Source organism: Pocillopora damicornis, chromosome 2 (assembly GCF_964200805.1).
Source record: "Pocillopora damicornis chromosome 2, jaPocDami1.2, whole genome shotgun sequence".
NCBI lineage: Eukaryota > Metazoa > Cnidaria > Anthozoa > Scleractinia > Pocilloporidae > Pocillopora > Pocillopora damicornis.
This window is the reverse complement of record NC_142671.1, coordinates 22,572,876-22,713,847: the sequence shown is the minus strand read 5'-3', so window position 1 is coordinate 22,713,847 and position 140,972 is coordinate 22,572,876. Positions and strand designations below refer to the sequence as shown.

Genomic DNA, 140,972 nt, shown 5'->3' with positions numbered 1-140,972 from the left:
CAAGATAATTTAGTTTTATTGACTGAGTTGAAAACGTAAGTTAGCCATAGAAAAGAATTTTTAAAACTGACGTTACGAGTGTTAGCCATTCGCCTATTTGCTCTAACGAAGAGCTAACGCTCGAAACGTAGGCTTTTGAAACTTTACGGGGGCCAAATTTACATTATCAACTCAGTTAGCAAAATTGAATTACAATGAGATGTCTGCCTTTGAGGGATCGCCTCACAAGAGCAGTACACAGTGATTCACGTTATACCACTGGCCACAGAAGTGGCCTTGGTAGGTTCTCTCCTATCGCCAAAGAAAGTAAGCTCAACATTTCGATCAGTTAGTTTTGTTGGATATCCTTAGCACTCTGCGCAGCCAGAGGGGCAGAATGGAGAAAATCGGGGTGGGAAGGTCGGTCCCCTTTTACCTGTTTGTTCTTGCTTCCCCTGCAAAGTACTTGCCCCCCTGTACATTTACTTGCCGCCCTGTATATTTACTCGCCCCCCTGTATATTTACTTGCCCCCCTGTATATTTACTTGCCCCCCCTGTATATTTACTTGCCCCCCTGTATACTTACTTGCCCCCTTGTATACTACTTGCCCCCATGTATATTTACTTACCCCCCTGTATATTTACTTGCCCCCCTGTATATTTACTTGCCCCCTTACATATTTACTGGCCCCCCTCCCTCTCACAAACTGACTGAAAGGAGCAGGCTACTTTTGAGTAAGAGCTCTTAACCCTTTAACCCCTGAGGGTGATTAGCTTCTAATTTCTCACTATAATATCACAGCTGAATCAACCATTAGGCTCATGAGAAAATAGGAAATTATCACAAACTTAAAAGGCTTGATGGAATAAGTCTAACCCTCCCAAACCCTTTGCTGAAGGACAAACACTTTTAAAAGGCTTACAAAGATTGAAAATTTGGAGTCAGAATATCAATAACACTGCAATCGGAAATGTAATTGCCTTTACCTGGGGTAGAACAGGTTCTTCTGGTGAATCAGCCTCAACAATTATTGGTGCAAACAGATCTGATCCCTTTTCTGCAAAAACAGTTGGTCCTGAGACTGGATCTCTGAAAGGCTCACCTTCCCCCTCGTCACAAGAGTCTCCAAGAGGCGACGAGCTGGGATCAGGGTATGTTTTAAAGGTGGTATCTGTTGAAGCATCTTGATTGTCATTCTGAATGCTAAATGAAGAGATAAAATTATAACAAGACAATCTAAACCAAACTATGCAACTTTGCAGGTAGTGAAAAGGTCAAGATATCATGATGACTATTCCATAAAATCCTCAATTTACTTCCATTTCGTCAAATGTGCTCGCCCTTTGATTAAGCACTTATCATATGAGTCGAAGAGGAGAAGCCAGAGAAAGCCACCCTCATAGCACCCCATTACACAAAAGGTTAGACATCAGATTATGATAGCCTGATACCCTGCGATTATCGCTTTGTTAGTCGTGGTAAAAAATTCTGGCGTCAGTGACTAACTATTAGGGGCAGTGAGGCGCTTTAGGAAATAACAATATTTATGTATATATGAAATAAAAATGAAGGGGTGAGGTAGATTTGGCAGTTAGTTAAATGCGGGATAATTTCGGTTGATTTGTTAACCTTTACCAAGGCAATGGTTGTAGAGGAAACCAAGAAAAAAACGAGAAATAATAAAAAAATGGTGAAAAGAATAAATGGCGGATATTGTTCAATGGAAAAATACCTCACCATTGACCTTGCTATATGTACACAGGCAAAAGAATTTCAATGGAGATACCCTGATGAGTTTTAGACCGTTATAATTTGCACAAACTCCCGATCGCAAGAACTTTGTTAATTTATCGGGGAGTCAACTAGCTCTGATAAGAGCTCCCGATCACAAGACGTTTGTTGGTTGATAAGGGAGTCAATACACTCTGATAAGAGCTTCCGATGTCAAGTTGGTAGTTGATTCATCGGAGATACAACGAGCTCTGAACAGAGCTCCCAATCGCAAGAAGTGCCTTGGTTGATCGGGTAGTCAACGAGCTCTGATCAGAGCTCCCGATCACAAGATATTTCTAGGTTGATCGGGGAGTCAACGAGCTCTGATACGAGCTCCCGATCACAAGATGCTTCTAGGTTGATCGGGTAGTCAACGAGCTCTGATAAGAGCTCCCGATCGCAAGATGTTTCTAGGTTGATCGGGTAGTCAACGAGCTCTGATACGAGCTCCCAATCACAAGATGTTTCTAGGTTGATCGGGGAGTCAACGAGCTCTGATAAGGGCTCCCGATCGCGAGAAGTTTCTTGGTTAGCCGGGTAGTCAACGAGCTCTGATGGGAGCTCCCGATCGCAAGATGTTTTTTGGTTGATCGGGTAGTCAACGAGCTCTGATAAAAGCTCCCGATCGCAAGAAGTTTGGAGGGCGATCGGAGAGTCAATGAGCTCTGATAAGAGCTCACGATTGCAAGAAGTTTCTTGGTTGATCGGGTAGTCGCGAGCTCTCATAAGAGCTCCCGATCGCAAGATGTTTCTTGTTTTATCGGGGAGTCAATGAGCTCTGATAAGAGCTCCCGATCGCAAGAAGTTTGGTGGGTGATCGGAGACTCAACGAGCTCTGATAAAAGCTCCCGATCGCAAGAACTTTGTTAATTTATCGGGGAGTCAACCAGCTCTGATGAGAACTCCCGATCGCAAGAAGTTTGGAGGGTGATCGGAGAGTCAATGAGCTCTGATAAGAGCTCACGATTGCAAGATGTTTCTTGGTTGATCGGGTAGTCAACGAGCTCTGATAAAAGCTCCCAATCGCAAGAAATTTGTGAGTTTATCAAGGAGTCAACAAGCTCTGATGAGAACTCTCGATCGCAAGAAAATTGGAGGGTGATCGGAGAGTCAATGAGCTCTGATAGGAGCTCACGATTGCAAGACGTTTCTTGGTTGATCGGGTAGTCAACGTGCACTAATAAGAGCTCCCGATCGCAAGATGTTTCTTGGTTGATCGGGGAATCAGTGAGCTCTGATAAGAGCTCCCGATCGCAAGAAGTTTGAAGGGTGATCGGAGAGTCAATGAGCTCTGATAGGAGCTCACGATTGCAAGAAGTTTCTTGGTTGATCGGGTAGTCAACGAGCTCTCATAAGAGCTCCCGATCTTAAGATGTTTCTTGGTTGATCGGGGAGTCAGTGAGCTCTGATAAGAGCTCCCGATCGCAAGAAGTTTAGTGGGTGATCGGAGACTCAACAAGCTCTGATAAAAGTTCTCGCTCGCAAGAATTTTGTTAATTTATCGGGGAGTTAACTTGCTCTAATAAGTGCTCCCGATCACAAGAAGTTTGGTGGGTGGTAGGGGAGTGAACGAGCTCTGATAAGAGCTCCCAATCGCAAGACGTTTGTTGGTTGATAAGGGAGTCAATGCACTCTGATGAGAGCTTCCGATGTCAAGTTGGTAGTTGATTTATCGGGGATACAACGAGCTCTGAACAGAGCTCCCAATCGCAAGAAGTGTCTTGGTTGATTGGGTAGTCAACGAGCTCTGATAAAAGCTCCCAATCACACGAAGTTGGTTGGTTTATCACGAGTCAACAAGCTCTGATGAGAACTTCCGATCGCAAGAAGTTTGGAGGGTGATCGGAGAGTCAATGAACTCTGATAAGAGCTCACGATTGCAAGAAGTTTCTTGATTTATAGGGTTGATAACAGGCGCTGGAAAGAGCTCCCGATCACATGATGTTTGTTGCTTGATCGGGGAGTCAACGAGCTCTTATAAAAGCTCCCGATCGCAAGAAGTTTGGTTTATTGGGGAGTCAACGAGCTCTGATAAGAGCTCCCGATCGCAAGAAGTTTATTGGGTGACCGTGGAGTCAACGAGCTCTGAAAAGAGCTCCCGATCACAAGATTTACGTTGGTTGATCGGGGAGTCAACAAGCTCTGATAAAAGCTCCCGATCACAAGATGTTTGTTGCTTGATCGGGGAGTCAACGAGCTCTGATAAAAGCTCCCGATCACAAGATATTTCTAGGTTGATCGGGGAGTCAACGAGCTCTGATAAGAGCTCCAGATCGCAAGAAGATTGGTGAGTGATCGAGGAGTCAGTGGGCTCTTATAAATGCTCCCGATAACAAGAAGTTTGGTGGGTGATCGGGGAGTCAACGAGCTCTTATAAGAGCTCCCGATCACAAAATGTTTGTTGGTCGATCGGGGAGTCAACGAGCTCCGAAAAGAGCTCCCGATCGCAAGACGTTTCTTAGTTGATCGGGGAGTCAACGAGCTCTGAAAAGAGCTCCCGATCACAAGATGTTTATTGGATGATCGGGGAGTCAACGAGCTCTGAAAAGAGCTCCCGATTGATAGAAGTTTCTTGGTTGATTGGGTAGTCAACGAGCTCTGATAAGAGCTCTCGATAGCAACAAAACATCACAGATTAACCCAAAATGTATTACAATAACATAATTTAAGAAGCATTTTTCACCCTTTTTTACAAAAAACCATGTTTATCTTAGTTTCCCTAGAAACCATTGCCATGAAGACGGTTTAACCAACCGCAAATAACCATCATTAGGGAACTGCAAGAGATACTCCCCTCCCCACAAAAATCTATAATATTTAGTTGGGATGTTCTGGAGATATTGCTAAGAACACTCCTGAACCCATAAATATCAGCACTTCTAAAAGAACCTCCACTCCCCTTAAAGATCAGTGTGTGTCAAGTCACAGACCCTACAATTTGTGACCACAACTGACATAGCAATGATCTCTGGGTATCAGCCTATCATAATCCAACTTCAAACCTTTTGAGCAGTGGGTTTGCTCTGTAGTGACTCTTTAAGGCTCTTTTTGAAATCTCCTCCTCAACTTACATTCAAAATTCAAAGTACACACCTCACCCCAGCCCAAATAAACATTCCTCTCTGTCCTTCTCCTTTTTCCTTTTTGTTTTTTGTTTAATCCTGAGACAATTAACCCTTTCACTTCCAAAAGTGATTAACATGTAACCTCTCCCTACAATACCCAAACACTATCCAGAAAACAAGTAATAAGACCACTAAAACTTATCGGCCGAGGTAGAAGTTGTTACATGCACCTTGATCTAACACCTAGAGGTGAGCAGTAATTATCAGATGTTAGGAATTAAAGGGCTAACATATAGCATATGTCCTTTTAATTACTCTTATTCACACACAAACAAACAGTCCAAAAAAAAAATTATTTCAGTTTGAACTTGTTATGTTTGGAATATCATTTATAAGTACCAACTGTGCTGACCAGGAGATAACACATATCTAACACTTGCTGATCACCTGACAAATCAATTCAAAAGCAAACAGTATTTCCACTAGCCTGCTAGCAGGCCCTCATTATCAACACTGCAGGACCCGTGTTTCTCCGCCAGTGGGAAGATTTGAGAGGACTTTTGGAGAGGTTTGCTTGGGGTCTCATCACTCAATACCTCATACTTTCCCACAGGTGAAGAAACACAAACAGTCCAGTCTCATTTCAAGAGTTATCATGTGACAGAAAAACTCTAATATTCAACTGATAGATAAATAAAAAAACAATAAACTTCTTCTTTGCTGTTTTGTTGAATAATTCTAGAAACATTGGCAGTAAAATTTTCCTTTCAAAAAAGTATTCTGCATTAGGTGAAGATGTCCCTAGCCTTAATTTTATAAAATGTAAGCACTGCTCTGATTTGTTTATGTTTTTGCCACTGATCAAGGAAATCCAATTTAAACTAATCTTCAATTACAAAATTCTCCAAGGGAGCATTCTCCCACAATTCTCTACATACAGATAGCAGTTGCTCTTATGATACAAAACCCTTCACTGTCAAGTTGGTTTTCAGAAAATCTTCCCATACACTTCATATTTGAAGGGAAATGCCTTATGTTACACAGACTGTACCTGTAATGAAGGAACTTTGAAAATATGTGTCTGAGTTTTGCCTGATCTTTTTTCTTCTTCTTGCGTTCAAAGCTAGCATCCTATAAATGCAGTATGTTATGGTGTTGTATGTTTAACTTACTAAATGTAAAAATAGTTTACTAACATACAGATATCAAAATCCCATTGATCCATAAACCTGGCATAAGGTGAAAATTGATAAAATGTTGATATTATCAAAAACCAGCCAGCTTTTATGCCAACGCACATGAACATATTTCTAGACAGAGCAAATTTCTTTACCTGCAAAGATAATCATGCCCTTTGAACTGACAAATACCAACAAAAAGGATCAAATGAAGCTGATGCACTGCAAAACATACCATTCTTAACCCCAAATTTACTGCACTAAGAAATATGTTCAAACTTTTTGCAATCTCATTATTGGAAATCAGTTGTATATTGAACATTTTTCAGTCATGTATACCTAACACTGTTGTTTTTCTCAATGTACGCTCTTGACACATGCCTTATTTACTCTGACAACATACACATACATGTACCTTTGGAATTCCAGTTTGTTCACAGTAGAAATCATAAAGCCACCTACGAAAAATAGTGTCACTGTGTCCCTGCAAGAAAAGTAAGCAAACAAAATTAATGGATTGATAATGTATAATTTCATACTCAGTTAGCTATGGTATTCCCAGGGTGCTTCTAATCATTGCATAGCCCTTTAACTCCCATGAGTGACTAGGACAGAATTTCTCCTCACAATATCTACACAATATCAAGCAGACAAGTGATGGGAATACAGAGAAATATCAATTAGGGGTTTCAATAACTTTTTTCATGGTTGCAGACGGTGTAATTGATGGGTTGACTGCCAGGAAAAGGGGTAGATGGTGGTAAGAGCTCTTGAATACAGCAGAAGATCACCAGTAAATGGCTTTAACATTGAAAACCCTGGCTAATTTACCACTCTTTTATTATTGTAAAAGTCGTGAAATGTAGGAGTGAACTAGGGAACTAGGATTGGTTCTGGGAGACCAAGATCTCACAAGTAATTCTCCTTACTGTCTGCCAAATGACTCTCATCATGTTTAAGTTTGGAGAATTTGGTATCGGATCAGTTAGTAATCCCACAATTGATATTTTTCTTTATTCTCGTCACTTGTCTGCGTGATATTGTATAGATATAGTAAGGAGAAATTCTGTCTTGGTCACTCATGGGAGTTAAAGGGTTAAAAATGAAAAGAACCATCCCTATCAAATTTTATTGGAAAAGAAAATAGATAAATAGAGTGGCAGAGATCTAAGAATAACTCAAGAGTTTGCAATGAATCAAAAGAACTAAGTAGAGGAGCATGATTAGAAAATTGGAATATTAAGAAATGTATGAGATCTTTGACAAAAATAAGCATTAAGTAACAGTAACTTAGCATAAAAATTTCAATTCCCAGCTCACATCCGGATGAGTTATAAATATTTCAATGGTTCATGAATTCATTTAATTGGTAAAGTGTTCCTGAAAATAGTTTTACATCAATCCCTAACAGAGAAGACTTAGATCAAAATTTTAATTATCTTTAGATATAGGATATTGGAAGATGGTATTGCAGATAGTCACATATATTCAGATATATTCTTGTTAACCCTTTAACTCCCACCAATGACCAAGACAGAATCTCTCCTTACAATATCAATGCAATATCAAGCAGACAAGAGATGAGAATCAAGAATGTTTATCCAATACCAAATTCTCCAAACTAACATCATAGGAGTTATATATAGCAGAGTAAGGAGAAATACCAATGAGATCTTGGGAGTGAAAGGGTTAAGTGTCATTAAAGATTGTAGCTGACGCAGACTGAAGCTACTTAGAATTAAATATAAACAAACCTCAGAAGCAAATGAAATCAGTGATGGTACATCAAGATAATCCAACAGCAGAGTTGGCCCCACTCTATGGACTGCTAAGCTTACTTCAGCTTTGGCACTAAATGAACAACAAAATTAAATGACAAAATGTATTTTTTTAAAAAACACCTTAGTAAACAGAAGTCATGAATGCGGGTAAAACCTTCTGTTCCAAATCTGGCAGGATCAATTACATAGTAGGCCGGTACATGTAACAGCAACCAAAGCCAGGACAATCAAATTACAAAGGTGTTGATTGGGAATGGTTTTCGTTCTTGTTTAAGACTGTTAACTTATTATCCAGTTACCTCTCTACCTACACTCAACTCATTCCTCTTGTTTTGGAAGTCAAAATAGAACTTGATGTATTCTTAGAATCACCCGAATGAATGGAATGAAAAATTGACCTTTTGTGTTTGGCTGAATCCAGCTGGTATCAACTGAATAAATTAATAAGCATTACAAAATGCATGTGATTAACCAGACTGATTAAACAGTAATTTCTCAAAGCCAAATCAAGAGTCATTAAGATGGGGTACATCATACCAAGAAAATCATGATTCACACACCTGTATGGTATTTTAAGTAATTTCTTGATGTTCTATATTGATAAAAGCAAAAGAAAAAAATTTAAAGAGAAATTAAAGATGCACCCACTAAGACAAAGTTAAAGCATGTTTTCAGAGTTTTCTTTCTCATTTGATTCACTGGGTATGAATAGTTCATTTTATTCGGACAGTTTGTGTATATATTGGTCAGAGCATTCATTGATTAAGTGTCTTAAAGCTAAAACCAATGTAATCACAACAGCCAATCTGAAGAAAGGAAAATACCTTTAAGAGCCAATGAGAACTCAAAGTAAAACCAACCAAACTGTTACAAGCGCAGGAAAATATGAGAAATAAATCTGATTGGTTTTAGTTTGGCATATAATTGGTCAAGAGAGTGGCACAAGTTTTTTGGGAACAGTCACAGAGTGCAGTAAAGCTGAAACAAAGCAATCCTGGATTTCTTTCAATACTCCATTGAAAATTGCTCAAAATGTTGTCAACCATAATGGAATGGTGATGTCAAAAGGAATACATATTAAGTTATTATTCATTTCGCCATTAGAAGGTAAATGTGTGGAAAAGAAGGGACCCAGAGGAAAGGCAAATGAAGGACAAAGTATCAGCAGAACAATATTCAAAATCATAAAAACATCCTGCTCTTGAGGTTAAGGTTAGGGTTTGACCCTGCTTAACCCTGCAACCTGAGAGAATTGTCACAAAGCTGATGAGTTTCAAATGTCTCAAGAAAAGAAAATTTTACCTCAGCATCAGATATCACATCAACATCTCCAATAGTATCAACAAAGCTGTGTGCCATTCCAAAACTGTGATTCAAAATACCCAGTATATTAATTTTTAATTGAACAAATTCTAACTTCACATTGGTTATCTATTACTTTTCAAATACATTTCCAGCTAAAGCACCCACATTCTTTAGACAATGTTTGATAATGTATTTTCACAGTTGCACTGTAAAAATAAAATATGATCAAAATGCAAAAGTAAAATCAAATGTTAGGACAGAGGATAAAGAAAGTCTGAAATGAAACTGAAGGAAACATTCTTGGCCATGATGCAAGCTCCAAAAGAAATTTTTATACAGTTGTTAGTAGGTTCTTAAAAAAAAACAATCCATACTTTTTGAGAATCTGTGATGGGGATCAGTACCAAGCTAATATCAAGGGCTTTTTCTGTCTACAACATTGTATGACAAAAAGATTTTTAAACAGTGCTTCTATTCAAAAATAAGATGCTGGCCCATAGCATCAATTCTGGAAATTCTATTATCATCTATGTGACTTTACATGGCAACATGCTGGTACCTCATAACACTCCTCACCTTGAGAGCTATTTTGTTTCAACATGTCAAAAGGTTTACAGTTGCATTTGTCACCCTAATTTTTCAAAGAAACTTTCAAAAATCTCCCACAGTATCAAAAAAAGTCATGCACAAGCACATTGAAAAGTTAAAACTTAAATATGTACTTTTAGTGGATATTACCATTCATTAAAATGCAATAACAACAGAAGTCCCTAATTGTAAAATTAATTCATATATAAAATAAGTTTCTTTTGGAAAAAGATTGATTACCTTGTAAACTCAACAGGGTCCCTTTTGAGAAAACTGAGATCAGAAAACCTTCCATCTCGCAGCCAATTTGAAGGGGCAACATTGAGGTTTGTATCCTAACAGTAAAAATTCTGCAATCAGTTACGGCCAGTGGAAGTTTCTTCAGACATATAATTACAAATTCACACTCTCCATTCCCATCAAGTGTGATGACTACCAGCAATCTGAAACTGTTATCTATAGCATTTGTCTGGGTGAGGCTTTTCCTAAATAGGACTACTGTTCAAATTTGAATAATATTTGACGACCTCTAAAGAAATCATTATCAGAGTTTACCCTTTAAACCCCAGAAGTGATTAACATGTAACTTCTCCCTATACAACCATACAGGTAATGAGAATACTCCAACTTATCAGGTAGAAGTTGTTATCTGGACTTAACACCAAATTCTCACAACTATGAGTTGTGAATACGGTTTATTAATAATCAATTAACAACAACAACAAATTTCATAACTTTAAAGGTGCTCCTGTAAATATTTGCCACAAAGGCACTTTTAGGTGGAGTGACAAGAGTAGGCTGTTTGTTAGACACTATTCACTAAAGTAATGATTCTAAAGACTACTTTTTTTACCTGCTGCAATTTGTTATAGTAAGGTAAGACTTCCTGAGCTGAGTACTTCACAATTGCAGTCGAGCTGACCTCTGCTATTGCTGATTTCTAAACATAAAAAATTAATAAACAAAAAAAATCAAAACTGTTAACTGAAATTGTTTTATTCCTGTCCTTTCTAAACAGCCCCTTGCATTTTTAATTAGCTCAAAACTTTTCATGTTCAGAAATTACAGTATCAGTGCATGAACATATTAATCCTGAGAACTTGGTATTGGATTAACTAATAATTCCCTACATGATAATATCCTTTAATCTTAACATCATTTGTTTACTTGATTTTGTGATGTCTATTCTATAGGGAAATTCTGTCTCAGTCACATATGGGAATTACTGAAAGGGTTAAAGACCTCTGTAAGTTTATTGTCAAATCCAATTTCAGATGGTCCAATCCTTTTGATGAAATTTCTTTTCCATATAGCTTTCCACAGTTTTCATTTCTGATTGAATTTCTAAGGATGTTTTCTGATTTTCAATATACAGCAGTGTCTCTCTTGCTGTTTAATTATGGGAAAATAAAATAACTGTCCATGTGATTCCTGTTATTAGCAAGCAACTCTTTTGCAGATTCCTCTGAGTTGGTGGCAAAATAGTCAAATACTTGATTGTCAAAATTATTTGATAAACTTGAGCATGTCATACATCATTAAGTCATTTCTTAGCTCCATATCAATAACTTTGACAGCAAAAATACCATGGTGAAACGACAAGCTAAATATAAATATTGAAAGATTTTTTGGAACTTAAGTTCCTGGTGAACAGCTAGAGGAAAGGACAACCCTTCTGAACAAAGTAGCCGTGACTGTAATACAACATACACGAAAAACCAAATGCAACTACGATATTTAATTCTCAAATTCAAGAGTTAGCTTTTATATTTATAATCCTCTTAAATACTAGCTATTTAGAAGGAATTACTAGCGCATTATAGCTACTGCAAACAAGGCCAATGTTTTTTAAAATAGCGGTATATAAGTTGATTTAGGACTATAATGGAAGACCAGAAACGATAATTTTAAATCTGCGTTGCAAATTGGCAATTTCCCTTTTCTACACGAGAGAACCACGGATATCGTATTTACGTTCAGCTTCAATTCTGAGTGACGTAAAATTCAAACAAAAATAACTACAAACCTACCGACTTATTCCCTTCTGGAGATTGAAGTTTGGTAAAGGCACTCTTTTCCGGTGTTCTTACTTTATCTGACTTACTCCCTTCCATTTCATTTCCCCTTCAAATCTCCCACAACTTGTCCTGGACGCGAGATGAAAAATTGTCTCTCCCAATGAAGTAGACAACCGCCATGATGGATCATATTCTTCGAAGAACTGGAGTCTAGGCTACAACACGTCATTTTTCAGTAGTTGGAGGACTGGAGACCGATCGAAAATGAAAAGCGCGCATTGGCTGAAATTCCATCTTTTCATTTTCATTATTTATCAAAAATCCTTGGGGGGAGATGGTCTTTTTTTCATTTTCTCGATACCGAACACTTTAAAGAAACCGCGCAACGAAATAAATGCATAATTGAAATTACAAAACTTATTAAGCTTGCCTTGCCAAACTTTTTTCTCGAGGTGGTCATGTTGGAGTAGATGTCTATCGCTTTTATTTCGTGACAGTAAAACTTGAAAATTCGCCATCCATTTCACAGTCGTTTAATTTCACTCAAAAATTTTACATTTCGAAGCATTAGAATCCTAATTCGACTTCACTCGTGGTCATTATCATCAGAGTGGTTATAATTATTATCATCAGTCATGTTTGTTTTATAAGTGGGTTGGCAATTGCTGCCCTAAGGTTTATATCAGCCCATTAGAATTGCCTCATTAATCGTGTGTTCTGTTTCGTTGGGATATAAAACAGGAAAGTCTGGCTGTCGTTAACGAGCTCGGGCTTTAGATAAAAATAACCGCAGAGAATGTGAGAACCTTAAGGCTTTTGTCATACTGCTAAACCATTCTGTTTACATGGGACGTCTATTTGAACACTAGCCCAAGCATTGCGTCTCCAATCGTTTACTCACACGTTATCAGATAACACGACTGTTCTATGATGCTAGAAATCGATGCTTTCTTTAATTTAGGTTTTGGGTGAAGTTGGCAAAAGTTCCGAGTTTCATGAGCAAAGCAAAGACCACAGTTATAGCAATCAGGAATGTCCACCTACACTTATATGAAAAAAAAAGGAAAATTGATGCACATTAATGAATGAATTTTTATTTTAGAATCTAATTTGCAAATCTCCATGTGCTCAGGGTATCATGAAATAAATTAATCATTGACAGAGGAACAGACCAGCCCCAAGCATCATTTTAACTAATTTTGTAGTAAAATTAAAAGGCTCTCCGGCCTCGATGAAACTATATAACGAATTTTTTTCTCCTGATTATTTAAATAAGATTCGCATCACTGAAAGCTCTGAACTCGATTGACTTATTGTTAACTGTGCCTTGAACAGGAATAATTCATTATTCAAACAATTTACGCAATGCGAAACTGGTTCCTAAAATTAGTTTCCACGACGGCAATTATGAGAAGTTGTGAGACTAGAGAAACAAGTAGCATGCCTTTGTCTTTAAAAAGCACTTTCTAAGTTTAAAAAAAACTGTCAAAGAGTAGAGAAAACTTCAAAAAAAGGACTTTGAAAACACGTGCTGTGAGCGTTTGAATTATTTTCAGCCAACTCTATGGATCCGCACCATGTGTCTTCAAGAAGGATCTCACGCTGGATAGATGCAAAGCGAACTTTTTTCTTTAAACGTGTATGGCGATTTACGGCCTCGTTTGTCGGGTTTCATTCGCTTTTTTACGCGACATCTGAATGTAATTCTGAGGCTTTTCATCATAAAATAAATAGATATATCGGATATCCTTAAAATGGCTGTTTTCAAATCATCTGTCACAGGTATTATTACATTAAATGCTTTTCCCATCATAAAATTTAAATATCTCTCACAAAAACTCTCACGTCCTCAGTTTTGCCTCTACACATGTTAACCATTTGATGAAGAAGCGCACTATGTCCTCGAAAATGAGCAAGAGTCATGACAAGTTTGCTTACAAACCGGAAAATTACATGTTCCAAGGAAATGCAAGTTTGGTCGGCACAGGCCAAGGCTTGTTTGCCGGAGAACATTTTCCGTAAAGCATTTTTCCGAAATTGTTGATGAAATTTTTAAGCTTATATTCAATAAGTCCTCGAATTTCTCCAGAAATCTCGCACAAAATGTTTCTTAAACCTGAGAGAGCTCGGCGAAAATCACGTTTAAAAGGCCATCAGTTAAAAATTTGCTTATTTTTGTTGTCGGTAATATATGCTGAGATGTCAAAGACACCTGTTTTATGCTCAAGTTATAGCTTAGACAAACGGAAACTGTGTTTTTCAGATAAAATTTTAAACTTGTCATGTTTGGTTTTTGTCAGAATAATTTTCAAAAACACGGTGGAAATATACCGAGACTACAAGATAAGCGTATTTTTTTTGTCTATGCAATATTTTCCTATCGTGCACCAACAGATAGAGTTTCAGAAGATAACTATGAATATCAAGTGATATCTGACTGAAAGAGAAATGGTGAAAGACATCTGAATACTTAACACGTCCTAATTAACAAGCCTTTGAAATGATTTTCTATTCAAACATTTTACGGCGTACATGATTCACAGTCGAGCGCGAAAATGATAAAGGTTTGAGAAGTGGTAATGTTAATCATTATTAGGTGCGTTGTCTTTCAATTACTGGCTCATTCTTAAACGTTTTTATTACGGACTAGCTTCAGCGGGGATATTGAATTTAACTGGAAGCTAAACGGAATACGAAATATTGTTTGAATTAACTCAACTTTGTCAAACACGCCTCAAAAAGGCAGCTTTTTTGTCTTTGCTGAATTGAATTCACGGTTTTTGTTTCAAAAGAAAAAAACTCGAGCAGACGAGAGCGACGAGAATCTTAAATATTGTGGGTGATTACAAATGTAGTAAGCCCAGAGAATTTTAACTCCTTAAGATTCAAGACAAATTTTAAAACTTAATTAATCCTTATAAAAGAGTTTGCATTCACAAGGCGTTAGATTTCCAGTTTTAAACCGCGGAAATTATATTAACACGTAAGTAGGTCCTCTCGATTATGGAATGAAAATTCTAATTTATACTTTTTGTCTAGTTTTGAAATGCATTTTCTTATCGATATGGATCTGACATATCCTTTTCGTTTTGAAATCTGATATTTCTCTTTTACTGCCAATAAATGTTTCTTCCCAAAGTACTAATACGATACTTTTAAACTGAATATCGAAATCTTGTGTTCTCTAGATAATTTGAGACAGAATTTTGAAGTCAACAATTTTCCTGTTTCAACCATCCGCAGCTTTCGATATTCAATTTGATTCAAATTCAAAATGAACTGCAAGGTTTAATTACACTGCATAAAATTAACTTTAACTTAAGTTCACAGTTTTGCTTCGGAAAAATAGAAATAGGAGAGAAATTCAAGCCAACCTAATCGAATAGAGAAAGTTACCTTTAAAATCTGAAAATAAGGTTATTCTGTATTATTACCACTCGCAGTTTCAAGTTAGTTAGAAGGAATAATGACACAGCAGGAATTTCACCGCTAACAATGTTAGATTTACACCGCATAAATCTCCTTTGTCTTAGAAGCATGCAGAAACGAAAACAATGGTGGAAGGGTTATTGAGTATTTGGAGACAAACTGGCGACCGACCATTATGCGAAAAATAAACAAATGTTCAATCGATATCATGGGTCGTGTGTGGTGTTCATTAAAAGGAGAGTGGACGTGCTCCTCTAAATATATCCTTCTATGCATACGAGAGCCACTCTCCCAAGCAGCGACATTAACGTGGAAAATGGGTCGAAGATAGATAGAAGACGTTTAGAAATATCATCTTCTACGATGGAAAAAGGTGGGATGAATTTTCTGACGCGAAGGCGGCTCGTAAATGCCATTGAAATGACAAGAAAAGATTTCCACACAAAAGGCCACTAACAGCGAACTGTAATAAAGTTAGCTAGACCTATTATGCTAGTCCGTCCAATAGGCGGGCCCAATGCTTTTAACAGCACTTATTACACCCTAGCGAGGGGGAAATAAATATTTCCAAGAGAAAATGCTTTAGTATTTGCATTTTTATTGCGACTCAATAGGTTGCTGTGATCGTCTTTTCCGAAACTAGTTAAGACCGACTGCTTCTTCCCATGAAAAATTTGGGCAATCGGAATTTTTCTTTTAGCGGTTTTGGCGTGTGAAAATACGATCCATTATGCGCAAGGAGAATTTGTTTGCGGATTTACCGATAAGAGCCTAAAAAATTAAAGCCCACAAGTGGCAGGTGTTGCAGAGTTATTTTCATATGTGCAGTTTATAAATTATTCAATATGTTTGCAGGTTTCCAGACCTGACGGTTTTTGATTGGTTGGAAACCGCATCATCCGAACTCAAAACAATGCCAGATCTATCTTCAGTCCCCATGACATAGAGTTGTTAAAAGATTACGCGCTCACAAAGTTGCTATAAAATGAAAGAATACAAAAGCAACTCATTCAGTTATACACAGTGCAGCTTGGCTGTGGATCGGCGCTTAAATCGCGGGAAATTTTCTTGCTTAGGAAAATCGTGTTTGGTAGTGTCGTAACTTTGACAGATAATATCCACACTACAAATTCTTGCTACGATGCCAAGAGCCTTTCTGCTAAAGAGAAATTTCGATGACGGCAATTATTTCGGCGAGAGAAAACTTTCTTCCGTTCAGTACGGTTAGTTTTTTGTTTCCTTTTGAATCAAAATCTTTTATAAGTATTTGCTAGAGTGCCTTAATTCGAAATGTCTCAAAATAAAAGCGTCTCTATGTAAACACGTCAGACAGCCACTTTCGTGTTGTAGCCGTGTGTTCATTTTAAGATTTTAACTGAAGTATCATTTATGTTGTATTTTTAATTCACAGAGGAGGAGAAAGCCGCTAGTGAGGATTATTCAGATGTCAGGCGAAGCAAGAGACCGGCAAAAATAAAGAAGGAAAAGGAAGTTGAATTTTTCGGTACGTTTCAAAAGAAAAAGAAATCATCTTACCCAGCCGATGTCCGAATTGATGGGCGAGTGAATGATATTGGAAAGATTCTAAGGTTTGCAAATGGTTTCATTAATAATGGAAAGAAAATGTCGGGCCAAAATGCTCAAAAAAGCAATCTTCAGGAAATCTCTTGTTATACCGGGCAAGGAATTTTTCGGGAAAATGAAGCACTGGAGGAGAAAACCAACGCATTCGCCAAAGACTTCAACAAGAACATTGACTCGTCCTCGGACGAAGCCAAGCGTGTGTCGGGTTCAGCGCTCAAAAAAAGTTCCCATGTGAATAAAGCAAATGAACTAAATGATACAGGCGCTAAGAGTCGCTCAGACAAGGCCATCCATAAATGCAATCAGTGTGGCAAAATTTTTAAGACCAAATACACCTTGTCCATTCACTTAAAAATGCCAGATCATACTCAGAGTCGGCCATTTGTTTGCAACGTTTGCGGAAAAGGTTTCCGTCTGTCCAGCACCTTGTGCAGGCACAAGATCATTCACACAGAGAAAAAACCGCATAAATGCGATGAGTGTGGAAAGAGTTTTAACCGCTCTTCCACACTTAAGACTCATCTCCGAACACACAGCGACAAGAAGGCCTTCATCTGCGACATTTGCGGGAAAGGATTTCATCAAAAGGGAAATTTGCGAAACCATATTATGATTCACACGGGAGAGAAGCCATTTCGATGCAACCAGTGTAATCGCGCTTTCAACAAGATGTCTAATCTAAAGTTTCATATGCATACCCATTCTGACAACTTGCCTTACCACTGTCGAACCTGTAGAAAGCGATTTTCAAAAAAGATTGATTTAAAAGAGCACGTTGAAGAAGCTCACTAAGAACATTTAGGAGAGGAAACATATGAACTTTTCCAGACTTTATTAAACGCGATTCCGCGAAAGCTTAAAATCTTTAAGGTTTTTTAGGTGATTGCTTCGTAATTTTAACTCGCGCGAGGGAGAATGCGTATAGCAATTTGTAAAAAAATTAAATATTTGCACTTCATCTTAAAAAGATCAGCAGTAATTATTGAAACTTAGAGAGCGACAGGCTAAAACTGAGTTTACCAACCCTGTCAATGCTGACTTCAATTGCAAAAGATTCGCTTGTATAGAAATTCAAACCAATTGCTCGAACTTCGTCCAAATTTTTTCCTTTGTTGTCCTTTTTATATTACTTAAGCACAATTTTAATAGCGACGAAAGCGAAGATTTCGCGTGAAGAAATAATATCTACTCATACGAAGGGTAGTAGCTATAACCAGGCAATATAAGTGAAATTTTTAACAATGTTTTCACACCTAATTTTGTTAACATTATCAGTAATGGCATAACATGTACATTGAAGTCAAATAAATAAACACATGTCAGAAATTATCTTTTGTCGCCTACGTTTTTATGCCTTAGAATTAATGTACATCTATCTTCTTTTCTTTAGCTGGTTAAATCCCTTTTGTAATTAACATCTCGTGTTTAACTATCACTTCTTCCAAAGATTTGATACAGCTAAACGTCGCTGAAATAATTCCAGTTCTTCCTTTGTTTCATTCCGTTGAATAAGCGCTGGCAGGTGAATTTCGTGTTACGGAGTAATTGAATGAGTGAAGTACCGGAAACTTGCTTTGAAAATCCTGTCCGTTCTCTATTGTTTGAAGTGTACTACACTTGATTAACTGTTCAGAGTTTATTAGGGTCTCCACGCGACAAAAATTGGTCTCTGTGAGGGGTGAATTGATAGATAAAAGGACCCGCGCGTGCTTTAGAGCTTCCCTGCTCATTGTAGTCAAAATGCCACCCGCCAAGGGCTTGTGTTGTATTATTAAGCGCCAGTGATTGTGTTGAATACATTACAATAATTGGAACTTCCCAAAATTGTTATGGGAGGTACTAAAAGGTTATCACATCAAGGCAATTAAATTCCCCACGGGAAACTCATTTTGTATGCTTGGCGTCCAGTGTTAATTTCAGCTTTAACCAATGTCACCAAAAGCAAAGAAGCCACCGACAAAAGGAGCTGAGTTTCAAGTTCACTGTTAGCTTGTTTTCCTAGAGAATGAATATGTGAGCATCTGCGATATCATTGAGTTGTTAATCTACGTCTGAAATAATTGTAGAGTCGATAAGCGCTTGGAGTTGAAAGAGCGATTTTGTTGCAGAGGGCAAATTTTTAATACAAAATTTACCGCGATTTGTGTCAATACCGATTTTCACTCTTTCTTTTGAAACCTGCCAAAATACACAAACTAACCCTTTTTTACTGTTGTAAATACAAGTGAATTCGTGGCAAACATTGATTCATAATCGACTATCCGTAAACATGCAACGAGTTAACATAAAATTTACTACAACTGATTCTATGAGATATAATTGTAACTTTTGCGGTCAACCGGTGTACGTGTTTGAAAGTATGTAAAAGACTAGCGGAGAAGATGAAGTTCTCTGTCTTATAGATATTTATTGAATCGACTACGTCTGTTTTTACTCGATTCTATCGTGAACTGTCGCGTATTCTTTGTTGAAAATTCTAAACAAAATTACGAGCAATCGAGATAAGGGCTACCCGACCTAATTCAATTTTCTTTCCTTCTCATTAAAATTTTAAGAGGCTGATTGCACAATTCTGAATAACATAAGATAGAAGGCAGTTTACAAGCAAAGGTACTGATTTTTAACACATTCTATCTTTAAAAGTGTCTCTTAATAAAGAAGGAATTTACAGATGCGAGGAAATTTTATCAGTAAGCGAGAGATTTGGACACAGAAAGTATCATTCAAAAACAAAGATACATTCTAACAATTAGCGAATTTACTCTTTTAAGTGTGCATGGATTGCTTTGTTTTAAGAAAGAATCTTACATGAGAAGTTAAAAGCTTTGTTTTTCCAGAATGCCACAAGAAAGGAAGATTTCTTTGAAAGCTTTTTCGGTTCACTCAAGACAGATCAATTTGAATCCAAAAACAGCTATTAGCTCATACGCTGTATAGAACAGTTGGTGGCTTTCGGTACAAGCTTGTGTCGATCAATTGAGTTGAAAATTGAATCAGAACAATTATAAAAGAACAACAAGCGCGTCTGGCAGCAATACAAGTTTTGTTTTTGCTAATTTATGAGTTGTGCTTGTGATAATTGTGTGAATTCTGACTGTTCATGGTCTCCTGCTGCTAGGATAATAAGAAGTGTAAAGTGTCCCGTCAACACGAACGCGTGTCGCTCACCTTGAATTAACTCACTGGACCTAGAATTAAATCTTTTTGTCCCATTCTTTAAAAGGTGCTTTACATATTCTCTCTAAACCGAGGATTTAGTTCAGCGTAAATAACATTTCGCCGTGAAGTATTTTTCATTCTTTAGCACGAAATTGTGAACACGGAGCAAACACACTGATGAAATAACCTTCGCTGATCTGATGATTCTCGGGTTTTAAAAGAGAAAAGAAATTGAATTCTGCCTAGGGTTTTGAAGATTTCGCAAAGGCCTGATTAATCTAATTTATTTTACATCAAACATTGCTCACTGTACACCGCAGGAAACCGTGAGATGTTGCGAAACTTTGAACAAAAGGGCGTCCAGTTGTTTTTTTTTTGCATACGCAAAACAAAAAGGACTTTGAAAGCAAACTATCCCTCTCAGTTGAGAAAATTTAGGATTGTGTTTTGAAATTTTAACTTTACGAAGATGTCTTGTGAATTGTGAAAGATGTCTTGAAATTTTTCAGCAAGGAACTACAGAAAGTCATTAAATTTTATTTGATCATCTTCTAGTTAGCGTTAGTCTCGTTAACTGATAACTCGTTAAAAATATTTTCTATTGCTGGTTTGAATAAGAACAGTTTCTTGAGCAAGATTCGCAAAAAGAAGGCACAATTCATTCTGTTTTACTTAGCTCAAAGGGCGAGCATTTACTCAGCCCAGATAGTAGAGGAACTAAACCTTTGACAACACCTATGAAGCCGATGACGTTATGTTACTAAACAACACTTCTGCAATCGTCATGTTAGATCGTCGCCTTTGTGGGCAAGGCAGGTCCCCATGACAACAATCAATATCACAAGTGTCGGTGAAACGTAAATTTTTCCCCGGGAAAGTGCTCGTTCCCAGCTTCCCAAATTCCTTAAAAGAGGGTTGGTTCTGGGAACGAGTTTATAAGTTCATCTCGAGATCTCACTTGGTCGCAGTCTCCGTAAATTGGTATTGTAGATTGTATTTCGGGAAAATAGGAAAACATGATTGAGGGAAAGTAATAAGCCAAGATTACTCTCTTCTACATCCCTTTTTAGAGATAATTATAGATGAAATGTAACAGGGCGTAGACAATAATACTTTTTTCGGACAGTAAAACCTTCAAAAGTTCTAGAATCTGTGGTTATTTTCCTGGAAGCCTTGATTGTACGAGGATACTGTGCCTAGCACAGATAGCTCTTCGGGCTTGAAGTGCATGAAGAGTCGAGTTCAACAAGTAGCTGTGAAGGAAAAGCTGAGAAAAACTAGTAATGGATTTTTGCAAGGCTCTTTCATTTGATGCAGTGTAATATTTTAGGAATCACCCGAAAGAAAAGTGAGGTGCAGTCTCTACATTATGAGCCACATCCATTTTTGTCATTTCAAGATAAAACAAGTCAAGGATGTAGTTCTCGTTCATTCCACAATGACTGGAAAAAGTCTCGGAACGCTTTACGATTTTTGTTTTTTTTTATAACTCTCATTCTTCTCCTCTATTCCAATGTTGCTTGTTGTTGAAAAAATGCTCGCTAATTTCAAACAACATTGTTTAGTGGGAAAGAGAAAACTTTCAAATAAGTTATTAGAGGTGAATTACAAGATTTATTATGTTTATTTTGTAGAGTGGAGGATGGGCGACCATTTACTAAGAGGAGGCGTGCCAAGTACAGTTGCCACTCATTGTAGATACAAGAAAAGGGTACACTTACAGTTAAATCAAAGTGTAAAAATTTGGTACTCGGCGAGGTAAAACCAGTACAAAAGCATATGAAGTACTGCCGAGCTTCCAGAAGGCCTACGATCACTGTCATGATGTGATACTTGTACAAGGCTAGGTTAGTTCTTCAATGTTACTCTGGTTTAGATTGGCACTACAGTTACACTGGTAATATAATATTAGCACGAAAGCGAGGTTATATTGACTGTCACGAGTTATCCGGTCAACGCGGGAAGAATTGAGGTGAAATCGAAGGCAGGTGTGTGGCAAGAAGGCTGCAAGCAGACCTTGGTAGTTGAACCGTTCTCTGTGGGTAACCAGTCGAGGTATGTGCACTTAAGAATTTCTTAAAGGTGCTTGTGTAAAAATGAAAATGCTTGCAGCACGTTGTGTAAGTTGAACCGTGAAGCGTGGCTGAAAGCAACGGCGGTGTGCCTTGTGATCAATTTGAGAGGTAAATTGTTTTTGGTTTGAGTGTGATTAAGAGAAGATCATGCAGTGGTGTGGACTCGAAATACAGCTTTGCAATCTGGCACACTTCTGTCCACGAATCATTGATAAAGGAGCACGTATCGTTCGTGCCTTAAGGGAGGTTTAGTCCTTACAAGCGCTCAATTTGCGCAGCTGTGGAGCTGAATGAATTTCATTGAGACGCTTAAGTCACGTTTTGTTCCAAAAAGTGGTGCAACGTTGCGTAACTGATAGCGAGCGAGTCACGCTCCTAAGACTGTCTAACATTCTCTCTCGGCATCGATTCTTTGGTCGAACTATGCGTTTCGAATCCTGTAACATAAAGGGGCACGAAATAATGACAAATGATTTTGACACAGAGCACGCTAAGACATGGAAACGTGCAAGAACAGGCTCGTTGTTTTGCCTAAATGGGCAGAAAAACAAACCCCCTCTTGAAAAATAGGAAACGCCGGCACAGCTGAGAAGCTACATGTTTACCCTCTGTGGTGTAAATCATTGGACTTTCAGGGATTTTTACTGGCTAAAACTTATCTCCTTACCTCAAAGCTTTGACATTTCTAAGGAAAATAAAGTATTCTGTTCAACAGACTTTTAATGCTTTGACTCGTCTAGAAATAGATGGAATAACACAAGTCACCCCTTTATGAGGGACCGGCCGGAGAGCCGCGCCCACTTTATGTGATTCTCTTGTGAGAGAAAAACATCTTCCTTAGATCTGCAAAAACAACAATTTTAAACAAAAGCGCTCTGTTAGTGATTTCTCTGATTGAAATAACAGTCTAATTGCTAAGGTAACAGAACATTGGAAAAATTTGGACGTCTGAAAAAACACTCGTGTCTGGGAGTAGTCCTATGGTGCAATGCTCAGGTCTTTTTGATATTAAAAGTAGTTTTGTAACTTTTTGTCTTATACCAGATTGAGATGATATTTTTGGTAAACAGGAGTAACGGGGTAGCCATTTATCGAGCCAAGTATTGCACAGAACGATTTGAGAGGAGAAGCAAGATAGGGCGGATAAGCGTAGTCCACCATGTTGGGTCGGGGGAGTTAAGAACAACAAAAGGCTTGCAAACTGTGCTTTTAAATTGGGAAAAACAAATGAGCTTCGTGCTGTTTACACCTGTGCACTATGGCTTAGGATTTTACTTTGAAGAAAATCGTAATGAAAGAGGAAGTTGTGATATTATTCAGAAAGAAGCCCCAGAAAAATGGCTACTTCTAAACGTTGTTGTTGTTAAACACATTCTGTTAAAAGCATTGTATCTTTGTGGTAAAAAATTGACATCAAAATTAAATTTCATCTAGAGGTGATTTTCTCCATGATCGCACCTTGTGTGATTCAGTATCACAAAATGGTTGAATATTGTACGAATTTGTACTCTATAGATTTTGGCTCCATATAGTCTTAATGCACTGCTTAATTTTAACAAACCCAAATAAATCAGCCAGATCATTTGATAGCCCCACTCGACAAGGGTCACAACGATTTCCTGTTAAAATAGCTTATGATAGCGCTTTCTTTCCCAACCTTGACTTTTAAAATTTCATCAAAACTAGATATGAAATTCAATTCAAAGCGAAAAATGGTAGCTGTTCTCCTGCTTTATACTATGGATCATTTCATAGGAACACCTAAGCAGCGCCTTCCACATAGGATTTTAACGGTTCATCTTTGCCCACAACTTAATAACTGGAAATGTAAACAACATTCGTTGCGGTAATCTTTTATTTATAATAAAAATGAAAGTCTCTCCGGGTTCAAAATGTTCAATAAACTGGGTCTTTTATTGGTCTCGACCAAATGAGGTTTAGTAACAGTCGCACAACATAGAAAAGACTAATTTATTTCTAGTAGAAAACTTTTGTGGCTCCAATAGTTACAGAACTGTTTTCTTTCAAAGCCCAATTATTGTTTATCTCAAGCGAAAGAAAAAAGACGACGTTTGCGTTCTTAAGAGTTGTTTTTTCACCAGTTATTCCACAGCTAGAGAATGACTGATAAATCCTACAAGACTTTCACATCTTGTGATGAATTAAGTGTTGTGCTCAGCGTTTGCATTGTTATTTTTTTCCGCACTTAACTTCCTTAACAAGATGAAGCAGTAACTTTGTCTGATTTTGATTTGTTTTACATTAACTAATTCGCTATTGACCCACCTTTGATGAGGTTTGATGACGTTTGCCTCTTGAATTGGCTAAGATACTACCACAAAAGAATTACATGCACCAATGAAACTGAATCCCCTAGTCTACTAAGCATTCATTCCACGACCAGCGTGACCAATTTAACTTAAAAACTGAGAAACTTCGACAGGAATAAGGTAAAAGTAAAAATAAAACAAAAAAAAAAAAAACATAGGAGTTATGTCGTTGCTATCTAAATAAGTGCATGAACTTTTCCAGCTTTGCCGAGCCAGGAATGAGAACTACACAAAAATGAGACATTTAACAGCGATTTAAAACCACTATGACGAAGGCAAAGGAAACGTAGCGAAAGGAAGACTTGATGAGGAGAACAGTTCCTCAGCTCAAACGTTTTAAAACTGTAAACATTATTTTCAAAGCAGAACATGAAATAAAATCACCAAATTTTGCGCTGTATGAAAGAGAAAACTCGACGGCGAACGAATCACATTTCTATTTCATACACGGCAGTGCATTCGCATTTCTCACTGAAAGCAAGATCAAGCGCCCTCAGAGAAGGCAATAACATAGAACTACTTGCGCAGTTCTGAAATTTCATTTTTGAACCGACCGTTTTCTCAGATTTTACCATCGTGATATCTCATGAGGACCTTTAGCATTCACTACGATGTCGCCAAAGAAACTGTCGACCGAAAATGAACCAAGGTTTTTCTAAGAAAACTTGCGAAGTGTTCCCATACGTTAACCCTTTGAAGGCGGCGGACTTTTAAAGTATATTATATAAACGCAACATTGTGTTCCAACGCGATTAATTCGCTGTTAAAGTGCATGTCTTCATACTATGAAAAATGTGGTGATTTCACGTAATGTTGTTGTTTTACAGAACGACTGGGAATTAAAGTTTTAAACACACGTGCAGAGCTGTTTACTCCTCATGAAACCTTTTGTTTATTAACGTTCAATTTGGTTTCGACATCCAGTCGCGATTTTATTGTCTTCAACTCACAATTGATGGCATATTGAGTTCTGATTAAGGATTTGAAAAAGAAAAAATACCCTTCAGATAATTATAATTAGCCGGCATACATGTGGCCTGCACGGAACTATCGTAATAACTGAATAATTTTTATGTAGCTGAGGAAGAGCAATTGACTGTAATCTGGAGAGGAAGCGCTATATAATAGTAAACAAAATTTTTATTGGTTCGTCTTGACACACCTCAAGGTCACCAAAATGTATTTTTATGTCAATAACGTGAAAAAACGTTTATCCCCCAGACAGCCAGAAAGAAAAACACTTACAGTTAATTGAAGTGGGGAAAATTTCGAGCGTGCTTTTACAAAATTTCAGATGGGAAATGTTTTAAGAAAACAGAAATGATGCCCTCAACGCGAACTTTGTATAAAATAGAGTAGTAAGTAGTCAGCATTTTATGAACACTGTTATTTTTTGCTAACTGTTTCTTTATTGTACCTAATTTCCTTTGAAAAACAGTTTAGGATTGTTATTTGTGATCCGTTTTGTTTACTATGTTGTTCAAATCTCGAAACAATTCTTTATCGACATACGAAGAGTTTACATCAAATTAATCTTAGGCACTTAAATAAATGGTAGAATTTACGGGACAAATGCAAAAATAGAAAGAATTTTCGCATCTGGGGAGGAAAACTTGAAGTTATTTTCAATGCAAATTTGGTTATCAGATTTCATCTCAAAATACGTTAAAGAAGAGGAACTGGTAAATAAGTTTTCAGTTAAAGAAGAAACCAGTAAACATCCAAATGAGAAGTAGGAGTAGAGGAATCGCCCAAAAACTTTAAAACAGGTAACCTTTTGAAGTGTTTTCCGCTGTTGGAATTGCGTAATTTTCCTGGACGTTGTTAATCTGACTGTCAAAATTAACAGTCACGTCGAGCAGTTATGCATTAAAGGACAGCTATTGTGAAATTTTGCCTATTATGGATCATGATAGACTGCAGGAATACAAGTCGTTTGGCGTGGATAACGTTTCTGAACAGCAATAGTCTCTCCATTGGCTTTTGGAATCTCTGTTCGCAAAAAAAATTCTTAGGAATAATTTTCCACTACAACACAGTTACGAGTTCTAATAACCAGCTATTCTAATGATCAACCCTCGGTCGCAAAACTAGTAAAAATCAAACTTTGGTTTTGGAAGACGCTGCAGTGATGGTCCAGTTCTAAAATGACGCACTTACCCCAAATTCGCTTTGAAGACGCACCAATCATTCTTAAGCAAACATCATAGAAACAACTGTCCCAGAATGCATGTCCCTCACAGCAAACCGATCCATGGCAAATACTTCTCCTGCTGAGTATCAGAAAGTAGAGGAAAATATCTCTATTTATTGCATAGTCTTACTGTCACCAAGAAAGAATTGTACATGCATTGCTTCTGCCATAAAAAACAAGTGTTTAAATTGGAAGAGCCAGACTCTATTTTCCACACCTTCCTTGAAGATCACTTCACTCAAGAACTTAACAGAGAAGTTTTTGATAGGTTTAATGTAAAAAATTGGATGCACTCTCTCTTCATCCCTCGACGGAAAATTACTTGAAACGTATTCAAACATCTCTAGCAATAACGAGAGCGTATAAAATTACTGTTTTTATCAGAAAAATAACATCTGAATCATCAAAATATGTTTTCCAAAGCATGTGATACTGACGAATGAACTTAGGTCAAACATGGAGAATCTTCTTAATAAAAATGCACTGATATAAGGTGAGAAGCAACTTACCCTACAAATGATTAGTTCAGCAACGGATTTATATTCTATACTGAATGCTTTTTTGCTTTACCATACCGACGTATTAAACTTAACCTCACCCACATTTTTATCGTAGTTTAGGTATAGTTAATTGCTTTATTTCTGATGTATTTCAACCATTATTATTTTTGTAAGTTAAATGATACTGTAAATGTTTTGTTCGATGGAATAAATAAATCATTTCCAAAAAATATAACTATATAATATAACTTGTGCAGAATTTCCAGACTCGAAATGAAATATATGATGTACCTTTGCACTGAAATATTGAGTTGCATTATGTTGGATGGGGCCATTTAACAAAAATAAAATGAGCACCACTTTAGTAGACAACGTAATGTTGATTCCGCGTTACGCTCTTTGATTGCACAACCTTTGAGTAGCGAGTCCCGGGGACTCTAAAATGGTTGCAAATTTTCACCCTATGATTAAACTCCTTTTCTTCTTTTGGCTTTTTTTTTCTTTTTGGAATTTTCAGTCATGGAAGGTATCGTAGACGACGGAACAAAGAAAACCCGAAAGAGACAAATGTCAAGAGCCAAGAGAGTCCTAGCAAACCGACGTGAAAGAGAACGTGTGCGAAAAATGAATGACGCCTTTGAAGAACTTCGATGCGTTATTCCAAATTACGAGGAGACCAGGGTGAAAACTAAGATAGAACTTCTGCGGATTGCCACAAGCTACATCCAAAGCTTGAAAGATTACACTCAGAATTCTGTTCACGGGCAGGAAGGCCATGACCTTGCGGCCAATTCCTACATGTTTCCGCCGGAGTTCGAAATGGAGAGTAGCACAGTTAAGTCAGGGCCACGTTTCTCTGATCATCCATATCCACCACAGTTCTCAGTTCCCCAGCCACCGCCTTGCACCGATTTACCAAATCAGTTCCAGTTCCCACAGCCGCATATGGGCCAGTTCCCCTCATCATTGTCGACCTTCGGCATCCCTGAAAGCTCCCACCAGGAATTTTGCAACCTTTTGGCAACGAGCCTTGCTGATTCACATTCAGGGGAAAGTTTGCTGTTGAATCTGCAGGTGAAAAAGAAAAAGTAAAACAAGGGACCGGTCTGATTATTTATCCCTTGAGGGGAGGGGGAGGAGGGTTTTGGTTGTGTCACCATAAAATTTACCCTATTTCTCCATAAGTCATGTAATATATATGTGATCCCCCCTCACTGGCAATTAATTGGCTGTCAGTTTTCTTTACCCCCCCCCTCTGTGCAACGGCCGATTCCCCCTCCGATCCCACTTTCCTGTTGAGCTTCTTCTGACAGTTTTTAAAAGCACACTATCTATCGCCACCATCGAGGGGAGTGGTGGGGATAAAAATAAAAGACGGGGAGATTTGTTAGAATCTGTTTTTGAGTTTAAGCTATAAGATTTATGGCTTTTGAAATGGAGGATTTTTTCTTGCGTGACTATGCCGGGGTGGTACTAAAAAAACAGACTACTTCAAGTAATAAACTTGATTGGAGAATTGTAGAGATGTAACGCAGTTTGGATCTCTTTGGAAGGGTAATGGCAAACAAGTTCGTTTTTTTATCTGTCTATGCGTCTGTAGGTAGGAACTAATAAAACCGTGTGCAGAATTTAGATTATTATATTAAGTATTGTTGACACTTGTTTGGCTAAAGATTCTTCTTCTTAATTTCTTAGAATGCAGCTTCTACTTTGTGTGGTGAAGGCCATTGAAGGTGTAAAAAAAGGCGAAGATTATAGGAAATCCGTAACGAAGAGATTATAATTTCAAACCACTGTTAACACCGTCAAGATCTGTTGATAATAGAAAGAGTTTTCAACAGCATGTTGTTATGATCCCATGGTTTCGGTTTATTTTGAAACTAAGCAAGACTTCATTCGTTTTAAGACCCCTTGTAAGGACTTTATTATCATTTACTGTTGTACTGAATAGAGCAGTTTCAATTGCGTGCCGAAAGAGGTGCTTTTATGCCGAATGATTGGTTTAGAAAACACGCGTTAGAGCAGCTTTCCACCGAGTGTTCAAAATGAAAAACCAAACTAATCACAAATACCAATCAGAACAAAGGTTAAGATCATTTTGAATTGGCCAATGAGAACTCGTAGTAAAAAGAGGCGGGAAAACGCGTGTGGCTACGTTGACTTACTTTTAGTTTTGCATCTGTTTGGTTGAGAGAGTGCCGCGAGTTTTTTAGACCAATCACAGAGCGAAGTAAAGCAAAACCAAAACAAACCCGAATGACTTTCGCCCTTCGATTGAATATCTCTCTATCCTTTCAACCAATTACATACAACACTAGAATCAATAACAGCCTGGTCACTCGCCTATTCCTGCGCTTTATTGAGGTCAGTTCTTTCTGATGTTGACCTTTGTCCTGAGTGGTCGTTGTAATCAAACTGGTTTTAGTTTTATGACATTCAGAAAAAGAAATGCATTTCATCATCCCTTTGCGCGTCGCATTTAACAATTTGAATTTTCTCTTTCACTATTTTCTTTCCTTTTACAGATTTCTTTGTCCTTTCCAATCTTTTCGCATGTTTTGCGTGATAACGTTTGTTTTATATCTTTTTCTTTAAAATTGTACGCGGAAAATATTAGGGGCGGTGTGGCCAGCTGAAATTAATTCACCTGCGCATACCCGACGTTTCTATCAAGATTATCCATGTGATATCGTAAAAATATGACTTTATCATGTTAACCGACTAAATAAAATTTAGATGCAGATGTACTGATATTGTCGATTCCTTTTGGTCACTCCTGGGAGTGGAAGGCTAAAACAGAGTTCTTAATTACATGATCGATGAAATTTTGTTGGTCTGAACGGAAAAATCCCTGGTAACTTTTAAGTTAAAGGACGCCCGAAGCCATATTATAAAAAATCATTATTTAAATTATAGAGAAGCAGGTTCTGGCACTGACCTTAACCAGGCAGTCCTCTGTGTTTCTTTAGCTGATAGATTTATTATCAAATTTCGTAACTTTTAAAACCTCCATCTTGAATGAAAACAGAACAGTTTTATGGACCCCTTTGGTTTCGGGTTCTGCGAGTGAAAAGGCCTCCCTGAGGCCATAAAATAAAAGCTGACAATTGTTAGTCACTCATTATGCTAGAGTGAAAAAATGTTGTTAATGTATGACAACTTCCTGGCATGATATTTTCTTCTTTAAAAGCAGCAAGCATATTCAACTGTTATAAGTTGTTTTGTTATTGAGAGCTTTTAAGTTAAAATTGAACTTTTGTGTCCTGTCTTAAATTGAATTAGACGCACCAAACGTAAGGTAACATTAGTAGACTGAGAACCAGCTCTGAAACGTCCTCAAACGTCCTTGATCTGCACCAGACGCGAATATGAGAATTTTAACCCTTCACCCCCTAACATCAGTATCCTTATTCTCTTAACTCTTCTCTTTATATTTGCTGTAGTTTTGATAAGGAGAATTTGGCTAACAATCAGAGTTTCTTAGGTTGGCGATCATTTCCTTTGTTCTCATTATCTTGATGAATGATTTAGCAGTATTGCTTAAGGGAGAAATTAGATTCTGGTCACTCCTAGGGTTTTAAGAGTTAATTAAGTCCAGGTGAAAACAACTTCCTATGATGCTTGTCAAAATAACCAGCATGATCAATAACGTATAACCTACGACCTGGATAGTGTTCGTCTTTTTATCGTTGATCCTGATGGAATCCCTAAAGTAAAATAAAAAGGAAGTTGTCTGGGTCGATTCCTGCGAAAAATATTACACAAAGAGTTGAGCCTTTTAAAGGGCATGTAAACCCAAAAATACATGTTTTTCTTATACTATGTAAAAAGTGGCGTAGAAAACGAATTTGAAATTAGTTTTGTCCAATTCGACTTATTTTAGGAGATATTGCGCAACACATATTCCCCAGTAGAACTGGTGTGGGAGTTCGTGTAAGTAGCGATAGTTCGGAAGATGTTTTTTCAGAAGATAGCGACTCGAATGCCTTAAGCTTAGTACATGACAGCGCTGGGGATAATCCAGAATCTTCAGGAGAGTCTGGGCCACGTCCTTAACAATATGAGCCGCGTAGGGTTCACCGTAGCGATCCGCACGAAGACAGTACAGAACATGTCGACGGCGATGCGACCGTCTCGGAAGCCCAGACTGGTATTTAATTTACTTTGTGATTTATTTGTATTTAACATGAAAATGCAATAAAGCGAGGGTACTATCTAAAGGAATGCAACATAATTTTTTTTAACTTGAGCTTCTGAAAGTGTTTTATACAAAATTATCAAAGGTGCGAGTGTGGAACTTGTCAACCAATGCCGACAACTCATGAAAGTGTTTGTTGTACGGAAATCGGGCAATTGTGGCAAAATGGCCTGAAACCCAGATAAGTTGTATCACTGAGCATCCAGGTTTTCAGTCAATTTGCCTCGATTTCTGGGTGCTGGAGACGGCCAAGTACGCGTACAGGCAGCAGCAAAGCACAGATAATCACACCGGAAACGACTAAGCTAAATATTTTCTGTTTCATCTGTTTTGTTACATTTTGAGATCGATTTACTTGAGTTGTTTCTGCCATTGATTTAATAATACAGTACTAGAGCTAGTTGTTTTTCGCTTCTTTCCTGACAGGAAATTTCGCTAAATTGCCTACAGATAGCTTGTTCGTTGGTGTTGGGGATACCGGCAAACACTTTAGGGTCGCTGTGCTATCTTGTGCGGTAAACAATATCCTTCATCTCAGAAGCATTTCCATCGATAAACAAGTTGTATCATGTACATTTCCTTGTGTGGCCTTCATAATTATCCAACCCTGTTTGTGTTTGCTTCGATTTGAAATATTGAAAAGATAGTTTTGCAAGCTGAAATCAGGATCTTTTAAGTTGTACTCAAAATGATGAATATTGTCCTACTGACCTTTGAATGTATTTTCACTGCTGTGAAAACCGTGACACAAATTCTTCTGCTGTTTCTCTTCAGGGTTTCTCAAAGGAAGCACCAAGTGGGGCTGGCTTGGATTTTCTTATAGAACATAAGGGTTGATTATGGGATCCTGTATAGAATTCTTTGTATCGAACCGACAAAATTCCAGATCACGTTATTACACACTGATATCAACGAATTCTCTTTCTTTGATACGTGTTTCGAATTCAGGCAAAGGTTCAGACATGTCAGTGTCTTTTACGGGCTCAGCGCTGGCTCCCGAACAACTGGCTTCCCCATAATATTTCATTAGATGAGAAAAAAGATGTTTTTAGAGAACCAATAAAGCTATTGTTGTTTAATTAACGAAACGTTTTCATGTAAATCGATTTTGTACTTTCTCTGTTGACCTCTAACTTTTGAAGAGCTCAACTTCTTTCTCAGTTCGGTCGGCCACTTCCGAATCCTCGTCGTCTGCCGACTGTATGGGTCGTTTTTATACTTCCGAATAATTTGCTTCTGGTGAGGCCTGAATCGTCGGTACAGCACCAGGAAGAAAAATGACTGCTACAAACAACAGAACGTTCGAACGGCTCGACGAAATTGGCTATTTTCACTTGAACAAATTTCGCAAATTGTCGCTTCAAATTTGCGTCATTTGGAAATATTTGCATTGTATGCCCAGTTTTCTTTGAATCAGTACAAAACTGGACGACACAACGCTTCACCATTACGAAAAAAATTGAATATATTGAAGCAAACTGTAAGTAAAAAAATCATGACGAGACCAGCAAACAACGGCTGTAGAGAAGACTCCTTCATGCCTCACGCGATTATAAAACGAGACTTTGGAGGGTCCACCCGTGACGTCACAGGAAAGATGGCGCCGTTCAAGATGGCGAATGTTTCGAATTTGGAAGGGCTTTTACAAAGTGAAAATGGACTTTTGAGAATAAACGAATGGTACCTTTGGTGTACTTGATATATTTACAAAACATCTATGTGAAAAGAAAATGAACGTTTTTTGGGTTTACATGCCCTTTAAGGTGCGTAGCGTAGAACCTAAAAAAACTGTAGTGCTGTGTGTGGTGCTGCGTCGGTGATAATGCAAGATGATTTGGTTTTATCAACCAAAAATTGAAAATGTAAACTAGCCATCGAAAATGTTTTCTAAAGCTAACGTTTGCGAAGGGCTAAACAAAACGAAACGATACGTCAGCTTTAGAAACTCTTTACCGTGGCCAATTTACATTACCAACTCAGTTGAGAAAGTAAAATTACCTTTTAAAATAATTATTTTGCTTTAGTCGTGTTTTCAAACCATTAGTTACCACAGTAAAGTAAAAGTTAATTTGATTTCTTTTCTGCGTGGCATTTTATACCGACGATTTGGAATAGCATTCTAGAGGTTCTCAATGTTATGGGGTTAACCGCTAGCCGTAAAACGGCCAAAAAAACTTAACCGTTAATCAAACTTTGAAAACATTTTAAACCGTTTGTCGCAAAGAAAGTTAACCGTATAAAATATTTTTGGTAACAACAATGGAATGATATTAACTGTTAGCTGTATAAAATGACCAATTTCAGATTTTAACCGTTCGCCGTAAAAGCCATCGTCCCATCGAAACCCTCATTCTAGAACAGGCATTGAGAGAGAATAAAAAAATACACTTGCATAGACTCACAGAGGTTATGGATAGTTTTTCTTTTGATTGAGTAAAATTTATCAGCTTAATTTGTATAATCTTGCTTCATGTTCACGCCGGCGTGAGCGACTTACTGATCGCAAAAACCCTAAAGCAGTGACCAAACGAATTTCAAATTAAATATCTACGACGTGGAAATGAGTGCTACTCGATGAAACAAGATTGAAAATTTGCATAGGGGTCATCATTTGTCGAAAATGCCACCCGTACTGACACTTGTGTTGGTGACGCAATTTAATGAACAGTCTGCCATGTCTGAGTAAACATTACTTAAAACCACTTTAAAAAAAGATGTCTTCCCAGTACATAGCTTAAAACTTAGATGTCATTTTAATGGACAATGTAATTAAACCTGACATTCTTTTTCATGTAACCAAACTAACTAAATTGCAAAAAAATTGAAAGGAGTTTGTCGGTTTTTCCATATAGGATCATGAAATACTGAATGGTTGTTACAATCTTCGAACTCACTTTGATATCTGAATAAAAATAACCCTTACAACGATACCTTCGTAAACAGGAACACAAACCCTATCGTTGAACAATTTTTCATTTTTTGGCATCGTCCTTGTAAAATGAAAGTCACATAAAATTACGTGAGCAGATCTCAGCACAGTGTTCAAGACATTAGTTTTTTATGTTTTAGTTTTCTTAGTGTTCTAATGTCGTGTCGTGAGCCTGACGCAGGCTTGTCGCTCGCGCCAAAGTCGTACCATGTAAATCGGTCGTTAGCGGTCCAGTAACAGAATGTAGTTACGAAATTGGAAAAAATCGAAGGAAAAATTACACTATTGCTGTCTTTTTTAAAAAAATAGAGGGCATTTTCACGTTTTTATCATCAATTAATTTAGCACTATGGAAAAGTTAAGATGCTATTTTGGCGCCAATTTGCCGTCTGAATCGTTTATAACCTTTTGCAACATTTCAAAAATGCAGTCAATTTGGCTACATCTTGCTGAGGGGAAGAAGAAATTTTGGGGCTTATAAAATTGAAAATAGAAGGGAATAACTGATTCGGAGGAAATGTGTTTTCATTATTAGCCAATTGCAAATAGAAAAATAAAATGAGAGTACGCGCGGGGCAAATTGCATTGGATTGATTTAAAAAAAAAAACCTGTATATGCATTGGATTGATTTTAAAAAAAAAACCTGTATACAGCTCAGTTTTCAGGGGAAAAAGATCACCTCAATTCAATGATATAAAACATAGAAAATAAAATTAGCGATAGATTATGATCACGTATGCTAGCTGAAGTCCATTAAAAATACAACTCGTGTAGAAATATAGGCAGTTTCCGATGTATTCGCTCGGCACTGATAACGAGACGTTGCGGCAAAAAGAAGAATATTAAGTGCAATTTATCGGCGGCGTTATGACCTCCCAGAGTAATCAAATAGTATGGGATCAAACCCGATTTACCTCGAAACGACAAAAACTCTCATTTGTTCATAGGGAAAATGTTTTGTTTTTTTGATTGAATAGGGTTTATTTAAAGTGAAAGAACAAGTTGATTGTTTGTTCAGAGCGCGTTAACTACAGACGTATCGTCAAAAACTTGATTACTTTCGTCTTTCTTATTGTACAAGCAAAATAAGTGATCTAATTTCCTGTTACCTAGGTAGCATTTTTTCCCGTAAAGAAAGGAAGCCATTGTTATTTTAGGCATCTGAAAAAGCAGGGTGATGAAAAAAGGGGGTAAGTTTCATAAGGAACTGTGGTGCTGCGTCGGTGGGAGAGTATATATCATGGTAATTTAGCTATATCATCTGAGTTTACAACCTAAATTAACCACCGCAAAAAGTTTGAAAGCTGACGTTTCGAGCGTTGGCCCTTTGCCGGAGCGAAACGTTTACGTTACCAATTCAGTTCATAATTATAAATTGCCCTGTACTAAAAAAAAAAAACCGCGGGCCGACACGTAATTAAAAGATATACAGAATTCTCACGTTTGACCTCTAGAGGAAGGAAGAGAGCCTATTTTTATCTGTCAAGAAGTGACACAAGTCAGGTTTCTAACGGTTATATTCAACATTTCAAGCACGTTTAACATTGTTTTCTGGCCTGAGGGAGCTGGAATAGGTCACGTCTTAACAAATCACGTGACCACCTTCCCGGATGTTAGCTTATTTAATCAGCGAATCAAAGTCTACTTTTTTTCATATCAGAACCTTCTGTTGAAGACAAAGGCTCCTTAAATTGGCCTGGACATTTTATCGTGAATTTGATAAAGACAAAGATCTGGTTGTACTCCGTAAGAGATGAACTCCACAAACGCTACAAAAAGTGGGCTGGCAGAAATTATTTCGTCATTCTCAAGAGAGCCAATCTGTGGCTCAAAGCTTACTTTCAGCGTAGAAGTTTGCCTCAGTTCAACTGTCATCATGTCAATGGTTGCCTCCGTGACTGTGGTAGGCAACTTTTTGCTTCTATTGATTATTTACCTTAATTACGGACATCTGTTTCGCACTCCTTCTACACTTTTGATTGCGAACCTCGGCTTTTCGGATTTGCTTGTTGGGTTGCTGGTTGGTTTTCCCGTCGCTGTTAGAGATGCATACCGTTATTATGGCACTGGTCAAAAAGAAATCACGGAAATCATAGGAGTGTTTATAGGGCTGACGATGTTTGTTAACGGTTCATCTACAATTGCATTGTCGGTGGATCGATACATTGCCGTGTCCGACCCGATAAGATATCGATTGAGAGTGACAAGGAAACGAATTAAGATCTCTGTCATACTGCTTTGGATTTCTTCAGCTTTATTGTGTTGTTTACAATTTACAGGTATTGGCAAAAAAGTTTACGTCAATATTTATTTGCACACCCATGCCACAATTCCCATATTTGTGCTGACGGCGGTCTGTATCAAAATGATCCAAGCCCTTAAGCGTCATCGACTAGATATGCAAAATCAAAGAAATTCGTCCTTTCAAAAAAGGCGAGAAATGGAACGAGAGCGAAAAATGGCGAAAACAGTTTTCATAATCTTAGCATTATTTTATTTAACTTTACTTCCGGCGTACATTACATTGCACTTGATGCATTTGTACCGCGGCTCTAATTTTGAACTAAGATCAATATTTCGTCAAGTCGATTTTATAGCCACCAGGTTCTTATTTGTAAATTCTGCAATCGATCCATTTGTTTACGCTTGGAGAATCCCTAAGTATCGCCAAGGGTTTATGAAGATTATATCTTTTGTGAAGCATCGAACAAAAACTGAAACTATATCTGAGCGGAATGAAGTTGTGGCCACTGATGAAGAACTGGCGGTTCAAGACACTTATTTGTAGAGCGACTTACTTTTGAACTTAACAATAATATTAATACTAGTAATAATTAAAATGATGATAATGATAAAAGTTTCTGGAACTTTTCAGTTTGAGGATTATCTTTGTTCCTAGTGAATTGCAACTGCTACGGCCTTGGTCATTTTCTTTGCTGACCGCATTCGAAATCATGCTTTTGTCTCTGGAACAAAAAGTCTTCCCTGTTTTCCTTGTTCCTGTTTTTTCACAGAGGCATTATTCCTCAAAATACATCCTTCATCAGTTGTTTGTGGCTAAATAAGGTGAAGGATGCAAAAAAAAAAAAAAAATGAAAAAAAAATAGGTTAAAGGGTCATAATTAGTGTCCTGATCAGAGATGCACACGAATTTGAGTTGTTGACGCACCTCAACACGGAATTTTTTTTTACCAAAAGTGGTCACACGGATGTTAAATTCATAAAAAATAAATCAATGATCAAAACTTGTAAATTTTTTAAATCAAAATTATAACCTTATCCTCAATTAAAATTTTAGCCTTCGCGCAGAGGCCGGGCCTCCTGTTTCCCCTAAGTAAACAAAATGATGCGGAAATACTATGTACGCCGATGCGTACCTATTTTTTCTATAGCGCCACCATACACCATTGTCAGCGTTGTCGTTAGAATACACAGGCGCTGCGCATATGAAATTTGGCGCGTCGATCATCACGATGGCGGCAATGTGTGAACGATGAGACAACTTTCCTCTCATTTACTGGACTGTTGTGAAAAATGAAAAGAAAGCTGCCGTCTTCGGCAAAAGGAAAGGGGTAAGATTTATCTTTGATTTACTGGATCTATGAACCTTTCATAAGTATGCTCTAGGCTAAGTATTGTAAGCTCAAGTTCTATGGCAAACTTTGCATACAATTAAGACAATTAACGTAACATTAAAACTTAACATCTCCACACACTGTATCCGACTTAAACGTAGATGTAAAACTCCTGTAGATTATAAAGGCCTCACAAGTAGCGTTTTCAGACTTCTATATTTGTATTCTTCACTCTTGTTAGCCAAAATTAGACCTGTTGTTAGTACTTGTTGTCAACGTTAACTCTTGAGTGACATATTTTATCCCATAGAAATCAAGAAATTACAAAATTTTTCAAGGGTTTGACATCTAAGGGTAGGTTGATATTTAGAAACACTTAACTAGTCATAAGTAAGTGTGGCAATATTATTATACAAGTACTTGTTAGAAAACAATTTAGAGAAATGTGAAACTGAAGTTGTCTGCAGTGATAATAGTTTTCACTTTTGACCCTTTAGAAACCTTGACTTTTACCTACATTGCTATTTAATTCAGTCTTTGATCACTAAAATTTCAGGTTAGTTAGAGAAATCCATTGGTTCAAAACCTGTGGATGGTGCTAGTTTGAAAACAACTTTTTAATCTAGTTATAAACATAAAATCATAGTGTGTGGTCCTCAAACCACGTTTGCTGTTGTTCTCACCAAAAAGAAGCTTTTATCAGGATGTAGCTCGTAATTGTTTCAGATAGATAGCCCAAGGCTAGAACTATTGGAGCAAGACTTTCTCATATTACAGCCAATTGAACAGGCTGCTAAACAAGATTCATATTGGCAGTGTCTGTAGTCAATTTAACAGCACATTAACTGACACTTTTTTAAAGGTTTGGTCAATCTCAAAATGAAGTATTTGTCATAATAGCCACTTCCAAATTACATTGTACACTGTAACTTTGGTCTCATTTTCAAAGCGAGTCCTGGTGCTCATCTTTTCATATAATTATAAGTTTTCATTCATAAGCAAATTAATTGAAAAAGAGGTAAAAGGTAATTTGGAAATAGCCTATTTTAAATGTACTCTATTTGACAAAAGGTTTTTAAGTTGCCTTGCATCAGTAATAGATTACAGATGATGCCAAAAAAGAATGTGGCACATGAGGCACAGCTGATTTTGTCCTAGATGTTCTTATCACATTTTGGTGTTTTCTATGATTTATTGTTGCAGAGACCCATTGCATCATGAAATCTGTTTGTTGCATAACAAATTGAGACAAAAAATGCTAATGGTGATTTCGTCTATGTGTCAGTCCTCCAATAGATCATAGCTAAGAACCAATCAAAATGTATCTATAATTTAGTTTATCATACAAAGTAGAATGAAAAGCACATTAATTAACAGACATTTCTGAAAGGTCAGATCAATCTCAAAACACAGTGCTTGACATAATTTTATATGTACTCATTTATGAAGGAGGTACAAAGTGCACAGTTTCTGGAGCGTACTTCTCTAGTAATATCTACTCTCTCTCGCAGTTGGTATTAAAATTTTTTTTTTTTCGTCGTCAGGCCCAAGGAAAAGTTGCAACCCTATGAGTAAGGACAAGTTACCAGACAACAAAGAGCTCAAGGAACCACATTTCAAGGGATTGCCAAATGACAAAAACAGTTTTGGTTCTAAAGACAAAAGCATGATTCCAAATGCAGACAGTAAGGAAAATGATAAGGGTAGCAGTTGCAATTCACTAGTTAAACCTGCTGTCAGTTCACCATTAGGTATTGATGGACATAACTGTTCAGTCCATGGAAGCAAACATGAAGGAAAAACACAGGCTTCAGCTTTATTTACTAACTCTACTTCAGCTGCGGGAATAACTGTGTCTGATAGTGTTGGTGATGAGACTTTTTATTCAACCTGTGATGATACTGAATCTTTGGACGATTCATGTGGTAGAAGTGTGACGGATTCCACAAAGTACGACTCTACAGACGGTAGTGATATTGATAATGGAAAAGTGGAAAAACTTGATACTGATGTGAATGAAAGCTCGTTTTTTGAGAAAGATTTGCACAATCAAATCCACAAAGAGTCAACTGTTAAAGATTTGGAGAACAAAGAAAAGAGTTGTAAAGTTTTCAAGGAAAAAAAACAAGGTAATGATGAGTTGAATGAAAAAGAAATTGTGAGCAAATCACCTGATGGATCATTAAAATCAAAGAATAAGGGTGTGAAAAAATGCAGAGACAATAGCCCTGATAATTTTCCAGTGAGATTGCAAGGGCGTATTGGTAATGATGTTGACGGGAACTATACAAAAACTTCTGATGCACATGTTGAGGAGACTATAGTTGATTGTGGTTCTCCTATTGATTCTGGTTTGGTTCCTTTCAAGGGAACAGACCAAAATAGCAGCTCTGATGAACTTAAAGAGGAGGAATTTGATAAAGGCATGGACCAAATCATTAGTGGCAAGAAGCTTTTTGAAGAGCATGAAGGGACTTTACCTGAAGGCTCAGATTCCTCTGATGAGGATCTTTTAACACCGCCAAGATTTCTCTATGAAAAGACAAAGTTGAAACCAGACATTTGTACTCCAGAAAAAGGAGTTGCTCCAGTTTATTCTACTCCCTCCCCAATTTCTAGAGGAGAAGGAGAGGAGAAGACCATCAAGTACAAACTCTCCTTTGAAAAGTTGATTGCTGACAAAGTTAAACATAGAGAAAGGAATGCTGAGCTTGCTAAGATGGAGGAAGAGCTACAACAAGGGATTGATAATGGAGGTATTGGTCAACTGCCAATTCCAAGTACTTTCAGTGATATAGAATCAGAGGAAGACCTAACTGATGGTAAGTTTTCTTTTAGTGGATCACTGAGACACTGACGTGTACCCTGCTAAATTCATTATGAAATAGGGAATACAATGTATTTAATGAAGCCAAATTCATTGATATGACCAATAGTCATCTCTTGTCATTCCCTTACCACAGTTTTGATCTTGGTTGAGAACATATTTCTGAAAAGATTTTAACAAGACAACAAGTAAAGTGTTGTTTGGGTAACTAATAATAGTGCCTTACTTATCTCCCATTGTCTCAACAAGTTAGATTTTGTTCACTTACCCTGGATACTTTTCCAATTGAGAGTTTTAAACTAGTTTTTTTTTTCTGGTCATCATTAGACAGGATACAACTTTTCCTTTTGTAAATTGGATACAATAGATCATTTTTGGCTGAGGGAAGTACTGTTAAGGATCATTGTTGATAGAAGATTTCTTTGACAATTTGAGAAGAAAAAAGTGATTCTGGCTATTCTCATGACTAACTTGACTCTACTCAAGAGGTCAGAGGTCAGTTGCTGTCACCAACAGGCTATTTTAAGACTGCATGTACCTTCAACTGGACAATCACACTATATAATCTACATGTACTATTGTCAAAACAAACAGTTCTTTTCACATTTACATGTATATTGTAACCTCTCTTATAATGGATTTATTGTATTTCTTTCCAGTACAGTCCACCTAAGGGTTTGAATAGTACTTACATTCATGCTTTTACCTTTGATTGCAGATGGACGTGACCTGAGAGACTGCTCCTTACCTCAGGACTTCAAAAAGTTTCTTGTGGAGGTGCATGATTTTTCTGAAGAACTGCCTGGAGAGGATATTTTCCCAGTGTTTCATCCTAATGTTACAGTAAGTTCCTCAAGTGTCTATTGGTCCTCACAGGGTTAGGTTGGATTCGCTGACTGGCCTTCTCTTAGATAATTTGTTACTTATTTGAAAAGTATTGAGAGAGTCTTACTCTTGATTGTTATGTTTTTTTTTTCAGTCTCAAGATTTTCCCCGTCTATCAATGGTTCCTCATCTGCAAGGCAACTCTTTTGAGGCAAAGCTGGTTTTAGCCTCAGACATTGAGCTACAGGAGTTGTTGTGTGGAGGGTGGGTACTGCAGCATTACCTGGATAAACCTTGCCCATCTGAGGTGGCAGAATGGCTATTTCAAATCATGTGTCGTCACAGAGATCAGCATGTCATTATCACATCTTTTCAAGTCCTTTGGATCATGCTTGAAGCAGCCACAGAGGTAGATGTACATCTAGCATAGTGCTTTGAAGGGCTGTCATAATGAAAAATGTTCTCATTCTCATCCAATATGGAAGTTTTTGTGGACTAAATGCACTATGCAGAGCTGGCATTGTAGGCTGAATGGCACTAACCTCCAAAGCACAAAAATCTTGTGTTGCATACAGCATTACTTGGGTTCATACTTTTGTGGAATTTAACTTATTAGAAAATGACCTCACTTTCTCATTTGATCTTGCTCTCCCAAAGCAACTAAAGCAGAACATGATCTGGTAATGGTAGACAGTTAAAATAAAACATAGTTGGAAAAAGTGATCTTGTTCTTGGAGGAGGCTTAATCACTACTTTTGGCACTGTTGGCAAAGTTAGCATCGAAATTGAGAACTTAAGTTGAAGATTGAATTTTTTTGGTAAGAGTGCCTACATCAGATTTAAGCTGGTAGTGGTGTATATATTATGGCAGATGTCATTGTAAAACACCCCAAAAAAACAGCTTGGGTATGTTCTTGATGGTATGATGTCTCAGACACTAGCATGAGCAAAATTTCAATTAGTTTGGGGGATTGACACATAGACTTTTGGTTGGTGTTTAATGTAACTGAAGTCTGTTTTTTTCTATTCAGAGTTGTTTATTGTAACAGTGCTTTGTTGTAATCTTGTCACATGGAGCAAACAGTATATATTCTTTATTGCAGGATAGAGATGACATCCCACCAAACTCCAGAGGTACCCTGTGGGTTCCTGGTATCAAGACAGTCTTGAAGGAGCTTTTTTCCTATGGTGCTAGGATTCCAAGACTTTATCCTGGAGATCTTGTCAATCAATTAAGTATAAGAGAAGTTTTGTTGAGTGAGAACTCCACGGATGCAATCCACATGGAAGAAGAAACAGTTGGAGGTGTGATGCAGACTGAAAGTTTTCCTCTCATCAATGTGATGCACCTTGTTCAGCTGCTTACTCACAGTCTTCAAAAGTGTCCTCAGTCATACACTGTTCAGGATTTAAGAAACCTCATGGTGCTGATGTGTCGGTTGGCACTAGATACAAGGCTTCACACTGTAGTGTTTGATATTGAGATGTGTATTGCAGCAGTGCTAAGTTGTTTTGGAGAGATGCAGTGGCCTGATGAGGTACTGTTTCTAATGTCTCTGTTAGGCTATCAGTGATTTAAGGGTGTTAGGCATGTGAGGTGTCTAGCCAAGCTCTGTTAGGAAGGCTTGCTGACTTCAAATAAGCTGAGCTAAAACCTACAATCAGGACAAGATCTAAGTAAAAAATGCCTAGTGCTTAGATAAAGACCTAATTTAAAAAACAAATCTTCTCTCTTTTCTCAATCATTGTCTCTGCCCTTTTTGCCCAGAGACACATATGAAAAAGTACTCTTTAGGAGTGAGAGGAAGACAAAATGGTACCATAAATTAATGTAGGGCCAAAATAACTACAAGATTTGAAAATGACTGAAAGGTTTGCTTTATTGTCTTAACACTTTTTCTGTGATTGGAGGCTAACCAAAGAACTATTTAACTGTAGCTCAGTGTGGAGCATGGAATCCGAAGGTTTGAAGTTTGATTCCTTGTGGGGAACAGAAGTTTTCTTCGTCCCATGCTCATGAAAAGATGAAAAAAAAAAATCTTTCTCTACTTCTTTAAAGAGCTCCAAGTTTACCATCTTTCTTATTCTCTTTAGAAGGGAACTCTGTTAGCAGAGTAGGGTTGACTGGGTGTGTGACCTGTTTGTACATTTCAGATTAAAGAGTTGTGTGGTATTTTGACAAAACTGAGCACAGACCATCGGAATCTGTTGTATCTTGTCGAAATTCAGCCTCCATCCACTTATGGGATTCAGCTTCAGCGCCGTCTTAGTTTGACACTGCTCCACTGGTTAGTGCCCAAGTTTCTAAATCAGGAGGAAACTGGAGAACACCTTGGTGGGGACAGATGCAATGTAATTGTTCCAGAAAATGTAAAGGTGAGATGGTTTGATGAAAAATTACAAAGTTTTAACCCTTTAAACCCCCAAGACCTTATTGTTGATTGCCCCAGCTAGCTGCTACACCTTTCCTTTTAATTTATTTACAGGAATTGAGTGTTAGATCAAGATAACTTCTAAGTGATAAATTTGAGTATTCTAATTGCCTGTTTGCTGGATTAGATGTGGATATTTTAGGAGAGGTTACATGTTAATCATGTCTGGGAGTTAAAGGGTTAAAATATATTGGCAGAGTAATGAGAATTAGTTTAGTGTAGCAACTTCCAAGAAAAGTAACCAAAAAAAACTGTGAAATGACTGTATTAAGAAGGATTTATGTAAATGTCAGAACAGGTTTATGTTTAAGCTTTGTAGGTTTTTTTCTTAATGCAACCATTCCATACTATTCATAGTCAGTGTGCAATAGTTTGCTGTAATTTTGCAACATGCAGGAGAGGAGCTTTTTTGTTGAACAAAAAATGGGCTTGATATTCTGTAGAAAGAAAAAAAATATGGTCCCTTTGCAATGTCCACATTCATTTACAGTTAAGTCAAAAACCTAAAAACTTGTACTTGCAGATCAGGCCATACATGAAAGGGGAATCAAGGTCTTGAAATTTTGGTTTTCACCCCTACTGGAAAATGATACACATTTTTCCAAAATGCTATCTGTCATGTTGCCAAGCATTTTTTTCTCTGACAATTTTTTTTACAGGTAGCTAGTTTGGTTAATCTTGTGGTACAGATTAAACCTACAGATGAGTCAGATTATTTCCTGCTGCACACCATAATTTCTTTGATCAGCTTTGCTGTTGGAAGTGAGGACCTGCCCTCTAAAGAAAGGGTAAATCACGATTCATTTGTTCTACAGATTAAAGACGAGGAAGCATGATAATATGATGATGTAATTGTGGTCTATAACACTGAAACTATCATAGCCTTTTGAAGTACCTCTCCAGTGAATTGAAGCAGATGAAAATGATATGGAGTTTAGTTACCATGGCAAGTTTCAAAGTGGTTAACATATGATGAGAGGAAGTTTAATAGTTTTACTTTTTCAAAATATTGTACATAATTATATCTAGGATTCAGAGGTGTGGGTTCTGGGAGTTAAAGGGTTAAAGCTACCTTAAAATCAGTGTTTTCCTTTTCAGACGGTAACTGTTAACATTTACTGCCTGTAGTACCTCTTACTACTGTTTAAAATTGCTTGGAATTCTTGAAAATTCAACACGTGAAAGGATTGCTTTACCAGTTTGAAAATTTATTTTACCTGTTATGCTTAAAATAAGGGAGAACACTGAAAACGATTCCTTGTTATTGCACTGTGCATCCTGTACTGCATGTTATTGCACTGTGCATTTAGAGAACATGGGGAATTTTTTTTTTCTCCTCTTGAATCAATGGACAAAGTAAACAGGTGCATTGATCTTTTCCTCTTGAACAAACTTGTTGACCAACCTATATTTTTTATTGTAGTTCATGAAAGTTCAGGATATTTGAAAATAATTTGACAACTTTCATTTCTGAGGAATCACTGAAGTTCTGTATGAATCTTGCCAAGTTACACAGCAGACTATTTGGTAGACTTCCTTCACAATTTCACATTTTCACCAGTTGGTACTGTGGTACCATATTAAGTACCTATAATGTAAATGTGATAGATTTGAGACATGATTTTGTTTGTACTTGTCAGTGGCAATAATAAGTACCTTGTTGTGTTCTATATTAAGCCATTTCTAGAAAAGTTGACCAACAAGCTAAGAACAGTGAATGGGGATATCAAAGATCCAAGGGCTGCATTTATGAATAGAACCAAGGTACAGTGTATAATTGATGTTTTTAGTTAATTTTAGGGCCAGGCTCTTTGCCCTTACATCGCCTCTCTCCAGCCAGGAACCCTTTTAATTCACCCCCTGAATCAAACAGTAAGGTCCCAAGAATAGAGGAAATGATGACCAATTAGAGCAGCTCTTGATTGTTAAACAAATTCTCCTTGTCAGCATCTTTCTTCAGAAAGGTCTAGAAAACAGTATGGAGAATATGCATACTGATGTTAGGGTGTAGAGAGAGGTCTGAAAAAAAATAGTGAGAGGTAAGCTGTGATGGATGAGCACCCAACCCAGGTAGATTAAAAATACCCCCAGGCACTTCATGGTACAGAAGCTAGGTTAAGGACTGACTAAATGAGTTACCTAATTTGGATACAGATTTTTTTTTTCTTCATTAAATGTGATGGTCTTTGTGTCACTAGCTTTGCTCACTTTATTTATTTATTTTTTCAGGTGAAAGACCTTTTAGTAAGGACAATTTTTAGGCTGGCAAACATGGTTCAGTGTATCAAGCCACTCAAAGAGGTAGATTTGATGTAATTAATTACACACTATTTAAAGCATTTTCTCCTCACTTCAATATTTACCACTTGACTGTTAATCAGCAAAAATGGACTCTCAGTCTGCCAACAGATGTGCAGCATATCAAGAACAATACAGAGGTAGAGAAACACTTTCTACAGTGTAGTTATCTAGGGCATGAAAATTGCTCTGTCAGTGGACTTTCTAGCTAACTCACCCATTTGGGAAGGGTCACAGAGGACTTGATCTAAGAATTTCCTGGAATTCTTGTTTCTGGTAACCTTTCTTGATGGATGAAGGTCTCACTTACAATTACATTGTTGTGGAGAAAAAAGTCTGAAAACCTTTCTTTTTTTTGACATTTGATTGTTTTAGTGCTATACTTTTTAATTAACTTAGAGCACAGAGATGTACTTGCAGAATCTTTAACCCTTTAACTCCCAGATCAAATTTGTTATGCTCCTTACTGTCGACCATACAATTCTTATAATGTTAGTTCAGAGAATTTAATATTAGATCAACTAATTATCCTTAAATTGATATTTTTCTTTATTCTCATCACTTGTCTGGTTGATATTGTATTGATATTGTAAAGAGAAATTATTCTGTCTTGATTACTCATGGGAGTTAGAGGGTTAATAATTCAGTTCTACTCAACCTTTTAACCCCTTTGAGTGGCTTGCATCTAATTTCGCTTTACATCCTTCACCCTGGGTCCAACATTAAAGCCACAAGAATAAAGGAAACGATCACAAACTAAAGAAGCTCCTGATTGTGAAAAAAATTCTCCTTGTCAGCATCTTAGGAAATTTATAGAAAACAGTATGAAGAATATGCATACTCATGTTAGGGTGTAACAGGTTGAGGCACTGTAACTGATTACAGCCCTGTTTAGGTACTGCAAGACTGTCTTGCTCATGACACATATAAACCTACATGACTTTGTGTACTGTTGCTTCTGACAGCATCACATAGCCAGCTACTTTGAGCACTCTACCTCAGATTATCAAGTAGAGCTGTTGAGGGAAAATGAGGACAAGAATTTGGAAGAGTTGCCAGAGAATGAGGAGGAAGAAGCTATGACTGGAGTGCAGGAAATGGACCTTAGCACTTAATGAGGAAAAGCAGTCAATTCTTTTGAGAAGAAAAAAAAAATCTTCATTTGTAGGTGTGACCAAGAATTGGTTCTTGGCAAGTGAAAACAGAAGGATATGAAAATTTTTATTTTGGTGGATCAATGTAAATGTATACAATCAAACCTATTTTACAGTCCAAGTTGTTTGTTGTTTTCTGATCTGTATCTGGCAATGTTGATCCTAGTATGAATACCACTGTTTTGAAGAGGTGTATCATCAACATTTTGTAAATATATTATACAAGTATGTAGAATTTAATTCTGTGAATATACACCTGGAGATATTAGTACTGAATCAATAAAAAAGTATACAGTGTGATTGCAGGCAAGGAATAATCCTCTGGAAGAAAACAACACGCAATTAGGTTAAAATGGCTCATGAGTTGCGAATCATGTCTATGACTAGAAGTTAAGTCTGCTCTTATCTATTGGAACTTGTCCTGATTTTCATAGACAAAGTGGCTTGGAGTATTGCAACTCCCCTTGGATGGGGTGGCAGTCCATGGCAAGTTACCACACCCCTCTTTCCCAGCACTTCCTCAGGCCTCCCCAGGCTTCCTCAGGCTACCCTGACAGTTCACTTGTACCCATTTATCCTCCTTGGGAGAGGCACTGTGAGAGTGAAGTGTTTTGCCCAAGAATACAACACATTGATCTGGCCAGATATGGAATGTGGGCCTTAAAAACCAGAGTCCAGTGCACTAGTAGTAAGGGTACCACATTTTTCACCAACTTAGTTAACATGTAAACCCAAGCTTTTGGCTCTTCAGTATGTACAGCTAAGTCAGATTATGTGCTTCTCTCTGTCATGTGGCTCCATTGTTGAGGATTTCAACTAGATTCAGTGCAGGGGTACTTCTCTTGTTACTTTCAACTTGTGTTATGACTTCAGTGTTTTTGAAGAATATTCAGTAACATACAGAACATACAGATGTCATTTGAGGCTTCATTTCTTTACGTAACTAAATTTGTCATTTACAGTAACACCCTAGGCTTTTGTATGAGTACTATGTTTTTACTGTTAGACAGTTCTCAATTCAATGAAGATCTTACTGGTCTAACTAACACTAACAATAAACTCTGAAAAAATTGGGCAGAAGTCCTACTCAAGAATTGAAATGTGTCATTTAAAATAGTTAAAACTCCTTCAGAATTTGTATTGCAAGTTTAAATTGAATTAAATATTTGTTACTGAAAGGCATTAAGTGTAAGGTAAAACAAGCATTTAGTATTCATACAATGTACTTGGAAATTTCTGCAGTCATTTTTCTGTTCATTCCCCAGGAGCTTTTACTCAGACAAAAATAATACCCTCACTTGTTACTTGACATTCTTTACTTTTCATTTTCATGATCTTAAGAATCCAATGGCTAAACTAATAAAAATTTTTATAAGTAATTTGAGACTATTGCGTCTTTGATTTGTGTGAAGGTAAACTAGACTTTCGTCATAAGTTTATCATGAAACAATGGAATGATTAAGTTGGATTGAAAATAAAAAACATCTAGAAAACCTTTTAGTTAATAAATACATATATCAGTCAAAATTAATTGAATTTAAATAAGAAACCCTAATTTTCTGTTGGATTTGAAATTCCAAATATCATCATGGTAGTGAAGTCCAAGAAACTGCATTATCTCCAGCATCAAAACTAGACAGGGAAAGATACACATTGACAAATTTTTTAGTACACTTGAAAGACAATTAGATGGTGTCAAATGATACCATCAAATGTACTCCCATGCAATTGTTCTTGTGAGAATATGAAAAACATGAACACCAAGAAGATTTGTGAACTCTTGACAAGCAAAAGAGACAGACATTTAATATCCTCTAACAGTATCACCCCTAAATTTAAGGTCATCATTTTAAGGTCAAAAGAATAAAGGAAATGGTCTCCTCTGATGTAAAGCAATCTAACCAATTACTTGATTTGAATAGTAAAACTTTGCTCATGTAAAGATGCTAGATCATATACCAAAAGTCATCCATCTGGTTGATCAATGATTGATCTGCCCATGACCAACAAATGGTAATCTGTTTTGCACAAAATTGTACTAGAAAAAGTATTGTTATTACAGTTACCATATTTCCTCAAATATATGCCTGTGCTTTTACAAGCACCCACCATCTAGGCCGTAATGTCAAAAATGTGTCCACCTCCTTCCTCATGTTCTTAAATATTAGGGATACAAGGTAACCTGATTTATTGCCACTTTTTAGAATCAGTATAGAATAGTTTCTTTTCAATTAAAGACACTTCCAGTCATTTCTATCTCCATGTGCTTGCAGAGTTCCTTTATGTGCATTATCTTTTTAATTTTTGTCCTATTGCTGCACTAACTTAATAGACACCCCCTTGATTAAGCACCCTCTTTACAATAAGGAACCACCCCTTTGGCTGAAATTTGTGCACTTATTCCAGGAAATATGGTTTTATTATCACACTGTAGTCACTTGCTCTAATGATATTGAAAAGTGAACCAGCAATCATTTTTTAGAGTTGTTATTTTTTTATGCATATACCTTGTTTGTCTTGAAGTAGTAAGATCCTGACATTGTTCATGATCTGTTGGGAGAAGGAGCTTGAATCACAGCTCCTACCTTACCAGGAATACAGTTGCCTGACTTCCTGCCACTTGGGCACCAACTCCTGCGAAAAAAAAAAAAAAAATTAGGTAAAACTGGTCAGGAGCAAATGTTCCCAACAGATAAAAGAAGTAATGACAAATGAGCTCTCACTATGATAACATGGTGTCATCTTCTCTAAAGACACACTCCACTTTGGGCTCTCAACTCCCCCCCCCCCCCCCCTTAGGGATTGAAACGGTTTGGCTGATGTATTGTTTGCAATACTACACGCAATCAAAGATAGCTTGATAACCCTTAAATGTAGCTTTTGAACATCTTCAAAGTCTCCATGGTCTTGGGACATCTCTGGCAAGCTAAACCAGTCTTGGAGCCCATCTTTTTAGCTGTTGTTAGAGTGCTTAATACTTCCAAAGTTACTGTTTGCCATAAAAATGACCATTGACATTTTCTATTAAATTTAAGGGTAATACTGTACATATGAAAATGTTTTACTTTTGATAAATCCTCTTTCCTTGATGTGACTTCCTATTAAAAAAAAGGCTTCAAAAATAACCTGCTAGGTCACAGTGTAACTTAAAGTTTATAAATTTTAAGGGTTGTAATGAAAGTTCACACCTTGTGAGAAAGGGTTTATGTATTATTCATCGAACGTGAACTTTTGTTAGCATTTTACCAACAGCCTGTGAATGGTGACTGGATGACAAAATTCAATTTTCTCCAATGTCTCAGTATCTAAGTACCTCTGCGTCAGTGTAGGCGGAGGTGGTCCTCTGCGTGGTCTCCCTTTCTTTTCCACCCAGGCCTGATAATGCTCAGCACACTGAATGCTTCTCTCATACTTTTCTTCCTCTTCTTTCATGCTATTATTATTTACCTCCCTTCTTTTTTTCTTGTACTCTTCAGTGAGCTTTTTATCTTTTTCCTTTTTCCTACATAAATTCAAAATGAAAAAAAAAAAAAATGGAAATTCACTCTCATGACATAAAATGGATAATCTCCCAATCTTTAACATGACATCTAATAGTGAAATCTCACAATAAAGAAAACACAAAATACTTTGTGTCTTGGGTATGATAATGTTTTAACATATATATTAAAATTGATATTACTTTGAAAAAATTTCATAGTTATTTTAATTAATAATTTAACAATTATTAAAAAAATAAATGGACAAATCATATTGCCTTCCGTAGGTCTTATTGAGGTTATTCAGTAGACCTTTCTGAATTACTTTTCACCTATTTTTAAAACAAGGCTGGGTGCTCAACCATTTGTATGAAAATTAGTTTAATTTGCATGTGAATGAAAATTTATAATCATGTGAAAGGATGAGCACCAGGACTCGTTTTGAAAATGAGGGCAGCAGTAATTTGGAAATGGCCTATTGTTAAATGACAATGAACCTCTGAAAAAAAATTTAAATTACAGTTGTAATATTCCATTGACAGCAGTAAACCAAATCGATGTGTGAAAATTACCTAAAAGACCCAATTGTGAATTTGAGCATGTCATTGAAAAATTAAGCATTAGCATTTAACAAATACAAGAGACCAGTCCAAAAGAAAAAAATTATAAAAAATAAATGTCTCACCAGTTGTCAAATGCTTTTTGTGAATCAACAGTTTTCTCCTTTTGTTCTTCTTCATTTTTCTTTATCTTGTTAACTTCTTCCTCTTTCTTCTTATGATGTTCCTTTTTAAGTTCTTCATCTTTCTTTGCCTTCCAAGATTCAAAGTATTTTTTTGCATCTCTTGCTCTAAGGTTTTGTTCTTTTTGCTTTTCCAGTTCTTTATTCATTATTTCCTTTTTCTTGGCATTTTTTTCTTTGTTTACTTTTTGTTTCTTTTCATTCCAAGATTCAAAAGCTATCTTTGCCTGAAAAATATAAACAGTCTATAAATTAAATGAAAGGAAAAGAATGAGAAAAAAAAGAAGGAAACTTTGAAACACTGCTTTTAAACATAACACGAGCATTTTGAGATATAAGCATTCAGGCTTGATAAACCATACACCTGAAATGTGGAATCCAAAGCAATAAAAATGTTAAATATGATGTAAAAATGTACATTTTCATAATAGCCTGCATTCCAGGCAGTCAGTTAGCAAAATAAAGTAAAAATAGGAAACAGTACCATTGCAATAGTAGTGGAAGAGTGTATAAGGGATGGAAGTTTGGGTTGGGTCTGGTAAATTACACAATGCTCAAATCTTCCTTGTTTTTTTCACTCCTCCCCTACTATCAAATACCACCATTTGCTTTTGGTTTTATGAACCCTTTCACTCCCAAGATGTCATTATTTATTCTCCTTACTGTCTGCCATATCATTTTTACTATGTTTGTTCTGAGAATATGGTAATGGATCAACTACTCATGCCCTCATTTACATTTTTCTTCATTCTCGTCACTTGTCTGTTTGATATTGTATTGATATTATAAGGAGAAATTCAGTCTTGGTCACTTATGGGAGTAAAGGGTTAACTGAATGCCTAGAACACCTGTTACATTGATTTAATAAACACATATTAACTATTAATTAACACTGGCTTACATCTTTTTTTCGTTGACGTTCCTCTTTTTCCTTCTCTTCAAGCTTTTTCTTCTCAGCAGACTTGCTGGCCATTTGCTCTCTCAATCTTTCACTTTTCTTTGACTTCCACTCATCAAACACGGCCTGACGTATTGATGTTGTATCCATCAAGCTGCTGTGTTGTGAGCTCCTTGCACTTCCACTCTCACTTAAAAGCTCTGGGCTGGTACCTCTCAAATTTGTCAATGACAAAGATCTCTTTGTTGTAAGATTCTGACCATGACTTACACCACTGGTTTCTGCCCAAACATCTGTTTGTGTTTCTCTTGGGAGTGGCGATCTCACCAATCGGCTAATAAGATGATTAGCCTTTAACGGTCCAGATCTTCCTTTACCACCACCTAACACAATTAAACCATGAAGAGATTCATCAACTACCTTACAGCTGTAAATTGTTACTAGGCTGTATATCAGTCAATGTTAGGAAGTTAGTCCCTTTGTTTGCAAGTTTGAGGAGCAATGGATGGTGTGGATTCTTGTCCTCCTCATCTGAGGGTTTTTTCAGGGAACTCAATTTTTCCTCATGCCACAAAAACCAACATTCCAAGTTCCAATTCAAACTGCAAACATTGGACTGAGCCACCTTGTGGAATTTCCACTGCTAAATTATTATAATTATCATTACTATTACTACAATTACAGAGATCACATTATTAAGTTGCTTGAGTATTAGCAATCAAACTCCAAAACTTTCAATTTTTCACTCCTATGCTCTGCCACACTGTCAATCTCTACTAAGAATTCAAATCATGTTTCTTTGATTGCAACTTAAAGAAGTACTCTAATCCTACAAAATATTGTAAAGGTACCTGATTCAAACTCTGATCCTCTTTTCATTCTGGAGCTTCTTTCATTTTGGTTTCCCATGATAATGTTTTCTGCTGGAGGGACATGCTCTTCAAAAGTGTCTGTTATATCAGATTGGACCCTTTCTTGGCCCATCCAAGAGCTCTTTTTAGCACTAACAGGTCTCTTTGGGGTAAGGCTCTTTTTCAACTCCAATCTCTGAGTTCCTCTTTCTTTGGGCACAGATACATGCATGTCTTTCTCTGAAAATGAATTCTGCTTGGATTGCAACATCTCAAGACTTGATGCTTTCTTCATTATAGGGGCATCTGAATGCTTGACATGGTTTGCACTCTGTTCTACCTCTTGATGATTTTGTTTGCAATTTCGAGGTGAAGGTTTAGGTGGCACCCTTTCAAGTCCTTCAGAAGAGTCTGTCACAGCCCTTTGGTAACTTTTATCTTCCTCATGATACTCTCTGCCATAGAAACCTTTTCTGTTATTAACTATTTCTGTATCATCTCCACTTTCTAATTCCTCAAAGGAATCTGACCTTGGTCCTGGAATCATAGTTCGACCTTTGACTTTTCTAACTTTCCCATGTCTCAAGTTCCCATCTTGTTCAATTGCTCTCCCATCATTGTTGCCTGGAGCCAGGCTTTCATCCTCAAAAGTGGAAATAATAGTTTTGGTAATCTGAGGTCTTGTACCTTCATGTGTTTCCTCTAGAGTCTTTTTCCTTCTCAAAGGAGCCACAGGTTTATCTGCTGCTTTTTTAGATTCTTTGAATTCAGGAACTTCAATATCTCTCACTCTTCTGATCATATCATCTTTCAATAAACCAGAGTCCTGTTGAAACAATTTTGATTGTCCTTCTCTAGGGGACAAAGCTGGCCTAGATCGTGGCACAGGTCTGGGTGAAACCACATTTGATGAAGAAGTCCTTTCTGAATGCTGCCTTGGCGAAGTTCTTGGAGGTGGGACTGGGTATCCATCCTTTGTCTTAATTGTTTCACTGGATTTTTTTACAGAGTACATGTTCCCTTCTTCTTCATCTGATGACTGCTGAGTAGAAATTACAGAATAACCTTCCAACTGCGACTTTTTTACTGAAATAGTTGGACGAGATCTTGGGACAGGCCTGGGTTGCCCTACAAAATGAAATTGAAGACAGCATAAGCAGAGCATAATTATCGATTAATTCCATCTTTAACTAAATTGGGATTTTTCCTACCAATTTTGTGTCTAACAAGATCTAATAATGAGTATAAATGAGTATTGGTTAAAATGGAAAATTTTTTAAATAAAGATCATTTAATTTATACCGTATATACATGCACAGTGTTTAAAATAAGACAGATCGTAAATACTTTTTTCTTTAAATTGTTGACTCCTTTTCGGGTTTAAATATGTGGTATATACAATGTATCCAACTGCAACAGTGCAATATTCGATACTTTGTGCATCAACGAACTTACTTACGTACCCTTGTCGTTTGATCTCGGTCTTCCTGGGGATGCTGCCTTTGCCAACCCTACAAGGCTTTCCTTTTCTTTAGTGTCCGATTCCCTGAAAAGATCATCAAGGGAATCCCCAGCAGGCTTTGAAGATGAGCGATTTATCCTTCCGAGGGAATTCTCTTCATCTGAATCTGAGTCACTCAGCTCATGATTGTGAAACGAAACGCGTTTTGTTAAACTTTGCTTGCCAGAGATATCGTCTTCGTTTTCATACAAATTTACATCTTCCGAGAAGCCATAAGTCACTTTTTGTTTAACCAATGGTCTTTTAGAAGCCATTTTTGCGTGCTCTTTAACAATTTACAGCAAAGAATTCGACCGTTAACGACCGCATTATTCCAAACATTCAAATGACGATTGAATCATGCCGTTGACTAGTCGCTCGAGAGAAGAAGTTTCCTTTGAAAGCGAACAATGGTAATCATCACGTTCCTTGCGTTGCATGAACGGCTGGGATCGGTCCAAAGTTTCAACAAAAAGCAAGGTAAGAGAATGGTGCCAATAACTGACTTCACACCACATTAACGAACGTTCGATTATAACTTCTGCGCAGCATTCTGAGCATTTACATTTTTCCATGGTTATCGCCATGCATCCAAGCCTTAAGGAGAAAGGCTAGGATGCTCAGCAGATAAAATGGCGGAAGGAACACAAGGTCACATGAAGATCTCTTACAATGGATAAAACAAGTCAGAATACAACTTCTAAGTCAGTGTTTCATCCTGACGGAAGGTTTCAATGTTATGGTTTCGGTTTTAATGGCTTTCGACAAATTACTGCCAAAGCTATAAACGCAAATGAAAGCCAAGAAGTGGATTTCGAGACTGGTGGATCACATCCCGCTTCAGTCCTAACACCTGTTCAGCTGAATTTTGACTGTGTTAGTAGTATACTGGCTTCCTGGTCGAGCACATTTTATCTTAAAGGTAATTTTAAAAGCTAGGCGTCGTAAAATTGTACTTTGCTATAATTTTACATTTTTAAAAAACGGTGACATGGATGTGGTTTACTGGTGTTCGGGAACTCTATTAAATAGTTTTTCGCCGAAGTGGAGGTGGCTGGTGATGAATATTCACCGAAATAGCGAGGTAAATATTCACCATTTTCAACGACACTGAAGTGAACAATTGTTTTGATACATACGTCAAGGAAATATTTAGTATATACTAAACAGTTAAGTAACCCTTGTGAAATGATTGGCTAGTTCGAAGTGGTTAACTAGTATTAGTATATACTAAAACGGTGGCTGGCTTTGAAGGTGCACTCTGATTGGCCACATAAACTCTGAATATCCTTGCAATTCACCTTCAAGCAACTGGTATGGGATTTGTGCCCAAAATATTGTAATCATTGAAGGAATAAATGAATAAAAAAAATTGTGCTTTATTATCTCACTGTTTTGGTATATACTAAAACAGCCATTTACCTTGGTGTGAGTGGTTGGTGGTGGATATTTACTTTGCTGCTTGTGGCTTGTTAAATATCCATCACAAGCCACCCCCACTTTGGGGAATGGTTGTTAACTATTCACCTCCAAGCAGCTGAAGAGACAAAATTGTGTGTACAATTATTTATCAGTGTATTGTCACAAATAAACTACATTTTTATTTCCGGGTAAATTTAATTATTGCCCCATTAATATTCTTGAAAAAATATCCTCCCTCGAGTGTCTGAGGGAAATGCAGTACAAAGATAACACATGTACATTTCAGAAAAGAGTTAATCAGTGTAAGTATGAGGTAACAAACTGTTTAGCTGGGCTTTGAACTTCTATGTGGCTTTATGCATGGACCTAGTTTTGTAATCCCGTATGGCTTGCACATTGAAAATAAACTCACTGTTGCTTCTTCTAAAGAATCCACACTTTTTTCTGTCCTAGAGAATGGTACTATCAATAAGGTTGGATGGAATTCTAAAACAAAAATGTTTGGGGAAGAGGAAAATCTTCTTCCAGATCATTTTGTTACAGATGCTTGCTGTAGCTGGACACAACTTGTCTTTCTGACCAAAGATGGAGACTGCTTACAATGGACTGATTACACTAGATTTAACGAAGAATCAAAACCTGTGAAAGTCTGCAGTAATGGCACAAAATTCAAAGAAGTTGGCTGCAGAGAGTCCAGCTGCATTTTGGTCACAGGTACAGTAGATATAAGGCAGCAAGAGCTGTCTGAAATGAATGTTTTGTTTGTAATAAGAATAATGACTGACAACCAGGATTATCTTCATACTATAGCATTAGATCTGACACAGTATTATTTTGAATACAAAGGGTAACATATTCAGTTTGGCAATAAAAAGAGTTGTTGCAAAATCAATTTTTAACTCCTGCATCTCCTAGTTCTTACTATAAATTCTCCTAACCATCTTGCATACATTAGTTAAAATTTTATCTGTGAGAAATTAGACTGAAATCATACATTACTCTAGAGTTGATATTTTCTCTCCTCCCATCACCTTTCTGTTTGACATCGTTTTGGTATGGTCAGGAGATGTCACTTAATAATTGCTTGGAGTGAAAGGATAAGAATTTACTTCTCACAGTGACTAAAGGCATTGAAGAGAAAAAATTACATTCAAATATTTTCCAAGTTAATAGACACAGCTAGCCTGTGCTATAAAGCCTGTTGCTGAAACTTTTTGCAAGAGTGGGAAACCACACAATTAAGTAGTGAAAAAAGTATCCAGTATTATCACTGTTCTGCCACTGAGTCACAAAGCTTCCCTCATCATGCAAATTGTTTTTACATTATGCTTCAAATGTGTTGATAAACCTTTCCTAACTCTCACAGACTGACATTGTCTTTTCATCGTAGGAAATGGACAGGCTGGTGTCGTCTGCAATGATCAAGTGAAAGATGGTGCTGTCGCAAAACCAGTTCCTGTGTTTAAAGCAATGGACATAGATAAAGAGATAACATCAGTTGCTTGTGGCAAAGAACATGCTCTGTTGTTGACTTCATCAGGAACTGTCTACACCCTTGGAAGTGGAAGGTATTTTACATACATTAAAACAACAATAACAACGTGAATAATTAGACAAATAATACACAATTTTTCCCATTTAACACTGCATCCTCAACAAGTTCTTTATACTGGTTTCAAATCGATGTGAAATTTAAAAAAATATACATCGCTACCTAGCGTAGTTGAAGGTACGTGAACTGACATGTCAAGATCTGATTGGTTCAGTGTATATACCGGTAATTATATCAGTACTTCTATTTCGGCGATTGTTATCATAAAAGATATTGTTCTGATTTGAAAACAACAGAAAATGTGTCTCTCATAATTGTTCATCACTATATTGTATGTGACTTTAGTCAGTTTACCGACAAAACAGGAAGATGAATGCAGGACGCTTATTTTGATCGGACTAACAAGGTTTACACTATTATATTAGTTCTGTTTTTAATGTCACAAGGTAGTGGAATTAGATAGTAATTAATATTATGTGACTAATGCAGTCTATAGACTGAACGATTTTACGCCAATTTGCGTTGTTGAACACACTGTAAGATTTTACGCCGTTAACTAACGGCATAAAACCCCTCAGTATGTACATATATCGACTGGAAGAAATTACGCCGTTAGTTACTGGCGTAAAATCACACAGTAGATATATTACCGACTGGAAGAAATTACGTCGTTAGTAACTGGCGTAAAATCTTACAGTATATATATATATATATTACCGACTGGAAGAAATATCGCCGTTAGTTACTGGCGTAAAATGTAACAGTATATATAACACCCACTGGAAGAAATTACGCCGATGGTTAAAGGCGTACTTGCAGTATGTAAATGAAGACTGAAGAAATTACGCCAATAGTTAACGGCGTAAAATCTTACAGCATGTAAATAGAGACTGACTGAAATTACGCCGTTAGTTACTGGCGTAAAATTTCATGGCATGTAAATAAAGACTGAATGAAATTACGCTGTTGGTTAACGGCGTAAAATCTTTCAGTTTGTCTATATACCGACTAAATGATATTATGCCGTTTAAAATAAGTTACTAGCGTAAAATCTTGCAGTATAAATTTTACCGACTGGAAGAAATGACGCCGTCAGTTACTGGCGTAAAATCTTACTGTATATATATTACCGGCTAGAAGAAATTACGCCGTTAGCTACTGGCGTAAAATCTTACAGTATGTGTATGTTACCGACTGAACTAAATTACGCCGTTACTGGCGTAAAATCTTTCAGTATATACAATACCGACAGAGCCAAATTACCCCGTTAGTTCCTGGCGTAAAATCTCACAGTATGTATTTATTACAGACTGGCCCTGCTTCTAATTCAACGAATTGAATACCCATCGCGTTTAATTTTCGCTCTTCTCCGGAAGTAGCTATTGTCGTGAGCAATATGAAAGCTGGTTTCAATGAATGATTCATATCGCTATACAGGAACTATACAATCGTTTGCATTTTGAACGTTCATTTCATGCTTTGGTAGAGCATTATTGTACATTACTGTCCGGCTGGTTTTCACACTATAAAACAATTCAGATTTCTTCGAGAAGCTGAAATCTTCTTTTAACCTCTGCGGAAAGGTTGAAACGTTGTACATACGTTCATTGATAGAGTTATACACCGGTATGATGCAGCTGTGTGATTGTCATTTACAGAAACAAGGTCTTAAACCGTAAGTCAGTTAAGTTTTCTAAGTTGTAGAAGTTTTATCAAATGCGCCATTATGAGAAGTTTATGAGTCATTCAAGCTTTCGTAATACACTCAAAGTGTAAGTGATTCCACTGTTTTCAATTGGAGAGTTTTCCATGTCAGTTTTCGCTAGAAGTGTTCTTTCAATAATGGTTTATGGCAACTTTTTTGTTGTTGTTGTCGTTTTTCAAGTTTAGTACAGTTATTTACATCTCCTAGAATCAAAATGTCAGTCTTAACCGGTGTTATTCCTCGAATTAAAAAAAGAGTGGACCGTGTAAAATTATTTAGTTGGTAAAAAAAAATTGATGTATACTAAATTATTTGGGTTTTGCCTTTCAGATAACTGAAATACATGATGCCATGGATTTTTTGCACATTGAAGTCGAGAGAGGGGAGGAGGACGCAAGAGACGATGATAGGGAGAGGCGGCGAAGAGATAGGGAATGAAGGAGAGAAGAGGAAAGAGAAAGGATGAGGGCTCCTGTGCGAGGGAGAAGGGTCGAGGATGAACGGCCTGAAGAAGAGAACGTTGTGCAACCGCGCCCACTACCGCGCCAACCCTTACGTCAACCTCCAGGTCGACCCAGTTAGTAATCTAAACTTCTTCCTACCGTTGGATACATTTTCAACCGCTTAATTTGGTTTTCCCATTCACTAAGATAGACAAATTTAATTGAAGTCTTACTCGCCTAGTTTTCAAATTTAAAGGGAGCTAAGTACATGATATTGCGTGGCGCGTTGAAATGCGACGGATACATCCCTTCAAGTGTTGAATATGTCTCAGGAGTGCAAGCAGCGAACGAGAGAAAGACTGTCTTTCCCTAATTCAATTACATCCAAACGGTTATGTAATATCGTTTTGTCATACAAAGATAAAGGAAACAGCGGACATTTCATTTGCGTACTATTTACTTTGTAACCATAGCGTCGGTGCGGTGTTCACTTGTAAAAATAACATGTTACACTTGTCACATTTTTGTGCGGAAGCTCTTCTAGTAATTCACTGCCATTCGTATAATGAAAAGGGGATCTTACATTGCCGCATGGAGATATGAGTGACTCTCTCAATGAAATGACAATCCATTCTACTTTCGTGTTATTTTCATGTTTTCGCGAGAAAGGTCACATCGCTGCTATTGTTGTAATAATAATCTTTATTTCCTTGCAGGGAAATGTTACAATTACGGAGCTATGGGCCATATCCAAGCTCGGTGTGGACGACGTAGACGTCGTGAAAGGAAACCACACAGCGGGGACTGACGTTAGAGAAAAATTCTCAAAAATGCTCAAAATTCTGGAAAACAGTGAAAAAAGAAGAAGAATGCAAACCGTCTTAAAGGCGACGGTTTTACCAGCGAGCCATCCATGGTAATCCTCGTCTTCAAGAATTGAACTTTTATTGCAAACTGGGATTTTACATTTCAAGCAAGTATATATGATCATGCCGAAACACTAACAACTCATGTCACCATCGTTTAATTTGGCCCGCCAGGCCGCCATTTTTCTCCTGCAAAACACTATTTTGCGCATGCTTTCGAGTAAAGACAGCATGAAAAGTACATTAAAATGATTTATGCATTTGGTTCGGCTGAGTTGAAGTACAGCGTCTGCATCAAAGCCGGCCTACAGCCGTTCTTCCCGGCTGAGCTAGGCGGGATGACTTGACTGATCCGATCTAAATTAAGTCAGCCGTTCCGAATTGGTTCAGACGCCGTACTTCACACATATGATGAAGTTAATTCGTTGAATTTGATTCGGCTCGGCTGAAGTACGGCGTATGAACTGGGCCTTAAAATTAGGTTATCGAAGAATGCTTGAAGGCGCAAATGCGGCGTGATTTGGAACCAACCAGGAGCACATATGCCACTCTACCGTAAGAAAGTTGTTACAAACGCAATGACCGTAAAAGCTGTTCATGCCCTGTCACTTTTCAAGCTTGACTGAAAGTTTGTCGAGAAAGTTTGTAGAGAAAAAAAAGAAACACTCCCGCAATATACATATCGTAAAATTTTAGGCTAGTAACTAATGGCGTAATTTCATTCAGTCGGTGTTATATTATATATGCAGTAAGATTTTACGCCAGTTACTGACAGCGTAATTTCATTCAGTGGTAGTATATACATTCTGTAAGATTTTACGTCAGTAACTAACGGTGTAATTTCATTTATGATCGGCAGTATATACATACTTTAAGATTTTACGCCAGTGACTAGCGGCGTAATTTCTTCCAGTCAGTAGTATATATATACTGTGATATTTTACGCCCGTAACTTACAGCGTAATTTCTTCCAGTCGGTGATATGTATACTGTGCGATTTTACGCCTGTAACTAACGGCGTAATTTCTTCCGGTCAGTAATGTATTTACTGTAAGATTTTACACCGTTAACTAACGGTGTAATTTAATTATATATTTAACAAATAGATTCTAAGTTGCCGTGCGTCTGTTCAGTAATAGATCACAGATGAAGTCAAACTGTGGTAAGAACAAAAAAGTGGCACACGAGGCGCAGCCGAGAAGAGAAATTCTGTATCTACAAGCAACCATGTATTATTTTGTTTATCATATAAACACAATAGCCCTTTACCCACAAGAAGAGCCAACTTCATTAATGAATGAAAATAAATGAATCGACAATTCCCAAATAACAATCGTGGAGTGTGTTGGCGCTAACTTTTAGGATGGAAAAATGCGTTGAATCACGATTACAAAAACAATAATGGTCGTAATTTTCAAGTTACAAAATTCTCATTTATTGACTTTGTCCTTACCAACCGAAGAAATCTTTCAGGTAAACGGCCAAAATCGGCCAGCGGCAAATCTTCCAGTTGTCGATTTTCATTCACAGCCGCAAGAAATGCCAACACCAAAGCCACTGAATACGTAACTTTCGGTTTTTCTTTTTGTATATTGGTTTTTCCCCTTCTAGAAAAGTTTGAACCTCACTGTCTGTCAGCGATACGGATTTTTCAGTGTTTTAACCGCCACAATCTGTGAAAGTTCCGACAACCTACCTTGTATTGAGAATCGTGAAGGCTTTGCCGTTCATTCATCAACCTAACCGAGTGGCGCCAAAGGCACCAAAGGCGCCAAAGGCACCAAAGGCGCCAAAGGCGAGTGACGTGTCACCAGCTGATTGGCTATATCAACTCATGTGGAAAAAAATACGATATTTTCTCGCGTGTTGTTACGGCTTTTCTCAGGGCAGGAAATCCCTCTATAACACCACAGTTTATGTGATAATAGCGGAGCTCGCAGAGCGTAGCCCCATAATTATACAAAATAGTAGTAACCCATCAAGCCGAAAAAATTTGGATGTACGACCGTACGACCGTAGAGGGCACTGGGCTCCGAGTCGGACGACCCTGGCCGCGGCAAGGCGTTGTGCCCTTGAGACGTACGGGGAAAAAAATGCGAGCTCCGCTTTTAGACTTGGCTAAATCTATATATTATAATTAATATACCGACGCAGATAGGGGCGTAAAATCGCACAGTCTTTAAATGAATTCGAAGCGTTACAAACGCTGCCATTTTGATTGCGTGGTGACGTATTTCTTAATGCCGAGAGGACCCTGGTAACGAGGGCGTACCAAATATGGATTAATGTACACGCGTTGAAAGCCCGCCAAATTCTTCAAAGCCCCCTATTATTTGAATTAATCACGATCGAGGAGAAAGAAAAATCCAAACCGGGGTTTCTAGGTGAAAATTCAACTTGACACCACCTAGGAACAGGCTTCAAGAAGCATCGCAAGACACCCTGATGAGGGTTAAACAAGGGTTAGTCTTGGCTAGAAAAAGGCGAGCTATAAATTTTTATCAGCCTTAAACACAAGTGGAAAAATCGGAAAAATAAGGTAGACCGTTCCATTTATGAGCTTATATTTAAGTCAACCTCTTTTAATAGCTTTCAAGTCACCTGGGGAAGCTTTTGCAAATTATGCTTACTTACGTACGTCAAGGTTAATTTGGTATTATCAAATGAGTCATCATCATTGAAACTCTTTATAGAGGCCAATTTACGTCATCAACTCAGTTGACAAAATCAAATTATCTTGTTATACTCTCCCACCAACGCAGCACCGCAGTTTCTTTAGAAACTTACCCCTTTATGACTTACAACAACCCCCTCAAGCCTCAAAGTCAAAATTTTAAACTAAAGGGAATTGAACTTCCAGTCAGAATGCACCTGTCATTGGGTTTTGAAGGCAAAGCTTGTTATGATTATGAGCGTAAGTATCAAGTATTAAAAAAACAATTACCGTTAAGTTGTTTGCATTTTCAAGAAAGCATGTGTTCCTTGGTAATGTTAATACTTAATTAAAAACTGTATTTTGTTGATGTTTGAAATGTAAATTTTGTTAAGCTTTTATATTAACAAGAATAATCTCTCAGAGGATGGAACCAATTGTTTGAGTCTCAGACTCACTAATTTTCATGGGATGAGACCCAGGGACCGACTAATGAAAACTTCTGACAAAATAACCAACTAATAGGTTTTTGTTTGCCTTTTTTAGTCGTGGACAGCTTGGTCGTGGATTAATAGTTGAAGAGCAAAGTTCAGAGGTTGTTCCAGCTCTGGAAGGAATCAGAATGCAGTTTATAGCAGCAGGTGGCTGGCATTCAGCAGCAATAAGTGGTGAGAGAAGAGAAGCCAAATATTCAATTGGAATAGCCTAAGTACATTTCCTAATGTTTGCTGTATAATCAACAGGGCAGGAAAATTAATATTGCTCCCCTCTGGTCACTTTGACCTTAATTGGCCAGATGTAGGTAGAATTAGTGCTTTTTGGAAAGGAAGTGTCCATGTTAGCATGCTCCAAACGTTTTTGTCATGGTTTTCTGATTTTTTCCTTTAATAAGAAAATTATTCCAAATTCCAGAGTCCATGGTAGCATGCTCCAGACGTTTTTGTCATGGTTTTTTGATTTTTTCCTTTAATAAGAAAATTATTCCAAATTCCAGAGCTGAAGGACTTTTACTTATCTTTGGTTAGAAAATTCAACTTACACTCCTACTGCTTCACACATGAATCCTCAGATATAAGACTCCACAGGTAACACATTTTTAATAGTTTTCTTCTGTCCAGTAAGTGTTGATGGATTATGAACATGTAAATCTGTGGTATTTGTTTTTTGAGCTGAGTAGATTTTCTTAAGTTTGATTTGTTCTTTTTGTGTTGCTGTCAGAATTTGGTGACCTCTACATGTGGGGATGGAATGAGAAGGGGCAGCTGGGTTTGGCTGTCAATCCAAATGACACACTGTCGTCAAGTGGTGGCCAGGTTCAATGTCAGACAGTGCCAGTTCCTGTCAGCTTTCCAGATGATTTAGAGGTACTGATGGTCAGCTGTGGATCAAGGCACACAGCAGCAGTTCTTGGTATGTGGAGGGGGGAAAGAATGAGCTTGGTTGATAGAATGGTAGGGGAGGGTTTTAACACAAGTTGTACATCAGGCACTGGAGCTCGGAGATTACTCTGACTATATAGCAGAATATTCCAACTAAATTTCAATTGCTTGATCTATTTTATATTCAGGAGTGGGGAATATCCTTGTTACTTTTTGCAATTCTCTGTCTACTGTAATTCTCTATGAAAATCTTGGGTGTTGAAGTGGTAAGGATAGGAAGTACTGGAAGAGAAAGGAAACAATGTGAAAATTCTTACTTCATTTAAAAAAATGACTGTGTTCTGTAACAAAGAGAGGGGAGAGACAGGAGGTGAAGGTGAGAGGGGGGAGGAGTAGATGGGTATCACCATCTCCAACTGATATGCAAATAGGCTTTGGTACCTATTAGAATTTGTTGATCAAACACAGGATACAGTAAATCATGACCTACTAGATCCAGTTGGAGAGCTGACATGTAGATGGTTTTTTGACAGTTTTTCCCGTTTTGTATTTGTCAATTAGTCCTCCCTGCAGCCCCTAACTTGGCAGTGTGGTTTGCTGTTGTTGTTCAACTTTTGTTTTGTTTTAGGTTGAAATGAGGGGACATTTGGGAAGTCACTCTTTTGTTAATTGTTGTTTCAATGGTGGTGACAATTAACACTGTCCAGGGATAAATTGTTATCAAGACAAGGAGTGTTTATGAACAATTTATGTGTTGCTTATTTTATCCGGTGGATAAGACATCCACCTTAAAAATAATCAGGACTGACTCGCATAACTTTTTTGTACCAACATTTTAAAGAGAAGCTTAGTGGTTTGTAGGAGATAAAAAAAGAGGAGAACTGACCCATTTACCTCACTGTCAATTTGTTAGTGTGACTAATCTTGGTTTAATTTTTTTGCTAACAGGAGATGGGAGTGTCTGGACATGGGGTTGGGGTAAGTTTGATATTGTGTTCAACCTAAATATGCTCAGGAAATGCAGAAAAAATGAAACATGGCTCATATTAATATAGTTCTCTGTTAAAGTAGCTTTGGTTCATGACAGTTTTGAATGCCCTGTAAGACTTCTTGGAGAGAAAACTATAACTTAAACCAATATGAAGTCAAAACCAGTGGCCATCCTTTACCTTCAAATTTCCTCCCAGGAAAAATGGGAAGAATTTTTCCTATCCTTGCTTCTGTTATGCATTAGGAACAGTGAATATTCATTTCATGGACACAACTCTCTGTGTTTTGAAAATGAAATCAATGAAATTCATTTTTTTATGCGTCTATCAATCTATCAAAGGATAGGTGGATTGAATTTGCTATTCGAATTTCCCTTGTATTTAAAAGGAACTCGATCCTTAAATGAATTAACAAGGTAATTTAGTGTTATCAACTAAATTGAAAACGTAAATTGGCCTCCGGGAAGAGTTTAAAGGCTGAAGTTTCGAGCGTTAGCCCTATAGCCAATCACTCTGACGAAGGCCAATTTACGTTTTCAACTCAGTTGATAACACTAAATTACCCTGTTATACTCTCCCACCGATGCAGCACCACAGTTTCTGTAGAAACTAACCCCCTTTTTCCTCATTATTGAAATACTTGCTTTAATTTATTAAATGTCCTCAGTCCTAAAAGATAATTAATGTGTAGAAACAGGGAGAGTAGACCTTTGAGTGATTTTGATCAACATTTGCACAAGATTTTTATAACGTTGCTTAAACGTTTCGATCAACTGATGGCTCTTACCTCACACGACTGATTCAACTGTCGTCGACCTACACCACGTAACCGCAGTAATGACGTAAATTTGTTATGTTCCAGGCTACTATGGCCAACTCGGACACGGAGACCGAGTGGACAGATCTGCGCCGACGCAAGTAGCAGCCCTATTGTCATTGAGGCTCAAACCTAAAACGCTTTATTGTGGTGCTTGGTCGACCTTTTTAATGAGTTCGAAATGATCTGTGATGTGTTAAGGTCATGTCCACCTTAATTAGTTTGGAAGGTTATCGTGGAGGACCCCCCAACAGTTTCGTGATTTTATGAATCGTCGCCACTGTGCAGATATCGTGGAACAGCATTATCATGAAGGTTCAGCTGACAAACTCGCCTGAACTCTGAAAACCAAAACGAATGCAACCAAAACAGCCAATCAGAAGAGATAAAAATTATCACAACGGGTCGATTGAGATTTCAGAGGGAAAACACGCAAACTGCTTGAAGCGCGGGAGATCTTCAGTGACCAAGTTGCGACTATTTTTATTTTTGAACTGATTGGTTGTGAAAATGTTGCGAGGTTTCTGGACCAAAGACACAGCGAAGTGCTGCAAAACCAAAGTAATACGTTATCATTTCAGTTGATAATTCTAAAGTACCCTGTTGTACTCTCCCACCGACGCAGCACCACAGTTTCGGTAGAAATTTATATTGCCCCCTTTATTCAAAGTAATACCAGATTACTTTCAACACTCGACTGGAAATTTTCCTAAAAGGGTCATTACGGTGTGATCGCTTTGCTGGGGTAGCGATGAAAAGAATCGTCCAAGTTGCTGAGAGTGAGAACGATCGCACTTAAGAGGTCTCCTAGTTAGCTTTGTCAGTCAGTCGACTTTTAAAGGTATAGTTCGAAACAATTTGGTTAATATTATTGAGATTCAATTGGCTGGAAGGATCAAGATGACGTGGTTTTGGTTCGTCACCATGGTTGTGTTCTGTTCCGTTCATCTGTTTGTCATGAAGACGTTGATCATTCCTGCTGAAAGTTGTTTGTTCGTTCTGATTACACTGACCAGGTGTGCGATTCTCAAAATGACCTGAAATCTTCTTGGGCTTGAAAATCGTCGCCCTTATTATCGATAAATACGTATAGACGAGATTTTGTAAACACGATTGTGATGCTTTGTGTTCGCGCGTATTTTTGAGAAATATGTTATAAATACAATAGAAGACGTTTCCCCGCTTTACCTTACCTCATTCCTACGCTGGGGGAGGTAAGAGAATTCTCGCAGATTATGCAAACCTCAAATTGTGTATGACTGTCTTTAATTAATCTTCTAGGCGAGGCTTTGTAAACACGTGAAAAGTCAATTTCAATGTAGATGCCAAATAAGCAAAAATCAGTAAAAAAATTTGTTTTTATAGCCCCCTCTTTGAAACCTCTCTAAGGTATGTAGCTATTAAGGTCACCTTAAACGCTAGGATATTGGAGGAGTCAGCAACAGCTTTTCAATAAAAAAGAGACGATTGATCGATTGAAAGTTGTGTTCACAGGTTACAGCGCGTATTGGGCTGCAAGAGGAATATTTGCACCATGTGGATTGAAGTTCGTAACTTACGGTGTATATCCATCATATTTACACTTAATAAGGTAAACTGAGTTCATTAGAGGGAAGAGAACCTTCTAAATATTTTCTTAAATTCTTTAAACCTCATGAACAAGGAAGCAAAGAAACAAATTCAGGGAATGAATGAGTTGTTTTCTGTCGTAATGGTTCATGATAAGCAAGCTGTTTGACATCACACATTGTTTTTATCTTCGAATGACGATCTTATCTTGCGTTGTGTTGCTCGGCTGTATCTTTTTAAAGATTGATGCAGAGCCTCTGATGGTTTTCCTGCACTGCCAATCTTTTGATCGCACAACGCTACTTTTCGTCCATACTGCGTAATTAAATGTTAATTAGTGGGCGGCGGTGTTTCTCTTAACGGGCTGTGCACAAGCGCGAGCGCAGTTTCGGACTCGCTCCAGTTCTCTAAGTCTTTTCTCTTGAACGGCCAGTTGCTTTTCAGCCATCATTTCAGCAGTAAGCTTGGGCGGATTGTCAAGCTTACGGAGTCGTCTTGGTACCCTGGCTGAAAGCAGAAGTGTTTCCTTACGTTTGCCATCAGTGAGAACTTTAAAAGCGATGGCGCTTTCAGTTCTGCCAAGAAGAATCGTGTAAGCGAAATTTAGGGGTTTCGACGCCATTTTGTTAGAGGTGGGAGATGACTTGCTCGATGAAGACTTTTCTCCAACCAGCAACCTATTATAAACCACTGTTTTGTCACATTTCTTTTCTTTGTCGAATGTTTGTACCTGTAGCCCTTCTGTATGTGACTTTTCTTTGGTCAACCGCTTACTAATAAGCTGCTTTCTAGGTAGCATTTCCTTAGCTAGGCTTTCGTGGGTACATTTTTGCATGACTGGCTTTTGTGTACACAACATTTGTTTGGTCATTTTTTGGCTACACGACTTCGTTCTTGGGTTGATTTTTGAAGCGAACTTTTCCTTATTTTTCGCTTCTCCAGTTGACTTCCTTTTAGCCACCTTTTTGGTCTTCCGTTTTTTAAGTCGCTCCTCTTCCCTAGCCATTTCCTTAGCCATTTCCTTCACCTTCTGAATGGTGATTGTTGAGCGATGGATAATCGGTAACAAGCGGTATCCTTCAGCCGGAGACCGTCTCATCTCCATTGCGTGCGGGTCCTTTTTTGCTCCTGTCTCGACCTTTGAATCATGGCAGTTGTCGGTACAGTTTGTGATGTCTCTAGAAGCCTTGACCACCTGTGAGAATGGTAGACATGCGTGTGAACTTCCAGTTTCGAATTCTGCTGTTAGGACAGCAGTTTCTTTTTTCGCAGTCGTCTCCTTAGTTTTAGATTTTGATCGTGTCTTCTCATTCCGTTTGCTTGTGCTTCTGGGAGCTTTGATCTTGGTTTTTTCATGTTCCTCGAGCATTTTCTTAATAAGACCACGTATCTGCACCACCTTCGGGTGGTCATCGAAATTAGTTTCTCGTCTTCGGTCTTGGAAATACGTGTCAGAGGAAGACTTAATCCTTTTTCTTGACTTCTTGAATTTCGACAACAATGAGCCGCACATTGGGACACCGAAAAGAATGCTACACGCTTCTTAGAATTTCTCGAAATACTTGAAAATCTGGGGCAGTAACTACAATTGCTTAGTGACGTGTAATTCGCTGTCAGTGTTGGTGACAATTGTGATGTCATAATGACTAATAAATTGCGCTCCCAGGACTCCTTTAGGCAGCTGCCTGTCGAGTACTTTTTGGAAATATGTGAAACGCTATCATAAAGACGCTGAGGACAATACAGATCAGAGGTTTAAACACCATCGAGGCTAGTAGCAGAAACCAGAACAGCCACCAAGATTAACCGTCAATCCTACTCATGTTGTAAGACGAACATCTGCCAGCTAAGCTAAGATCTAACTAGAGAACGATTTTGTAATAGTTTTAGCGGGAACATATTGAAAAGGTCCAAGATAGAGAGTTCTTGTCGGAATTTATGCTCATGCCGCGTTCTCGATAATTTAGCTATAATTTCGCCCTGCACTATCACTCTTCAGCAAAGAAAATACCGAATACGAAGTATGTTTTCAAATAGAAATGAGCTTGGTAGCTGGTGATTGTGGCCGAACCGTTAAGTCAGAGGCGCGCTGTTTAGGTTTTTCCATTTTAGTTATTCACGTGGCCATTTCCCGTTAGATGGGCCCTCCAACGCCTTAATTTTTCTTTCGTGCAAAGTCCGAGTTTCAATAGACATCTGACAATCATTATATATCTTGTTTGGGAAAAGAGTCTAGACTTCACTATTAACAGAGAAAGAGATATCATCTATAACAGGCTAAACTGTTATTCTCAAGTGGCTTCTGTGCCGAAACCGAAGTTTTTTTAGCTGGACAAAGAGCTCTATCTAATACCTCCTCGAATTCAGCAACACTAGCATTGATCTTTCAGATTGCTCAGTTCTCGACTCAAAATCTACGGAAATATATTTACTGACCCAGTAGGATATTCCTCGAACGTTGTTTTATCTCCGCGATGAAATGGCTCCTCTAATTGCTTTTCTTTTCATGCTGAAAGGGTTGAACCCCCCAGGACAATTTAATGTCTTTTTAATCACTTTTCAAGGGACATTTTTCCACAATAACCGCTTGTTTTTATTCTCATTTAAATGACTTTCGTTTTAGCCATTTTTTAGTTCAATAATTATGGCCCCTTTTAAAAAAACATGTACCAGAGAAATTATTTTTCACAATAATAATCTGTCTGATTTAAAACAAAAAACAAAACAAAAAAAAAAAACAAGGACTCGAGTAAGGATCGAACTCATATCGAGCGATATCTATGGGTATAGATATTTCGCCGTTTCTTATGCTTTTACGGTGCTAGTGAATTGAAAATGGTCGAATTTCTTCTTTCTATCTTTCTTTCTTCTAGGTTAATTGGTAGGGAACAATTTACCGGAAAACTTCTGAAGTAAGATCAAAACTGAAAAGAGATCGAAATACCGATTGTATGTTTATGGTTAGGTTTTTGTGTTATGAACGGTTTTTCACGCTCGGTTTTCAAATTCAAATTTGTTTGAACACATAGTCTTGTGAAAAAAGAACGCATCTTGTCTTTTGGTTGATCACACGCTGATCCTAGATTAACCATCGAAGGAGGCTCTTTCTCGTGTGATTAATAGCACGGATGATCGGATAAACAATTTCGTTTTTGTTACTCCTTGACGTTGCGTTTTAAAAGTCCAAGTAACAATGTGGTTACAAAATGATGTTAGTAGCCGTCCTTTGATCAGATTTCAGAGACGTCAAACCAAAGTCATGATGGGTCGGTGGTGACATGGTCCTAATTATTAAGAATGTCTTGTTGTGGTCTCATTTAATTACGCCTTTTACCTCCCGTACATTGAAAAAACCGCAATGTTGTCGCTAAATTAATCTTTTTGAACTGTCTTTGAATTGGTCAAAATAGCATGTGGCTTGAATAGGAAGTTATTAATGTTGCTTTTGCGATACATGTACTTCAGGATGACCTCGAACAAAAAAAATGAAAATTCCAAACTTTTCTTTCTTTCTATCGAAGCATTTATAGGCATGTCACATGTTTGGTTAACTTTAAACGCAATACGTACTGTCTCGTCTGACAGAAAAAAAAATGACTTGAAATCCGAGCGGCATTGTCTGTGTACGACCTCAGCCTCTTGCCAGAATCCTTAGTTGAACAAAGTGTCGCGAGCTTCCCTGCCTTGAAAATCGTAGTGAAGACATTTCTCTTTCTGACGCCAAGCATTGTCCACAAATGCGTGATTTAAATTGATGATTCCTTATACTGTGATTGCTTTTCGTGTCATTTTTGTGCGATAATTTCTTCTTAAAGCAGCAAAGGATATCAAAGACCAGAGAAAGATACAACGCACCAACCAAAATCATGTCCAAATTAAAATGAAAGTTTTCCATACCACGTAACTCCAAATGCTATTTTTTCGTGTTGAGGCCGAAGTAGATACTTTCCCAAGCATACAGACCACGGGCCGAGCAGTATTTGCTGTGAGTCGTTCTCTGTCTAATTACGCGAAACCTCAGGGAGTTTTACGGTGCTATTAATATGTGTATTTTGCAAGCTGTTCTACTTTTCCCATCAACAAGCACTTGCACTATTTAATAAGTACATTCTAGCAGAAGAAACAATTGCAAATTAACAATAATTATCGGAAGGAAGGCTTTCGACTCTCGAAAATGCTTAAGAGCATCAAGTTGAAAGGAAACGTACATGATAGGCGAACTGAGGAAAAGTAGTGTAATAATGGACGAAATCTGCAGTTGTTATAAAAAAAGTATGACAGTAAGGGGCTATTAAATATTCATCATAAAAGGAAACTCGGACTTGTCTACTTTCTTTCTTATTTGGAGAATAATTTACGACGTTCCTTTTAAACTCCGGGGATTCATTTTGAAGATTAGAAATACATTTATAGACGGATTCATCGACCTCTCGTCTCACGGCACGCTTTGCGGTATTGTTGGAAAAAATTACTAATGATAAAATTATGGAGAAAAGAAAAATTTGACAGTCGACGAGAATAGAGAAAAATATGGAAAATTCCATTTTCCTCCCAAGAACAGAGCAATAAGATTTTATGTAAATAGACTGGACTTAAAGTTGAGCTCACTGTCTCCAGTAACGTTGTAATTCACCATAAAAACGGGGATATTTCTTTCTTGAATTGTTCACTCATGTAATGTAAACAATATGGGAGACCGAAATGTAGGTAATATCCTTCGACGAGAAGTTTCGTCATTAGCAGCCATTGTTTCATATAGTGGTTAATATGTAGATGTAATGCTTTTGTGGGAAAATCTAGTAGAAGGCAATCTGGAGATTAAAATGGATGACGCAACACTCCTTAAATTGTTTGTGCGATGCAAATGGTATTAGGATCGTCAGTTAGGTTAAGAGAGAATCTTTTCCTTAGTAAGAGGAAAGAGAGGTAAGGGAGACCTTTCTTATCTTCACGGCCTTCGGCCAAAAGTAATTTCGTAAAAAGATGCTTCAAACGGCCCATGAAGGCTAAAAAATATCACACACTCGTCGATTAACATTTCATTTAACTTTATTGAGATATTCAGACTGAGATGTAATTTGAATGGGCATTTTTCAGAGTTTTATTCATAACCCTCATAGATTTTGTTCGTCCCATGTCAACAATTATCAACCACGAACACATAGTGTGGTCTGTCTGTGCTTTGAACAGTACTTTGCACATTCTTTACCACATGTTAACAAAGACAAACCTTCCAATCTCTAATCCGGATTGACACGAACATGGTAATATTTATGAAAACGTAATACATGTACATATTAGCTAAACTTTCAAAACCAAACATTCTTATCAATAGGGTCTTTTAAAGGCAAATTTGACTGTTGGTTGTGCAAGAGCGTTGAAAACTCGTTTCCCATGGGAGGTCGAGTAAGCGTGGTTCAACTGTAAATAATTTTCGGTTTTTAAAAAACCAAGCGACTCTTTTCCCTATTTTGGGCTTTGAGCTTTGCAGACAGATCCTGACCTCTGGATGACCCCCATTGAGATATCTATTTGCTAAACGTGATCGCTGTATTCGTCCTCACACCAGACAAACAACAGTGTGGCATTTTGTCAAGAACACTTTCTGTACGGATATTCACTGTTTTTTCCCATATGTCATCTGAAAACTGTGAAAAATCTACCTTCGCGTACCTTCGCGTACCTTCGCTCAAAACATGCCATCAACGAAGTCGCCCAACCATCTGCAGCGGAGATAGATCAGTGGCGCCCCAGGGGTTCAGGGGGCTAAAATATAATAAAGCTTCCACTTCCTCATTTTCAGCCACACAAGTTGCTGTTTCTGTTATTTTTAGAAGAAATAAGGAGGAGTTAATGGGGCGACGGTAGAAAAAGTCGCCTTTTTATTCCCTGCCCTTCTCGATTGCCACAACCTTAAAAACGCAAACTTCTTCTGGTTGTTTAGCATGAAACTGTAAAAAAAACAAAAGGCTTTAAGCGGAAAATAAAGCAGCTGCTCAGTTTTGTCAGTGATCCTATAAACTATGTTTTAATACAGCAAATGCAAATGCAAATGCAACATGCAAATCCGGAAATATAATTTCTTGCAACCGCGCGACAATTTGCTAAATGAAACGCGAACTGCCGGAGAATAAAGGCACTGATTAATCTGATGATAATGATGAGTCTTGATTGAAAAAAATTGAAAACATCACCCTCAACAGACGTGAGTCTTTACGGTCGAAAATCCACAACAATAGACGGCACACGTTTCGCCTGCTTTCTTTAATGTTTAACTTCTAGTGGCGTCACGAAGGTCATTGTTTACATTTCAGAGGAGCGAACAATAAGTAGCTAAATTCTATTTTTTAAAATGCAGCGTAATCATTTGAAACTGTCTACTTTCATGGACGGAATTGTGCGAAAATGAGTTTTTTACCGAATCTTAAGTATCTAGATCGCCAACCCTAATAAATAACCGCTTTAGCAGATAAAAATATTCTTTCTCGCGAGAATTAAAGAAAAAAATTCAATTCGGATCAAAGTAAACAAATCTTCTAAGGAAACTTTGGAAGTGCTTTTTTCTGCTTGATTTTTGATTTTATTTTCGAACCAATTGGCCAAACGTTTTCGAATTCGGGGCACACAGAAATAAACCAATTCCCTTAAAAATTGGCACCGTGTTACTTATAAGATTTTATCAAGTAGTCTGCACAATATGTGCTAACTTTCTGAAGACTGTTTGCCGAAACAAGACGCAAGCACGTATTAATTGATTAAAGGCACATGAACGGTGACATGAGTAGTTTTCTCTTTTTGTTATTAGATTGTCATCTCTGTATTTCCGAAAAAGTTTATTATCGAATTATGTAGTTTACAAACTTTGAAATGATTTATAGTTTTATAAGGATTAACTCAAAGCATTCGCTTCGATTGTAATTTTCTGTGACCCACCAGTGAGAGTATCTTGTGACATTACTAAAACACGATCACACAAATGAAATTTTATATGCTATTGGATCTGGCCCCTAACTTGCGTGGGGTCTCCCAACCAATATAGCTTTTTGTGACTACTTCCATTTACGTTTGTTACTTAATTTAATGTCGGGGAATGAGCTGCATCACCACAGCCCAAACCCTAATAATTTTCAGAATAAGAAATCATACTTACAGTAACCACATTCGAAATGTAAACTAAAGGCAAGTGATACTTTTCTAACTGACTAACAGGCTCAGAAAACTAACGAAATACTTCATAACACGTTAACATAGGGTGTGGGAAATTCCTGTCCGGATTTTTAGTCTCTTATCAAAAAGGAAATTGGTTTCCGCCTTGTGAGGTACTTTTTTTTTTCCTCAGGACCTCGACCTTTTATTAATTTTCTTGAGTTTTGTGCGACGTACTCAGTTGGGATTCTTGTTTGTTTGATTGTGCCGAAGTTCGTGTTTCCAGTTGATCAGATTTTATTCGTGTATTTTTTTTAAATCGCTGCGGACAAATTCAGTAGCATGTCAAACCGTAATTGGACTATTATTGGGTTTGATCATTGTATGCGTGCGTGTGCGTGTGTGTGTGAACGAGCAGACCACAGCTGGTCAAACTGGTAGATAGGCATGCGGAATAATGGCTTTTAGGAATGCCTGCAAAGATGAAAAGAATGGCCAGATAAAAACTGCACGAACGAGGAATTATCACGGAAACCTTATGGTGAACTTTGAGAACCTAATCCGAACTTCCGCTCTGACAGTTAATTAGTTGGTTTATCAACATCTCTTTTGGTCAACTGTCGCTTTTTTCCTTATATCCTCTTATTGAGATTATAATCAAAGTTGTTCAAGTGGAGTCGGTGGAAATAAGAAATCCGGCTGTTAGTGGCCATGACACTTAGTTCGCTTATACTCAAGGCGGTTCTTCTAGGTGTTCTGGGCGCTCTGGATAGTGGACGGAGCACTCGTGCGTGTTCAGGTTGGTGTGAATCCACCTTAAATATGTCTCACTGATGGTGTCGCCATCTTACTCTGCAAATAACTCAGACAAAAATATAGTTTCCTCACAGTAACTCTTACTGGTAGTTAAGACTGACTGTAGCACAGGCCTATAACTAATGGAAAAATTGTAGAACTTCAAATATATCTGAGCTTAAGTTATCAGTCCTAATTTTTAGTTATCAGACATCAGTTATATTGTTCAGTTATTTAGTGACCCAAGGAGACTCTAATTTGTTCTTCATTCCTCCTCAAGCAGGGGCTTTTTATTTTCCGTTACCTAGGGGTCAATTGTCAAGCCTGCATTAGATGTCAACATTTTCCTCACTTTCCTGATGCAAAGGCTAGCTTTTACAATTCAAACATTTCTGTAGCTTTCGAGCTCAGAGAGAAAATAAGAGTTACTGGTATTTACCCATTGATTTTTTGTGCTTGATACAAAAGTGGTGGGTATACCACATGCTTTAAAGCTTTTTCGATCAGAAGAATACCTGATATGTATGAAAATTCACAGTATAGCTATTTTTTAAAGGTAAAAGTAAGTTTGGCCTTTGTATCACTCTATTATCAATATAGTTGGTAAACATTGCTCCCCAGTTTCTACTTCTAATTTTCACCCATGATATTTAGTCTCTATGTACAAAAAGCTTGTGTGTAACTGCATCAGAGCATTGCTGTAGGCTGGCAGGTAAATTACTTCTTAGTAAGTATTGATTCTGACACACAAAATGAATTTTTTTCATGTGGCAGCAACATTTTACAAATATGAAATGGTGCATTCAAATATAATGCGCATTGTTTCACAGGAGTTGAGCTGTAAGTGAAAGTCTTATAGTTTCCCAAACTTACTCAGCGTTTGAGATTTTATTTTCATCACTAAGAATTATCTCCATTCATACTAAAAACACTAATCTCAAAAACCGTTCGAATAACTTATGTTAAAAATTCAGAACGTATTGCTCATATTATCAGGCTCAAAACAATGTAACAGAACTCACATTATCCAAGATGACTCTTATTTGTTGTGTTTTGTGCGTAGTTTACTCTATGAAATTCTCAAGGCCCAACGCCTTACGAGTTGAGTAGATTGTTACCTTCTAAAGCAGCTGTTTTTGTCTAGTTTTATGTTAAAAGTAGTTCTTGAAGTTTACTGCGATTGAGGTGACGAGTTTAAGGAGTTAAGATAAAAACAATACGTATTTAGATTTCAACGAACAACACCAGAACTTTTCAGTTTACTCTGAATGGAAAACTGAGATTTAACAGAAATAACTCTCCGATTTCAGTTCCTGACATCCGTGGAAAGAATGGAAGCGAGCCCAGAAAGGTCATCAAGGTTAACAGCGGGAAGAATAAAAGACTCCCGTGCTGGATCAAGATCATTGATCCGAACCAAACGTTAAAGTATTACTGGCTCAAGGACAATCAGACACTCAGCGGAGGTCATCAACGTACAGTCAGACGCTCACAGTTCGTCATTAGATACCTAAGGATACGAAAGGCGAAGAAAGAGGACGCCGGCTTTTACACCTGTGTCGTGGTGAGCGACTGCGGCGAAAGTAATCACACAATACAGCTCATTGTTAAAGGTATGTGAACTTCATAGGTTGTGTTCTATGATATGTAAAAGATTCAGTTGATAGATGCATCAAAGTCACTTGTCTTATTATAGCCACCTCTTTATCAAGATTAATGCGTTTTCTTTCTCTGAGTAATTTTTATGCGATTTTAGAGGAGACAAAGCCTCAAGACTTTGTGTCGTCATACATACTAGTGCTAATGAGCGAGCCGGTAAAGTACACATTCACTTTGCTTGTGATATTCGTTTTCGTGTAAATCAGTTTTTCCAAAAGAAATTTTTTTTGTAAATGAGTTTTTCCAAGAAGAATTTTTCAATAAATTTCTGAATGGAAATCCTGTTAGTTTTTCGTTGCAATTTTCTTGAAGCAAAAACATGGCAACTTTTCCTTCTCAGAAAGCAGTTTGGGGAATTCTTGTCACTTTTACCTTGTAGCGAAAAATAAAGGCTTAAAAAACGACTCAATTAGTTAGATAATCGGTTTATACCATAGCACGAGTTCGAGCCCGAGTCAAGTTTGAGTCAGAAGTCAATTTCGAGTCACCATAAATTTTCCTTTGTTTTGATTTTAAGCTTTTTTTTTCTATTTTCGTTTTGAGATCTGTGTCAATATGATCATGGTACCAGGAATACAAGAACACTTACTTTTAAGCTTAAAACGTTTTTCACGGCCGTTGATTCCCAGCTGCGTTCAAAAGAAGTAAACATTCCAAGGTATATACGAGTTTCTCCAAAAGATTCCGACTTTTTAATTGTACACCTCTGAGGCAGACAGCCTTTTTCAACGACAAACTGAGTAAACTGACTCAGAGTATGAAAAAGAATCGCAGCTCTGATTTACATCCACAGGGATCCCATACAAGCTATCTCATTCTCTCCTGAACCAAAATTGTGGGGAACAGATATCATTTCTCTGTAAAACATTTGTTTTAGCAGAATGACCATGCCAAAATTTTCTTAGTTTTTCTCGTGATATACGGGTTTCGCTTGTTCAAAATTTTCGAAGCATCACAAAGTTGTCGAGCCATGTTACATAATGAGTGGACTACACTGTGTCTAGTTGGAAGCTCGAGTTCAATTTTTTCGTAGTTAGAGCATCAGTCGTGGTCACCACCGGGGTTTTGATATGTCTTGACTTTGAAACGTGTTGTAAACTTCGCGACAAATCTGTAACACTATAAGCGGTCTAAGAACGCTTATCAGCGATTCAGAATTCGAGAGTTCTTGTCCGTGGTAGGATCGAAACAGACCAAATAATAAGCTGTCTCGACTGAAGTGAAAGGTAAACAACATAGTTTAAGAACGAGTTTGTTCTAATTTTTTGGGCGGCTTCCATAATAGTGTATTGTCATACGATGTTATATTACAGAGAGGGCAAAAATTTAAGTTGACTCGAACTTGACTTGGGCTCGAAGTTGACTCGTGAAACGGTTTAACTCTAGTTTACCGCGCAAGTTGTGTCTAAGTTATTTTATAATTCGAGAAAGTGCTATTATCGATTTTGAGTCAGAAACAACCTGTGACTCTATTGACCTTACTCTATGATTGGTTGAGAGAACTCGCGCCAACATCGCAACCCACTCGGTTGCAAAAGTGAGACCGATTACGTTTCTGTCGTCGGCGTCTACCCTTACGTCAGGCAGTTGTGGCCTGTTTTATTTACTTTCTTTTTTTGAGTTTCCAGAAGCTTTTTATATAATTTTCCTGTCTTGTCTGTTTTTGGGATTATTTTGATTTGACTTTGCAAGACATGAGCGAAATGTGCTCTGTCAAGAGTTAAATCACTGAGATCACTGATAAAACGGGCTATGTCATGCTACAGGTTTGCGCACTGAGCTCTTCCTGTTTGTCGCTTCAGTGTGACTCATGTTTGTTTAGTCACCTTCTGTAGTTTTTGATGCAAGACAATCAATGCAATCAATAAACTGTGTCCTGTATGCTTGAAATGTAAAACTGGCAACGGCGCTGGAGATTCATTCACTGTTAAGGTGATCACTTGCACAACACGATCCTGAAGTTTCTAGGCAACGTTTCAAGGTAAAAATGAATAACGGTTGCCAATGTGGCTTTGCACTTCGGTAAATAGGGAAATGAGACAATAGCAAAACTCAAATATGCAGCAACTTGTTGTCAATATCGAGCAAAGAAGCTACAAGCGGTCTGAAAGGTTCCTTTCCTTGAATTGCTTAACATTTTTAAGAAGGATAGGTTTCCCTTCGAAATTTTTCTTAAAAACTGTTCTTTTGACTCCTTTAGCTCAGCGCTAGGAAAATGCGTTGTAGTTGGCTAAACATTTTCCTTCATCCTTCCAAGTTACACCACATGATGTAAACTTGGAGAACTATGATCCCAGAATTGAAGAGTCGGTAGTGTTTTCAGACTAGAACAACATCCCAGGATTTAATGGATTGTATGGAACTCTAAGGTAGTGGCTGCCATTGGCCCGTTTTTTCTTACCCGTTTCTTGATTCATTTTATGCATGCGTGAGTCGTGACGTAGCCTCTCTAACTGACTAAACTCTATGCTCAGGAAAACGGCACAAAGTTTAATCAAAGTTAACTAAAAGTGTTCAAGATTACCGTGAGATGTCGAAATTCGTGGAGGTAGCCGTTTCAATAAATAATTTCAGCGGAAATGATAGCTATAGATCTACTTCTATGGGATATGCTTACTTAGCCTTGCATGCAGCCTTAGCATATTCCATCGAAAAAGATTTACGAAATAAAACCAGAAACTTCCCTTATGTTAAAAAGTAACTAAAAATTAGAAAAAATGTGTGGAAATTCGACTTTCAGACTCCGCCATTTTTAAACTTCTCCCCGCAATCGAAAAGATTCCGTTGGCGGACAGATATGATCAGTAGCTTGATTGACTGTTTTGAATGAATACCAATCTAAAATGGAATGGAGAAGCCTTAATTTTGGCGCGGTCAAACCAATCAAATACCAGCAAAGGCTAAGTTTCATGCAGACGATGTTGATATGCTTAATCCTTGGAGATAAACATTTTCATATCATTTACGGCACATTATCGACTGAGCTTTGAAAATTCATCTTCTCTTTCAAATGTTAATTCATCCACATTTCCTTGTAGTTTTGATAATACGGTAGATACATGATTTAATGAGTGTAATTAGTTGTTAAAATACAGCCTATTTTTCTATCTTTTAGAAGCCAAAACCTGCAAAGCAAACCAGTTTACTTGTGCCGATAAGAGTTGTATTTCATTGTTTTGGAAGTGTGATGGTCGTCATGATTGCCATGATAGGTCAGATGAAAATGGATGTCCAACAACGGCTCCCCTGGTTTGTTCAAAAGAAATGTTTCGCTGTGACGGAGACTGCATACAAGGTCATTTGCAATGTGATGGAAAAAACGATTGTGCAGATGGATCCGATGAGAGAGGATGTGGTGAGTGTAGAAATAGTTCATTCATGAATGAGAAGGTGTGAAAGATGCTTGTGTTAAGAATTTTTTTTTCTGATCAGAACGAAAAAGAAAATACTGAAGTTAAGGAAAAATCTATCGATAAGTTTTTATAAAAAGTATAACTATTGTTTTCGACCAGACATTGAATATTTAAGTTTTCTTGTGTTTTATGCTGCAGCTGCACCCCAGTTGAGGCGGTCGTCTCCTCCAAGGCTCGTTGAACAAATGAGACAAAAGGAAGTCAAGCTGATCTGTAACGTGAGCGATGCTCAAAATTACATTTGGTATAAGGATGAGAGAAAGATTCATCTGCCCTCTGATCGGTATTTTGTAAAATCACATTGGTATCTGCAAATTACGGACGTTCTTAAATCGGACAGTGGAACGTTTGTTTGCTTGGCTTCCAATAGCTATGGAAAATTAAATTGCACAGTGAGGTTGATTGTTGAAGGTAAAAGTTTTTGAAATTTTGAGCAAATATTAAATTGGGTTTGTTGTTTGTGTGATGATTTGATTTCGTTTCCACTCAATACAACAGAAAAAGAAAGAAAATACTAACGTGGAGGAAAAATCTATCGATGAGTTTTATGAAAAGTACAGCTTTTGTTTATGACCCAACACTGAATATTTTCGAAAACTTTCCTGCTTAAGCGAGCTATTTTTTGTTTTTGTTTTCTTTTATACGTGTGTCAAAAAGCTGGTATCTCTGGAGCAGATCAAAGATCATTTAATTTAACATCGAATTCGAGAGGAGAGCTGTGATCTTAGCTATTGGAAAACTATTTGATATTTAAACATTCTATAGTTGGAGTTGAAAATTGTATTTTGGTATAAAGCTGTCTCAGTGCTATTCTTCTTGTCCAGCTTTTGAGTTAAAAGGAAACGTTTTGCAAGGATGATATGAAAAAAAAGAAAGGGAATTTGTCTATTAGCTCAGGGGTATTGGTCATTGATACTTGTTGTGTTGAAAAAACAGTTTTTTTCTTTTTTCTCAGATCCAACAGCTTCACCTACAAATGTTTTAGGAGGTACAGTTCATTGATATATTATATAACTTAATTACTTCTAGTTATTATAAAGCAAGGTAGTCTTTAGGTAGATCAGAGCGTTCTGATCGGTTCTTACTTGGTCGGTATTTTGCCATACGGACCGTTTCCACGGAAACGGTCATAAGCCGTGTATTTTTGGTTTTGATAAACAAGCAAATTCTAGAAAGAATTTAACTTAATAACCTCGCTTGCTCGAGCCACAATGTGTAAGATTGGCCCTCAGTCGTTTTTTTGTAAGGACCTCGCTGCAATTGGTCCATACTGCCAAGACCTGGGCTGAATATTTCCCAGTGCGGCCCTTTCGCTCGGTTAGTAAGAAGTTTTTATCTCAGGTTACAAATGCCTTAATTGTGTAGCTCCTTACTTTTGAAGTAGATCGTCAAGAAATAATAAAAGAGTAGTGTCTCTGGCATGCGTCCTAGGCTGCCAAGGCGATAAAAATGCGGGGTTTGTGGTCATATTCTTAGTGCATTTGAAGACTGTTCTCTGAAAGTTAGGCTACTATTTAAAATCTTAAATCATGTTCAGTTTCTTGATTTCAAAAACGTTTTGAAACGGCGCCGGGAGGATGAAAATATTATGGGTTATGAGGCAAACTTCTCCTGCTGAATGGAGGAAATTTGCATGACCACTCGACGATCATTTCGTGGAAAGTAGATTGTAATACATCTAATCAATTCATGTTATAGAGGTTAGGTTAATCTTAAGCTGTTCAACATAAAACCACTAGAATAAAATACTCTTATGGCAATAATCCAAATTTCGCTGTTTTTTTTTAGCCTGCCTTAATTCAAGGCTGAATGTAAGCGATGTATCACAGTGGTTACTTTCAAGTTGTAAATATTTATTTAAGTTACTAATATTTACTAAAGTAAGTAATATTTATGAAAGAAACTCCCACGTCGCTTCGCTGTATTTTTTAGGTTCTAATCCTGAGATATTAAAAAAAAACAGCATTAACAGGATACGAGATAGAGGACGAAAACTGAAAAAGGAAAATCCATTTCAAACAAACTAGCTGTTCCTGTTTTTAGAAACTTGGATATAACAAGCTCTGCTTATAATAAGTGTTGGCCTTAATTACTTTTCCAAAACTTTCAGCTCCTTTCGGTTGCGAAAGCTTTAGAAAAAAAAACTTTGCCGGGAGAGCAAGACAACGAAATTAGGTACGTTCCTACTACTTTAGTCCCTGGACGTTTCCAAACAGCCAAATATTGTTAAAGTTACAGGAAACTATTAGTTGGTTAATCATAACCATTACAATTTCCTCAAATGTGATTAGTGCATTAACGCTTTAATTTTTAACTAACTATTTTGTAGAGTTGTAATCGGACAGTGTAACATGACAGTTGGCTGTAATCGGACACCTGTTATCTGACAGTTGAAGAAGCCAATCGTACTTAGTCCACTAAGCTAAATAAATCAACTTATAACAGAATTGATCACAATACCCATAGCAACAACCACTTATCCTGAGAAAAACTGGGGAATTTCCAGTATGGAGGAATATTTAACTTTAGACATTTGTTCTAGATGTGTCTTTTTTCGGAAATCGTGATGGTTATGATTAATTGGTCGTGATTAACTAATCGCTTCGCGGTCGTCCGATTTATTAATCACTCATATTATTTCAGACCGAATTGGACCCCACTTGATCCTATCACCACTATGAACTGTTATAATTTTCTACGAAATGTATGCGACGCGTTCCCATTTTTGGGTGAATAGCTACAATACATACAGACTAAGGTCGTTCTCTATTATCTTAAAATGTTACTGTTTCCGTGGATATCATCGATATTCTTAATAGCTGGACCAACATTTGGGAATTTAGGCAATGGGTTCGATTGAAAACCTATACTGCAAAACTAAAAGTGGAGAATCGAGACATAATGCGAATGGCTAAGAGAGCAGAGTTCGAGGTACAGTCATTTCCTCCAACTTGTTCTAAGAAAACACCAGCTCATCTCGTCAAAACCATGTGCCCAGTGTTACCTTTTTTATCTTCTAGTTCCTCCTGACTTCTATTGCTTATAAAGTCTTTGATGATTAGAAATGATAACCTTGAAACGTATCTCGTTGCTCAGATGAGAAGACTCGCGATGCTCTTGTCCCCGGAATCGTCTCGGCTGGCGTTCTAATTACCGTAGCTGCTTTGTCTTTTATCTGCTGGCGCCGTCGATCTCGAACCAAGGAGCCCGTGAATGGTCCAATTTCAGTGTCAGGTGAGGCTAACTTGGAAGAGAGGTCGGCAGTTTTTTTAGAGGTTTAAAGATCCTTTTTAATTCGTAGTTTGTGTAGGCTATGTACTGAAAGCCGAAAGCTCGGGTGTTTGAGGCAGAGAACATTCTTTGGTCACATTATGAATTTTAACCTTGCAAACCTTTATTTTTAATATTGTTAAGGTGATTCCTCAATTTTGAACTCTGCATCTTGTATTGGACATAAAAATCACGTAATCAGGCAAGTAAGCGCGTGCATATTCCGAGAACACGGTATTGTTTTTCAATAAGGGGACTGGGTAATGAGATAGGATGGTCTTTAGCTCGTGAACAAGCATGGTGACCTATATTTTTAATTGTATAATTATTGTGTATAAATTTTCCCCTTTAAATTGGGCAAATTAACAAACATTCATCGAATTGGAAAAAAAGATATTGCTAAAATCTTGCACAGTCTGTTACTCGATGATGCAAATTATGACTGATAAACGACTCGAGGAACGTTTTGAATTGACGTCGTTTAAAATTCCGTGATAGTTTCAAAAGTTACATATCAAATTGTTTCATACGCTCAAGACTTTCAACCTATCGAGTTTTCAGTTTTAAAATGTTACTTTAATCACCCTTGCTTCCAGCTGCAGCAAAATGTGCCGCGAATCGATGAAATGACGCGCATGATTAGTGCCCGAACAGGCATAGGTGGGGTAAGTTTGGCCTATCATATCTCTTAAACGAGCACGGTGACCTACCTTTTAAATTGTACTTTTCGAAAGAAACATTGGTAGGGAACATTTGAGGAAAGTTAAAAAAAGAATTGTTCGATAACTTGATTTTTTTCTGAGGAATCACCTCAACGGGTTTTGAGGCAAAATCTGACTCCAATAAATTTTATACCATAGAACTCTCAGCCAACAACATGTACTTATTTTTGCTTTCAGAACTTGAATTTGAATACGACGCGTTCGTTATTTTCAGCTCCCAAGACTCGGATTGGGTGACTAAAACTCTAATTCTAACTTTGGAAGAAAAGCACGGTCTTAAATGCTGTGTACACTACAGAGATTTCGTTGCCGGAGTACCTTTTCGTGAAAATATGGTCAACAGTGTTTACAAGTCAAGAAAAATAATAGCTGTCGTGTCTAATAACTTTTTCAATAGCAATTATTGCGGTTTTGAGATGGATTACGCCCTTCACCGACTCATGGAAAGGAGAGATAACAGTTTAGTCGCCATCAAACTTGATGATGTTGACAGAGGAAAACTCCCAAAGGAGCTGCGAGAAAGGAGCTTCATAGACCTTTCAAAGAATGTTGAAAAGGAACACTGGGAAAGAAAATTGGTTAAATGTTTAACGATCCCTAGCGATTTGTCACAGGAACAGATTTTGTAACAAGCTTTTGGATATTAAGTTTTAACTACTTTTGTATGTGCGGTAACTAACTCGAAACGTGGCGCTGTATAAGTATATAAATAATATTTATCATTTGCGCTGAATAACCAAATTTACTTTGTGCTTTCCCTTCAATTCCTTATGCTTTCAGGTGAGACATCGCTTGCCCACGCTGTAAGTGTTATTAAGTAGTCTTGTAGCAAAACCGAAGAGATTCGTATTGAAACAGGAGAAGGCGACTGTAACTAATGTGTTTAGAGATCAGGAGGGCAATAGGTCTTTTTCATCGGGTATCTACCTTTTTTAAGTGAATTCGAACTTTGTGGCCATATTATTGTAAAATCGTAAGATCTTGTGAGACCTTTGATGAAGTCATCATATTTAGCTTGTCATTATACATATCATACTTTGAGATTTGAAATTAATGGATTGGAGCTCTTTAAGATATACTGACTTCATGAATGAAAGTTAAAATGTAACAATAAAAGTAAAATAACCCCAGATGATGTAAATATATTTTTCTATTCTCCTCAGTTGTTATCGTTGCCAGGCCGTGAACGTTTTCGAAGAGATGTCGAGAAAGTAAAGATGTGACTGAGGCCTTATATTCAAGCTGTGAGTGGTCTATTATCTCGTAGTGCCAACACAATTTTCCTAGCATGAAAAATTATGTATAGACCAAAATATTTGCGCGTGACGAAGGAGAACGCATACTAAAGGCGTGTCGTTTTTACGGAAATCATTCTCGCGGTTTTATGGACCAGTCCCAAAAGGATCGATCGTGACGCCTAGAGCTGAAGACACCGATTTTTTTCTGCGCAATCAGTACAAAAACAATTTACTAGAGATCGAACGCACTTTACTAATCTTTGATTATTACTAGTTTTATTACTATTTTGTACCTCATTCCTGAGCTACCAAATAATTTTGCTTTCCTTCGTGTGTTCCGGCCTATTTATTATTATTCAGGGACATTGTTAGTTACTTATAATTCCTGACATTGAAGTACACCAAGTTGCTAGTCAGAAAAATTATGCAATATGGATACGGGCTCATCAGATTTTGGAAAAATGTTTATTACGCAGTTCGCAGGACCACACAAGCGCAAGACTCAACAAATTATTTACAGGTATTCCAAAGAAAATCCACAAATGTTCCAGTAAGCAAGCCGAGTAAACATCCAGTTGGGCAATAAGGCAGGTTTTCTACGAACAAAAATTACACCTTTAGCAAGCGAAATTACAATACATACGAAATACGATAGAACTTACCGACTATTTCTAGTTTAGAGTAACCATAACTCAACAATTTTGGTTAGCAAAATATGTTAGTACAAACACGGCAACTAGTTCTTTTTCGCAAAGCTCATGGCCGATGTCCCGGATGTTGACGTCAAAATGCGGGCACGCAATGGGAGCTACAACATTTTCACGCTCGATTTAACAAATAGAGTCTGTTTTGCTGTACGTCTGTATAGTAATAGATCACAGCTCAAAATGCGGCAAGAACAAAAAAGTGGCACACAAGGCGCCGCCGAGTGCGTCACTGATGTTATCATCAAAAATTGACGTCTTCTGAGATCTGTTACTGTGCAGACCCACGGCAACATGGAACCATTTCTTTTACGTGATAACATTAAAAGCAATATGTTGTTGATGATAACGTCTGAGAATCCTTCCCCAAATAGATCATCGCTAAGGACCAATCAAAATGCGTGTATGATTCAGATCATCACATAAATTGCTCTATTTTATGCCAGCGGATCCTGTATTAAGCGGTCAACATGTATTAAGGGGCGGTAACCATTCCTTGTGGGTGACCACTTGACGCATAATTTTGTGTAGACATCACAACATCTTTATCAATACCTTAAAACTTGTGCAATATGGATACGGGCTCGTCAGATTTTGGAAAAATATTTTCATGATCGATACCGCTCTTACTTTAGCCAGCAATACTTGGAGTGTGAAGCTTAGTGAAGGTCTTCTGTGAAAATCTATGAGGTCCATGTTGAGTCCTTTGGCGAGTGTAAAGAGCCGCGACAGAGTATATACGGCTAAGGAAGCGTGCAAAGCAAAGTTGAGATAGTTCTTCCGCAATATCCTTTCTCCTCCTTAGTCATGATGACATTTCAGTAATACAGTTAGAAGGCTTTTGTTTTCAATATCTATGGAAACCAAGGATTTTACCCGTGTCTCGTTCTTAGCTATAATTAGCTTATTGATACTGATAGTATTATGGGCTTTGGGAATTAAGGAAAATTTCGCTCACTGCTGGCCAATCGCAGCACACATTAGATCTTGTCAAGTGCTTCTCTTTATTGACGGAAGTTTGTGTCTCACCCTCTAGATCACATGCTTTGTTTTATTTTTTTCACTCAGGATTCTGAGAAATGTAATATCGTCTTACTAAGTTGGCCGTCCTTGTTTCTATAATCGGAGACTTGTTTTCTTATGCCGGAGTTTTCATTTGTAGTTGGTTACGTGTTTGAATTTTAACCCCCAGGGTTATACTGAATAACCACTTGAAATCAGTCTGGTTTTACATCACGATCTTAATCATAACCTTAACTAGTTAGTGCAGGAAGTTTGCTCGTGCTGTTCAAAAAGGTCTGAGAAAACCTGTCGGCACCAAAAGGAAGACTCAGCTGCAAAACCTACGAGTCCGCTGGTAGAAGTCTGAAGTAGAAGTAGAATAAATTTTCTTGTCATTCCTTCCTAGTATTTATCTGCCGACATAACATGTGATCAGACAGAATGACTTCGCTTTGAGGGATGGGTTGAAACAAAACACCATTGGATCAGTTTGGATAGGTCAACCGGTACATGAAATTATAAACGTTGCACGACATTGATTAGAAACCGAAACATTCGGAGATATTTTAGACAAGACAACCTAAACTGTAACTGATATTGGTTTTCTGGTATAATTACCCGCCACTTGGAGTGTTGGAAAAATACCCTTAAAACCCCCTAAATAATCAAAGGCAGACGAAACTGCACTATGCGAAAATAAAGTTTTTGGCCACGGAATGAACAACTTTACATTATAAAGAAACAAAAAAACAATTTACTTTAACTCCTCAACGGTGAAGTGACGTAGCTTTAACTAAAATGACAAACAATAACAAAAGTTACACAATACGGAAAGAGCACTCTTAAACACTAACTTTGTTAAGGCCGCACAAGAGACCAAAATCAATACTGCAAAATACAAAGGCCAAAAAGAGAAGTTATCGAACAGCTGCACTTTGTGCGATAGGAGAGAAGAAAGGCATATTGTTGATATATATATCGAACAATTATGTGAGGTAGCAATAGGGCGGCAATGAAAATGACGAAAAGAAAAAGGTGCTAATGAAACAACAAATATAAACGTTGGCTAGTTACCGGGTGAAAAGACTCAAATATTAAACTCTGAACACGTGAAAAATCCAACACGAATAAATGTTGCACTTGGAACTTACAGCAGATATCACCTTTAAAAATATTTAAAATTTAACAAAAAAAATTTAGAAAAAGACAGGCATAATCGTGCTTCTCTATCAAATGAGGTATATTACAAATCAGAAATGAGGTATCTTGATCTTTGTTACTGCTGACAATCAGCTTTTCTTTCATGGCACAAGTATGGTTGTTACGTAATATGCTTGATAGATGTACGCTTTTGGATATGAGCCAGTTTGTTTTTCACAATGGCACATTATCATTCGCGTTATGTTTGCTTGAGGTAAGATGATATTGTCGTCGATATAACCAGGGATTAGTCAGGGCTGGTATCAAAAACAGTTTTATTTTCGAACTTCTGGCAGAAGCGCAGAGTTTCTTGTTGTTCCTTTAGTATGGTCCTCTGGTAATAGCCGGTAAGCAAACAGAATGTTTTATTTAGTATTTTAGAATTCGCGCCGACAATTGTTTAGGTTCCAATATCTTCCATATAACTTAGGCTAAGTATTTGTTTTCTTTTCAGTCTGACTTGGACTCACTCAGACACCATGATACTCACTTCGCACTTGTTCAAAGCGTTGATAGTTTGTGTTCCGTTCGTTCTTGTTATTTGCGAAGCAAGGAATATCTCTGAATCAGGTGAGCGTGAACCTACTTCAAAACATTTTCACTCGCAATGCCACGTTCCGAAAATCTTTCCTGAGGGAAATTTTTAAGTTTAAGTCAATTAATGTTGGCACGTATGACGCAGCGACAAGAACGCTCCACTCACTCTAATCGACTTCCACAACTGGATCGTATGTGAGTTGGATTCGCTTTTATTTTTCGTCGCTTTCACGAGGGTTTTTACCTCCTCGACAATAATCTATCTTCCAATTGTCAATTCGATCGAGAGAAAGTAGACGAAGAATCACCTCAGGGATTTGCTTTTCTTCATAGTTAATCCAAATTAGTTTTAATTCTTATGCCTGAGGAAGAGGATAGTTCTAATTTTGTGAAAAGCCATAAAATGACATATTGGAAGCACCAAAATGTGTTTTATGGCCCTGAATAAGTAGGGCGTCAGAGAAACACTTAATCTGACTTGTGTGGTCAATTATGACACTGAATACACTTTATCTGATTCGTGTAGCCAATCACAACACAGGATATATATATATACTTCATCTAACTCGCGAAGCCAATCAGAACACAGGATATGCTTTATCCAACACGTGTGGCTAATCGTTTTATTTTCATTTTCGTGGCGGGGAGAAAATTATGGAAGGTTGCTATTTATGGGCATTTCTTTTACAACAGCTCCTGACATTTGCCCCCCCGGATGGATGCGTTGGAATAACGCGTGTTACTACTTTTCAAATGATTCTGTCTCAAGCCGGGTCGCATGGCAAGACGCTAGACAGGCATGTCAGAGAATCCGTGGAGGAGACCTTGCCAGTATTCACAGTGCTGCGGAGAACGACTTTATAACACGCCATGTCTCAGGGTAAGAGCGGTCCAACTCCCTTGCTGAATTCTCACCAAATATGAAGAAGTCGAAAAACATAATTTTTGGAAGGGGGGTGGGTAAATATGTCTTTGCAAGGTAGTGTACCACTGGATATTGCGTAAAAGACTGTTGCAGCATTTTAGCAATCACTGGGAAAAGGGCAACCTAGTTTCACTGTGAGCAACGCTTACTGCTTAAACCGGAAAACGTTGCGAGACACATTAATCTTATACTTGTGCGAATGAATGGGCGCAAGAAGAAAACAAACATGCGCACAAATGTTTATTGTTGTCAGATGGTTTCCTTGTGTTCAATTGACTATTAATCGAGTTTCATCTTTTACTTAAAAAATTTGCACTATGGGTATTGCTGATCTCATTGCGTTGAAACCTACATTATTAAAGCGTAAACCTAACTCCCAACTCGACCAACATTTGAGTTTTTTTTCAAAATCGTGCATGGAGAAAAGTCGTGCACCGTCTCATTGAATGAATTTGAAAATATGAATTGTTGGTTATGACCTGACTAAGTTCGTGCGTTGCATCGCACAACTCTCAGTGCAAGCGCACCTATTTCCTTTAAGCTGTCGTTTATCATTATTAAAATAATAGTCATTATGATTATTTTCATAATTATTCTTATCATTAATTTTATTATGTAGTGCTTGTTGGATTGGACTTAATGACCTCAGAGCAGAAGGCAATTTCCAATGGTCGGATGGGTCATCATTTGTTTACCAAAAATATAGCAACAAAGAACCAAATGATTTCTATGGCCAAGAAGACTGTATAGAAATTAGGTCGTGGTTAGCAGGTAGTTGGAATGACTTAAATTGCGGTATCGACCTGTGCTACGTCTGCAAGCAGACCAAGAGTAAGTTACCCACAGTATGCTAGCTGATATGTAAAACTTATCATATTTTGGGCTAGCACATTTTGTTCTCCATTCTCTTTAGTCTCTGTAATGAGAAGTCAGTTGTTCGTGTCAAAGTTCTACTCCAAGCATGTACGAACCTCACCGCAAGGCCTTATTTAAAACTTGACCCTTTACATCCTAACATCAGTATGCATATTCTCCATACTGTTCTCTACAAATTTCCTAAGGTGCTGATATGGGGAATTTGTTTAACAACCAAGAGCCTCTTTAGCTGATTCAGGGGTAATATTCCAAAGAGAAATTAGCTGCTAGTCAATCTTAGCGTTAAAAGGGTCTAAGTGCTATTGAGGAAAATTTTAGCTTTGACGTTTGATTTCATAAACGAATATTCACGGCAACGTCACTGATCACAAGATAATCTGTTTTAATATTAGACTTAATACCGGGTATGTAGTGTATTTTGGGAAAACAACGGTAATTTCGTGAGCCTGCAAATACTTGAAAGAATTATATCCTTTCACATTTGGTTTGGAAAAATAAAGAAACATATTTCTAATATCACTTTTTGGTACAAGCAATCAAAATTTGGTAAAATCAAAGCTACAAATATTCATCATATTTACAGAGTCGCCGGCATATGTATGGTCTTTGACCACGTTCTCGATCCCCTAGTAAATTCTGGCACTGAATTTTTACTTTTCACCCGCCTTTCGCTACCGGATACGTGACACCTTAATTCTTTTACCTCTCTCTTTCTTCAACTTCCCAACCGGTCAGGACCTCCGCTTTCGAGCTGCAAACCTCGCGACGTCGTACATATTTCATTTGTTAGCACATTTAATTTTGAGAGGAATTTTTCCATATCGCGTAAGAGATAGGAGCCGGTAACTCGAATTTCAAGTTGCGCAATGCTATGCATAGTATTCGTTTCGAAATACTGTTTTTTCCGTTAGTTTGAAGGAAGTTAGAATTCGTTTCAGTGGCGCTTTAAAAATTATTCATGGATAACGGGGTCTCAAAACTTGTCTTTGAATTCCATATGCTTGCTATTCCGGCATAGTTTTTGTTCGGTTGGCTCGGAGCATTGCTACGCAATTAAAGTAACAGATGACCACCACATCACTGCCCGTCTGAATCAAAATATTCTATAAATTGTTTTTGTTAGAAAGTGACGGCTGATCAAAAGAGAAATTCAGCACAAACTATGTACTAAACGATATTTTTATGATGTGTTCCGCAGAAACCATCATACCAAATGTGAATCCTTTGGAACCTAAACCAAGTAAGTAATATCGACATTAGCTAGAGACACTGTGCATTTTGTTATCAATATTGTCACTATATTTGTGTTTATAAACAAGAGCCAGAATACTTAGTTACCACTTTTGGTTTTCAATTGTCGGAATATCTGAGATGACAAAGGTATCGTACATAACAGATTTCCAGTCATCTCCGATTTAGCTAATCCTGGGATGAATACCAAATTTTAAGGAGTTTAATCATCAGAGGAGATTTTGTCGCAAATGTATTAATTTATTTAGTTACGGTGCGAAATGTGGTACTACAGGATGAATTCGAGGCCCCGTCCAACTTTGAACTTTTCATGCGCTGAAATTTACCTCCTTACTGAGTTCATAAGTAGAAAGATGTTTGAATCGATGAAGTTTGACATGTTAATTTTGGTCGACCCAAGAATATTTTACGCGTGGAACACACGAAAGTCTGATTGTAAAGCAACTTCTAGAGCAAGTTTTTTTTTTTATGAGCCAAACATAATGCATGAAGGATTACTTCGCGTCCCACAATTCTCTTCTCTTACTATGTAGCACCAGTTTGACGATATATTCTTCTGTCGAACTTTTTCTTTTAGCCCCACCCAAAGATTTAAGTTCAGTACATGAAAGGTTTGAGATGGGTCAAGGTGATTGTTTTTTTTTCTTTGCTGTGTTTAAGCCCATGGACGATGTGAGGATGGCTGGATGAACTATGAAAAGAGCTGCTACCGCAGCGTGTCAGATCCTCTTCTTTCTTGGCAGAAAGCAAGGGATGTTTGTCGAAATAACACCAGTATGCATGGAGACCTTGTCACAGTGAATAATCGGTAAGTACAATACATTTAATCAAATCTACCACAAATTCCGTCGAACATGATTGGTTATCACCAGCCCGATTTGAGCACTGATAGGACAACGTGCGCGTCATGCTTTTAATTGGACAGTTAAATCGTGATGACGGCGGCTTACTACCTGACGCCCATTTACAACTCGTCAGAAAAAAGGGAAGCTAATTAGTGAGCATATTAACAAATCGGACTCCCGATTCGCGGTCGCCCAATTTTGTCAATCACTCCCTATGATTACAGACCGAATTGGACTCCTCTTTGTCTTAGTACCATTATTAACCTTACAAGTTACGTATTTATACCACAGCTCTAGTCTGAACCTTCTACGGTTGGTTATTTTGGCTTTTAATTTTCCAGGCAAGAACAGGTATTCTTAAATACTATCACTCGAGAAACCAGCACTGATTTTTGGATTGGCCTTAATGACTTGATCTCGGGGGGCATATTCCTCTGGACAGATAACAGTCCTCGCAAATATACTTACTGGAATGTCAGTGAACCATCAAATAATAAAGAGTCAATGGATTGCGTACTCATGAATCCTCATCAAGATGAAGGAAGATGGAGGACTGCGTCATGTAATCAGAGGAATGGGTTTATCTGTGCGACAGGTTTGTGAAGAAGAAAATGATTTTATGAACTGGCTCTAAAGTACAAAACCATCGAGGAAAAATGATGTCAAGTTAACTTAGGAAAAGAGGGAAATCTGACTTCCAAGTGAGAATTTGAACCCAACACCTTCCGATGACAGGTCAGATGTTGTATCTTCGAGCTTTGAAAAAAAATCATCGGCCTAATAAGGTCTTGTGAAACGTTGGGGTCATAGGTGACACATGTCTTAGGCTCTACTACGATGAGCCTCTGTAAGTGCGTCCTGTAGGCAAAGGAGGTACGTATGGTATGTCACATTAGAGCGCTTTCGATTGAGCGTCGTGAAATCAAAATCAAAGCAATCTCAGCAGCTAAACTGGCGTAGGAAAAAAAATATCAAGAGGAACTATGCAGTGAGAACCTGAGGTAAAAACAAGCAAAATGCATGAAGCGCAGGAAAACGAGGGTGACCAAGAAGTCCCAATTGGTTTTAGTTTTGAATCTGATTGAGGTGTTTTCTGGACCAATCACATAGCGATGTAAAGCAAAAAACAAAGCAATCCTGGATCATTTTTGAAACTCAAATGAAAATTGCTCTATTCACACATAATTTATTGTCTTGGCCACCGGGTTTTCTATGGTAAGGTGAGAAAATTTTTACATTATAAAGCGAGGCTGAAAGAAATAACTTTAAGAAGAATTTTCTGACTGGCAGACATCCAGTTTTGGTATTTAAACGGGACGTGCTTGTTTCGTTTTATTTCAATTTGTTGGGCTTTTCTTCATACAAATCCCTCTGTTGTGAGACATGTTCCCTGCGTTTTTAACACGACTATAAACCCTATCTTGTAGCTAATATTTAAAATAGAAAGCAAGAAACAATACAAGAATGTGAAAAGAAAATGGGTGATTTGTACACAACCTGAGTAGGGGCTGCTTGAAATAATTGTTAGAGATATAGTCAGGCCATCTAACCAACATTACTGGTAGTTTGAATAACATAAGATTATGATCGAGTGATAAAAGCTCTACGTTGCAAGTAATGGATAACCTTAAAAAAGACTACAAATGTATAAAAAAAAATAAGGAAATGGTTGAATTGGGCGGAAGATACACAGAGTTTGTTAGCTTATACTCTCGCTCAGAGTATGCTTTTTCAACTCCTGATGAAATTATTTTTCTAGGTTGTATTTCAAGGAAGATAACTTAGTTTATGTCATTAAGCTCACTCGAATATACTGAGGTTTTATATTTGATTTTTCATAGAGGCTCTTCCAATTCTTCCAATTCATGACCGACCGCCTGGTGAGCTTTTTTAATTTGTTATCAACGTAACCCTCCTGACGACGATTTAAAGGAAAGTTGAATTTAACCGTGACCGTTGATTGTGCTTTTTTCTTTTGTTTTCTTGTTGGTTCGCAACTTCGTAACTTGGCGCGGAAGTTGGTAAGTTCGGACCACATCTTGGTAACTTGCAATGGCAACGTAATGACTTGCGACTTGCGATTGCAACCTAAACTTGCATGGCATCACTTGGTGGCTTACAATGATAACATAGCAACTTGCAATGGTAACTTAGTAAATTGCAAAGGCAATTTACTACGTTGCCATGGTATTTTCGTAACTTGTCATTTGCAATGGCCATTGAGAACTTTGAAATGGCAATTTAGAAATTTGTCATCCTATTTTGGTAACTTGCAATGGACACTTAATAACTTGAAATGGTAATTTAGTAACTTGCAATAGCAATTTGATAACTTGCCATGGTATATCAATATCTAACAATAGCAACTGAGTAATTTGCAGTGGCAATTTAGTACTTTGCAGAGGCAATTTGCCTTTGTATTGTTTTACCTTGTGATGGCTATTTAGTAAATTGCATGAGCAATTTAGTAACTTGCCATAGTATTTTAGTAACTTACTTCAACAACTAAGCAATTTGCAGTGGCAATATAGTACGTTGTAATAGCAATTTAAGAATTTGTCATCTTATTTTAGTACCTTCCGATAGAAACTTAGTAACTTCTAATGGCAGTCTAATATCTTGACGTGGTATTCTTATAACTTGCAGGTGCAGCTCAGTAACTTGCGAAGACCCTTGATTAAGCAATTTGCTCTGGCGACTTATTGACTTGCAATGGCAATTTTGTAACATCCAGTGGCTATTTACTAACTTGTCAGAGCAAACGATCGCAAATCAATCACGTTATGCGTGGCGTGGCGGGAATTTTAGTTTATCGTTACACTTGCGTTTAAGATGCTCGTAAGGAAGTCGGATGACCAGACAATTTAGTTCCCTGACGGGGCGCACGACCGCTTGCCAAAAAGGACGAGGACTCTGCGAACGACATTGACAGCCTTCAGGACAATTTGTAGGAAGTACTTATCTCTAAATCTTATATCTAACACTACGTCGGTGTTTTTTATTTTTCAGTATGGCTGTTTTGGTTAAGTCGTAGCCTATACTCAGCTACACATTACTGGCGAGTTATGAAACGCAAAACAGCAATTTTGCAGTGAATGCTTTTCAGCCTGTGAATGTAGCAAACGGGTCACCAGGTCAGGTTCATTGTTGGAGATTTCTTCAACATTTCCATCCATGTTAAAGGATTTGCGTCACTGCATTTTCTGAGATATCCGTGGCGACAAATGAAAATGGAGATAAAAAAGATCAAATTTTGATGAAAAGTAAATAATGTGGATACATGTATATTCCATTAAAATGTTATTATACGACTAAAAAGTTGCGTTATACAAAAAAATGCAAAATAGAGAGGAAAAAGATTTGTTGGCTATAATCACAGGAAATCCTTCGTCAAATGAGAAGGTTAAGACTTTGTCATAGAATCTCCTTAGAATACTTTTCGAGGATATAACATCTCAGCATAACAATAGCAGCAAGAAATAATCCTTTCCTGGCAGAAGCCGTTTCAGCCGTGTTCCACGACGATTGGTGCCAGAGGCTGTGGCGAGATACAAATTTAAAAGCAGTCTTCGATTCCATTGGTGCTTGTGACATCAAAAGGTTTGAATGTACAATTTTCTTTTTTTTCCTGAAATAAAGCTGTCGTGATGTTTTAGAACAGTCTTTCTGTTATGCAACGTGATTCCATACCAAAACTACAGTTTGAGTTAGGTGTAAGTGGGCTGGGAGTGATATTGTATTCAGAATGGCCAAGGATTTTTGAGAAACAAGTGTTTTATCACGAGAGAATAGAAAAAGGCTGAAGTAAAATTTTGAGGGAAATCCCTGAGAAAGAAGTTTTATTTCGAGATTTCAGGGCTCCATCTTAGATCCAAGAGAAAGATAACAATCCAGAGCCTTGTTTTTACTCATAAATCATACATACACAGCCCTTGGTTGAGTGGCTTTCTCCTGGAGGCTAAGATTCATTTATATCTAATTTTTGACTTAGAAACCATATTTCGTGTGTCTCTGAACTTTATTTTCATGTCATAGCATCCATATGCGTCCATTCCGAGGTAAACTACCACATTTTTGCAATAAGTAAAATAGATTCGAGACAATAAGCAAGATTTTTCTCCTCTTATATGCAGGTTAGATGGACTTTGTCATTGTTGTCTGGTGATGGAGAATTTTATTACCACCTCCATTACCCTTGGTTTAATTATTTCCATACCCCACTCTCACTTCACCTCGCCCAACTCGTGAACTTTGACATATTTATCTGGTACATTATCTGAGAGGTTGTGAGATTTTTACACCGTGAGCCTGTTATATATGTGTTTTATTTCCAGGTCCTCAATCCTCCGGGTTGGGAAATTGAAGAGGAGAATTAGATAATAAGGTAATTAAATATGGAGAAGGAAAGGGTTGAATGGTGCATGGACTGTCACAGTGACATCTCTTTATCAATTCTTACCTCAGTGAGATATGATTAGTTTCGTTACTCATTCTTGGTTGGCTTACGCAAGCAATTTGCCATTTTTCCCAAAAGATCGTGGACAAAACTTCGCAGAAGCAGAGTATTAGAGACTTTAAGAAAAAAACGACGGCGACGATAGTGAGAAGGTGGCGAAATATAAGATTTCATGAACCTGAAAACTCGCTCAGCGCGCGCATTTAAAAACTTTGTAAATATCTTGGTCGTCGTTTACAAAACAACATTAGAAAATCTCCAAAATTTTGCGCAGTCTGAGAACGGGAACCCCTCGGGCAAATCATCCAACGCTCCATTCTCACGTTTTGCTAAAAGAAAAGATCTGGCGCCGTTTAAGACAGCAAACATATCGCGCGCTACGCATGAAATACTCAGGAGAAACGGAAGTTCCTTTCTTTTTTAAGCGATGTTTTCCCAGGTATAGCTGTCGTGACTCCCTAATTAAATCTGTGGCAGAACGTAAGTAGAAAATTTATTTAAACACATCATAACCTCACGAGACGTTGACGAAACACTGCAACAATTTCGAAATTTCTGTACCCATGCTTGAAGTACAATCTTAAATGAACATATCACAGAATGGTACTATATAGTTGTATATATCGAGACTGACGTGGATCGACTTATATATTTGCTGCTGATGGTCTTAGTCTAAGGTATGCCATTTTGATTTGAAGTCTCTAATGAAGTTTACGACCCTTGTTTCAAATCCTCGTAAGCATACAATAAAATTAGTTTTGTTCTAAGATAAGCTTGATTAGTAAGTATTGATAAAGCCGAAAAGATCAGGGATTATTATGCAGGGGTCCATTGAACGAGAAACCCCAACAACGTAAATACTAATCCTGTTGATATTTAGATGATTCATTGGGCGCGCCTTTTGAGGCACGAGTTTTAAATTTCAAGGTCTTTCCAGTCGCAAATCACTGTAAAAGCTCTGGTGTGCATGCTTGCTTACAAGATGCTTTACATTTAAGCTTCAAGGACTTATTGAAAACCATATCACTGACAACATTTTTGCATGCTTTTCAAATGATTTTCACGTGCCTTTTACTTGCACGTAAAACTTATGCAATAGGTGTGAAAATCGTATTTAGACTTCCTCTAGATTTTACCATTACAAGAGCCTGAGCACGTGCAGATGTGCGTCTTGGTTTTTTTAGGACTTCCGCCGCCTATTGATGTCTATCATGTGGGAAGCTTTTCTTTGTATGAAAAAAAAACCTGTCATTTTTTTCTCGTGACTCTGGCGAACCCATCTCATTATCAAACTGAAGTTATGTCATAGCCATGAACGGTATTGTGCACAAGAAAAGCCTTTTCTTATGTACGTTGAAAACCTCGAAATGAACGACTCGCCAAAATGGCTTCTTTTCATCAAAGTAAACGGTCAGGTAACAAGTGATACGCTGTGAAAGTAAGGTGAGGTATTTTTATTGAGAATTTGACGTATTGTTTTATTCCTTAGAGCGGTCGTAAATATTCTCATACAAGCTTTTATAATATTCCGCTATGACTGTTATTGGGCAAGATGATCATCTCACAGCTGGAGCTTGGGCTGCTTGTGGTTAAACTATTTGACAGTCAATTATCTCTTTTTCATATATTAAAGTTCATTGTATTATTATCTCATTTTCATAAATGCTCTCAAAACGGGATAACAACTGAAGCTGTTCGAGGAATCAACCAAAGTAGGAGTATTTTAATCGTCATGATACTCAGTGCGCTCTTGTTCAAAGCGATTCTCGTTGCTTTCCTTGGCTTTCTGGATAATTGGCAAGCGGATGCGTGTTCAGGTTGGTGTGAATCCACGTTTATTCTTATCCGCTGTCAATAATAAGGGTATTGTTGTTCTTAGTGTATCCCTAGCCTTATTCGGGAAAAAACATTTTAAAATCTCTCGTTATCACTAAATATTAAAGCAACCATAGTTTAGTCATTGAATTGAACATGACCATGTGTATATACCAACTAGCAGGTGAAACAAAATCAAGATAGTTAGACTGATTGTGGATTGTGGGACGTTAAATGATGATCTTAAATCCAAAGTCTATGATGGCTTCTCAGGTAGCTGTTTAAAAAGAATTCTCCTTACTTGCCTGGCAGCAAGGCCATCATATCATTTTATCATACCCATGATATCAAAAACAAGACGCTACTCAGAGCCTTTATTATAGCCGGATTTGCGGTTCAGAGGGAACGAATTAAAGGCGTTGCAGTTTTTAGCAAAATCGCTGTTGGGTGCTTTACATTGTTAACTTAACATTGAGAGTCATAGAGATTAAACGAGTTGATGCCATGACAAATTGGAAATACTAAAATCGCCAGATGAAATGCGGGGAATAACGTAGGTACCGCGGCAAAGTCAACAGAAAAGTAGTAAATCGCTTTGTGAATTAGCTTGAGTCACGGAGAAATCCTGAATGATGGTAACCATCCAACTCCACAGAATAAAAAAACGCATATCTCGGGCGTTCTATAAAACCAGTATTAAATAGAATCCTGCGTTTATCAAATTTCCGGTTGCAAAGCTCATCAAATTTTAACGCTGCGATTCAAATCTTTCCTTGCCTGCACGAGCCAACTTCCACTATTTTCCTTTCCTGTCTAAAGTTTCGCCTCACAGTTACTCAATAAATATTTGCATTTGAACGCGATGATCTTTGTTTAAGAGGTTTTCTCCCGCTGACATCTGGTTACAAATCTCTGGAGTTTTCTGCCGCGGAACGATATACCATAGAAGGCATTTCGTGGACCACAAGTTTTTCGACGGATTGAAATTAAACATATGTGGCAGTGACTTTTACAAGTTTTTGTTGGATAAGTATGGTTTTTTTGGTCCGCTAAAGTAAACTACTGAACGATCCCATTGCCAATATTTACTTAAGATAATTGAATTGATCTATCGAATTAAATCAATCAGCCAATAAACTTTAACTGTCCCACGGTTGTTGTTTTAGAAGCGATTCACAGTAATAGGTTTGCGCTTTAAATAAATATTTTGAATTTTGCTCGAAAGATAAGTGTAAACTGTTACAAGCTTGGTTATCGTTTATGCGCGGCCCAGCATTTTAAGCTTGAATAAACTCGATGCAAAAACTCATAAGATCTATTCTGCGGAGGAAAAACCGAATCGAATTTCTGATTTTGGCCGGTTAACGGCCAGAGTAAAGAGTAGATAATGGTCCAGGTTCCTTCTTTGTCGCATTTTATTTAAAGTAAAAATCCGAAGACGCACCACGCTGGGTGACTTTAACTCTTCTTATTCAAGCGGAAATTGACTGCATTCTGCATTTGTTTTCATTCAAGACTCCCTCCGTTTTCGTCAAACCTTGTGCCTTATAGTTAAAAGGGAGTTAGATGCGTGTTAGTTACTTGCCTCATTAACCTCGCAGCCATTGTCTTGCTTCGTACAGTAGAAGCAAAGGAAAGTGTTAGGATCTTGGTCGCAACTTTGCACAATACAACACAACAATGACCTTGGCAATTTTATAACACGCCTCTTCAAGTAAAATTTGCTTTCGATTTGTACATGGAGCCGGAAATCTGTTGCTAATGGATTCACAATCATTCGGTACTGGGCTTATTAACTGCGTGAAGCGATAACGATTTATATTTTACGAGGTAAGAATTCAAATTTAAAAAAGTAATTCATGTGTTCAAGCTTATCTTCTGTTAGTAATATACTTTATAAACGCCATTCTCACAATCTAGAAGCTGACAAACACAAGTAACCTAGTGAGCTGGGTTGTACAACATAAGCTAGCGTGTTAAGGAAACAAAGGAACTTAGCGTATTAAAAAAAAAAAAAATCTAGCGTGTTATAGAAACATAGTTCTACCGTGTTAGGCAGACACGAACAATGGCTACTGACACCCTTTCCAAAATCAATTTTTTTATGCGTATATCTGCACGGTAAGCGTGCATGTCATGCCATTAGCGTGCGAGCTTGTCATAAAGTGCCGTATGCATGCATTCACCTTAGCGTTGAGATACGGTTTTTAGTGATTTATATTCCAATGATGCGTAAATCAATCAAATACTTTCAAAGCTATTTGAGAAGCATATTTGTGATCACTTGTACGACTTGCTTGAGAAAAATGCGTTACTCCATCACCTCCAGTCCGGATTCCACAGATTCCTCTCCACTGAGACCGCCCTCATTCGACTAATCGACCAGCTGTTCCTTGACTTAGACAAAAACAGAGCAACGGGGCTCGTATATGTTGACTACAAGAAAGCATTTGACCTCATAGACCACGATCTACTTCTAACGAAACTGAATGTCTGGGATATGTGATCACGAACTAGACTTACTACGCAACTATCTGAATGAACGCAAACAATACGTAGTCATTGACGGAAGTCGCTCCTTCCCAAGAACTGTGACGGCTGGAGTACCACAAGGGAGTATACTGGGCCCCATTATGTTTCTCCTGTTCATCAACGACCTACCCTTAGCAGCTCAGCGTTCTACCGTTTACATCTATGTGAATGACACTACTCTCAGTTTCTCATCTGACGTGACAGATGGACTTCTTGGCATCACATCAACCCTTCAACAAGACCTAGATGACCTTCGCAGTGGTCGGCTGCCAACAAAATGGTCACAAACGCCGCCAGGACGAAATGTCTCTTATTGACCGGGAAACGCCTTACAAATAAGATCGTCGATAGTTCTTTAAATCTTCATCTTGGGAACTCAAATATAGAGCAGGTGGATAGTCAAAAACTCCCAGAACTTGCCATTGACCGACACTTAAGCTTTAATATTCAGGTTGAAGAACTGTGTAAGAAACTATCCCAAAGAATAGCACTACTTAGGAAGATAAGAAGATTCCTCCTGAACAGCGCATATTATGCTATGTTCAAGTGATAACATAATGAGAGTCTTCAAGCTTCAAAAACGCGCTGCCCGAGTTATCTCGGAAGCTTATAAAAGGTCGAACAGCGTGAAACTCTTTAAGAAATTGGAGTGGCTTCCTTTTTATGACAAAGTCAAGTTAAATAAGAGCGTTTTAGTTTTAAAGCGTTTATTAGGAAGCTGTCCTGCATATATGTACGATATACTTAAATTTAATGCAGACCTACATTCACGAACTGGTCGTTATAGTAAATCAAATTTCGCCTACCCTCGTTTCAATCGCGAAACCGAGGGAGGGAGGACCTTTAGCGTATCTGCAACAAGGCTGTGGAACCAGCTACCTACTAACCTAAAAAAATAGGCGACAACAGTTGCTTCTTTCAGAAAGGCCCTTCACAGACATTTCTAACGAGCTACGATAAAGTAAAACATTTTAGTCCGAATGCGATTAGTAAATTAAATCTCGCCTGCCCTCGTTTCAATCGCGAAACCGAGGCGACCCAAGCGGCATATTGTATTTTGACCCGACCCATGTGGCATATTTTATTTCATATAGTTTTTAGCTTGCATCCTTATAGACCTGTTTTATAATCTTCGAATTCATTTTACATACATTTTAACTCTAATTATGGTACTTTTAGGATCGAGAGCCACCAGTTCATCAGTTGAATTACTGTCTTGTGTTACCCGCCTTAAATAAAGTTGTTATTATTATTATTATTATTATTATTATATCAAATCATTTCAGTTAGATAGTGAGCTGGTTCCAGCTCGTGAAGTCAATAATAAGGTTATGTCAGGGTTGCTGCATTTTCTGCGTCAGGGTAATTTTAGGGGATTCTTCAAGGGAAAAAGCTTTATACATCGGTTCCCAGTATTTGTTTCCGTGTTTGCTCGCCTGATGAGGGAGCCGTTAGTAAGAACACTGAATTTGATATGTAATTTTTACAGGATTACCGATACCTCTTTCAAGCATTAATATTGCAATTGCGAGTGTTCGAGTAATGTGGATCATAGTGATGGATTAGGAGGGGCATCTTTGGTGTTTCGGGTGGAACTCACAAAAATTTTGCTTCTTTTTCAGCTCCTAACATTCGTGAAAAGGAAGGAAACGAGATAAAAGTCATCGAGGTGACCAGCGGAAAGGATGTTAAACTCACTTGCCAGATCAGAATCGCTGGTCAGACCTCAAAACCAAGGTATTACTGGCTCAAAGACAATCAGACGCTCAGTCCATCGAGTCATCATCGTCTGAGGTTAAAACTCTACAGATACCTAAAGATAAAACGAGCTAAGAAAGAGGACACCGGCTTCTACACCTGTGTCGCAGTAAATGACTGTGGCAAGAATCATTTTACAATGCACCTATTTGTCAGAAGTAAGTAAACATTTGCAACCATTTGAGTTTTTTTAAAAGTACAAGTACGCACGTAATTTATAGCGATATCCTGAGGTGATGTCAGTTTAAGTAGGAGTTGGAGTTGCTGAGGTAGGCAAATAAGGAGGGAAAAGATGGTAATTTCATACTTGCCATTACAAAAAGTTATTTCCGACGAAGTTGCAATGTTTCCTTTACCATTGCTTAAAATATTGAACTGAGACAGCTGGGAGTTCACCCGTCAGGACTTAAATAGAAAGATTCAGATGTGTGTGGCCTCAGATAATCTGCATCACAAAAGCATTTTCCATCTAGATAATTTCTTGTGTTTTTCTCTTTGAGGTCCAACACTGGATCCCAACAAAATTACAGTAGGAGTTAAGACAGATGTACTTTCATTTCTAATCGGAAGAAATTAGTGAAAAATGACTGTAGAAGCAGTTTAGTTGATACAGGAGCCGATGTTAATGTTCTTTGAAATAGAGAAAAGCAACCTTCCTCTGGAAGACAGTCTCAATGGGGTGATGGCTTTTACGGCTAACGTAACGTTACGGCTAATTTTGGCCAATCTACGGCTAACGGCTAAATTTTTGGCTGTTGTAAGGCTGTCGAATAACTCCATTAAGACCCTCTGAGAAGAAAACTGATGATGAAAAAAAATTATCAAGAAATTGCAATCTCTTGAAAAAACATTGATGAAGTGTTGAAGCTCATCTACAAAGCCCATCAAATCAATCTTTCAAGTTAAGATTTTGTAAATCCAATTAAGAAAAAAATTATATTTTAGCAATCGCATATGTTATCCAGTAAATTTCATAATTTTTCTACGCTTTGACTCGGGAGCTGAGACGGCCAAGATCTGATTGTTGATTCTTCCCTTTAGCTGCTACACGCATTTCCTTATAAATGCCGGAGGAACGAGAATTTGGTGTTAGTTACTTCTAAGTGATAAGTTTGATTATTCTCATTTCCTGTTTGCTGGATAATGTATGGATATTATACTAGGAGAAGTTACATGTTAATCACTTGTGGGAGTTAAAGGGCAAACGGGTTATGGGTCAGAGTGACGTGTTACAGTGAAACCTCGATTTAACGAAATGCCAAAGGACCGGGGAAATTGGTTCGTTACATCGAGAGTTCGTCATATCGAAAACCTCGATTTAACAAATTTGCGGAAAAACAACCAAAATGTTGGTTATGTCGTGGCATGGTTAACAATTGCTTTCTTTTTCTTCTTTCTTTTTTTTTTTGGGAGTGAGGTACCACAGGAATCGGAGCAATTACTGTAAATTATATTACTGCTTTAATGTCTATCTGCAGAATTATTCTTGAAAATATTTTTTAAAAATCTAAACTAGTGAGCAGCACTCTGCGAACAGTGGTTGTAAAACTTTTTAATTCTCCGACGCGTTTCGTCTAACTGTCGTAGACTTGAGGGAGTTTTACAAGTTAACACCAAACGCCTGTATTTATAAACCATAGTCAGCGGCTTTTACTGGGGCCAATGACCTTATAGGCTTGGCTGGACTTACGAACAGGAACATGCGAAGTTATGTAAAATTTTGAACATTTTTAAAGCAAGGTTAGAAAAATATGTAGGGGCCACGGTTTTAATTTAGTGTTAACTTGTAAAACTTCTTAAAGAAGTCGACGACTGTTAGCCGAAACACGTCGAAGAATTAAGAAGCTCTACAACTACTGTACGCAGAGTGCAGCAATTACTTGTTTATTATTTAAATGGAAAAATATTCGAGGAAATTGCATTTGCGCACGATGTCCGCGCGATGAAGCCCTTTCAATGCCACCACACAAACGTAACTCTTAAAGAGATTCAATCAACACTTTATTCACAGAATACAGTTATCAACGTTACATGGCTTCATTCAGTTACATTGCAATCAATAAATCCTTGCCGCAAACAGCAATATGGCTCAATCAGCATCAAGCAATCATGCCCTCTTGATTATCAATAGTGCCCTCGTGATTAAGAAAAAAATACCCTCTGTCCCAGCCAATCTGCACTCAGTAATTATGCCCCGCATGTGATAAAACTCTGAACCATCACCATAAGATCAGTACTGTAGAACACTTAAATAAACTAATGTGTAGACTGTAACCTGCGATGTGTTAGTAAGGGGTGGCTTCCGGGCAGTTGTCGAGAAGTTCAACGCTCAAATACTGTGGCTGTTCTGTGCTTTACAGCTGCTCCAAGATTTACGGTACAGCAAGGCAAGATGAGCCGCAACCTTCTTACAGTACCCGTTGGACACTCTGTAAAGCTGGACTGTTCTGCCGAAGGAAACCCTCGTCCTACCGTGAAATGGTACAAAGACGGAAACTTGTTTAAGGAAAGGAAAAGTGGCTACAGACTGTATTGGAGTCGATGGGCAACCATGTTGATTCTGAAGGGCTTGGTTCCCTCTGACGCTGGGTCATACATGTGTAATGTGAGCAACTCATACGGGTGGATTAATCATACATACAAACTAAACGTTCATGGTAAGACGAAAAATCCTTCAAATTTTTCCGGCTAATCTTCAAACTCTTGTGATCAATGTAAATCCCATTAAAAATAGTCAAATTAAAATAAACATTGCAAGTAACGAAACAATAGATGTTTTTGGGTTAGATTGACAGTATTGACAGTACTCTCCTTTCAAATTTTTAGAACGAACTCGTGCTGAACCAGTTGTTCTACCCATGGAGAATGTCACAGTTTATCGAGGAGAGAATGCCAGCTTAACATGCAAAGCATCAAGTGATTCCATGCCTCATTTCCAGTGGCTAAGGTGGTTTCCTCTGCGTTCCAACGGTTCGGCCAACAGTTCGGCCAACAGTTCGGCAGATGATTCAATTGAAACTCCTCACTACGAAATCATGAATAAAGAAGACACAGACCAATATGTAATTTTGCCTCCAAGTGACGGCAAAATGTTTGATTTCCACGGAGTGAAGTTGACTTTGTTTAATGTCACAAAGAGGGACGAAGGAAAATACACCTGCATTGTGGGAAATGCTGTTGGTTACGCAGTCGAACATACTTACATCATTGTCCAAAAAATGGGTAGGTAAAACCATAATTAGATTACTAATTCTTAATACGGTTTTCTTTATCTGAGAAAAATAATCTTCAAACTCTTGTGATCAAAGTAAATCCCATTAAAAATAGTCAAATTAAAATAAACATTGCAAGTAACGAAACAATAGATGTTTTTGGGTTAGATTGACAGTATTGACAGTACTCTCTTTTCAACTTTTTAGAACGAGCTCGTGCTGAACCAGTTGTTCTACCCATGGAAAATGTCACAGTTTATCGAGGGGAGAATGCCAGCTTAACATGCAAAGCATCAAGCGATTCCATGCCTCATTTCCAGTGGCTAAGGTGGTTTCCTCTGCCTTCCAACGGTTCGGCCAACAGTTCGGCAGATGATTCAATTAAAACTCCTCACTACGAAATCGTGAATAAAGAAGACACAGACCAACATGTAATTTTGCCTCCAAGTAACGGCAAAATGTTTGATTTCCACGGAGCGAAGTTGACTTTGTTTAATGTCACAAAGAGGGACGAAGGAAAATACGCTTGCAATGTGAGAAATGCTTTTGGTTACGCAGTCGAACATACTTACATCATTGTCCAAAACATGGGTAGGTAAAACCATAATTAGATTACTAATTCTTAATAATTTTAGTTATAATTAACTTTATTATTTTCAGATTATTAGGGGCTTTCTGTGATGTGCTCATAACAGTTGTTTTTCTTACCACATTTTGACGTCATCTGTGATATGTTACTGAACAGACGCATGGCAACATGGAATTTATTTGTTAACCCTTTAACCTCTAAGAGTGACTAGCATATAATTTCTCCTTATAATATCACCCTTGAATCAAACATGAAGGTGAGAGAATAGAGGAAATGATCACCAAGTAAAGCAGCTCTTGATTATCAAACAAATTCTCTTTGTCAGCACCCTAGGAAATGTATAATGATTAGTGTGGAGAATGTGGATACTAATGATAGGGAGTAAAGGGTTAATCCGTTTGGTGCAATTCATTGTCCATGAAGCCCTTGTAAACAGCTTTCTTTTCTTGAGAGTCTCCTTCGTCTCGGGAATCACGGAGGGTCGATTTTTGCATGACTACGTCCTGTGTTTTCTCGAACAAGCTAGCTCCACTGAGCAGCTTAGGCCGTTACAATTACTTTGATTTGGGTTTACAGCACTCAGTTAGAGTGTTTGTGTTGTGACTCACTTGGATGTTCATAAATCAAACACACGGGCCAACTTAAAAAAGTGACTGCTTTATGATAGCGGATCATTTGCTGAAAATTGTGTTCAACCGAGCATAACTCATTTTTTTTTCACTTTTTTAATTCGAGAAGATAAAGCAAAACCAACTGAAGCTGAGAAAACTGAAAGCACCACAGATGGTAAGTGTAGTCGTGAAAAACGGACATGATTCATTTTTTAAAATAACATTTGTAATTTCTCTATCTCAGAAAAAAAAGAAGCACGATCTTTCACATTTCTGGTATCCGTATCGCTACTAAAGGACCGGTTATAATTCGTCGTCCTGGGTAGGGGTCACCCTGGGGAGGGGGGCTTCCTGGAAAGGGGGGACTTGGAGGATTTTGTCTGCGTCACGATAAAATTCACCTGATTCCCTCTCATTGGCAGTTAATTAGCAGTCAATTTTTTGTAGTCCCCCCCTCCCCCCTTTATACTTTGGAGACGAATGCTGCGCCTCTGTTCCCCCTGAAAACCATGTGATCCGCCCTTAAAATCCTCTACCCCTAGCTCCAGGCTATAAATTATGAATGGTCGCCAGGTGTGCCAATTGTTAAGCATGCACACGCCACTTAGTGCATCACGTGCGCACTAAATATAAGAAAAGCTCATGAAAATCTTGACTGATGGTTGCTGCAAATAAGGATGACCATATTTTCGTTGGATGCACCTTTGTATTTGTGGATCTCTTCCTTTCATGATTCTCTCCATCTTGCCGAGCAAATGAAACACTTAAATGTGATATAACATGTATCAAGAAGCCTTCTTGTTCGTATTTTTTCTAACTAAACAGGAGCTTAATTCTGGCCTGAGGGAATGACTTTGGTATCAAACAGAATTATCGAAACGTTTCATTTCCTGTAAAAACACACAACGCCTATCTCAAAGAATTTTTGAGGGATTTGTTGAAGGTAAAGTTCCCATGTCGCATTGGCAAAGAAGAGCTCAATCCCAGTCGAAACCAGACTGGTTTCGACTTTTTTGTTACGACGACTTCAATTACTAATAACCTGTGGGTAATGGCGTTTGGAGTAACTTCTTGCGGTTCAAGCAACCTCGAGGAATTCTTGCCTTTCTCAGCAATTTTTGAGCAAAATATAAGTTTAGAGCACATATAAAGGACGAAAAAGTCAACGATTTCATAGAAAACTTCAATTTACACGAATTTCATGAATTGCTTGTTAACCTTTTGAATACATAACTTGTCACGTGACAACATTTCGCAGGCTTATTGCAATCCTTATCTAAGATTTTAGCAGATAATCGGCTAAAATGACTTTTGTTCTGTTTAACTAAAGAGTATTCTTAAATTTCGCCCATATTTGCGAGCAACCCTTTAAAGCTAAGTTTCTTGACCGATGTTGTAAGCAATTATTGTGAGGGCGAAAAATAAGGCTTTAAATTGACATTTATATAGAAATATCAACACATTTAGGTGCACCTTTTTGGAATTTCAGCAATTTTTAAGCAACCAAGCATTCCAGTTAGCAACTTTCCAGTGTTTTTACAAGTATGATTAGGAGAGGCCTATTTGAGAGGCTTCGTCGAAGCTTGAAGTATTTGGACTTCTATTTATGCCATGAGTTTAATTGTGGTCGAGTTGTGAAGATCATTTCGACATTAGCAAGTCGTTTCTGTGGCCTATTTTCAATTTGCATTTTAAGGAAAAGGTTTAAAGTCTTTGAAGTGGTGCTGGGGGAAAGGAGGGAATTCATTCAAGATGGAGAGATACATATGTTTGGTTCATTCTTGTGTAGGTTTAACTGTTAGCCTGACATCTATCAGTTCTGAAAGTGAAGCAGATTCGAAGACATCAATGGGTTGGACTGATAGAACAAGGTACCCGGCGGCTGTAATCGCAGTTTCAGTGGGCGTGGTCGTCATGTTGATCATAGCTTCCGGTCTCTGTTATTGGCAGGTGAAGAAAGGCCGAGCGAGCTCGTCCGCAACGATGAAAGGCCGACACAACATCACTTCACTTCAAGCGACGTACGTAGTTCAGTCGAATGAGAACGTAATAGTGCCAGACCTAAGAGGACTTGGGAATGATTTTGGCACCAACTGATTGTAAACAAAAAGCCACATGAAAGAGGAACTCAAAAATAAACTTTGTAAAAGAGAAAAAAAAAAGGGGAGGGGGGGGGGGAAATAACGGCAAGGCATCTCAGGTTGTTTTCGAAAAAAGAGTCTTTTCCAACTTCATTTTCAAAGCTTGGAAACGACCCTTTCTACTGTGACAGAGACGTCGGCAACAAGTTACGCAATGTAAGTAGTTTGCTAACTTTAGCAAAAATGCTTAAAAAGTTAAATCAAGGAAAGGAAATAAATTCGGAAAAAAAAACTGAATCATGAATTTCAAACGCACTATCGTGCCTGATCTGCGCCATCGGTCTGCGTATGAAACTAGACTTTGAATGGGGAAAGGTGATAAAATAAAAGAGGTGTTAGCGAAAGCCAAAAAGAAGCAATAAACAAAGGTCGGTAAACATGCCCAGCGCCGAATTTGACGAAATTAGAGCATGAACAGAGACGAAAAACACCAAAAAGAAAACAAATGGACTGACCGAGTTTTGAAGGTTTTTCTCTCTTGTAAGATAGTCATAAGCTTAACTACGGTGTTTAAATTCAAACACAGCTAACACTCATATAGTGTATTTAGTTTTTTTTTTGTTCACAAACGAAACAGAACAAAATATAGAGAAATGAGGAAAGATTTAACCAAACTCATGCAGACTGGCATAACTTTTAAAAATTTATAAAAATCATGCTGTCAGAGCAATTGCGATCATGCTGTGCGTCTCGTGTTTCCCCCTACGCTTCTTCCGTGCTTTAAAGCATAACAGAGTACTTTCTAAGCTCCTCTACTTATCAAAGAGGGTTACCTGTCATGACCTATTATAAAGTACGATGAACACAAAGATAACTTTAACAGATTCAAGTTATGCACATCAAGTTGTTTGCAAATTATTTTTATGTCTAATGTCGTTGTTTACGTCAGCCAACTCTGGAGAACTCAGGTTTTTTCTGTCTCATTATTATTATTATCAGTATTATCATCATTGATTTCGCCAATTGCTAGTTACAATGAATCTATACTTTGAAAATACCGTAGGAAAAGAAACATAAGTGGGAGAATAAATCCCTTAGAAATTCTGAATAAAACTGATAAATAAGCCAAAAAGAATGTTATAAGGAAAAATATTAAGTAGAACTAGAAATTTCAATGTGAAAATGAGTGCTGGCGATGGAATAGGGTTGAGGGTACGTACATATTCACATTGGTCTAAGAATCCCAAAATACTTTGTTTTGTAACCTGGGAGGGGTTTTTGTGGGGGGAAAATTTGAAGTACAATAATACAGATCATGATAAATGATATATTTGGACAGGAGGTTGCCAGAAACCACAAGGCACTTATAAGAAGCCTTCAATGGGAACAAGGATAAAGGAAGCAAATTACATGAAATTCATTGACTATAAAATTTCATTACAATACCAATAGAAATGTGATTGATAGGTGGTCTCGAGTTACAAAGTGAATTGATTGTATTGATTTATCAAAAAGTAAGCATTTTTTCCGAGAAGACAGAAGAGACTCAGAACTTGTAAGATTAATAAGCAGAGATTTCCAAAGTTTAGGACCTTGGAAAAGAATAGTAAACTGTTTGATATTCTTTTCTTTTTTTTTTTTTTTTAGTTTTATAAACATTTACTGAAGAAACATTTGAACAGAACTAAACTTACATTACTCGACTTCACTCTTCTTATTACATTACTGTGCTTATTGGATTAGACACTAGTACTTATTTCTTACTTATACTAACAGTCACTTATTAACAGTCACTTATATTACAGCTTAATGTTACTTACATCACACTACTAAACAGAACATGACTTACAATAAATTACAATACGAAACTCGCAATTCACTAATTAAGCACACTCGCCTACTTATAATTACTTGAGTACTTAACAAAACGGCACCTTAATTACTTTCTACGAACACTACAAAATAAATTTAGAGGCAGTGCTGGTAGAAAAAAAAGATAAGATTTTGGGCTTTGATTTAGTGTGTCTGTTTTAATTGTTTCTAAAAGTAAGCATTTTTTCCGAAAAGACAGAAGACCCAGAACTAGTAAAATTAATAAGCAGAGAATTCCAAAGTTTAAGACCTTGGAAAATGAAACTGTTTGATATTCGTTCAACAAATATGAGGTCCAAGGCTATTCTACTTTGTTGAGAAAGTAGGCGTTGCCGTTGCCGTTGCCGTTGCCGTTGCAGTGACAGTTAATCCAGTGATTTATTTTAAGTATGATTGACATTTGATTAGAGCGATACTTAGTCCTAATTAGAGCCGTGAAGATACATTTTTTATAAATCAACTGTGTAAAAAGTATGTGGTGGGCTCACATATTATTTGTTAGCTGTCTAAGAGTCAGCAGAGAAACAACGTAGTCTAATATGTGCTCTCAACGCAGTCGACCGCGCACGCGCAAGCCTAGTGCAGAAGCCTTGACTTTGTAACAAACGGAAATTCTTAAGGGAAGCTTTGATGCGCTAACCTGAAGTAAGAAATTGGACTAACCTAAGGTGAATTAGATAAATCTGTGAATTGCGATTCACTGAATACAGAACTACGCTTTGATTGTTTTCTAAATTCAGCAAAGTATTTAATAGTACCGTTTTCTGAATTCTTTGTCACGAGAACTCACGTCAAGCTGTAAAATTACGATTAAAATGAAGGCCTAGATTAAGTATCAAGGACAATAAAGGAGACTCAAATGTACTTTATGATTTGCGGTGGTCGTCGGAACTTACGTGTTCTTTCCGGAGACAAATTTTAAGGATTGCTTCACGATTCTGTTTTCCTGCAAGCTTGTGGATAAGTGAAGTGAATTACGGGGTAATCCGGGCGTCAGTTTCATTTCCGACTGCGACATTGGTGGGGCATTCGCTAGTTCACGCTTTTAAGTGTAACTTGCACTTTCTCCCAGGTGTAATTAGACAGTCGTAAGCGTAGACAATCAGGCCTCTGCGCCTTATCATAAAATTTGGAGGAGAGGCAACCGAAATTTTGTTGATAACATCAACCTGTTAAAGGGTCTTTTTAGCTTTTATAAATCTATGTTAAGAGTTTTCTCAAGGGTAAGATGGTGATCGCATACAACTGACAGTGGAAAATATTTGACTGAAAGTGTATCCACACTAACCTGAACACACACAAGTTTGCCTCTCACTTTCCAGAGAGCGTAGAGCACCAAGAAGGAACGCTTTGAACATGAGTGAACTAGGAACCATGGCGACGAACTGATTTCTTGTTTCGACTGATTCAGCTTTATCAATAATTACGATTTAAGACTGTAATGATATAGCGACAAATGGGTTAAGGAAGATATCGGTAAACCACTAATTAATGATCAAAACTCACCAAACTTCCAAGCTTTGCTTTGAAAGCGACGATTGGTGGTCCGACGAAAACAAACCATAGGACCATTGTTTCGTCAGCTTACCTGCTTTTCACGAGGTCAAACTCTGTGCAAGATGCTTAAAGGTGGAAGTTGAAACTGCCATTTGATGCGTATCCGACTCTTACCAACATGTAACGTCAATAAATTATTGTTCGTTCATTCCGACAATCTCAATTGAATGTAGAAAGTTCGGATATTGTATGGATCATAAATAAAAACAAAAAATCGGAAAGGTACAGTCCTATTGATTGTCGAACCGACGGTCCGCAGATGTTTTTCCTAACGCAGTGGAGCCGACTCTGCAACAGTCACAAAACTTCGGTTTTCTGCTTTTAGCGTTCATTGCCATTTGCCGATTTATAAATTTTATGAACTTTTGTGGCCTTTACGGTTCGTGGGCGAGACTGCTTAAGAAATGACGCAATTTTTTTGTCTGAAAAGGAACAGAAATGCATTGCGAGCAGCCCTAAATACCTTTATGAAAGAAACTGATACTTCAGGAATCATCATTCGCAGCCAAACACCTTGAGAACGTTAAGTCACCAACCGTGTTTAAAGGGAGCTATTTCTATGCGCATTACACGTGAGCAGAGTTTCTTTACGAACTACAAACTTGAAAACAATTCTGCCGATGCTAATTAACCAATAATTAACCAAAATACTCCAAACTAGAAATATCTACGACAAACTAACTGAAAAATACTATATTAAAATACACCAAACTATGCTGAAGAACTTAAGCTACGCGCAGCATCCTACACCAAAATTCACGAAACTACACTAAACTTCATCAAACCATACCTGACTTCATCAAACTACACCAAACTACACTAGCTTACACCAACTTACACCAAACTATACCAAACTAAACCAACTTATACCAAACTTCACCAAACTACACCAATGACTAAACCAAAATACACCAAACTACACTAAACAACACCAAACTACGCCAAACAGCACTAAACTACATCAACCAACACCAGACTACACCAAACTACGCTAAACAACACAAAATTATACAAGCTGTGAAAAACTGTGACCGGACTACCATCTGAACTACAGAGTGCTAGATTAAAGCTCACCCAATGCCAGGTAACTTCATTGAGTTCACCAACTACACGAACTGAAGTAAAAGTACGCGAAAGTACACCCAACTCTACCGGTTGCTAAATTATCAACCAAACTTAACTATGGTCAATTCATTTCAGCCACAATTAAACTTAAAAGCGATATAAACTTTTCATGATAAAGAGACGAGACAGAACTTTACATTTGAACAGGTTGTCATGTATATTCTCCTCTCAGTTAAAAAAAAACTGACATCAAAAACTTAAAATCCCATTAACGATGGTCTCCTACTTAGCAGCTGAGAATTGATGTGTTAGCACAGTAGCGAATATTTGTCAAGCATCACACTTTCACGATCAAAATTTTAATAGATTGTTATCTTAAAGAAAGGTTTTGTTCTCAAAAGCAATTGAAATGCGAGCTGGTCAACAATGACTGTTGAAACAGCGTTCTGATTCCATCATTTTACTAGGACCACTTAATAAAGAAACCGGTCGGTGGTTTCTACAGTGTGTATCATCGTCTTTTTCGAAAATTGGTGTAAGCCTCGCAGTCTTCCACATAGGATACACAGTTCCACGTTCAATGCTAAATACACATAGATTAACTAGAGATGGCACAGTAGCATTTTTTGCAGGCTTTAAAAGTATGGGTGCAATGTTATCTGGTCCAGTGGACTTTTTAACTTTCAGCTGTTTCAATTTTTCTCGTCCAGAGTTATGTGCTATTTTAAACTCGTTCAGTTGTGGTGGTTGGCGTTGTTGTATTTCAGGACGAAATTCATCGTCCACCGATTTGGTTGGACAAAGAGCTCTTTTTAAACCCTCCTCGAATTCAGCAACACTAGCATTGACGAGGATCTTTCAGATTGCGCAGCTCTCCACTCAAAATCTACGGAAATATACTTACTGACCCAGTAGGATATTCCTGGAACGTTGTTTTATCTCCACGATGAAATGGGCCCTCTAACTGCTTTTCTTTTCATGCTGAAAGGTTTAGACCCCTCCAGGACAATTTCATGTCTTTTTGACCACTTTTCAATGAACATTTTCCTATAATAACCGCCTGTTTTTCATTCTCATTTAAATGACTGGCGTTGTAGCCATTTTTTAGTTCTATGATAACATAGAGGGCAAAATTACTGAATGCTGATTGATCAATGAAGAGGGTATTTTTTTTCTTAATTTTGCTTGTGAAGGGGGCAAAATTACTTGCTCACGATTGGTCCTCAGGTTGCCTAGCAACAGCTTATGCTATCGAGTAGATGTGAAAAAATTCTCTGTAACAATGGCGTCACGTTTCGAGATAATTGACGAGGAATATATGGAAGAATTAAAAGACGATTGAAAATGAAAACACGAAGAAAAGCATGGAGTACTGGAAGAAAGTTTTCAAAATGTGGGCGAATGAAAGAAACTTCCAAGCAAATTTAGCAGAGTATGAGAGCAATGTTTACAATTTCAGTCACTGCAGCGTCACCTTGAACATCGCCGGGAATGATGCCGTTCATAAGGGCACAATTGATGTAAGGCGAGAATACAAGCATGTCTCCATCGAAGAATCAGATTCTGAGTGATCTAAATGCGTTTTGAACGCTTGAACTTTGTTTGAAAAAGCACTGACTTTATATTTTCAAAGTTGAAAGTTTGTTAGCAGGCCTGGTTTTCAATGTCCTGGTATGTTTGTGCAAAAATAAAATTTCATTTAGCTCATTCGTACGTTTGTGGTGATTGATTCTTTGTCAACATTAAATGGCTTCCTGTGACTGATATCTCAAGAGCGCATTCAGAAATTCAGTAATTTTTCCCTCTATTTCATTAACAAGTAATCGCAATAGGACCTCGTAAAAATAAGGATTAATATCACTTGTGTTTTCACGCAGCAACGAGGGCAATTTCAGCAACTTCTGAAAACACAAGCGATATTAATCCTTAATTTTACTCGGCCCCATGCAATTACCTATACTAATTATGGCCCCTTTTAAAAGAGACATGTACCAGAGAAATGATTTTTTACAGTAATAATCTGTCTGCTTTAAAAAAACAAAAAGCAAAAAAAAAAAACGACTCGAATAAGAATCTAACTCATATCGAGCGATGTCTATGGGTATAGATATTTCGCTATTTTTTATGCTTTCACGGTGCTGGTGAATGGAAATTGGTCGAATTTCTTCTTTCTATTGGACGTAGTAAAACAGTTGGAAGGTAATTTACTGGAAACTTCTGAAGTAGGATCAAAAATGAAAAGAGATCGAAGTACCGATTATATGTTTATGGTTAGGTTTTTGTGTCATGAACAGTTTTTCACGCTCGGTTTTAAAATTCAAATCTGTTTGAACACATAGTTTTGTGAAAAAAGAACGCGTCTGTGTCTTTTGGTTGATCACATGCTGATACTAAACTGACCATCGAAGGAGGCTCTTTCTCGTGTGATAATTAATAGCACGGATGATCGGATAAACAATTTCGACTTTTTTTCTCCTGGACGGTGCGTTTTATAGGTCCAAGTAACAATAATGTCGTTACAAAATGATGTCAGTAGCCGTCTTTTGATCAGATTTCAGTGACATCAAACCCAAAGTTACAATGGCTCGGTGGTGACATGGTCCTGATTATTAAGAATGTCTCGTTGTGGTGGTCTCGTTTAATTTCCCTTTAACCGCCCGTACTTTGAAAAAACCGCAATGTTGTCTCTAAATTGTCATTGTTGAATTGGTCAAAATAGCATGTGGCTTGACTAGGAAGTTATTAATGTTGCTTTTGCAACATACATACATGTACTACAAGATGACCTCGAATAAAGAAAATGAATACTCCAAACTCGGCTTTTCACCGCGTTTCTTTCTTTCTATCGAAGCATTGATAGGCATGTTTTAATATTTTATGTGACTGACATATTTGGTTAACTTTAAACGCAATACGTATTGTCTCATCTGATAAAAAAAAATTGCTTGAAATCCGAGCGGCTTTGCCTGTGTACGACCTCAGCCTCTTGCCGGAATCCGTAGTTGAACAAAATGTCGCGAGCTTCCCTGTCTTGAAAATGACACTAAGCATTGTCCACAAAAGCGTGATTTAAATTGACGAATCCTTGGACTGCGATTGTTTTTCGTGTCCTTTTTGTGCGATAAGTTCTTCTTAACGCAACAAATAATATCAAAGACCAGAGAAAGAAACAATACACCAACCAAAATCATGTCTAAATTAAAATGAGAGATTTCCATACCACGTCATTCCAAATGCTATTTTTCGTGTTGAGGCCGAAGTAGACACTCTCTCAAGCATGCAGACCACAAGCCAAGCTGTATTTACTGTGAGTCGTTCTCTGTCCAATTACGCGAAACCTCAGGGAATTTTACAGTGCTATTAATATGTGCATTTTGCTAGCTGTTCTACCTTTCCCATCAATAAGCGCCTGCTCTACTTAATAAGTGCATTCTAGCAGAAGAAACAATTGCAAATGAACAATAATTATCGGAAGGAAGGCTTTCGACTCTCGAAAATGCTCAACCCTTAACCCACTCTCAAGATCTCATCAGTAATTCTCCTTACTGTCTGCCATACAGTTCTCGTGATGTTTGTTTGGAGAATTTGTTATTAGATCAACTTATATTCCCCTAATTTCTATTTTCTTTATTCTCATCACTTGTCTGCTTGCTATTGTATTGATATAACAAGGAGAAATTCTGTCTTGGTCAGTCATGGGAGTTAAAGGATTAGGAGCATCAAGTGGAAAGGAAACGTACATGGTAGCCGAACTGAGGAAAAGCAATGTAACAATGTCCAAAATCTGCAGTGAGACACTAAGGGGTTATTAAATGTTTATCATGAAAGGAAACTCGGACTTGTCAAAATTCTATTTTCTTTCTTGTTTGGACAATAATTTACGATATTTCTTTTAAACCTCGGGCTTTATTTTGAAGATTGGAAATAAATTTATAGACTGATCCATTGACGTCTCGTCTCACAGCACGCCTTGTATTGGTGGAAAAAATTACTAACGCTAAAATTATGGAGAAAATAAAAATTGTTATTTATATTTGCATATCGTATATATTCTGTTCGCGCGTATTTTATTTGGTTAGTTGTCTAGTTTGCGGAACATATCGGAACATATCGTGCTTTGGGTTTTATTCTTTCGTATTTTGGTTTGGTCACATTCGTCATGTAAGTATCCTTGTTTATTTCGCTTTGTCGTTTTCAAGTACTTTCACTCATACGTTGTAATTTATTTTATGCTCATTCGTGTGTTTGTAAATTTGTTATTTTCAGTTACCGTGTTCAACAATGTGTCATGTCAAGTTTGCTAAGTTTTCGATGAACGGAAGTTTTTTCTAGTAAAGTTTGAATACGAGTGATTGGCGTTTGCGTCTACAACCACGATATGACCTTCCAGTAAAACTCTTATTTATGCGTCTCACATAGTAATTATAAAGTGAACCTTAAGTTCATTATCGCACACGGGAAGGTGAGTTGTAAGGAGTCGAACATTCCATGAACCACCTTATTTTGCTCTTCATATACCGCAAACCAGCTTCCGTTTTCTCCAAAAGACCGAAACGGTCCTTCTGACATAGCGAATATCATAATGACTGATCTTTTTACAGTATTTTGCATATTCTTTACAATATGTTAACGAAGAAAAACCTTTAATGGACTTGATTGACACGTACCAATCTTTAACTTAGATTGATACGAACGTGATAACATTCATGAAAACCATGAATGTACGTATTAACTAAACTTTAAAAACTAAACGTTCTTATCAAGAAGGTCTTTTAAGGCAGATTTAATGTACAAAAAATGACTGTTGGTCGTGTAAGAGCGGTGAAAACAAGATTCCTTATTCGTTGTTAACACGACAATTGAAATTCAATACCAGTAAAGATTACTCGAAACCCCCGCTAACTCGAACCATTTTTGTTTCCCATGGGATATTAAGTTAGCTTAGTTCGACTTTCGAGATCCTTGTGCTTTCGCAAAGATTTCTGGGATCACCACAGGGCAAACTTTGCAAGTCGCCAGGAAAAAATGTATCGCGAAAGATTGTTTCCTCGTCCGAAAAAAAGAATTTTTTATTCATAGGCGATGTCTCACTTGATAGCAAAAGGAATTGGAAGGAAAGTATAGAGGGAAAATTGATTCAGCACAAGTAAAAAAATGCTACTCATATACTCGAAATTCACCACGGTTCAAGTAAGTGACCGCTTATACAAAGGTGCACTCGTAAATAGGATGTGTTACTGCAACACACCTTTTTTTAATCCTCAAAACAACACACATAGAGATGTGTATAAATACACACCTTTTCATGTGTTACCCGAACACACCTTGGTAAGCTTTCTAAACACACCTGTACGTGTTCCCACAACACACCTTAAGTTGTGTTTCACGCTTGTCCTAAATTTGACACACCTTAAGAAATTTTCTGCAGAAAGATATCTTTTGTCACACCTCTAGATGTGTAACAAAGCACACCTTTAGTTGTGTTTTCAGAACACACCTTTCCAGACACCCAAACTTGCAACATTTACATACATTCACATAATTATCTATACAAAACACCAGCAGTGGTCCACAAATGGTTTATTAATCTTAAAAAAAAAAATTGTATACAATAGTTTTTGAATAACTATTCCGGATAGCTTCATAAAATTTTGACATATTTGTGTTACAGTAACTTCTTTGAGAAAGCAAAGGAAAATTTTTTGATCATTCTTACCACAATTTAAAAGAAAGTCAGTATCTCCATTGTAAAACACTATTAACTACAGCTTGGCTTACACCCATGTATGTTTACCCAACTGCTTTGCACACTTTCGTCACTTCGAAACAGTTAACTATAAAATCTATATGCCACTCTCATACTCAGCAGCAGTTTGTCTACATTTTAGATGTACACGGGTCTTTAATAACAGTTTCCTCAAAAGGGATTATCATGTATGCCTATATTAAGAAACTGCCAAAATTGCACATTTAAAAAAAACTTGCTGAAAGAGCAACATGCAAGTCACAATTTTCCCTTGAACAAGTGAAATGCAAAACTTCTGTCAAGAACATTTATGAAACTAAAAAATAAGTATCTTTTCGGGTGGAAAAACAATGAACAGAAAAATATGTGTTAAAGATTTTGAAAGATGGCATGTTAACAAAATTAATAAATGTGAACTCAACTTCACAAGATGGGAATAGTGAAAAATGCATGTAGCACGTAATTAATTTCCATTCAATCATGATTGAAAAGAAATTGATTAGCTACTTAACTCTTGGAGACGTTATTATAAAATCGATTTCTGTCACAAGTCGTTGGAAGTCGTTAAACAACTTACCAGTTTTCTTTCCCAGTGATCCTTTTCAACATTCTGTGGATAGTCAATATAACTCCTTTTTCGCAGCTCCCTGGGAAGTTTTCTACTGTCAACATCATCAAGTTTGATCACGACCACACTATTATCTCTCCTTTCCACAAGTCGATGGAGGGCGTAATCCATTTCAGAACCACAATAATTACTATTGAAAAAGTTCTTTGACACGACAGCAATTGTTTTTCTTGAGTTGTAAACACTGTTGACCATATTTTCACGTAAGGGTACGCCAATAACGAAATCTCTGTAGTGTACACAGCATTTAAAATCATGTTTTTCTTCTAGAGTTGGAATTAGAGTTTTAATTACCCAATCCGAGTCTTGAGAGCTGAAAATAACGAACGCATCGTACTCAAATTCAAGTTCTGAAAGCAAAAATAAGGATGCATTGTTAGCTGAGAGTTCTATGTTTAAAATTATTGGAGTCAAGTTTATACTCAGTACCAAGTGAAAACACTACTAACGTAATGTTACAGCTAGCTAGATTGAAATTCATAATTAAAAAAGGGACTTTTTGGAGAGAGTTTTTTCTGAAAAAATATAAGCTTTCAAGTTTCAGTTCAAACCCTATACAAACTAGGGATATTTGAAAAAGAGCTCTGAACCTCTAAAATATAGGCTACCAACCCCAATATTTAAAGTTAGACTTACCTGACGGTGATCTCGGCAATAAGGGTCTCTTATTTCGGGATCGACGGCGCCAGCAGATAATGATTAAGGCAGCCATAGTAATTAAAACGCATTTCAAGACGGTTCCAGAGACAAGAACATCACGAGTCTTCTTTTCTGAAGAACGAATTGCATATCAAAGTTATTTTATCACATAAACTGCGGTGTTTTCTAGGGATTTCCGGCCCAGAGAAAAGCCGTAACAACACACGTACAAAAATCGTATTTTTTCACGTGTGCTGATATAGCCAATCAGCTAGGTCAGGTTGATGAATGAATGGCAAAGCGTTCACGATTCTCAATACAAGTTGTTTGTCGGAGCTTTCTCAAATAAAAGCAGCTAAAACACTAAAAAATCCGTATCGCTGACCGACTGTGGGGTTCAAACTTTCCTAGAAGGGGAAGAAAACCAATATACTAAAAGAAAAACCGAAAGTTACGTATTCAGCGGCTTTGGTGTTAGTATTTCTCTCGGCTGAGAATGAAAATCGACAACTGGAATATTTGCCACTCGCCGATTTTGGTCGTTTACCTGAAAGACTTCTTCTGTCGGTAAAGACAAAGTCAATGGATGAGAATTTTGTAAATTGAAGTTTTTTTTGTAATCATGATTAAACGCATTTTTCCATCTTAGGAGTTAGCGCCAACGCAGTCTACGATTGTTATTCAGGGATTGTCGATTCATTTATATTCATTCATAAATGAAGTCGGCTTTTCCTCTCAGTAAAGGGCTATTGTGTTTATATGATAAACAAAATAATACATGGTTGCTTGTAGATATGGAATTTCTCTTCTCGTGTTCAACTCGACATCTGACTCGTGAGCTATCGAGTTAAACACTCTAAGAGAAACTCCATATCTACGCGCGCCCATGTATTATTCTATATATATCTAATCGTCAAGAATAAAAGAAGGTTAAGTAAACCTGACAAGAAAAATTCAAGGTGAAATTGAGTGTATGATTTGACGATATAAGTTGGTGTTTTCCTACTATAGGTTGGAGGAGATGGACGCACTCCGGACTCTTCACCCTCATTCACTCGCATTAGGAGTCAATTCTCCACTTTAAGCTTCATTGCGTCGCAAATGAGGTTTTACTTTCCTATGAGCCCGGTGCCTAAATTATCAAATTGTGGTTCAAGTACCAAAAATATGGGCGATTTCCATCCACAATAACCGCAATATTTCAATATGAGAGAGAAGGACGTTAATCTAAAAGGAATTACAGCTATTCACTAAAACATGGGAGCATGTCTTAGACATTTCGTGGAAGATGGTAGCAGTTTACGCTCGACGAACCAGAAGTTTCCTTTAGCTTCAAAGATATTTATCTATTTGGAAGCATGATGGACTAAAGAGGCAGAGACTTAACTTATTTCATTGTCTCACTCTCTCAGCAGAGTTTTAAGAATTTCACGGTTTACATCATGTTCATCACAGTGAATACGTACCAAAGCTTTCCATACCGTTTCCAATGAGATTAGAAATGTGTTCTGTCACAGGAAAAAGAGTGCTGTCATTGTAATGCGTTCCATTCAAGTCTGCAAACTCGTCTGGGGTGAAAGAACACTTTAATCCGTTGAGGTCACAACTGGGAGGGACTGAAAGGTAATAATAAATGTAACGAATGATCAAGTCAAGGCCCACATCGATAACATGCACAGCTTGCCGTACTCAGGGTTCTCAATGAAGCAACATCTCGGATTTTTAAAGGATATTTTCCTCTTCAGTTAACAAGATACTGCAATAATCGAGGGTTCAAGACTTCTTGACCAAGTACTGCACGCATTTTACGTGATGTGTTGTGCATTGTAGTGCTCAATGGGGAACTGAGACTGTAGAAGCAGTTCGCATGTCTCGTTAAGAGAGACATACAATACAGGATACCTAAATGTACGCAGTGCACATCTACTTTTTATTTGATTCATTCGTTAATTTCCTTTTTTCAATTCGGAAAATGGCTGAATGCCATTTCTGAGTTGTTGTTATAACTCAAAATTCACTCCTTCCACTATCTCTCTGTCACACCTTCCTTCCGTTCGAAATTCAGGACATAGCTCAGGTGTGCTTATCCTAGTTAGGGAACAACTAGATTTATTATCGTCATAGCTTAATGATCAACGTCATATCTTGTACTGCAAGCTTCGATGCAAGAATCTGCATTTATACTAATCAACATTTCTGCTCCAAATAAATGCGCTGAACGAAGTGGATTTTTCAAATCCGCTTCAGACGCAATGAGGACAGTTGATAAGTCTAATTGTATTGAGTGGAGATTTTAAATTCATTTTTGATTCATATTTAGATAGAAGTGGGGGAATCTGAAAAAAGAGGGAAATCGGAAATATTTGCCGGTAGAAACGGTACTTCACAGAAAGTAAACTTTCCAAAACAATATTTGCGTCACCATTAAAATTCTTGGAGCGTATTTCAGCTATGACCTGGAACAAAAGGTAGGGGCCTTTCACAGTTAGGATAAAGCTGCTAGGAACACATATCAGTCGACGAAAATCTAATGTGGGAAGAAAACTTCAAACATCTCTATTTGATGAACTTCCTGTAACAAGTCGTAACTGTCCTGACTAAACACTTCTTTTTACTTTCGAAAATTTCCTCTATTTACTCAGCCACAACTAATTTTTTCCACGATATATGATCCATGGTTTCTATATGTTATTCATTTATATTTGTATTTGTATTTATACTCAGATATTTCAGATAAAAAGCCTTCCAATGGAAAAGCTGACGTAAAGTCATATTATTGCTATCATCATTATTATTAATATCATTATTAGTGGAGAAAACCTAGATCGAGCTGTCATGATTCCTGTGAAGAAGGAAACTCGAGAAAAACATCACTGTTAACCAAGGATTCACTGACAATAAATTACAAATAACAATTACGAAATACTTTATCATAAAAAGGAAGAAAAAAGCCTTGAAAATGGGAGCCCTAGGCTTCTGGGAGTCTCAGTGCATTAATCATTCTTATCTACGGCTTTGTTTAACAATGATGTAAGCATGTTCCACTGCGTAGTTGTTTACAAGGGATTCATGGACAATGAATTACACATAACGAAGTAATTCTTTACCCCCCAACACCAGTATCCGTTTCTTCACACTATTCACTAAACATTTCCTAAGGTGCTGACAAAGGGAATTTTCTTGATAATCAAGAGCTGCTTTAGTTTGTGATCATTTCTTCTACTATCATTACCTATGTGTTTGATTCAAGGGTGATATTATAGGGAGAAATTATATGCTAGTCACTCTTATGGGTTAAAAGGTTAACAAATAAATTCCATGTTGCCGTGCGTCTGTTCAGTAACATGTCACAGATGACGTCAAAATGTGGTAAGAAAAACAGCTGTTATGAGCACATCACAGAAAGCCCCTAATAATCTGAAAATAATAAAGTTAATGACAACTAAGATTATTAAGAATTAGTAATCTAATTATGGTTTTACCTACCCATGTTTTGGACAATGATGTAAGTATGTTCGACTGCGTAACCAACAGCATTTCCCACAATGCAGGTGTATTTTCCTTCGTCCCTCTTTGTGACATTAAACAAAGTCAACTTCGCTCCGTGGAAATCAAACATTTTGCCGTCACTTGGAGGCAAAATTACATGTTGGTCTGTGTCTTCTTTATTCACGATTTCGTAGTGAGGAGTTTCAATTGAATCATCTGCCGAACTGTTGGCCGAACCGTTGGAACGCAGAGGAAACCACCTTAGCCACTGGAAATGAGGCATGGAATCACTTGATGCTTTGCATGTTAAGCTGGCATTCTCCCCTCGATAAACTGTGACATTTTCCATGGGTATAACAACTGGTTCAGCACGAGCTCGTTCTAAAAAGTTGAAAAGAGAGTACTGTCAATACTGTCAAACTTAACCAAAAACATCCATTGTTTCTTTACTTGCAATGTTTATTTTAATTTGACTATTTTTAATGGGATTTACATTGATCACAAGAGTTTGAAGATTATTTTTCTCAGATAAAGAAAACCGTGAGTACTCTTCAGAGTCTGCATTAGCCAGAAAAACTTAAAGGATTTTTCTTCTTACCATAAACGTCTACTTTGTATGTATGACTAATCCACCCGTATGAGTTGCTCACATTACACATGTATGATCCAGCGTCTGAGGGAACCAAGTCCTTCAAACGCAACAAGGTTGTCCATCGACTCAAATACAGTTTGTAGCCACCTATCCTTTCCTTAAAACGTTTTCCGTTTTTGTACCATTTCACGGTAGGACGAGGGTTTCCATCAGCAGAACAGTCCAGCTTTACAGAGTTTCCAACGGGTACTGCAAGAAGGTTGCGCCTCATCGTGATTTGCCGCACCGTAAATCTTGGAGCACCTGTGAAGCACAGAACAGCCTCAGCATTTTAGCACTGAACTTCTCGACAAACGTCCGGAATCTCCCCCTTTCTAACACATTTTAGGTAACAGTCTGAACAATATTTTATTTTAAGTGTTCTACAGTACTGGTCATATGGTGACGGTTCAGAGTTTTATCACATGCGAGGCAAAATTACTAAGAGCAGATTGGCTGAGACAGAGGACATTTTTTCTTAATCACGAGGGCACTTTTGGTAATCAAGAGGACATGATTATTTGATGTTAACTGAGCCTTTTTGCTGTTTGAGGCAAAGATTTATTGATTGCAATGTAACTGAATAAAGCCATGTAACGTTGATAACTGTATTTTGAGAATAAAGTGTTCATTGAATCCATTTAACAGTTACGTTTGTTTTGACATTTGTAGCGGCATTTAAAGGGCTTCAACGCGCGGACATCGCGCGCAAATGCAATTCCCTCAAATATTTTGCCATTTATGTGATAAACAAGTAATGGTAGCACTCTGCAAAGAATAATTAAAAAACTTCTTAATTCTGCGACCAGTTTCGTTTAACTATCGTCGACTTGTTCGCTAAGTTTTACAAGTTAACACTAAACTAAAACCGTGGCCCCTACATATTTTTCTCACCTTGCTTTGAAAATGTTAAAAATTTTTCATAACTTCGCCTGTTCCTGTTCGCAAGTCAAGCCAAGCCTATAGGTCACTGTCCCTAGTAATAGCCGCTGGCTATGGCTTATAAATACAGGCGTTTCGTATTAACTCGTAGAACTCACTGAAGAAGTTCAAGACAGTTGGATGAAACGCGTCGGAGAATTAAGAACAACAATAATAACATATTGCTATGAGCACATCACAGAAAGCCCCTAATAATCTGAAAATAATAAAGTTATGATAACTAAAACTATTAAGAATTAGTAATCTAATTATGGTTTTACCTACCCATGTTTTGGACAATGATGTAAGTATGTTCGACTGCGTAACCAACAGCATTTCTCACATTGCAAGCGTACTTTCCTTCGTCCCTCTTTGTGACATTAAACAAAGTCAACTTCGCTCCGTGGAAATCAAACATTTTGCCGTCACTTGGAGGCAAAATTACATGTTGATCTGTGTCTTCTTTATTCACGATTTCGTAGTGAGGAGTTTCAATTGAATCATCTGCCGAACTGTTGGCCGAACCGTTGGAACGCAGAAGAAACCACCTTAGCCACTGGAAATGAGGCATGGAATCACTTGATGCTTTGCATGTTAAGCTGGCATTCTCCCCTCGATAAACTGTGACATTTTCCATGGGTATAACAACTGGTTCAGCACGAGCTCGTTCTAAAAAGTTGAAAAGAGAGTACTGTCAATACTGTCAAACTTAACCAAAAACATCCATTGTTTCTTTACTTGCAATGTTTATTTTAATTTAACTATCTTTAATGGAATTTACATTGATCACAAGAGTTTGAAGATTATTTTTCTCAGATAAAGAAAACTGTGAATACTCCTCAGAGTCTGCATTAGCCAGAAAAACTTAAAGGATTTTTCTTCTTACCATAAACGTCTACTTTGTATGTATGACTAATCCACCCGTATAAGTTGCTCACATTACACATGTATGATCCAGCGTCAGAGGGAACCAAGTCCTTCAAACGCAACAAGGTTGTCCATCGACTCAAATACAGTTTGTTTCCACCTATGCTTTCCTTAAAATGTTTTCCGTTTTTGTACCATTTCACGGTAGGACGAGGGTTTCCATCGGCAGAACAGTCCAGCTTTACAGAGTTTCCAACGGGTACTGCAAGAAGGTTGCGCCTCATCGTGATTTGCCGCACCGTAAATCTTGGAGCACCTGTGAAGCACAGAACAGCCTCAGCATTTTAGCACTGATCTTCTCGACAACCGTCCGGAATCTCCCCCTTTCTAACACATTTTAGGTTACAGTCTAAACATTATTTTATTTTAAGTGTTCTACAGTACTGGTCATATGGTGATGGGTCAGAGCTTTATCACATGCGGGGCAAAATAACTAAGTGAGGATTGGCTGAGACAGAGGGCATTTTTTCTTAATCACGAGGGCACTTTTGGTAATCAAGAGGAAAATTTGATGCTAATTGAACCTTTTTGCTGTTTGAGGCAAAGATTTATTGATTGCAATGTAACTGAATAAAGCCATGTAACATTGATAACTGTACATGTATTTTGAGAATAAAGTGTTCATTGAATCCATTTAACAGTTACGTTTGTTTTGACATTTGTAGCGGCATTGAAAGGGATTCATGGCGCGGACATTGTGCGCAAATGCAATTCCCTCAAATATTTTGCCATTTATGTGATAAAAAAGTAATGGCAGCACTCTGCAAAGAGTTATTATGAAACCTCTTAATTCTGCGACGAGTTTCGTTTAACTATCGTCGTTACTGCGTAACCAACAGCATTTCTCACAATGCAAGCGTATTTCCCTTCGTCTTTCTTTGTGACATTTAACAAAATCAACTTCGCTCCGTGGAAGTCAAATATTTTGCCGCCTCTTGGAGACATGAACGTCTACTTTGTATGTATTACTAATACACCTGTATGAGTTACTCACATTGTACATGTATGACCCAGTTTCATAGGGAAAATATTATTTGGTTTTTTTAATTGGATTTTACAAAAAATTTACTTAAAAGGTTCAATTAATAGGCATTGTAGATGAGCTTCAACACTTCATCAATTTTTTTTGAAGAGATTATAATCTCTTAATTTTTTTTCATCGTCAGTCTTCTTCTCGGAGGGTCTTAATGGAGTTATCCGATAGCCAAACAACGGCCAAAAGATTTAGCCGTTAGCCGAAACTTGGCCAAAATTTTACTCGCTAGCTGTAAAAGCCGTCACTCCATTAAGACTCTCTTCTACAGGCCGGTTGGCTTTTCTTTATTTCAAAGAACATCAATATCAGCTCTTGTATCAACTAAATTGCTTTTACATTCATTTTTTATTGTTTTCTTCTGATTAGAAATGAAAGTACATCTGTCTTAACTCCAACTGTAATTTTGTTGGGATCCAGTGTTGGACCTCAAAGAGAAAAACACAAGATATTATCGAGATGGAAAATGCTTTTGTAATGCAAATTATCGGTGGCCACATATATCATGATTTGAATCTCCCTATTCACGTCCTGACGGGATTTTGAACTTATCTCTCAGTTTAATATTTTAAGCAAGATGAAGAAAACGTTGCACTTTTGTTGAGACTAACTTTTTGTGATAGCAAGTATAAAATTACCATCTTTTCACTCCTTATTTGACTACTTTAGCAACTCCAACTTAAACTGACATCAGTTTCTCGCACACAACTAGTATAGAAGAAATTTCCCGGGTTTTCTCTTAAGGATATCGCTAGAAATCACGTGCGTATTTGTACTTTTAAAAAACTCAGAGGGTCGCAAATGTTTTACTCACTTCCCACAAACAGCTGCATTGTATAGGTATTCCAGCCGCAGTTGTTCACCGCACCACAGATGTATATGCCGCTGTCCTTTTTCTTCGCACTTATTATCCTTAGGTATCTGTATGGTTTTAATCTCATACGGTGATGATCTGATGAGATGAGCAACTGATTGTCTTTGAGCCAGTAATACACTGGTTTTGATGTCTGACCAGTAGTTCTGATATTGCAAATGAGTTTCACATCTTTCCCGCTGTTCACGTTGATGACCTTTTTCTCGTTTCCTCTCTTTTCATGGATGTAAGGAACTGAAAAAGAAGCAACATTTTTGTGAATTCCAGATTTCCAATTAAAGAAAATTGAAAAGTCTTGATGTTGTTCATTTAAATCGAGATGCACGTTGTACTTTTCGTCATTCCATGAACTCGATCAATCTTTGGATAACAATGGCTTGGCCAACGAGAGCTTGCAACTCGAAGAAGCAATGAGTTCTAGCATTAGCTATCGAAAAGAATCGATAATACTTGACTGGTAAATCCACAAGAGCAAGCTCACCAACCAAACGAAATCAATTTTCCCGCAAATTTCAATGAACTTCTTGATCAGGAGACTTGACAGGGGGTTAAATGCTGCGTTTCAATGGTCGGTGGCATGACCGCAAAGACGCGCATGAGGTACGAAAACTGTGAATTTCTTTGGAGCTAACGAGTTAAACACTCGAAGAGAAATTCCATATTTACGCGCGCCATGTATTATTCTCCATATACCTATGGTTAGGGTCTATTGGAGATACAACAATTTCAGTCTGCTTTTCGCAGTATAATTACGTGGAATTTTATTTTTGAGGCGACTTACTGTAGAAGAATAATTTTGATTTTCTTTCTGTTAAAGGAACGGCTGTAAGCGTAGTCTCTTTTGCAACCGTTATTTCGTCTCGTCACGCAATGGCTCTCTATCCAACGGGGAATAGAGATGTGACGAGACCAAACAACGGCTGAGAAGGAAACTACAGTAAGCGTGGCAACGATGCATTTTATTTTTGTGCAGAAGTAGTTAGACAATAGACCATAAAATAACTATGTGAGTTTAGATAAATAATGTTTTTTCTCTTTCTCTTGAAGTGAAGTAATGCGATATTTTCGTTCTTTTGAAAGCTATGAAAACATTAGGAACGCAAAGTGTCCCATTTCGACCAACCAGCTAAAAAAATAATTCTTGCATGCTACGCATACCTATGTTTTTATGGTTTCTTTCGTTGACAGTATCTTAAAATTGGCAAGTTTTTCAGTAAATGTGTTATGCGTCATACTAAGTATTTCTATTATTCTAACTACAGTTTCGATGGAAAATTTTGTTAGACATTGAAACGCATGCGATGTATCTGCAAACGCTATTCTCGAACTGAACTCTTAAGCTTGCAAAAGTTTTAAGTGCCAGTTGTCAACATACGTGACTCCTGAGATTTTTTTCGCGGCAAAACATCCCGGTTCTTGGTGTCATCGGTCTGCGTATACTAACTAAACTACGAACGGGGAACGGTGATGAAATAAAAGAGGCTTTAAGCGAAAGCCAAAAAGAAGCAATAAACAAAGGTCGGTAAACATGCCCAGCGCCGAATATGACGAAATTAGAACATTAACAGAGACGAAATATACCAAAGAGAAAACGAAATGCACTGACCGTGCATTGAAGGTTTTCACGCTTGTGAGATAGTCATAAGCTTAACTACGTTGTTTAAATTCAAACACAGCTAACACTCGTATAGTATATTTAGTTTTTTGTTCACAAACGAAACAGAACGAAATGGAGAGAAATGAGGAAAAAATTTAACCGAACGCATGCAGATTGGCATAACTTTTAACACTATATAAAAATCATGCTGTCAGAGTAATTGCGATTATACTGTACGTCTTGTGTTTCCCTTACACTTCTTCCGTGCTTTAAAACATAATAGAGCACTTTCTAGGCCCCTCTACTTATCAAAAAAATTACCTGTCATGACCTATTATAAAATACGAAGAATACAAAGATAGCTATAACAGATTCATGTCATGCACATCAAGTTGTTTAAAAATTATCTTATGTCCAAGGTCGATGTTTACGTCAGCCAACTCTGGGGAATTCAGGTTTTTTCTGTTTCATTATTATCATTATCAGTATTATTATCATTAATTCCGCCAATTGCTAGTTACAATGAATCTATACTTAGAAAATTACTGTTGGAAAAAGAAACATAAGTGGGAGAATAAATCCCTAAGAAATTCTGAATAAAACTGGTAAATAAGCCAAAAAGAATGTTTAAAGGGAAAATATTAAATATAAAGAAATTTCAATGTGAAAACGAGTGCTGGCGATGGGATAGGGTTAAGAGTATGTACAAATTCACATTATTCTAAGAATCTCAAAATACTTTGTTTTATAACCTGGGAGATCATGATGAATGATGTATTTGGATGGGAGGTTGCCAGAAACCACAAGGCTCTCATAGGAAACCTCCGATGGGAACAAGGATGAAGATAGTAAATTACATGAAATTCGTTGAATGTAATACAATACCATTAGAAATGTGACTGATAGATGGTCTCGAGTTACGAAGTGAATTGATTGTATTAATTTATCAAAAAGTAAGCATTTATTTTCCGAAAAGACAGAAGAGGCTCAAAGCTAGCAAGATCAATAAGCAGAGAGTTCTGAAGTTTTGGACCTTGGAAAAGAGTGGTAAACTGTGATATTCGTTCAACAAATATGAGGTCGAAGGTTGTTCTATTTGGTTAGAAAATAGGCGTTGCCGCTGCCGTGACAGTTAATCCTATGATTTCTTTTAAGTATGATTGACATTTGATTAGAGCAATACTTTGTCTTTAGAAAGTCGTAATCGTAGACAACCAGGCCTCTGCGCCGTATCATGAAATTTGGAGGTGAGGCAACAGACATATTTTTGATAACATCAAGCTGTTAAAGGGTCTTCTTAGCTTTTATAAATCTATGTTAAGAGTTTTCTCTAGGGTAAGATGGTGATAGCACATCGCTATAACTGACAGTCGAAAATATTTAACTGAACGTGTATTGACACTAACCTGAACACGCACGAGTTTGCCTCCCACTTCCCAGAGAGCATAGAATACCAAGAAGGAACGCTTTGAACATGAGTGAACTAGGAATCATGGCGACGAACTGGTTTCTTGTTTCGACTGATTCAGCTTTAGTTATAATTCCTACCTAAGACTGTAATAAAATAGCGACAAGTAGGTTAAGGAAGATATCGGTTAACCATCAATTAATGATTAAAACTCATCACCACGTCTCATCACACAAAACTGTTCCCTTTTCGCGAACCTTTATGCAATTTTCATGTGGGCTTTCTCTTCGTCTTTGCTGCTCTGATTATCATAAAATGCATGCCATAAGACCATTGTTTCGTCAGCTTACCTGCTTCTCACGAGGTCAAACTCTTTGCCAGATGCTTAAAGGTGGAAGTTGAAACTGCCATTGGATGCGTATCCGACTCTTACCAACATGTAACGTCAATAAATCATTTTTCAATATATTAAAGTTCACACGGCAACCAGGTGGACAATCAGACATAGTTTGATGCTACACTGGTTTGCAGATTTAATGAATGTAACCGAAGAAGTTACAATTCATAGACCCAACGTTTCGACACTCCTGTCTAGTGCCTTCATCAGGGGTGATCTAAACGCTGCAACAAGAGGTCCTTTTATATGATCACTAATTAGCGGCCTTTTTTCTGACGAGGTGTAAATAAGCGTCAGGAAGCAGACCGCCATCGTCACGATTTAAAGGAGCGTGGGCGGAGTTAACGCCTATTAGTGGTGATAATTTTAGAATTATCCCACCCAATTGTATGGTTGGTTAGGCAATTATGCTCCGATAAAGCTGAATTTTCCTTGCCTAACCTAAGCCTAGTAACAACGCAACTACGGTTTGAAACGCTGCTGAATATTTCAGAAAAGTCAAAGAATACTTCAGCCAAGTCAAAGAAGTTTCCCACAGGAACAAGCTAGAAAATCAACGGAACAAGTCAGCACAAAACACAGGAAGACTGGTATTTGAAACCGTAGAATTCCTGTAACAAAATAGCAAAATTCCTCTTCCGTTGACTAAAAGGAAGAGCTCGCTAAGATTTCATTGACTTGTTAGTTACATAATGATATAGAAACCAACCTTTACTGGCGAATCAGAAAACTTGTCCAATGTGGACGTGAACTCATCAGATTTTGGAAAAAATTTATATGTTGGCTATCGCTGTTAATTTAGCCAGCGAGACTCAGAGTGCAAGTATTTTAACCGATACCGTCTGCAAAAATCTGAAAGTCTACGTTGAGTCCTTTAGCGACTCGAAGTGTAAAGCAGTGTGTAACAGTAATTCCGTAATTCCTTACGTGTAAAGCAAAGTTCAGATAAAATACAATATTTATAATACATATATGTTATTTGCCGGCTGGGAGGTCCGTATGGTGAAAAACTGTGACCGAGGTCTTGAAAATACTGCCCGAGGCCGTAGGCCGAGGGCAGCATTTTCAAGACCGAGGTCACAGTTTTTCACCATACGGACCGACCCTTAGCCGGTAAATAACATATTTATTGTTTTTAAACTTGACGAAATTCTTTCCGAAAGAACCCGAATGATTTATGGCCGTAAATACGGCAAGATCTTCCATAAACTGAAAAATTTTTGAGTGGGTAAATGGTAGTTAAAACAGAGGTGATGCAAATTTAAGAGAGATGCCTCAGCGAAACATTTTCATTTCCGTAACGATAAAGGTGATTTAGAAGGCTTCCAAACAAACTTTGAAACATTATTTTTACAAGTATCTGTCACAATCTGACACCTGTCAATTAGAGAGCGCGCAAGAAAAAGAAAAGCGAAGGAACATTTGAAAACCAACAGAACTAGTTTGGCAAGGACTGTCACGACAATGTTTTCTTCAAAATCAGTTAATGATCTAACGGAAACTATTATTCACTCTCATCGACGATTCATTCATGTACGAAGATTTACCTCTGTTCATTAAGTAAACGGCGAGGAAATTAACTGTGAGTAAATTCAATCTTTTTTTTTTGAAGTTGTGAGAGTTTGCTCGTTTGTTTGCTGTAATGGCGTGTTTAACTCTGATCTTTCCTTCACAAAAACTAAATTCGAACGGCACACTCCAACGAGACACAAGGGAATGTAATGCGGCCTTTTCTCAAAAAATTCCTTCAATTTCTGTTGTGCAATTTAAGGTACAAATGTCCAAATTGAACGGAATTGGAAAGACTCACCCGGAGCGTATATTTGTTGTAGAACTTAAATTAAAACTTCGCTCGCTTTTTTTTTACTATGAACAAATTGCTCGAGAAAATTCAGATTTTAAATGAATGAAAGTTCCATCGTTCAGTTTAACCGTAACCAAATACCTCACGTTTCAACTTTCTGGGTACTTTTTGTGAACGATTAAAATTAATTGCAGACGGTTACTAGGCCGCTTGTCAACCAAAGTAATGACAATATTGTTTATACAAATTCATTCTGAAACCAATATTTTCCTGTCAACCAAAGTGATTTGATAGAGATAAAAAAGAGGATTCATAAGTTATTTATCGGCTTGAGGTAGTGACCGACGTGTTTGCTTAAAAATACTGCCCAGCTGGAAAACGAGGTATATTTATGAAAAATGACAACGAAAGTTGGGATGTACTCGGCGACTCACGAAAGCGTTACCGTGGCCCGTGGGCAGAGATAGGAAAATACTGACCGGCCTACGGCCTCGGGCAGTATTTTCAAGACCGAGGTCACAGTTTTTCATCATACGGACCTCCCAGCCGGCAAATAACATATATTTATTTACTCACGCTACATCTTGAATTGATAAAAACTCGTTAAAACGTGTGTGAGACTAAAAACGTTGAAAAGAAAAGAAATAATTGAAAGTTACCATTCTTAAATCTATCTCAAAGCTTGCTTCTTTAAAAAACATTTAAAAGTAGAAATATCCTTGGCGTTTCTAACATACGTAACGTACGTAAGTAACGAATTCCAAAGTTTTGCTGCCAAAAATGAGAATGACTTATGGCGCCATTCTAGATTGAAATTGGGTAACGTTAAAAGGGTCCCCGACCCTCTTAAATTATAATTGCAGATTTTAATCTAAAAAAATTATTTTATATTCCTTGGGGCTTCTTTATGAATACATTTATATACCAAAACTAGAGCCTGAAATTTTCTTCTTTCTTCTAGCGTTCTTATACCAGCCATATTTAATAAATAATTGTGTGGAGTATGCTTTCCCAACCCTAAAATAGATCTAAGAATATAATTATTGGTGTCTTCTAGTTTTTTTTAACTTGACCTCTTCCAACTCCAAGTAAGTATCCTTCCGTAGTACCTCTTCTCTAGTACCTCTTCTCTTTCTCAATCATGTTGACCTCTTGATAATAGTTTCAGATTGCTTTCGTATTCAATTTCTTAAGATTTCCGGAAACCAAGGGTCATTGTTAATTGTCGTGATAATCTTGTAAGCGTGCCGCGTGTCACTTTATTTCGTAATTTAGTAATTAAGCAAGGGGGTTGATGACAGTTGGCTTAAGATTTAGGTGTATAACTGATTGTAGCACATATGTGGCAGACTTGTAGTAAGAATGTTCGTGATATAGAAAATTAAAGCGGTTTGTTGTCGAGCTTAGCGAAAACTTGTTTCCTTAAGCCGGTTTTGGCTATTTTATAGATAGGTTTTTCGGTTTTTGTGCTTAAAAAAATTTTGGTTGTCTGCTTTTAGCGTTCATTGCAGTTTACCGATTTTCCGTGTATGAATTTTTGTGAACTTTTGTGGCCTTTACGGTTCGTGGGCAAGACTGCTTGAGAAATGACGCAATTTTTTTGTCTGAAAAAGGACAGAAATGCATTGCGAGCAGCTCTGAATACCTTTATGAAAGGAAACTGATACTTCAGGAATCATCATTCGCAGCCAAACACCTTGAGAACGTTAAGTCACCAACCGTGTTTACAGGGAACTATTTCTATGCGCATTACAGAGCAGAGTTTCTATGGTCAATTCATTTCAACCGCAATTAAGCTTAAAAACGATATAAACTTCCATGATAAAGAGGCAACAGGTTGTCATGTATATTCTTCTCTCAGTTAAAAAAAAAAGAAACTGAAAGCAAAAACTTAAAATCACCTTAAGGATGGTCTTCTACGTAGCAGCTGAGAATTGATGTGTTAGCACAGTAGCGAATATTTGTCAAGCATCACACTTTCACGATCAAGATTTTAATAGTTAATCAGTTGTTACCTTAGAGAAAGGTTTCGTTCTCAAAAGCAATTGAAGTGTGAGCTGGTCAACAATAACTGTTGAAACAGTGTTCTGATATCCTAAAGTAAGCGTTTTAACATCCACTGGCATATTTTCATCTCACAAGAAAATATATCGTGTCTTATACAGAATATGCTTGTCCAAATTAGACATGTCTGGCTGGGGGAACACTTCAAAACAAACTTCACCCGGCATTTCCTGTTCATTGTATCCGAAAGCAAAGGCAGCCCCAAGCAACACAGAGATTGAATGTTTTAAAGGCCATTTGCAGAAGTTGAACAAGAACTTTGGGCTCAGTTTGTACATGAATACTGAGGGTGAAAATGTACCCACCAGAGTTGGACCTGCCCACTTGGGAGGATATCTCAGCTATCAATTGGCACCCACTGCAGGAAACCGATACATACAAGCTGCATACAATGTTGACTTGCCCGAGCGATATAACAGTGACAGTGTTCCTTTAACAATTTATCCATCTTTCCCACTATCTTTAGTTTTTCCCTTGTTTAATGTCACACAGTGCCCTTCAGAATATCAACAGTTTTATGATACCTTGAGAACCAGTTAACACAACGCTGCGTCATTTGAGTCTGAAACACAAGCACAACACAATAGTAGCCAGTGGTGGAGTGAAAGTAGATCAAGACTAACAGCTTCAACATTTGGAGATATCTTAAGTCTAAAATCAATCAGTACTTCTTTTCTTAGGGGGCTTGTTAAGGACATGGACACCTCTGGCAGCCTAAGAAATTTACCAGAACCCTTGAAACATGGTATTGCACATGAAAGTAAAGCCCTTGAGTGGTACCAGAACTGTCTGCCAAAAAATTTTCATCTGGCTTTGTTGTAAACCATGCTTACCCATTCCTTGGTTACTCGCCTGACGCAAAGGCTGTTGATGAATGACACAGAGGACAACCTATATGGGATTGTTGAAATTAAAAGGACCTTACAAACACCGAAATGTCACACCCAAGACAGCATGTGCTGGTGATAGTCAATTTCATCTGCAAATGAAAGACAACTTTCCAGTTTTGAAGACAAATCATAAATACAGTTATCAGGTTCAAGGATGAATGGGGATAACAATGATGAAGTGGTGTGACTTTGTTACCTACACATTTCAGGGAATGGTCATTGAAGGTATTTAATTTGATCCAGACTTTTTTGCCACTATGTTGTTGAAATTAGTTCTTTAAGCACTAAGCTAAATTTTTCAAGGCACTACCAGTGCCAGCTGAAGTGTGTGCTGTACCAGCAACTCCCACAGTCACTCTTATAGCAATTTCAGCAAGCAGTGTCAGTGGATGACAAGTTTTGAAATGACACCTGATATTTAGTGAGATAAACCAATTACCAAAATTTATTTCAAGTAATGTAAATATGTTAGAAATTATAGTACCTTAAATATAAGGCTCTTTACCATTAGCTAAGAAATAATTGGATTGTGAATGTTTGTAAATGTTTTGGCTTCTTTACTTTGTTTGTAGTTCTTTTCACATGAATTCACTCTGATGCTATTTCTTGAGTGGCAATGACTTCTGAAGGGGCCTGTTGACTTTGCAAACCAAGAAATGGGGGGATATTTAGGCCAACACCAATAGGTTCAAGAAGGTGAGAAGTGGTAAACCCCTTGTCAGCCATCACAAAATCACCTTGGGAATAAGGTAAGTTAAGCAACCCTGACCTAGCTGTTAACTCCCTGTCTGAAATACTGCCAGCATAGAGTTGGGAAATAAATGCTATGTGGCCATTGGGTGCAATGCCAATCAGTCTTTTAAATGTTGTATGGCTCTTGTATGAGGAATAGGTCTCACTATGCAAAACTAAAGAGGATGGGGTCTGACACTTGATCTCTGTTCCATCAATAATGACCCTTGTTTTTTGGGTATTTATCCTTGAATGACTGGGGCATGGCCTTGTCTATTGTCTCTCTGTCCGGCCAATTGTTGAGGTAGCCAAATTTTAAGTACAAAAAATTGATCCAGGAAATGCAGATCCTGTTTACGGTGGAAACATGCACTCTGAATCTGTGGGCCAAATCAAGTTCAAATAACCCAAGCCTCAATCTAACAAGGACCATAAAGAACTCATCCAGGGTACTAATTTTTCGACGCCTGCCTGGTTTATTTCCCTGGGACCCATCCACATCACTAAATGATGCAAATTCTAAATCTTCTGTTGCGCTGTCAACATAAACAATATTCTCACATTGATTTAAAAAATTGTAGCAAACTAGAACGGTTTTATAATCTGGAAATCCCGTGAAAAAATTGTAATCCAACTGGTACTGACTGGCACGAAATACTTGAAAACTGACGCTCCCAGCCCTTAGCAACGGTGTTGCTACCGAGAAGCCTCGCTTTGGAGGGATCGTCGCCATGTTTGCAATCGGTGATGAAATCGCGATCGAGGAGAAAGAAAAATCCAAACCACGGTGGAAAATTCAACATAACTCCAGTTAGGAAAAGGCTTCAAGAAGAATCGCAAAACACTCTGATGAGGGTTAGACAAGGGTTAGTCTTGGCCAGAACAGGCGAGCTCTAAATTTATATCAGCCTTAAATCGGACTAATAAGGAAGACCGTTCCATTTATGAGCTTATATCAAGTCAGGTCACCAGGGGAGGCTTTTGCAAATTACTCTTAATTACGTCAAGGTTAATTTTCAACTGACACCGTTGCCACCAAGCTTTGAAACTTTTTATGGTGGCCAATTTATGTCATCAACTCAGTTGACAAAATCAAATTATCTTGTTATACTCTCCCACCAACGCAGCACCGTAGTTTCTTTAGAAACTTACCCTTTTATGACTTACTCCCTCAAGTCTCAAAGTCAAATTTTTAAACTAAAGGGAATTGAACTTCCAGTCAGAATGCACCTGTCATTGGGTTTTGAAGACAAAGCTTGCTATGTTTATGAGCGTACTTATCAAGTATAAAAAACATTAGCTTTACGTTGTTTGTATTTTTGAAATAGCATGTGTTGCTTGTAATGATATTACTTAATTAAATACTGTATTTTGTTGATATTTGAAATGTGGACTTTGTTAAGCTTTCATATTAACAAGAATACTCTTTCTGAGGATGGAACCAATCGTTTGAGTCTGAGACTCACTAATATTTTTGGGATGAGTCCCAGGGACCCACTATCGACAACTTCTAACAAAATAACCAACTAATTGGTTTTTTGTTTGCTTTTTTTAGTCATGGACTGCTTGATCGTGGATTGATAGTTGAAGAGCAAAGTTCAGAGGTTGTTCCAGCTCTGGAAGGAATCAGAATGCTGTTTAGAGCAGCAGGTGGCTGGCATTCAGCAGCAATAAATGGTGAGAGAAGAGAAGCCAAATATTCAGTTGGAATAGCCTAAGTACCTTTCCTAATGTTTGCTGTATAATCAATAGGGCAGGAAAATTAATATTGCTCTCCTCTGGTCACTTTGGCTTTAATTAGCCATATGTGGGAAGAATTAGTGCTTTTTGGAAAGGATGTGTCCATGTTAGCATGCTCCAAATATTTTTGTCATGGATTTCTGATTTTTTCCTTTGGTAAGAAAATTATTCTCAATTCCAGTGCTGAAGGACTTTTCCTTATTTTTGGTCAAAATTTAAACTTATAATCTTATGAACCCCCTGATGTAAGACTCAA

The 140,972-nt window shown here is 37.6% G+C and overlaps 11 protein-coding genes and 3 long non-coding RNA genes across 32 annotated transcripts in view; 10 read left to right on the top strand and 4 right to left on the bottom strand.

Annotated features, from left to right (window-relative positions):
• LOC113665055 (erythroid differentiation-related factor 1) overlaps window positions 1–11,901 on the bottom strand; it is a 27,256-nt gene extending 15,355 nt beyond the window's left edge. Inside the window, exons 1-9 of the mRNA XM_027180704.2 lie at window positions 11,702–11,901; window positions 10,525–10,611; window positions 9,912–10,006; window positions 9,081–9,144; window positions 8,339–8,370; window positions 7,752–7,848; window positions 6,413–6,481; window positions 5,871–5,950; window positions 968–1,184 (exon numbers count right to left, since the gene is read on the bottom strand). Of these exons, the coding sequence (XP_027036505.2) occupies window positions 968–1,184; window positions 5,871–5,950; window positions 6,413–6,481; window positions 7,752–7,848; window positions 8,339–8,370; window positions 9,081–9,144; window positions 9,912–10,006; window positions 10,525–10,611; window positions 11,702–11,785 (825 nt within the window). The 5' untranslated portion in view covers window positions 11,786–11,901. The remainder of the gene's footprint in view (window positions 1–967; window positions 1,185–5,870; window positions 5,951–6,412; window positions 6,482–7,751; window positions 7,849–8,338; window positions 8,371–9,080; window positions 9,145–9,911; window positions 10,007–10,524; window positions 10,612–11,701) is intronic.
• Window positions 11,902–14,182: 2,281 nt separating this feature from the next.
• Window positions 14,183–18,031, top strand: LOC113665063 (uncharacterized). 3 transcript variants are annotated; one of them, XM_089196459.1, is made up of 3 exons: window positions 14,183–14,285; window positions 15,223–15,491; window positions 16,530–18,031. In XM_089196459.1, the coding sequence occupies exons 2-3, from the start codon at window positions 15,389–15,391 to the stop codon at window positions 17,492–17,494; spliced, it is 1,068 nt and encodes a 355-aa protein (XP_089052585.1). In that variant the 5' UTR covers window positions 14,183–14,285; window positions 15,223–15,388; the 3' UTR covers window positions 17,495–18,031. The 3 variants fall into 3 exon arrangements, with proteins under 3 accessions (XP_089052585.1, XP_027036512.2, XP_089052584.1); XM_027180711.2 differs by lacking the exons at window positions 14,183–14,285; window positions 15,223–15,491 and adding an exon at window positions 16,013–16,341; XM_089196458.1 differs by lacking the exons at window positions 14,183–14,285; window positions 15,223–15,491 and adding an exon at window positions 16,043–16,336.
• Window positions 18,032–21,818: 3,787 nt separating this feature from the next.
• LOC113665066 (twist-related protein) lies at window positions 21,819–29,704 on the top strand. Its single transcript, XM_027180716.2, has 3 exons — window positions 21,819–21,916; window positions 27,478–28,034; window positions 28,656–29,704. Exons 2-3 carry the CDS (start codon window positions 27,480–27,482, stop codon window positions 28,689–28,691), a joined length of 591 nt encoding a protein of 196 aa, XP_027036517.2. The 5' UTR covers window positions 21,819–21,916; window positions 27,478–27,479; the 3' UTR covers window positions 28,692–29,704.
• LOC149050364 (uncharacterized) lies at window positions 27,109–30,667 on the bottom strand. The gene is made up of 2 exons (XR_016183662.1): window positions 29,899–30,667; window positions 27,109–28,028 (listed from the first exon to the last, which is right to left on the bottom strand). It is a non-coding gene; the product is annotated as an uncharacterized LOC149050364 (long non-coding RNA).
• A 178-nt stretch (window positions 30,668–30,845) lies between these two features.
• LOC149050363 (uncharacterized) lies at window positions 30,846–32,241 on the top strand. Its single transcript, XR_016183661.1, has 3 exons — window positions 30,846–31,110; window positions 31,585–31,673; window positions 31,933–32,241. It is a non-coding gene; the product is annotated as an uncharacterized LOC149050363 (long non-coding RNA).
• A 2,143-nt stretch (window positions 32,242–34,384) lies between these two features.
• On the top strand, window positions 34,385–36,945 carry LOC113665057 (adenosine receptor A2a-like). 2 transcript variants are annotated; one of them, XM_089196425.1, is made up of 3 exons: window positions 34,385–35,278; window positions 35,749–35,991; window positions 36,368–36,945. In XM_089196425.1, the coding sequence occupies exons 1-3, from the start codon at window positions 35,266–35,268 to the stop codon at window positions 36,874–36,876; spliced, it is 765 nt and encodes a 254-aa protein (XP_089052551.1). In that variant the 5' UTR covers window positions 34,385–35,265; the 3' UTR covers window positions 36,877–36,945. The 2 variants fall into 2 exon arrangements, with proteins under 2 accessions (XP_089052551.1, XP_027036507.2); XM_027180706.2 differs by having other exon boundaries at window positions 35,223–35,278; window positions 35,749–36,945.
• A 50-nt stretch (window positions 36,946–36,995) lies between these two features.
• Window positions 36,996–47,499, top strand: LOC113665053 (SMC5-SMC6 complex localization factor protein 2). Of its 2 annotated transcripts, XM_089196401.1 has the most exons (11): window positions 36,996–37,660; window positions 37,974–38,017; window positions 39,208–40,485; window positions 41,209–41,333; window positions 41,470–41,724; window positions 42,419–42,853; window positions 43,470–43,691; window positions 44,407–44,535; window positions 45,425–45,511; window positions 45,977–46,048; window positions 47,011–47,499. In XM_089196401.1, the coding sequence occupies exons 1-11, from the start codon at window positions 37,623–37,625 to the stop codon at window positions 47,158–47,160; spliced, it is 2,835 nt and encodes a 944-aa protein (XP_089052527.1). In that variant the 5' UTR covers window positions 36,996–37,622; the 3' UTR covers window positions 47,161–47,499. The 2 variants fall into 2 exon arrangements, with proteins under 2 accessions (XP_089052527.1, XP_089052528.1); XM_089196402.1 differs by lacking the exon at window positions 37,974–38,017 and having other exon boundaries at window positions 36,997–37,660.
• LOC113665054 (uncharacterized) lies at window positions 47,253–55,259 on the bottom strand. Its single transcript, XM_027180703.2, has 7 exons — window positions 54,633–55,259; window positions 53,170–54,297; window positions 52,322–52,701; window positions 51,364–51,647; window positions 50,513–50,701; window positions 49,707–49,833; window positions 47,253–48,831 (listed from the first exon to the last, which is right to left on the bottom strand). Exons 1-6 carry the CDS (start codon window positions 54,943–54,945, stop codon window positions 49,743–49,745), a joined length of 2,385 nt encoding a protein of 794 aa, XP_027036504.2. The 5' UTR covers window positions 54,946–55,259; the 3' UTR covers window positions 47,253–48,831; window positions 49,707–49,742.
• Window positions 55,260–55,278: 19 nt separating this feature from the next.
• Window positions 55,279–85,795, top strand: LOC113665065 (RCC1 domain-containing protein 1). 5 transcript variants are annotated; one of them, XR_016183654.1, is made up of 12 exons: window positions 55,279–55,592; window positions 56,546–56,806; window positions 57,483–57,660; window positions 63,858–63,979; window positions 64,530–64,721; window positions 65,639–65,668; window positions 77,317–77,619; window positions 80,781–81,020; window positions 81,217–81,296; window positions 82,034–82,066; window positions 84,175–84,312; window positions 85,248–85,795. XR_016183654.1 is itself a non-coding variant. In XM_089196403.1 (12 exons), exons 1-12 carry the CDS (start codon window positions 55,343–55,345, stop codon window positions 85,697–85,699), a joined length of 2,472 nt encoding a protein of 823 aa, XP_089052529.1. In that variant the 5' UTR covers window positions 55,279–55,342; the 3' UTR covers window positions 85,700–85,795. The 5 variants fall into 5 exon arrangements, 4 of the variants coding, with proteins under 4 accessions (XP_089052529.1, XP_089052532.1, XP_089052530.1 ...); XM_089196403.1 differs by having other exon boundaries at window positions 81,217–81,489; XM_089196404.1 differs by lacking the exons at window positions 55,279–55,592; window positions 56,546–56,806; window positions 57,483–57,660 and adding an exon at window positions 62,441–63,197 and having other exon boundaries at window positions 81,217–81,489.
• Window positions 58,344–60,712, top strand: LOC149050362 (uncharacterized). The gene is made up of 2 exons (XR_016183982.1): window positions 58,344–59,926; window positions 60,509–60,712. It is a non-coding gene; the product is annotated as an uncharacterized LOC149050362 (long non-coding RNA).
• A 3,526-nt stretch (window positions 85,796–89,321) lies between the features above and the next one.
• LOC113684952 (macrophage mannose receptor 1) lies at window positions 89,322–95,683 on the top strand. The gene is made up of 8 exons (XM_089196427.1): window positions 89,322–89,561; window positions 89,669–89,784; window positions 90,445–90,631; window positions 91,296–91,507; window positions 92,751–92,792; window positions 93,464–93,611; window positions 93,990–94,243; window positions 95,490–95,683. Exons 2-8 carry the CDS (start codon window positions 89,694–89,696, stop codon window positions 95,540–95,542), a joined length of 987 nt encoding a protein of 328 aa, XP_089052553.1. The 5' UTR covers window positions 89,322–89,561; window positions 89,669–89,693; the 3' UTR covers window positions 95,543–95,683.
• LOC149050361 (fibroblast growth factor receptor-like 1) lies at window positions 95,596–124,578 on the top strand. 8 transcript variants are annotated; one of them, XR_016183656.1, is made up of 9 exons: window positions 95,596–99,921; window positions 104,074–104,367; window positions 106,570–106,866; window positions 107,036–107,431; window positions 107,629–108,012; window positions 108,749–108,796; window positions 109,447–109,564; window positions 110,411–110,492; window positions 110,572–110,627. XR_016183656.1 is itself a non-coding variant. In XM_089196415.1 (8 exons), exons 2-8 carry the CDS (start codon window positions 99,657–99,659, stop codon window positions 110,716–110,718), a joined length of 1,992 nt encoding a protein of 663 aa, XP_089052541.1. In that variant the 5' UTR covers window positions 95,596–96,602; window positions 97,983–99,656; the 3' UTR covers window positions 110,719–111,376. The 8 variants fall into 8 exon arrangements, 6 of the variants coding, with proteins under 6 accessions (XP_089052541.1, XP_089052540.1, XP_089052539.1 ...); XR_016183655.1 differs by lacking the exon at window positions 110,572–110,627 and having other exon boundaries at window positions 110,411–110,548; XM_089196415.1 differs by lacking the exon at window positions 109,447–109,564 and having other exon boundaries at window positions 95,596–96,602; window positions 97,983–99,921; window positions 110,411–111,376.
• On the bottom strand, window positions 120,761–133,823 carry LOC113664970 (fibroblast growth factor receptor 4-like). Of its 3 annotated transcripts, XM_089196409.1 has the most exons (11): window positions 133,440–133,823; window positions 133,088–133,235; window positions 130,025–130,318; window positions 129,604–129,638; window positions 128,137–128,452; window positions 127,536–127,919; window positions 126,297–126,593; window positions 125,696–126,079; window positions 123,676–123,825; window positions 122,207–122,341; window positions 120,761–121,920 (listed from the first exon to the last, which is right to left on the bottom strand). In XM_089196409.1, exons 2-11 carry the CDS (start codon window positions 133,173–133,175, stop codon window positions 121,487–121,489), a joined length of 2,517 nt encoding a protein of 838 aa, XP_089052535.1. In that variant the 5' UTR covers window positions 133,176–133,235; window positions 133,440–133,823; the 3' UTR covers window positions 120,761–121,486. The 3 variants fall into 3 exon arrangements, with proteins under 3 accessions (XP_089052535.1, XP_089052533.1, XP_089052534.1); XM_089196407.1 differs by lacking the exon at window positions 129,604–129,638 and having other exon boundaries at window positions 128,137–128,433; XM_089196408.1 differs by lacking the exon at window positions 129,604–129,638 and having other exon boundaries at window positions 122,207–122,344; window positions 123,736–123,825; window positions 128,137–128,433.
• Window positions 133,824–137,730: 3,907 nt separating this feature from the next.
• The window catches only part of LOC149050360 (uncharacterized), a 4,015-nt gene continuing 773 nt past the window's right edge, over window positions 137,731–140,972 (top strand). The window contains exons 1-3 of one of the 2 annotated variants that reach the window (XM_089196437.1): window positions 137,731–138,469; window positions 138,817–139,842; window positions 140,532–140,653. In XM_089196437.1, the coding sequence (XP_089052563.1) occupies window positions 139,724–139,842; window positions 140,532–140,653 (241 nt within the window). In that variant the 5' untranslated portion in view covers window positions 137,731–138,469; window positions 138,817–139,723. Of the gene's footprint in view, window positions 139,843–140,531; window positions 140,654–140,972 lie in introns of both variants that reach the window. The other variant, XM_089196436.1, reaches the window with a different exon arrangement.

What these genes read in the sequence shown, in the direction of transcription:
- LOC113665063 (XM_089196459.1), top strand. Translation starts at nt 15,389, where the DNA reads ATGCATACGAGAGCCACTCTCCCAAGCAGCGACATTAACGTGGAAAAT. An exon ending in ATCTTCTACGATGGAAAAAG is followed by an intron (nt 15,492 to 16,529) that starts GTGGGATGAATT and finishes TTTAATTCACAG; the next exon opens with AGGAGGAGAAAGCCGCTAGT.
- LOC113665066 (XM_027180716.2), top strand. Translation starts at nt 27,480, where the DNA reads ATGGAAGGTATCGTAGACGACGGAACAAAGAAAACCCGAAAGAGACAA. An exon ending in GTTTGCTGTTGAATCTGCAG is followed by an intron (nt 28,035 to 28,655) that starts GTGAAAAAGAAA and finishes TTAATTTCTTAG; the next exon opens with AATGCAGCTTCTACTTTGTG.
- LOC113665057 (XM_027180706.2), top strand. Translation starts at nt 35,842, where the DNA reads ATGAACTCCACAAACGCTACAAAAAGTGGGCTGGCAGAAATTATTTCG.
- LOC113665053 (XM_089196401.1), top strand. Translation starts at nt 37,623, where the DNA reads ATGAAAAGAAAGCTGCCGTCTTCGGCAAAAGGAAAGGG. An exon ending in CAAGGGTTTGACATCTAAGG is followed by an intron (nt 38,018 to 39,207) that starts GTAGGTTGATAT and finishes TTTCGTCGTCAG; the next exon opens with GCCCAAGGAAAAGTTGCAAC. An exon ending in AGATGCAGTGGCCTGATGAG is followed by an intron (nt 42,854 to 43,469) that starts GTACTGTTTCTA and finishes TGTACATTTCAG; the next exon opens with ATTAAAGAGTTGTGTGGTAT.
- LOC113665054 (XM_027180703.2), bottom strand. Translation starts at nt 54,945, where the DNA reads ATGGCTTCTAAAAGACCATTGGTTAAACAAAAAGTGACTTATGGCTTC. An exon ending in AGGATCAGAGTTTGAATCAG is followed by an intron (nt 52,702 to 53,169) that starts GTACCTTTACAA and finishes TAATTGTGTTAG; the next exon opens with GTGGTGGTAAAGGAAGATCT. An exon ending in CAAAAAGCATTTGACAACTG is followed by an intron (nt 50,702 to 51,363) that starts GTGAGACATTTA and finishes GAATTTATGTAG; the next exon opens with GAAAAAGGAAAAAGATAAAA.
- LOC113665065 (XM_089196403.1), top strand. Translation starts at nt 55,343, where the DNA reads ATGGATAAAACAAGTCAGAATACAACTTCTAAGTCAGTGTTTCATCCT. An exon ending in CAGCTGCATTTTGGTCACAG is followed by an intron (nt 56,807 to 57,482) that starts GTACAGTAGATA and finishes TTTTCATCGTAG; the next exon opens with GAAATGGACAGGCTGGTGTC. An exon ending in TGTCTGGACATGGGGTTGGG is followed by an intron (nt 65,669 to 77,316) that starts GTAAGTTTGATA and finishes CTCCGATTTCAG; the next exon opens with TTCCTGACATCCGTGGAAAG.
- LOC113684952 (XM_089196427.1), top strand. Translation starts at nt 89,694, where the DNA reads ATGATACTCACTTCGCACTTGTTCAAAGCGTTGATAGTTTGTGTTCCG. An exon ending in ATAACACGCCATGTCTCAGG is followed by an intron (nt 90,632 to 91,295) that starts GTAAGAGCGGTC and finishes TTTATTATGTAG; the next exon opens with TGCTTGTTGGATTGGACTTA. An exon ending in CGTCTGCAAGCAGACCAAGA is followed by an intron (nt 91,508 to 92,750) that starts GTAAGTTACCCA and finishes TGTGTTCCGCAG; the next exon opens with AAACCATCATACCAAATGTG.
- LOC149050361 (XM_089196415.1), top strand. Translation starts at nt 99,657, where the DNA reads ATGATCATCTCACAGCTGGAGCTTGGGCTGCTTGTGGTTAAACTATTT. An exon ending in GCAAGCGGATGCGTGTTCAG is followed by an intron (nt 99,922 to 104,073) that starts GTTGGTGTGAAT and finishes CTTCTTTTTCAG; the next exon opens with CTCCTAACATTCGTGAAAAG. An exon ending in CATCATTGTCCAAAAAATGG is followed by an intron (nt 107,432 to 107,628) that starts GTAGGTAAAACC and finishes TCAACTTTTTAG; the next exon opens with AACGAGCTCGTGCTGAACCA.
- LOC113664970 (XM_089196409.1), bottom strand. Translation starts at nt 133,175, where the DNA reads ATGATTCCTAGTTCACTCATGTTCAAAGCGTTCCTTCTTGGTATTCTA. An exon ending in CATCATTGTCCAAAACATGG is followed by an intron (nt 123,826 to 125,695) that starts GTAGGTAAAACC and finishes ATTACCTTTCAG; the next exon opens with TCCCTCCCAGTTGTGACCTC. An exon ending in AAACGGTATGGAAAGCTTTG is followed by an intron (nt 122,342 to 123,675) that starts GTACGTATTCAC and finishes TTCGTTCTTCAG; the next exon opens with AAAAGAAGACTCGTGATGTT.